Source organism: Tauraco erythrolophus, chromosome 5 (assembly GCF_009769465.1).
Source record: "Tauraco erythrolophus isolate bTauEry1 chromosome 5, bTauEry1.pri, whole genome shotgun sequence".
Taxonomy (NCBI): Eukaryota; Metazoa; Chordata; class Aves; order Musophagiformes; family Musophagidae; genus Tauraco; species Tauraco erythrolophus.
The window spans coordinates 15,024,055-15,168,233 of NC_141469.1; the positions used below are offsets into that span (position 1 = coordinate 15,024,055).

At 40.1% G+C, this 144,179-nt stretch overlaps 2 protein-coding genes and 1 pseudogene across 5 annotated transcripts in view; 1 reads left to right on the forward strand and 2 right to left on the reverse strand.

The window, feature by feature from the left end:
• The first annotated feature begins 476 nt into the window (after window positions 1-476).
• On the forward strand, window positions 477-25,064 carry SMARCA5 (SNF2 related chromatin remodeling ATPase 5). The gene is given in 29 exon segments (XM_086611306.1): window positions 477-623; window positions 2,784-2,787; window positions 3,114-3,184; window positions 5,973-6,139; window positions 6,813-6,913; window positions 7,580-7,591; window positions 7,594-7,679; window positions 9,602-9,688; window positions 9,690-9,750; window positions 9,753-9,785; window positions 11,246-11,400; window positions 11,503-11,634; window positions 12,451-12,463; window positions 12,466-12,518; window positions 13,279-13,388; window positions 13,636-13,862; window positions 15,797-15,918; window positions 16,007-16,159; window positions 17,356-17,492; window positions 18,204-18,348; window positions 18,574-18,693; window positions 18,929-19,039; window positions 19,602-19,708; window positions 19,906-20,035; window positions 21,054-21,186; window positions 22,135-22,253; window positions 23,203-23,415; window positions 23,842-23,952; window positions 24,789-25,064. Coding segments are annotated over 29 exon segments (3,126 nt in total). The 3' UTR covers window positions 24,855-25,064.
• A 306-nt stretch (window positions 25,065-25,370) lies between these two features.
• Window positions 25,371-67,477, reverse strand: LOC104382396 (FRAS1-related extracellular matrix protein 2-like; annotated as a pseudogene). The gene is made up of 24 exons (XR_015222157.1): window positions 67,335-67,477; window positions 66,396-67,263; window positions 56,239-56,363; window positions 55,187-55,396; window positions 47,844-47,993; window positions 45,279-45,494; window positions 43,945-44,068; window positions 43,163-43,335; window positions 42,140-42,320; window positions 40,446-40,576; window positions 37,458-37,616; window positions 35,936-36,237; window positions 34,420-34,513; window positions 33,802-34,021; window positions 33,174-33,505; window positions 32,114-32,248; window positions 29,974-30,100; window positions 28,758-28,945; window positions 28,575-28,667; window positions 28,408-28,476; window positions 27,562-27,834; window positions 27,224-27,530; window positions 26,835-26,988; window positions 25,371-25,435 (listed from the first exon to the last, which is right to left on the reverse strand). The product of XR_015222157.1 is annotated as an FRAS1-related extracellular matrix protein 2-like (transcript).
• A 71,550-nt stretch (window positions 67,478-139,027) lies between these two features.
• LOC147528685 (uncharacterized) overlaps window positions 139,028-144,179 on the reverse strand; it is a 6,538-nt gene continuing 1,386 nt past the window's right edge. Inside the window, exons 2-5 of one of the 3 annotated variants that reach the window (XM_086612073.1) lie at window positions 142,488-142,694; window positions 141,393-141,416; window positions 140,712-140,791; window positions 139,028-139,996 (exon numbers count right to left, since the gene is read on the reverse strand). In XM_086612073.1, coding sequence (XP_086468199.1) covers window positions 139,916-139,996; window positions 140,712-140,791; window positions 141,393-141,416; window positions 142,488-142,694 — 392 coding nt within the window. In that variant the 3' untranslated portion in view covers window positions 139,028-139,915. Of the gene's footprint in view, window positions 139,997-140,711; window positions 140,792-141,392; window positions 141,420-142,487; window positions 142,695-144,179 lie in introns of all 3 variants that reach the window. The other 2 variants (XM_086612072.1, XM_086612074.1) reach the window with 2 other exon arrangements.

The window sequence follows — 144,179 nt, forward strand, 5'->3', positions numbered from 1 at the left end:
CGGCGGTTCCCGGACACCCCCTCCCCCTCACCCCCCACCACCGGGCGCGCGCGGCGTGGCCACGCCCCGCCGGCAGCCGTTGGGCGGCCGCGCGCTGCCTGGAGCGGAAGGGGCGGGCAGTGACGTCAGAACGCTCCCCTCAGAGGCGGCGGCGGCCGTTGCGAGGCCGCCTCCCCTCAGGAAGGAGCCGCCGGCCGTGCGCCAGCGCACTCGCTCGCTCCCGCCGCGCCGCGCTGAGCCGCACGCCGGCGGCGGGCTTCTCGCGAGAGCGGGGAGCCGGCTCGGTTCCTGGTTGGTGGGAGCCCGCCGGGAAAGCCGGGGCGGCAGCGGGGACGGGCCTCTGCCGGCGGCCGCGCACCGGGCTCAGCGCGCCGCTTCCCCCCGAGCCCCCGCCGGGCGGCCGCCCCCTTCCCCCTGCGCGCAGCCAGCCGGGCGTGGGCCCGGGACCCGGCGGAGCATTGTCTGCCGCAGGAATTATGTCTGCCGGGCAGCAGGCGCCGCTGCTGCCGCCGTCGCAACCGGACGAGCTCCCCGCGCCGCTACCGCCAGGCGCCAACGGCAGCGAGGCCGCGGGGTCAGCTCCCGGCGCCGCTGACCTGTCTGGAGGCGACGCCCAGAGGAAGGTCAGGCGCTTTCCCCCGGCGGGGACCCCGACCCCTCTCCCCGGCTCCGCGGGGCTAGGCGGAGGGGTCGCGCCCGGCTGCGCGACGGCAGGTGCCCGCCATGAGGGACGGCTCCGGCGGGGCGCCCCCGGGCCGCGTGGGGCTGTGGGAGACAATGGAGGGGCGGGCGAGGGGCCGCACCGTGTGCCGCGGCGCCTCCGGGGAGCTGCTGGGCTCCGGCGGGAGGGAGGGAGGGCGGCGGGGCTGGGAAACGGTCCGGCGGAGGGTGGGGGGGGGGCCTCCGTCCCTCCGTGTCCCGTCGCCGCACGCGGGCCCTCGCGTCGTGTTCCTCCGCCGACTGCCGTCGCGGGGGCAAGGGGAGGGGAGGCCTCGCCGCCAGCTCGCCTCATTTATTTATATGCTTTGGAGTGGGGTCACGGGAGGGCAGGGGGAGCCCCCGCGCGTCCTCCCGCTCTGGAGGGGGTTCGCTGTTCCCGCCCCCCCCCCCCCAGGCCAACGTTCGTTACCCACTTCTTGTAAGTTGCCTTTCCTCTCCTTCCTCCCTCCCTGAAAGGCCATCCCATCGTTTGTGCTTCCTGCTTCAGTGATGAGCAAGTCCATATTCTAAAAGCCAATAGCGTTTTTTTGTCTGCTGAAGTGGTTCAAAACTTTTTTTTGAGGGGATGGGGGTTGGTTTGAGTTTTTTGGGGTTTTTTTTTTTGGCAGCAGGTGCTTATTCTAGAAATTTCAAGGGGTCTGAGCGATTGCCTGGAGATGCTAATTTTATCACAGCATTGTTTCTGTAACGATAGGAGGAAACTGGTTGGTCCTGCTTTCAGCGCTGGGTGTTTTGTGCTCTGAGTCATGCTGTACAGTCCAGCCTACTTGATCTAAATAAATTTGCAAATGCCATATTTTTCAGATGAGCAAGTAGCCAAAGCACTGTGGGTAAGAAGTCCTGCTCGGACCTGCAAAAAAACAGGGCAATGCTGGGCTGGGGCTAAGCGCTTGGAGGCTGTGGAACGGGTGCTCCTGTGTGTGAGGGCTCTCTCCGTGCCTGCCGAGTTAGTTCCTTTCCGCGTGGGGAAGGGATTGCCCTGCAGAAAGTGAAGTTTCAGTTGGAATAGCTTCTTGATAGTCCCGATCGTCTGAGAGACTGCGTCTCTTGCTCTCCAGCTGAACTGCAAGGTTTTGTCATCTTTATTGCACGTGATGAGATCAGATGGCGCGCTGCTGCGTTTCTGTTTTGCACGTTGGGTGTTTCAGGAGAAACGGGAGTTTCCTACAGAAGTTCAAACGGTCCTGTGCTTGTGCTCACTGGTGGGTGAGCGTTGGCTAAATCCAGCAGGGGATGAGTAAGAAGATTTGAGAATGAGTTTAGAAGATCTCTAGCCATAAGTATTTATACTCAGTTCTTCGTATTTTGACTTGTGAATGAAACATTTGTGTTAGGATTCTTCTATTTCCATGCACCTTACCTGCCAGAGTTTTGTGAGGAAACAGCCACCCACCAACATCTCGTGTTTTGCCTGCCTTTTTTTCATGCTGTTTCTTACTTTCCTGTTCCTTTGTTCTACATTGGCTGGTAAAGATTGAGTTTAGCTCAGTTCTGACTTGGCTCAATTAAACAGATGGTTAATAATAATCTTGAAGGCATCTCATTTGTTTCCTTTCCTCGCCCTTTCAAGATTTATTTTGTAATAGGCTGCCTTAGCGTGGTTTAACAGGGAAGGATCATCCCATTGTTTTTGGTTTTAAGAACAGCAGATGAAATTACATGTGGGAGATGATGGGGAAAGAGTTAATCTAATAACAGGAGAGACAAGGATAAGAAAAGCCCTGATCTGAAGGAATGATTGAAGGCAATATGTCAAGGATTTGGCAAGAAGAGGATGAGGGGACTGTCCCCAACCAACTTGATTTTCTGTTCGTAGTGGTACCATTGGTGATAACAACAATTATTTGATTTAGTAAACTAAATAGGGGAAAGATGTAGTTTGTCCGAATTCATGCTCTGCTTCCAAGACAAAACTGCAGTCCAGGTTCCTATTTAGACTTGTTGCCTTGATACAGAATGATGAGGGATTGGGGTAATCTGGAAAAAGGAAAAAAACCTGGAAACTCCTCTTGCTTTGGGACCAGAGCGAGTTCTTTCGCAGTACTCTCCAGAGCCAGCTTTAGGAGGGTTTTGGCTCAGCACCCTAGAAGCGGCATGCTGAGCTCCTGGACCACAGCTGTGTCTCATTCCCGTTGATGTGATGCTTTAATGATGGAGCTAAATCGGATTACAGAGATCTAGCTCTGTTCCTCAACCTGTAGCAGGGATCTTTGATCCATCTCCAGGTAATTTTACAGGAAGTAATAGAAAGCTGACTATATCAAAGCAGAAAAAGATGGTTGTGCCCTCTGATATGGATAGATAGTAATTCAAAACAAGCTTATTCTCCTTTATATGGGTATCTTCCCTTGTTCAGAAAATAATTCTCTTCTAATTCTTTTCCATCTCAGGAGTCTTTGGTGATGCATCACCAGGAAAACAAAAAGAAATCCAGGAAGCAGATCCTACGTACGAGGAGAAAATGGTATGTAGTGTTTGGGACTATGTGCAGCTATCCAGTACTTCTGCAGTTGTTTAAAATAGACTGTTTTCTGCTTGTTTGAAATCTCTTAACTGGAATATACAGAAAAAACCCTCAGACCCTTCTCCTTTTTAGCATTTTGCTCACTGGTCCTGTACTCTTTCTTCATTTCCATTGCAGTTCTTTGTGGGAATAACTGTTTGTGTGTTTTGCTGTCTCTAGGAAGTATAGTCCTAGCAACTTTGAGGTGCTCTAGATTTGGAAGAATGATATAATGTGAAATATTCAAATGTCTTAGGGGAAAAATGTAATAAAAAGTTGTCAAGCTGCTTTTGAAGTTATCTGTAGAGTTGCCCTTCCTGTAGGAGTATGAAGACTTGAGTATTCACTTTCTCAGTCAGAAATGGAAAGATCCTCTAGGAAAGCATCCATAAGTATTTAGATGGCTGCTACCTTACTTTCTCAATCTATGGAATCGTTTGAAGTCTAGGACCTTTTTTAACAATTCCAAACTTATTTTGAACTGCAGGAGTAGCAGTCCTTTGTAGGAAAAGTATATTAATTTCTATTTGACAAAGTGAGCAGTAAAAAGAAAGGTTTGGCATAAGACTTCGAATAGGCACTGAATTCATTTTCAGTTGAAATACACTTTACTAGGAGGGCTTCAAAATAGGCATGTTCTTTCAGACAGTACAGTTTACAGGTCAAAGTACATAAAAGTTTTCAAAATTCACAGGAGGCCGAGGAAAGGTTTGCTTTTTAGGACAAACTCTGACTGTAAACCTTGGCTAACTTTGAATTCAACTCTTTGTCTAGACTGAAAAGATTTTGTTAGCTTTTTCTGGAATTTAATTTGTTTGTTGTGAAGCTCTAGTTAGAGTCCTCGAGCTTTTTAAAGATGAGTGATTCTATGCTTCATGGGTTAGGAAAAAACTTACTATTTTCCTTACTTTTTAATTTTTATAATATCCTGAATGTAAGAGATGGAGCCGTCTGCTCCTCACGATCTCATTGCATTTTCTTTCTTTGTTCCTCCCTGTTTTCCTTCCTGTTTATAGTTCCAGTGTCTGTGACTGCATGTGGAATTTCTTCATAGGAAAGTGAAACTGATTCTTAAAATTCTCTGCTTCCTGTGTTGTTTCTTCTTGCCACTGAAAATAACCCAGTTTTCTTCTGTTAATTTCTTTGTGCTACTTCCTGGCAAACTGAAGAAAGTGAACTTGGAATTGACTCTTGTAGTCTTAAGACAGGCACGATTACAAGGAGAGTTGTATTTTACTGTCGCCATAGTCAGAAGATGCACTGGAAAAGAAAACAGGAAGAGTTTCTCTGTTGGTAGAAGGATAGCTCAAGGTTGCAGAGTACAGCCTGTTCTTGTCTGTGTCATATCTGAAAGATACAGATAATGTTTGTTAATTCTCTTAAAGGAATATCCTTAAGCATGATGGAAACAACTTGTGGGGATGTGTGTGCAGTGCCAAAACTTGCAGAAGATTCCTCACTAAAACTGTAGAACTAGGATACTTTTGCAATGCAGGCTGTATCTCTTCTACTTCTCTTCTGCACAGCTAGTGAAGCAAAAGTACTTAAAAATAAGGGTTACCAGTTTGGATAGTACTAAGAACTTACCTAGTTTAAACTTCAGAAACTGTTCCAAAGTAAACAAACAAACAAACAAAACAATATGAAGAATAGACAGGAAAACTTTAGTTCAGTGGATATGGACTGTGCCTGTGTTAATCAAGCTTAAACTATAGTTAGAGTGAGTCTGACTCTTCTGTGGTACATACAGGACCTCTTTCTTGGTCTCTTTCTTCTCTAACCCTCTGTCTTTTACACAGTGCAGGACTTGCTTGCTTTAAAGAGGAGGACGCTCACAGAGCTGGCATTGCTCTTGCAAAGTCTGGAGCATATGTTCCTTTTTACTAAGAAAAGTGACTTCCTGTAACTGTGCAAGTTGCTAAATACCAGGTTATGCTGTGGCAGCTGGCAGAACGTCAGAGTGGTTGCTGTTAAGCTTGGAGCCATTTTCTGTCTTGATTGTCCGTTCTGAAGTCTTGATGTGACCTTGGGAAAGTTTGTTGATTCCAAATGGAACCTGTCTCAAAGACACTCAACCTTTTATAGCTAATACTGTCTCCTGTAATCTTTTTTGCACAGCAAAAACAGCAACTCCTATCAAAGGGGGCAGTCTGACAATTCATGCTGAGCATATCTAAGAGGTCTCTGCTGTTGAAATAGGTGTTCTGGCTTCTAGCTGTGGGCTCCTCTGCCCCCTTTCATGCCAGCTCTTTTGCTTATCAGGCACCACAGCGAGGTGGTGTATCTCACTGAGCAGGCAGGGAACTGATGTGGCAGAAAAATAGTTGTTTCCAGGTTGGTGAGATGAATGAGTTCATTGCAGAATGCTGCACATGCCGTCTAGGGGTAAATTTCTGGGAGTGAGACTATCGTTTTTGCTAGGAGAAGGTTGTTAAGGGGCCTCTGGCCTTGTCTAGTGACACTCGTGCAGTCCTTTGTGCCAAAGTCAGATTTCAGTCTTAGCACAGGTCTGTCTTGCAACGTTGATCTTACTGCATAGCAAAGGCTGGCGCTAGCCTTGACCCCATGAAAGAATCCTGAATCCATCAGAAACAGTGTTGATGTTAATCATCTCTTCCTTGTTATTACAGCTACCTATAAAAAGAAATGTGAATCTATATTGTTTAAAAAGCTTTGTTAGCTTTTTGTTTTGAACAAATACATACTGTAATGTCTCACACTTGTTCCTCTTCATTTTCCTTGTCAACAGCAAACAGACAGAGCAAACAGATTTGAGTATCTGCTGAAGCAGACTGAGCTGTTTGCTCATTTCATTCAGCCTGCTGCTCAGAAAACCCCAACTTCACCTTTGAAAATGAAGCCTGGACGTCCACGAATAAAGAAGGATGAGAAACAGAATTTACTGTCAGTTGGCGAGTGAGTGATGACATGTAGGCCAGCTTGTACTGTAATTATGGATTTTATTGTACTTTAGAAGCGTAAGTTAAACTTGCTAGTCTTTTGTCCTGTTTTGGTGTGTGTTTTATGCTGTATAATTGTGGGTTTTTCCAACTGCTTACCTGTATTTTGAGAGTTGTTTAAGAATTGTAGGAGTTAAAAGAATTTGTGGTGGTGGTAAAGCACTATCATGATTAAAAGTATTCCAGCATACAGAAAAGCAGAGCGTTTGTGGCTGTAAGCTGTAAGAGTTCACGGAGAACGTTGGTATACGGCATCTTACAGACAGCTGGAAAATCCAAAGTCTAGAAATTCGGATTGCCTTCGGTACAGCTTATGTGACTGCAGTGTACCTGGTGTTGGGCAGATGTTCCAGTGCTCTCAAATAGTGGCATTCCCTGGCTTGTGGTTAAAGGCCAGTACTGATGCACGCAGCTTATCCCTTTCCAGTCACTTTGGTCTAGCATTTGAGCCTGCTGACAACGAGGTTGTCTTATCTTATTAAGTAGTGGCTCTAAAGAGTTAAAAGCAGCATAAACCCGAGTTCTTCTGAAGAATCTCGCCAGGAGCTTTTCTGGGTATTTGTGTTCTGTACCTCAATGACATTTTTTCAGTTTAGCCTGAAACTCACTTCTTTCTTGCACTTTTTCAGCTACCGCCATCGTAGAACAGAGCAGGAAGAAGACGAGGAGCTGTTAACAGAAAGCTCCAAGGCAACCAACGTCTGCACTCGGTTTGAAGAATCTCCATCATGTGTGTTTCCTTTTTTTTTTTCTTTTGTTTGTGTTCTTTTGCCCTAGTTCTTTCCTTCAAAATGTTGTTTAAAATGAAGTTTATTTTCATCCTTCACAAAAATAATGAATAAATTCTGTGGGATAGGAGAAGGCGGAAAACAAAAAATCCAGCACCAGTCTAATGGGACAAAATATATTAGCGAGAGTCTGCTTATTTCGATCAGGCTAGAAAGTCCAGTGAGCCTTGTCCTTTAGAAATCCAGTTGCTATAGTAGTGACTAGGAAGAGAGCGCTGTTTTATAGTCTGTCATCTTACAGTTTTTACTTATGTAACCTGTCTTCTGATAGAATTTAAAGGACCTAACAGCTTCCAGTCATTTAACGGGGAATTCAGTGTTCTGATTTTCTAACGTTCGACTGTGTTCTGATTTGAGGTGGTGATAGTCAGAATTGCTGTGTGTTTGAGTTCTTGCAGAAAACAAAGCTACTGGAGCAGCTTGCAGAAACAAAATTAAACACGTCGCTGTCTCCAGTCTGCATTGTCCTTGGAATTTAGTGCATGAAATTTACTACTTGATTTTGTTCTGTAGCTTAGGTAATCAGTGTCAATTAGCAGGCAAGGGATGGTGAAGTTCTTTGGTAAGTTTTTTACAGATCTTTCAGTCTACTCTGTCATGTCTTTCAGATGTTAAATGGGGAAGCTGCGTGATTATCAGGTCCGAGGACTGAACTGGCTCATCTCTTTGTATGAAAACGGCATCAATGGTATCCTGGCAGATGAAATGGTAAGCACAGGGACCGTGTTTCTGGAGACTTGTGAACGCATGAGACACAATACAATTTTAGTTCAGCTATGTATATGGGTTTTTTAGTAGCACAAAATGCAATATATCATTTGCCAAATCTTATTTTCCTAGTATGTTTTAAGTCAATAATGTTAAAAGTGTCACAGGTATCTTAATTGAAATAAAACATACAGTTTTAGAAATAAGCATCTGAAAAGGGAATCTGTCAGCCTTTAGAAAAATGAGATTTGGTGGAGGGGAATTGTTCTATAGACTGATGTGTCCCTCTTTTTTTCTCTCTAAGTTGCAGCTATTTTGTTATGTATTCTCAAGCTGCCTTTGTGAAGAGACTGTCATGTCTGAAAAGAGCAACAAATGCGGAACACTTCCTGTAGTGTTTAGGCTGTAAAATGCAGATAGCAGGATACGAGTGTCCTGTCGGGGTGATCTCAGCAGCAAGAGCTACACCAGTGGGAAATTTTCTGGAAGAAATGACGCAAAGATAGGTGTAGTTAGAGAGCTGTGTTAAATTTCTTTTACACCATGACCATGGACGTTTCAGTCAGCACTGGCCATAGCAGCTTTTGCTACTGTTTTTATTCTTTTTTCCTGAAAGACAAGAGATGAACGCAGAAAAAAATGTGGTAGTTTGATAGGTAGATACGTTTTTGTCCTCTAAGTGATTTTAATTGTATCTGTTTCTCATAAAGAACAGATGAAGAAAACAAAAGTCTAGTTCTATTTCAGTATATTGCATTTCTTATACCTTCTGGTAATTTCTGTGTGATAAGCTTCTTCAAGATAAATTAGAGACAAATGAATTTAAATTATTGTTTAGTAACATGTTTAATTTTGAAATAGATCAAGGATTTTCTTCAACATATGTGCTTATGTATAAAGGATTTTTTTTTTTTACTGAGTACAGTTCTAAGTGGAGCAGGCTTGTTTTAACAAAAACAAATGCAGAACTTCGTACGTCCTTGGATTTGTGGTATTTGAAAATCCGTCTTGTGGTTGAGGAGTTTAAATATTACTATTAAATATTTTGGATTCATTCTACAATATCAATCCTTTTGAACTACTAATGCCTTTTACGCAGCTTATAAACAGTTTTTCACATGATATACCAGGTGGAATGTGGTTATTCTGAGACAAAGACTTGAATTTTAGACGCAAAAATAACCCGCACTGATAGCTTTTGAGTTTTTTAAATCCTATGTGTTTGAGTCATAACCTTTTTGAGTTATTTGAATGATACGAATGATCTGTTTTTTGCATGAGTTCCTCAGTTTCATTGTAATTAAAATTACATGCTGAAGACACAAGGTTTTAAATATTTCTGTTGAGTAAAGAACAGAAAGCTTAAAGAAGGTACTTCTAAAGAAGCTGAGTATTTGTTTTCTTCTTCGACATATATGGCTCTTTACATTTATGTTTGGCTTTCTTCTCACAAGAACTGACGTCATGTAAAATGCCTGTAAAAGCCTCCTTACAGGGTTCCTAATGTATTGGCTTTATTTCAAGTTTAAGAGAATGCATACGTCCAGTTTGTGAAGTTCCTTGACCTCTAAATAAATAATCTGAACACAGCCTAGTCTATGAAATAAAATTGTATGAAATAATGTTTCCTTGCAGTTCTAAGAATGTATCTTATTTGAAAGGAAAGGGAAAATTCTAACTTCATAATCCAAGATTTGAAAATGTTTTGCTCATTACTTACTTTTTTAAATATACAAAGCCATCTAACCTTTCCTAGCCAAGATTTTGATGCCTTTTGTGAGTAGCACTGTCTCTAATACATCTCACTTATTTGTTCAGTCTGCTGTGTCTTCCATGTTGCATTCAGAGCTCACTCTAGGGTTTTTTAAAGGTATTTCCTAAGAGATTTTTTTTTTTTCCTGACACATTATTGTCTCTTACAGGGTCTTGGGAAGACACTGCAAACCATTTCTCTTCTTGGGTATATGAAACACTACAGAAATATTCCTGGTCCTCACATGGTGTTAGTTTCCTAAGTCCACTCTACATAACTGGATGAATGAATTCAAGAGATGGGTACCTACACTTCGAGCAGTTGTTTGATAGGTGACAAAGACCAACGAGTAAGTTTTGATGTGGTGGTTTTTCCAGTGTAAATCCAGCATGTGATCTTGCTGTGCTTTACCTTTCATTCACAGGGAAGGGTATTACTTGGATTTGTAGTGGTTAAACAGTAAGACCTTCAAGTGCTACCTACTGTAGCTATAACCAGCTTAGAATTCACACATCTGTTGCCCAGCTATTGCTTCATCACTTTACACTCATAATTTCTTGTCTAAGATTTTTCTCTCCTTTTGTGAAGGCAATGCACCGTGTCGACCAACAAAACCTGATAAATGTTGAAGTAGGAAAATAAGAGTGTTTTGTGTAAACTGCTGTCATTTGTGTGAACATATAAATCTGTGAAAAAGTAATTTGTTTTCTGCTCTGCGTAGTACAGGGTGTTGCCCTGGCTGGTAACCGCAGCTCTTAAGAGGATTATGGGGTCTGTCACTAAAGAACTGTTTCCGAAAACAGGTGTCAGCTTAATGTTGGAGGGGGCGAGCTGGGTCGGTTGGTAAGCGTGGTGCACAGATGGATCTTGAATTTTGTCAGTTAAAAGAGAAAACACCGTTCCACCTCTTAGGACCTCACTATCTCAATCATTTGCTCTCGTTACTTCAGTATCAGTTCTTTGCTACTTTTTTCTTTTTTTTTTGTGCAGCAAAGAAAACTTAAAAATGATGGCGCATCTGTAGATGTGTCAACTGGAAATATCTGGTTTTTTTTGTGGAAGGAAGAGCTATTACTGTTGCCATTAAACTTCTGCTTTTGCCAGCAGATTTTTTTTTTTTTTTTTTTTATTCTAAGGGCATCTAGCTCTATTTTCAGAGTTTATTGGGTTAGAAGTTACAAAAATATTGATGAAACTTTAAACAGTTCTGGAGGTCATTAGTCCAGGTCTGATATCTTGTGGGTTTTTAGTTCATCTTTTTTGAATCCAAAAGTTCTTACTCTTTCTTCAGTATATTTCTTGCTTATATGAGTTAAGTCTTGACATTTATACATCTCTCTGTTTTGAATTCTGACTAATTAGTGTGTCCTCTTTTAACCTTGGATGTTAGCGTTTCTAGCAGTTATTCAGTTAGCCAAACAAAGCTGTGCTTGGGATGATTTTTTGTATTCAAAACCTACTGTTTTCTAAACTTAAAAAAAAAAGCCAAAGCCAACTTACAGAAAATTTGAGTTTCGATCTTACAGTTCAGCTACTGAAAACCTCATGTGTGTAGGTGGTCATCTGCCGTTCTGAAGCCAGAAGTTAGAGCTGAAATCCCTTCTCTGCTCTGCCCCAGGAGTTTAACAGCTTCAGCACTGATGAAATGGTCAGGCTTTTCGGTGGTTGTATGTTACATTGCCTCTAGAATTAATTTTATCTTTTCTTTCAAATCTAATAGCAGCATTGTTTTAAAATTTTAACCGCACTAGCGTGTTCTTCTTGGTTTAGATTTGACAAAGGCTCATTAACAAGCTGTCACCTTGTTGTCTAGGCTGCCTTGTCAGAGACGTGTTGCTGCCTGGAGAATGGGATGTCTGCGTAACTTCATATGAAATGCTTATCAAAGAGAAATCGGTGTTCAAAAAGTTTAACTGGAGATACCTCGTAATAGATGAAGCCCACAGGATTTAAAAATGAAAATCAAAGGTAATTTATACTTTCACTGGACGAGAGATTCGTGTGGGTTATTAGGTGGTGGTGTGGGACTAGTAATGTGTTTGTATTTGCTCATGTCTCAATGTCCTTCAGTTATCAGAAATTGTGAGAGAATTCAAGACTACAAATCGGCTGCTATTGACTGGAACTCCACTTCAGAACAACTTACATGAACTCTGGGCACTTCTTAACTTCCTTTTACCAGATGTCTTTAACTCATCTGAAGTAAGTCTTCATTTCAGCTAACCAAATTAAATCATCTGGTTTTCCAGATGTGAAAATAGACCCGAATGTGTATAGTTAGGAGTATCAATTACTGATAACGATAGATAGGCAGTTTAAAAACGTTTCCAGAATGGTGAAGTAGTGGGATAGACTATTTTTCTCAGCTTGGCTGTTTTTAAGGGCTGTTGTGAGCTTAGGAGATACAAGAGGTTTTTTAAAATCACAATGTGAAGATGATCTCTACTGCATTTCAAAATAGGTTTAAACATTGTGGTGTTAAACCAACATTAAACCAACTGCGTTTGTTCTTATATTTAATTGTAAGTTACCTCACTGTTTATCTAAGACTTCTTTCCTGTGAGTTGGGAGATACTATATAATTATATAATTAGCAATAGACTTCACAAAGTGAAGCATGTACTTAACTTTTGATGAATTAGGAGCATAACATCTGTAAAAGGGAAGCTTTGTGGTGCATTACACCAACATTTCACTTTTTCATTTTTCATCAAATGCTGCAGTAGTACGCTGCTTCTAGATGGAATTTGTCCAATAGAGTGATCTGAGTGAATCTTTTTCAACAGAAAAGGACTGTCATACTGATTATTTTTTTTTCTCCCTCCAATGGTATGAAGGTTTTATTGTTTTTCTGGAAGACGGTGTGTTATAGAGTTTTCCTTAAAAATAGACCAGAAAGGGTAATTTGTTCTTTTACTACTGCCTGTGTAAGAGAATCACTTGAGTTGTATTTATTCACTGTTGTAATGACATTGCACCTTGAAAGGAAATGTCTTACCAACAATTTTGTTCATACAGGACTTTGATTCATGGTTGATACAAACAACTGTCTAGGGGATCAGAAGTTGGTGGAACGTCTCCATATGGTAAGTCTTTCTGCTTTTTGTGTGTTATGTTTACCTGAGTTAGGTTCTAAATAATTCTTCTAATGCATCTTGTGACAGAACATTAGGGCAAGATAGCTTATTCCGGAAACTATGGTAGACTTTCAGAATAGGTTGGTGAAGCTCAGAAGATTACCTGCTTCTTGAAAAGGAAGTTGTTTTGGAGGAGAGAGAAGGGGGTGACAGTTCTGGTTTTCAGGGTTCTGCAACGCTTACGTTAAAAATCTTGGCTATGAAGAGACTGTAAATGTTTCAGTCAAGCAAAATTAAAAAAGAGTCAAGGGGCACAGAACCATCTGAAAGATGATTTGGCCTAGTCTTTGAGTCTGCCAAAGAAAGCACATGTGTGTTCCCATGTGCAGTAACCTGTTGATATAGATTGTTTTTTCAGGCGATCCAGTAATAGGGGTGGTGTTTGAGCATTTACAGAATCACAGAATGGTTTGGGTTGGAAGGGACCTTAAAGAGCATCTAGTCCCGACACCTGCCACTAGATCAGGTAGCTCAAAGCCTCATCCAACCTGGCCTTGAACACTTGCAGGGATGGGGCAGCCACAGCTTCTCTGGGCAACCTGTTCCAGTGCCTCACCACCTCAGAGTGAAGAATTTCTACGTTAGATCTAAGGAATATATGGAATATATCTACGGAATTTATGATAGAGAATATCTGTACTGCTTTTGTCTGTTGACCTGTTCAGCGTTTCAGTTTCCAAAATACGTGTAATGATGCAATCTCTTTCAGGTGCTACGGCCGTTCCTTCTACGTCGCATTAAGGCTGATGTAGAGAAGAGCTTGCCTCCGAAGAAGGAGGTGAAAATCTATGTGGGTCTCAGCAAAATGCAACGAGAATGGTAATTCTCATACTTGAATGTGCTGCGTGTGACTTGATTATCGTGTGGAACTTGATTTAATTCCTTCTGGTGTACTCCCAACTCGTACATACTTCCTTGTGATGCTTTTATGATGACCAAACCATGCATGCCAGGGAGAGTTACCTGGTGAAATGAGGGGGAGGGTGAACTTCTGACTATACTTACCATTTAAAGAAAGGCCTACTTTGCTTTAGAGTTACAAAAGTTTTTTCTTTCTTCGGTGTAGGTATACACGGATCTTGATGAAGGATATAGATATATTGAATTCGGCTGGGAAGCTGGACAAAATGAGACTGTTGAATATCCTCATGCAGCTGCGAAAATGTTGCAATCACCCGTATCTCTTTGATGGAGCAGAACCTGGCCCACCTTACACGACAGATATGCATTTGGTCACCAACAGTGGCAAAATGGTGGTGCTGGACAAATTGCTACCTAAGCTGAAGGAACAAGGTACCTGTCTCGTTGTTGTTGTTCGAGAGTTGTTTAGTTCAGCAACAAAAACGAAAGTCAGTGCTTCTTAACGTTTCCATGTACCCCGAGCAAAACCAGCACGCTTCAGCCAGGATTGTTGTTGATTTCTAGCATGACGCCAGCTTGTCAAGCACTGTAGCTTAAATAGTTGATACAGAAACAATTTGTGAAGTGCCTTCATAAATAATTGATCAATAGTCCATTATGGCTTGTTGCGATGGTGAAGTGTTCTGACTTTTTTTCTTTTTTTTTGTCTTATTTTCATCTCTGCTAAATGAGAAACATCAGTTGGTCTGGGCTTTAGGTTTTCTCTCTTAGCATTATTAGCTGTTTGGAACATAATCATGTGGTATTTGTTTTAGCCACCCCTTTGATTTGCCATGAAGCACCATTTCAGATTTGAAGTCTTTATGTAAGGCCAAAGTCAAATCCTTTGTGAAATGTTGGTCTTCCTTGCTGGATATGATTTTGAGTTTTTTCAGTGCATTCTTGAAGGCACGCAAGCATGGGGAGCACTCAGTCACTTCATAGTAGGGACAAAGCTCTGGAATAATGACTGTAAAACTCAGTTAAACTCGGTCACCACAGAATTGACGACTCTGAAATAAATTTTTAACTCATTATTTTAATGAGTATGCTTACTGAAGTAACTTGGCTAAAGGAGTGGAGGAAAGTTCGTGACTGGGAAGCTGTTGCAGAAAAATAACACCAAATCCAAACCTCAGCCTTAGGTAATATAAAAGTAACCTGTACGTCGTATCCAGGTATCTTTCAAGCAGCTGTGGCGATGCCTGTCATTGTAAGACTGAAAAAGAGGAATTCGGTGGTTCCTGTGTTTTTTTGATCTTGGTTTCTTTCTGCTGTGAGGCTTCTTGAGACGTGGCAATAAAAATTGACCTGATCTTAAATCAAATGATCATCTTGAACAACAGAGAGTTCAGTATTAGACCTTGAGTGCAAAGAACAAAAAAATCATACTAGGAGAATCTACGAGGAAACAGAACCTTTGTAATATTCTGGGTTTTACATAAATATCTCAAGTAGGTTGGAAACGATTGTGCATATATGCATAAATTATTGTACGTTTCCATTTTTTGGAGGTTTTTCTTGCAGGTAAGTAAACTGACAAGACTTTAAGAAGAACTTACTTGGTTTCTAGGTAATCCAAAATAAATCCATCAAGTTTTTGTTCTTTGTGCTTCTTGATCTTTTCGTATTTGTGTTATCATCATCTTACTCTGCTGTGTCTGGGAACGTTTTGACAAGGAGTACAACAGAGAACAAAAGCAAAAGGGCAGCCACTAACTGGGCTCTAATTACAGCAAGGCAGGCAAGCCCCCTGGCAAGCACAGAGCCTGCCAGTTAGTGGCCAAACAGCAACAACAGCTGCAAATTCTGTCCAGCACACTGGTCACAGCTCTTGTTATCTATCTGGTACCCTCCAAGCCCCACATTGGGCACCAAAAGAGGACTGCTTTGAACTGAAAGAGGGCAGATTGAGATTAGATCTAAGGCAGAAATTTTTTACATTGAGGTTGGTGAGGCATGGGAACAGGTTGCCCAGAGAAGCTGTGGATGCCCCATCCCTGGAAGTATTCAAGGCCAGGTTGGATGAGGCTTTGAGCACCCTGATCTAGTGGAGGGTGTCCCTGCCCATGGCAGGGGGGGTGGAATGAGATGATTTTTGAGGTCCCCTTCCAACCCAAGCCATTCTGTGATTCTGTGTTTTTGGTCTAACCCTGGCAGGCAGCTAAGCCCCGCACAGCTGCTCTGACAGCAGCATTCTGAAATTGGGTTCTGCAGTTCCAACTGCTTGTCATCTGCCCTCCTTCCCATTGTGGTAATGCAAACTTGCAGAGTTTGATAGATCTTAAGTTTTGGTGAAAACCTAAGGATGATTTTTACCCAAACAGGCTCAAGAGTCTTAATCTTCAGTCAGATGACCAGAGTCCTCGATATCTTGGAAGATTACTGTATGTGGCGAAATTATGAATATTGTAGACTGGATGGACAAACACCTCACGACGAGAGACAGGTTTTTAAAATCTTAAGGATTTTATTTAAGTAAAAATAGGACTCGTAAAACATTTGGTTCAACTGACATGTTCCCTTTATTTATTTAGGCATCTATTAATGCATATAATGAACCTGGTAGCTCAAAATTTGTCTTCATGTTGAGTACACGAGCAGGAGGTCTTGGAATCAATTTGGCTACTGCCGATGTTGTAATTCTGTATGATTCAGACTGGAATCCACAAGTGGATCTTCAAGCTATGGTAAGAATCCAGATGAAAATTACGCTGTTCTTTCTAGTCCTTCTCACGAAACTTTCCTAGAAATGTGTGGCATGATGTAGTATTTACTAAATAAATCAGTGATTTTCCTGTTCTCACAGAGGAGCAGTATTTGTAAGACTGATTTTTTGGTTCTAGTGCAGCTTCCACTGTGTGGAACCCTTAGTCAAATTTGGGCTATAATGTTCTATTGCAGTGGGAAATGCTGGGTATATGCTACACGTCTCTTAGTAGTATGTAACAAAAATAGCCTACTTTAAAAAAAAAAAACCCAAAGAGGACCTAGCATGTTAATCTCAAAACTATAAGCTTTACTTCTGAGGGGAGTGGAGGTGAATGTGTTTACACTGACTTTCCTGAAACCTTGAAAAAGAGACAAATGCTGAAATAAACTTTTTAAAAACTGCATTTATGGTGGTGATAAGGTTTAATGTTTTTTGAAGTAGATTTACATGCATCTCCAGCCTTGGGACATGTCAAGAATGCTACTGATCATATATGAAAGTAAAGCTGTTAAAAACTACCGGTGATTTTTGACAAATGGGGCCTTTCAGTGAGAAATCTTGAAAATTCCTCTTTAATTATTTCAGTTAAGCTATAGGTTCTTAAGTATTCTAGCAAAATTTAGCTCGAAAGAATGATGGAACTGGTGTCTGGAAGCTAAAGCGAGCTAGTTCCAGCTAGCGCTAAAGGTGTCTGTTCAGAATACTAATTCTCAGAGTGGTTAATGATTTGCCAGTCAGGTGAGGTGGTGCGTTGTATTTTTCTTGAAGTATTCATGGCACAACTGAACGATTTTGAGAAAGGCAGCTTTTGGTCAGTACAGAGATCATTTCTTACGTACTTTGATTTTACAGAAGATTACATAGAGTCAGGAGCGTACAGTCTTCTCCCCTGTGTGATTTAAAAAAACCAAAACAACACACACAATTTTTAGGTATGACATCGAGAGACCAGTCATTGCTAATGTTATTGAAAAAAACACCCCGAAACTTGCAACGCAGATAAGAATGTGCTGTCTTGGGTAGTCGTGGAAAGATGTCTGGAAAGGTTTAACTAACCGGCGCTATTCCATTTTGTAAATGAGTATGTTGAAACTCAGGAAAACTGAAGACTTAATTTACATAGTCATGCTGGAACCCAAGTACCAATATTTTTGTTCCTTTTTATTTGCCCAGGATCGAGCGCACAGAATTGGCCAAACAAAGACTGTTCGAGTGTTCAGGTTTATCACAGACAACACAGTGGAGGAAAGAATCGTGGAACGTGCAGAAATGAAGCTCCGGCTGGATTCCATAGTCATTCAGCAAGGCAAGTACACGACGGCAGTTTGTTTCTGTACATCATGCGATTCTCTTTTTCTCACGGCCGGTAACCTGTGGCGAAATCAGCTGGTAAGAACCAGTGAGAGGGTTGGGTTTGCCTCAGCCGCACTCTGGAGATAGAGTGCGAAGGCCCCCGATCCACTTGAGAATGTATTTTACTGCAGGGGTGGCTTTTCCTCGCTTACCTTTTGATGGCCTCCCGCGTAAGACATAAGCACAAGTGGATAGAGTCAGGTTCTTTTGTTTTTTAAGCACTCAACTTCTCCTTTGAACTGGAGAAATTAATGCCTGGCCGTTTTTTAATAATGAGAAGTGATGACAATGTAACCTTCTTGGTTGACTTGATGGGAATCAGTAACTTTATTTCTGAAAAAAAGAATTGAATAAGGTTTAGTCTGGAAATTGCAAAAACATGCACCGTAACAAAGCTTATATGGAAGACCTCACATCCAAAGCGATGTTTGTTGAACACAGTTCTTTTATAATAAACCAAATGTATGTGATCCCTGGCTAGATTTTCCTTGGAGTTTTTTTTTTTTCCTGTTCCCCTCCACCCCCATTCATGTGGAATTTCCTTTACTGTGAGAAGAGCATATAGCTTAAACATGGAAGTGTCAGGGGCAGAAAAATCATGTATTGCTCCTTCCGTAATGTAAACTCTTTAGTTAGTTGCTGTCCTCCAATGCTTTATCTTCAGGAAGACTGGTGGATCAAAACCTGAACAAACTTGGGAAGGATGAAATGCTGCAAATGATAAGACATGGAGCGACACATGTGTTTGCCTCAAAGGAGAGTGAGATTACAGATGAAGATATTGATCACATTTTGGAAAGAGGGGCAAAGAAGGTGAGATAAAATTTAAAAAAAAAAAAATAAAAGAGGAAAGCCCACCATAAACTTATATTTGATGGCAAGAGAGCATTTCCCTAGATGAGAACTTGATGGTAAGCTGGAGAGAACAGGGGTTTTGCTATTGAGAGTTTTTGTATTGGTCAAATGTCATTTTTTTCTGCTGTTGTAAATGAGATGTTTTGTAATCTCTACTGTTCTTTTCTCTCTCCCTCCTCCAAGACTGCGGAAATGAATGAAAAACTTTCAAAGATGGGTGAAAGCTCACTCAGGAATTTCACAATGGATACAGAGTCCAGTGTGTATAATTTTGAAGGGGAAGACTACAGAGAAAAACAGAAGGTAACATTAAAATGTCTTTTGGAGGAAAGCACAAAGTTGCATGATTGAACCGTATTTATTTCAAAAGTGTTGGTTAAAATGTAGTATAATCTATGAAAATAGTTTTAAAAGTTTTATTACTTGCTTAATGAAGCAGATGTAGACCTAGTTTTATATAAAACTTGTAGCTGGTCTGAATATTTTGCAAGGCTTAGACTTAATATTTTTTGGGGTGGTGGGATTTGTTTTTTTATAGATGGCCTTTACAGAGTGGATTGAACCACCTAAACGAGAAAGGAAAGCCAATTATGCTGTGGATGCGTACTTCAGAGAGGCTCTTCGGGTCAGCGAGCCGAAAGCACCCAAGGTGAGTTGACTAATGTAAAAAAGTAAATTGTTCAAAGATGCGTGATAAAGCTGAAAGCAAAGAATTGGTCTTTAGTTATAAAAATGTTCTGTTCACTTCTGTAAATCGGGGAGGCAATTTAAATTTGAAAAGTCCAAAGGACTTGAGACAACCTTCTCTGAGAAAAAAAAGTAAGAGCAGGATGAAATTTGAAAGATGTGAGGAAGGTAAAAGACCAAGATGTTTGTTTATTTTTATTTAAGCTGTGGGTTTTTCTCACCTGTGGAGGATTTCCTTGATGGTGCTCAGAACACCTGTGACCTTTGTTCAAGGGGTGCATGCATGCCTCTTTCTCCAGTCCCCTTCTCCTCCTAAAAAGACTCTTTCTCCTTTCTCACAGGTCTTTTACTTTTAGAATTCCTCATGGTTGTAGTTGGCTTGGGGTTTTTTAGTAATGACAGTGCATTTTTGTGAAAATAAAGCTTTTGTTTGTTTTGCTCATAAACTGAAATCAGTTATAACAAGCAGACAGATTCTGGGTGCGAAAGGGAGTTTGTATTTCCAAACCTTGTGTGCATTTCAGGCACCTCGGCCTCCAAAACAGCCAAACGTACAGGACTTCCAGTTCTTTCCTCCACGCCTGTTTGAACTATTGGAAAAAGAGATTCTCTACTACAGAAAACAATTGGGTACAAGGTAACTGAAAAATTCACAATTGCAACAGTTTACTGCAACATTAGGGGCACACGTGCTCGTCCTGCTTTTCACCCTCATTTAAATGAAAGAACGTTTCGTTGAGCTGAAGGGGTGAATCGGTTATATTATCAGAAACGTGACAATTAGCAACTACCTGTGAAAAACTCATTAAACTTTACCAAATGCAAAACCTTTCAGGTACCTCGTAATCCTGATCTGCCAAACGCAGCCCAAGCACAGAAGGAGGAGCAGCTTAAGATTGATGAGGCTGAACCTCTTAACGATGAAGAACTTGAAGAAAAAGAGAAGCTTCTAACCCAGGTATAGTTGGGTCCTCAGCATGACTGAACTCAGAAGCTTGCTTTGTGTTTTAACTGTTACAGCAAGATTCCTTGGTCCTTGATTCACACAGGCCATAGTTAACACAGCTGCAAATTTTGGTGGATACTGGAAAGAGGTTTAGCATTACATTTGTTGTGGACCTGGATACCTTTGAGGAACATAGACCAGATTAGTGTATTTGGATTCTACTGCATCTGATCTCCATTCTGCATATTTTAAGCCCAAAGAGTAACAATGAGCCCAGTGTCAGTCTGGCTTCCCAAGTTTGCATGGACTGTCGGCTGTGACATCTGTCCTCAGCTGTGGGACCTTGCAGACTGGCTGCACAGCTGAAAGTGCTGCTTTTCCGTATTATTTAAAGAAGAGTATTGTCTGCCAAAGTATTGTTCCCATGTGGAAGTAAATCCTGCTGTCAGTTTTCCTAAACTATGACTGGTAGTGGATAGTGTCCCTCTTTTTAAAAGAATAAGCTGAAATAGGTATATAGTTAGGTAGCATGTATGCACTTTTAAATTATTTAAAACAGGTTAATGCCTATTACACCTTATTTGGCTATTTTATTTCATGTTGTGTTTTGCAGGAGGGAATTATAGGACAAGATCTCTTTTTTCAGTAGTAAGGCACTGGAACTGTTCACTAATAAAACCAGTGCAATCGCGTAAGCTCTGGCTAAATCACAGAACGTTTTTTTTTCACTGTTGGTAAAAGTTACTGATAGGAGGGACTAACTTATGAGCTGAAGACTTTTTTTACCCAAAACTAGTAGGTGGGTAGAGAAGCAGTGCTAATGGTTATGCAGTATTTAGATGGAGAGACTACAGTGGCTGCAGTATAAAACCAGTTTTTCTACTAAGGTTAAACTGCAGAGGAAGCAGAGGTTTAATACTCTTGGAACGATGGAAGTGTTGCAGGCCATTTAAAGAAATCTATTGAAACAAATTTGGAGAGAGGCAAATGTTGAACTTGTGTGCAATGTTTCCTTTTGATTGCTATAAAGGGATTCACCAACTGGAATAAGAGAGACTTTAACCAGTTCATCAAAGCTAACGAGAAGTGGGGCCGTGATGACATTGAAAATATAGCACGAGAAGTAGAAGGCAAAACCCCGGAGGAAGTCATTGAGTATTCAGGTAACTTACTCCAGTAGTCAGCTCTGTGAGTCCACATCTATGGTTTGAACTGCCTGCAAACATGGTGACATCTTGCTTCTGACAGTTTCTTACGTGGCTTTTGAAGACTTTCAGGGTAGAATTGTACTGATGGATTTGGGAGCTACTGATCTAGATTCTGCCATGTTTAACCCCTCATAATTAAAGCTGCACTAAAATGTGCATATAAACTGTTACTGACCCACTGTCATATATCCTAAATAACTCCATAGTGCTGTCTCCAGTTCTTGTCAATTTTTGCAAAATGAAATGCTTAGCTGGGAGATTGCACTTTCCTTGTAGTCACTAACTAGTAGTTTTCTTGAATCTTTACACCTTTATTACCTCATCGTTATCAAGAGTGAGATACAGAAAATGTTTTGTGACTCAATATATAATGGCCATTGGTTTTTGTAACCTAAGTCTACTTGGCTACTTACCTCTGATGTCTCAGAAGTGTTTTCTACTCTAGTGCAGCTGCAAGGTCCTGGGGCTAAATTTCTACAGGTATAGCAGCTTTCAGAGGTGAAAAAGTCTTTAAAAAACCCTCTTATTTAAACACCTAAATGGTCCTTTAGACATACCTGCTCTTGTCTTTGGCCACTCGGTCACCCACCCTCTGGCTTCCCTCTGTAAAAATGTATTGCTGTTAAAATGGAAACTGAGACAAGCAGCTCTTTTCTTTGAGAAGGAGATTGTGTCGCACCTCATTTGAGCGGAAGAGTCCTGTATCTGCCCCTTTCAAAACAGCATTTGCAATACTGCAGCACGTGATGCCAGGCAATGAGGGTTCCTTATGGGGTAAAGGCATGCCTGTTTTTATACAGCAGTACGTTCCGCTAAAAGGAAGTAACATCTAACATTGAGGTAAAAAAATGCCCTGACTTTTCAGATGCATGGTAAGAAACTAACTGATTGTTCTGTTCTTAGCTGTGTTCTGGGAAAGATGCAACGAACTCCAAGACATCGAGAAGATCATGGCTCAGATAGAAAGAGGAGAAGCCAGAATTCAGAGACGGATCAGCATAAAAAAAGCACTTGATACGAAGGTATCTTTGCTGTGTTTCTTGCTTCTCTTATTTCCCTGTGCCAGTGAGGTGAGATGTGGGACTCTGTGTCTAGCCAACGTTTCCAATGTAGGAAGACAACAATATGCCTCTTGTGCATATTACTCAGCAGTTGCTCCCTATAGCTCTTCTGTTCTGTAGAAGTGCTGTCCTGGCCGATAGCGATGATGAGAACTTTAGGGATGGCCTAACCTGTTTTTTGTAACAATCATCTTTATCTTAGGACAGACAACAGTTCATAGTGCTGTAGAAAAACTCTTTAAAGAAGCAGAATTTCTTTTGGATCCATGTAACCAAAAACATGCTATATATATACACATTTCTAACACTTAAAAAGGGAAAAGTAGCCAAGCAGAGGCGGCTTTCGTTCTGATCTGTGTTTCACCAACCAGGGTTTGGTAATGAACAGATGTGCAGTAAATTTAAGACTGTGTCAGAATATTCCCCCCACTTCAGGTGTGACTAGTTTTCTCTTCTAGGGAAGTCAGGGGAAGAACCGTGCCTGACTCATTAACCAGAATGCAGCTGGACTGTGTGCTACAGCTACAGTGTCACGTACCTTTTTACTCCTCTTCTGATTTTGACCACTCCCGAGAATTTGTATGTTAAAAAGGATCATTGCCACGTGAAGCCTGGCAGATCGTGGCATTTTTCAAACAGGTCTGCGGTCTGCCGTTAATCAAAAGACAAAGCTTTCTGTTGTCTACACAAGAATTTAGCAGTTTAGATGGTTTTGGTAAATGCACCATCTAGAACCCACAGCTCCTTACCTTGTGGTGACTTAGCACCAGAGACGGTAGAAGATGGAGTTCTCTCGCTTAGTGTTGTTCATCCGCCTGTCTTCGTGCGATGTGTTGCTTTCATATGAAACAGTTCCATTCCGATTCTGAACTGCTTCTTGGTTGTATATGAACTTATTCGTTTTGTTTAGATTGGCAGATACAAAGCCCCTTTCCACCAGCTAAGGATATCATATGGTACTAATAAAGGGAAGAATTACACCGAAGAGGAGGATCGCTTTCTAATCTGCATGCTCCACAAGCTAGGATTTGATAAAGAAAACGTCTACGATGAATTAAGACAGTGTATCCGAAACTCTCCGCAATTCAGATTCGACTGGTTTCTCAAGTCCAGAACGGCAATGGTACGTGTTCATCTGGTTTGCTTTTTGTTCATGAATGCCTGTGACAAGGCGGTTATACACCGGGCTAATGAAATACTTCTGAAATACTGAGGTGTGCGCAAATTGTTATAGGCTTTCCAGCAACTGTAGTGGATGGTAAATGCAGTAAATGAAAAAGTCTTTTGGGAGGAGAAATTAAAAATTCCAAGGTGCTGTTTTTCAAAATCAACATGAATGAGTTAAACATGTTTTAAAAAGCAAACAGCTGTGATCAGGTCCATTCCTGTAAAGCCAGCCAGTATCTCAACAAAATATTCCATTCCTTTTTCCCTCTGCCAAGATACAGCAAAAAACTTTGACCTAGTTACAGGCATTTCTAATATTCTAATAGGATTTTTACATTAAGTGGCTGTCTAATGTAGTGAATGAATATGTCATGCAATTTAGGAGCTGCAAAGGAGATGCAATACTTTAATCACCCTGATCGAAAGAGAAAACATGGAACTGGAAGAAAAGGAAAAGGCAGAAAAGAAGAAACGTGGACCAAAACCATCTTCGGTAAGATCTAAATAGGCGTTTCTGTGGAAAAGCTCATTTGAAGACAGGGTGCTTTTCTAATTGTCTAGGAAAAGTTGTATGTAAAGGCATTTAAAAACAACATTTAAAAACCTTACAGGGCACACTGTTAAGAGCTGCTTAAAGTTCACACTGCCATTCAGCTAGTACGGGTGTGGACATGGAATGAAGGACAGTAAGTCCCAGGTTACAAATCATAGCTCACATGCTCAGAACGTTTTGGATCACTGAGTTGGTACGCTGGATAAAACAAACCAGAGGTTTCGTTGGCCTTTTGATTAATTTTTATCCGTAAACTACATGTTTACCACTGAGAGATACCCAGGTGACACAGACCATTCATTCCTGACTAAATTCAAAGTATTGCAAAATAGGCAGGCCTGTTTTGTAAAGTACCAGCTGCACCCATTTTCTTGCCTGGTGGTGGTGTTCAAGTTGTTGCCTTGAGCTGTTGTATCAAAAACTTTGAAGCACAACTTTGCAGATGTGCAGAAATCAGTCAAGGTGAGTGGTGGATGAATGTTTCTTAGAACCTGTTCACATATTTAAACAGGTATTTGGCAAGACCATTTCATAAACAGGAAGCTTTACAACATCCTTATCTGATTCTATACACTTGTTACCTCTATGAAATGTACTCTTCCAGAATTGGAAGAAAACAACAAAAAAAAAGCTGTCTTGAGGAGGATGTGCACATTTGCCATATTACAACATTTGCAATTTATCCCGTTTCAAAGCTGCCAGAGTGTAAATCAGACGCATTGCTTGCTTGCAATCTTTTTGTATCACAATAACTTATGAAAAAACTTACCTTACAGGCACAGAAGCGCAAAATGGATGGTACTCCTGATGGTCGTGGAAGAAAAAAGAAGCTAAAGCTGTGAACACAGAATTTTTGTAATCACTAAATTTAAAAAGTAGTTCTTTAATTTACGGGTCTTCATAAGATGTACTGTATAATGCTCAACTATTATGTCATTAAAGGACATCGGGTTCATCTGTTTACTGAACTAGAGACATAGTACTTAATGTAGTTTCACTTTTTTAAATGCAACAGCTGAGCTGAATTTTTTTTACCATTAACACTTGAAGTAATAAATAGGCTTCATTTATTAATAAGGCTTCACGTGACTTTTTTTTCATTAAGGTTTCTACTTGAATACCTATTTATTTAGTCACCACCCAGATTTTTTCCTCTTAGGTTGAACACTTTTCCCATTATGATCAATAGAACTATTTAGTTGTGTTTTCTTGTTACAAGCCACCACCAGTCAAACCCCTGTTTCTAGAAATCCTGTGGCTCTGACCTTACCTTTATTGAACTTAATTGTGCTGCACGAATCTACTCTGTTAATGATGGACAGACATACAGATTGGAACAAGATAACATTTTTTGCTTGCAGGCTGTGCCAGAAGAAAGGTAAGTCAGGCAGTCATACTGAGGTTTGTACTTCAGTAGAAGGGCCTAAGAATCATAGAATTGTTTTTATTGGCAAACAGCAACAAGATAGAACAGGAAACGTAACAATATGTAAAAATATGTAAACCAGCCCCCTTCTCTCAAACAGCTGTGGTAAATGCAGAGGCAGTCTTGATTGCTGTGAGAAGAACCGCTGCTGCCTCCAGGTGTGCAGGATCGTTCCTCTGGCAGTCCACACCATTCACGGAGGTTCAAACTGTACCAGCACGAGTGTTTCCTGCGCTGTCCTGTCTTTTATGTCACCTGACATACAGTGACTGAGATGAAATCGGGTGTTTCCCAATGCCATCATCTACTATGGCATAATTTGGGAATTTACTAGGAAGAAAAAAAAGGCAACCAACCACAGAACAAATGCTCAGTTTGCATTGAGTAATCCTTGCTCAGTTTTGGCCCTTTTAAGAACACATATCAAAAGGCATCAGTGTTGTGTAAACAGGAAGAAATGCATCTCTAGAAAAAAAATGAGCTTTTTGGAGCTTAAGCACTTAAGCAAAATGAGACTTAGAAGAAGCTGCGCATTCCCACATGTAGATTTCATGTGCAGCAGTACAGTTCTCACTAGTCTCTATTTGCAGGTGACTGATTTGCAGCCACCAGGTGAGATGAGGTTGCGTAACCAAGCTTTGCTCTTCAAAAAATCAAAAGAACTTGGTATGGACAGCAGGGTTAAGAGCCAATCTACAACACTTTACAAGTTGAATTGTCATAGCGCCCTAGAAGACAGCAGGCTAACTGCTTACACTTAGCATAACCAAAACGAAAATGCTGCAATGCTGAAGCCTTCCTTTACAAGAAGCCCTTTGCAAAGCATCCCTTTTCAACAAAAAAAACCCAAACACTATCAAAAAACACAAGCCACCATCTGGCTTGTTTACAACTAGCCTCAATAAAAACCTTTAGAGGAAGCAGAAGGGCAAGAGCTGTTAACTCGCTGAGCAGCACGTCATTTGTGCTAACAAGTCTCAAGTGCCAGCAGGCAGAAAGCGAAAGGAACTAAACCTTGATCTCCCAAATGGCATCCTACTAGTTACAGAAAATCCATTTTCATTCAGGTAGAAGTGAAAAATGAAGCCAAGTATTTGCTCTAGACAATACCGGTAGGTTCCCCCAGTGCCGTCTGGCCAAACAAGCTGCCTTGTATGTGCCTGTACTTTGATGCTGTAGTGCTGTATCAAGCAAAGGCAGGCAGGCAATTAGTGTACGACATGGGAAAGTAGTCCTCGTTAGCATTGTTCTGAAGTATTAGGATCCCTTTAGGCATGTTTGAAAGCACTTAATGTCAGCACCTAACTGTTTTCCAGAGTGGCTTTACAAATACAGTTCTAATTCTCATTGATCACACCTGGTGCTCTCCTTGCAGATAACTGCAATTACACCTTACCTGTGTGAGCCTCCCGCCGCTGTCCGTATGTCCGAGAGCCGCATTGAAATATGAGACAAAACTGCTGGTATCACTCATAAAAAAGTACACCATCATCTACTACTTAGTTTGCATTCTAATACTAATACCTTCTTCCTTCCCCAGCAATAGCTAGCTATAAAAAACAAGAAAAAACAGAACAAAACAAAAACCAGATGAAAGCTAGATACTGTACATGCAATCAAAGCCAGCATCCTTCTAAGCACCAACCTTTCATGGTGGATAAAAGACATCTTTACTGCTGCATATATTCAGAAGATTAAGAAAAAAAGGAAAAAAGCATCAACTCCCATTCAGTGAGTACGAGTTTGGTTTCTGTCCGTCAGTGACACACAAACTATTACACCAACCCTGTTAGAACCGGAGTCGGCCACGAGCGAGATGGGAGCCTGCTTTTGGTGAAGCTGCATGTTAAAAGCCAAGCACCCGAGGAACTGGTGAGACTTCTGAACTGCTGGTGTGGCACGTGGTCACGGTTTCACTGCTGCTGGAGTGGCTGATGGGTGCCTTGCTTTTCCCAGCAGATCCCTGTTTCCTGTGCTTCAACAAAAAGAGAGTTACGACCACAGCGCAGATCAGAAGCAGCAGTCCTGTCACACCTCCAGTAACAGACACAATACTGTTTCCAGAGTCCCGGCTTGTCACTTCCAGAACTGGCTTGCGATGTGGCTCACCAGCTGGGGACCACGTCCTTCTGGATGATGCCAGCCTTGTCAGATCGGTCAAGCGCAACGCGCTGAATATTTGTGCCCATGTTTTTATCTGCTCCAATGTCTTGCATGAAGTCTGGGGCATCTGGGTTGGCTCTTCTGCTGCGTTTCAGGGCTGCGGTGCTAACTCTTTAGCAGAGGACAACGCATGGTGGTAATTCAAGACTTCTTTTGCTGTTGTGCCTGTGTGCATTTTCCTTTGATCGGACCATGTAAATAGTATGAATGTACTATTCTCAGCCAGCTGCCACCTTAAAAAAAAAAAACAAAACAAACAAACCAAAACCCCAAACACATAAAAACCCCAAAACTCAGAACAACCCGTCCCCCATGCACATTGACTATAAACTGGAAAAGACCTCGCATCAGATGCGACATCTGTCTGGATCAAAGTTTGCTGCTAAATATGTCTAATTAAATGGCAGAAATAGGCACTTGGAGATGAAGCCTCTCTTTTCTTAATGCAGACTGCTGAAGTAGCTCAGATAAACGAGGTTCTAAGCTGCTTCTTTCTAGTGTTAATGCAGAAAGGCTACTGCCTTTACCTACAAAAACACTGCAGACTAGGTAATTTGGGCAAGAACCACCCCACCTTCTGCTACCAGTCCCAGGTGTGCACGCCTGTAGTGACAGCAAGGCTGCAGAAAGGCAGCTCAGGGTTACACAGCGATGCTGTCGTCGTTTCCACACTGTTGGAGAGAGGGAAGCAAAGTCGACGTGTTGCTGAAGTCTGTGCCCGTGATAACTTGCATGCTCTGTTCTCCACCTCAGTCATCTTTTAGCATGAAAGAATTTCTGTGATACACTTACCAGACACAACTTACCTGGAAGAGCGGAGCAGATGACAGGGTGAAACCCTCAGAACCAGGCTGTTTTACCACCAGGTCAGTGACCTAGTGACAGCAGAGTTCAGTCTAAATATTCAAGTGTTTCTGCTGTCCAAAAGGAGCTTTGGATATCTGATAGATCTGATGGATCAATAGTGTTTTACTAGAGGAAAAGCATCTGCGTGATCAGCTGCTAATGTAGCATGAAACGCTATGTTTCCAAAGGCTCTTGCTTGTGTCTCAGGGTGAGCTTTAGCCTAAAGGAAGAAGGCTTCATATTTCCAGATTCACATGGAAATCAGGGATCTAAAAAAAATGCACACTACCATAACTGTTTGGTTACGTACCAGGATCTGGAATCTGTACAAGAGGGAGGGTGAGTCAGCCCGGCATCCATATTCCTGATTGCCTGGGCTGTACTTGGGCATGTACCCATCAGCACCAGTGCAAAGGAACACCATCTCGATGCTGCAGCTGAAGGAGTCACCAAGATTCTGAGCTGGATCCACCATCACTCGGCCACAGATTTCAGATCCTAGTAAAGCAGAGTAATACATTTTACATTACACCGGTCCATTTAAAATTATTAAATCAAGTTACTACCAAACCGTTGTTGTTAAAAATTCTCAGAACAGGTATTATCGAGCTCTAAGTGTATTTCCCTCTGCCCGGGAAGACAGGCTGTTCCATGGCTGTTACTACTAATTTATCATGGGCTTTAGGCTTATTTTCTGTTACAATTCGTACTGACGCGTGGTTCTCACAGCACGGCTCTTTTTTAAGCAAGCTTTTCCTTTCTCTTCACTAGAGGGCAACCCATATTCACGTATAAGAAACTATCCCACCTGATAGCAAAATAAAGTTCTTAACAGGACATTTGGGTTTCAGACTGATAACCAAAATTATTTCTGGTCCAACGCTGCCATTACCAGGAGTTTCCCTGGAACCTGATAACAGCTCCAGTCAGTGAGTGAGTACAGTGTGTGTGAGAGCACCTGCCCTGGGCCAGCAGTGGAAAAAAAAAAAATCAAGAATGAATCTGAGCAGCTTGGCTGAATGCAGTTGCAGTTATTGTGCATCCAGTCTGCAATTGAGAACGGCTGCGTGATCAAGCCAAGGAGCCTCAGGTGTACAAGTATTAAATTCCTGCACTTCTGACTGGAATAACCTAAGCTCTGAAATTCCTTAGCCCTCTCAAAATGGGGCAAGAAGTTCTAGAGTGGTCAGCTTCAAAGCAAAACAACCAGAGTGAGGGGAACATGTGATTGTGCAGTAACTGAGCAAGAGTTTCCAGAACTGCAGTTTCAGACATAGGCGCCCGAATTCCGCACCTGCCTTTGGAATGTTTTTCCTCTCAGAGCCCATAAACAGAACCAAAGCCTGCTTCAATTACACTAAGTCACACCACATTTTTAGTGCTTCTGTATTTTACTTTTCTGCAGTGGAAATACATAGTTTATGCAGGGGTTATAAAACCAGTACAATACATATTCAGCTCTTGTTAAAAAGTGGTTCTGTTTTAGCTTTCATAATATGCTGAATGTACAATTGACCTTTTTTTACCTTTGGTGAAGGCTACATCAGCTCCTTCTCCAAATCCCACTGATCCATCAGACATCCAAAGCTCCTTTTTGGACAGCAGAAACATTTGAGTATTTAGACTGAACTCTGCTGCCACTGGGTCACTGACCTGTGGGAACAAGTGAAATTAAATGATCAAAAAAACGCCTCGGTTACAGCTTCACAATGATCATTGCACACCACCGCCACAGCAGCGATGTTCTGCTCAAACCTTTCAGCAGCACACAGCATTTTTAAGTTCCCCTCCTACACACGTACAAAAACCTCCTGTTGTGCTTCTCATCATGACCCGTTAAAATACACAACTGTAGTGCGGAGTAAAACAGCAACAGACACTTGTTTCCTCAGACAGAGGACAGCAATGTGTCTCTTCAGTGACACTTGCAAAAGTTACTGGGAGAACAGGGCTGTGGGCAAGAGGCCAATAAAGCTAGATCAGGACCAGGACTTAGCTCAACACCAACTCGTTTCCCCTGCTCTAGACAACAATCTGCACATTCAAACCAACAAGCACAAGATGGGAAACCTCAACTGCCCCTACTCACCCCCGGCTGCACCGAGCACGTTCCGCTTGCCACCTAGAAGCTGCCTGCAGTTTGCCCAGAAGAGTAACCCAGCCAACGGCCCACGCCTGGAGACAACACAGGAGCTCCCCTGCAAGTAGGTTAATTCCCCTGGTGCAATGGTAGGTCACTCCCAGTCACCACCTTCCTGCCATCCCCACCACAAACACCACGTGGCTGCGGGAGCCCAGCAGAACCCAGCACGTTTGGATGGAGGGAGCTGGCACCCAGCCATGAGCCCGTGCCTGTCCTGGGACTCCGGCACCGCTGAGTGCTGCGAGACACACCACAGGTGTAACATCAGGGAGATGGAGAGGGGAACAGAAGGCAAACGGCTCTCCAACACAGGAGTAAGGTAAAGGACTAAACTGTCTCACGCCACTATTCAATCTTGTTGACCACAATAAACGCAGCATCTAGGGGTAACAGTCATAAGGGTGTGACTATACACACAGAAGTGCAAATTTAACTTAATATGCAAATGCCACCACAAATCCAGTCATTTCCTTCCTTATCAAATCATTCACGTCTTCCGACGTAGCATTCTCGTCCTGTGTTACAAGATGGCAGGAGGAAGACTAGTGCTGAAGAAGCATCTTTAAATTAAATTCAACATCAATTGTTTGAGCAAACAAGACTGAGACGTTCTGTTAATCTGCACATAATACGGTTGTCTCCACACTTGCCACACATGCCACGCAACTGGATAATGAAGTAGAAGGCTAAAGAGAGCAGCTCTGATGGCCAAAAGGGCTGACTGCCACTGACAAGGCCTCTCAGGTATCCAGTACTTTTTTTTGGGGGGAAGAAAAAAAATCAGGTTATTTTTTATGTATTGACTGCAGGATGCAAGTTATACTGAGGTTTTGAAAAGTTTAGTATGTTCACTGGAAGTTAAGTCCCAGATTTAGAGCCCTCGGTCTCCAAGTGCCATTCAAGTCATTCCTCAAGCGAACTGCAACAGAACTTCTGCGTCTTTGTTAACAGTCTACAACAGTAAGTTACTGCTACTTGGTGCACTGCTCTTTTTCTTTTTTTGCTTTAATATACACAGGAAAATTCTCACAATGCCACACTAACTCTGAATAGTGTTTCCCACTGCTTGAGAGAAAGACTCTCTCGATACAGCACACGGATTCTCAGTTTTAAAAATCAACCTCAGGACTACAAGTTATTTTTGAAAACAATCTCGCTTAGAATTAATTCTTTCCCCCTTCAGCCTCTGTCTTCCTGAAAAAAAAAGCAGCAAAATACTTGGGAATAGGCTGGACTATGAGGTAAATAAATGGAAAAATAAGATTTCAATTACTGGAAAAAATTAATTACTTTATCTCGCCTGAGAAGATGAGATCTAAAGCAATCTACAAGCACTGTAAAACTCCTGATGCCATCTGAAATACTCCATGATTTTCTCTTGACAACTGGTACTGGATTACCGATGCCAGAACATCTCTTTCAGTGGTTACAGAACATCTGCCTTTCAGCCTAAATTTGCTTTTGGCTGGTTTTGCCCATGAGGCTTCTCGGAAAAACGTGTAATTCTAAGTAAAATGGTGTACCTGTTGGAACCTGACGTCCATGTCAAATGCAATTGGGTCCCGTGGGTTGCCGATGAGAGGAAGGGCATATCGCTGACCGGGCACAGCACTGCAAGGGATGAGTTTTGCAGTGTAAGTACCTGAGTAATCTCGCACCTGGGAAAAGATTAGAGAAATGAGCCTTTCTCCATAGCCTCTGAACAACCACTTTTCCAGCTCACGTTGCCCCTGAGGCCAAGCTGAATTCCCAGCAGCACCGTAAATGCTTACACAAAGTTGGACATTACCATTTGCAATCATGGTGCACTGGCTCATGCAAGAAGCGTGCGCACCAGCGCTGCCAGTGCACCCCAGCAGCACAGGCAAGGCGCTCACAGGTGCTGACTCTCCTCTGCCGCTCGTCAGAACGAGGACTAATACAGAGCACCCACCATCCGGCCTTTGAGGGACTGACCTTGCCGTGGTGGCAGTGGGAATCAAACATGTATTAGGTATTTTTTTGTTCCTTATCAACCAAACCTCTGTTTATAAAATCTCACCTGCTTGACAGCTCTGCCTAAAGTGCAAATACTATAAGCACAAACTAGACCTTCTAATTAAACAAGTGTTTTGTTGTGTTTTGGTTTGGTTTTTTTTTTTTTTTTTGTAAAAAAGCATTTTTTTATGTAGCCTTAGAACATACTTTACACATATGGTTTACTTCTATAAGGCAATAAAATTGTAGGCTCTTCTTTGAATATGCTGCTACACGGGGTTTGGGTCATAGCACAAGCACGTACACAGTCTGGAAAAGCTCTTTTGAGTGAAAAAAGCAGAGTTTCTACAGTCCAGACTAGGAGCAACAGCAATGCAGTGAGCTGCGCTCAGTTACCGGGAAGATGAATCATGTCCGTGCACAGAAATACAGTGTGCAAAGGAACAAACCTGTACTTCTAAAAAACATTTGTGCTAAGGGACCACGTATCAAACTGCCTGCATGATGACTAAATCCTTTCTCCTGCAATCCTTAACAACGCTTTCTGTTGGACTTGTGCTTCCAAAGCCTCTTCTTGAGAGAGGAGGGCGTTTCAGTGCCACGTACCTGCCCATCTGTGCCAATGGAGCCATCACAGTCCGTCAGCAGCTCACACGTATCGTAGCAGCTGTTGAGCTCCCACAGGCAAGCCTCAAGGTTGAGGTTCTGGTAGAAACGCAAGGTTTTGGCAGACCGCAGAGCACTGCTGTACTGGTAGGGTGATGCTTCTCCAATCACTTTGGGGTTCTTAGTTTCCTCTGTAACAAACCCATGTTTGGTCTGGACCTCATTATAGTCCAGTAGATTGGAGCACTTGTGGTGTCCCACACGAGTGCCGTCTGGGCTAGGCGTTAGCTCAAAGTTCGATATGGGGTGTGTGGAGATAACTGGCAGCATTCCTGAAACAGAAACGTAACATGACCCATTAACAGCTTGAATGGAAAAGAGCAAATAAACTATTTACTAACTGCATGTGAAAATACTTTTAGAGCTGCAGTCTGGAAACATAGGAGTTAAGGATGTCCAATGTTTCATCCATACATTAACCTTGCAATTGGCAAGTTGTTCATTAAACATGGATTATTCATGGTTCTGCTACAAAGCAGCAAACAACTGGGAGACAAACCTATGGGAGACGAAAAGTCCAAAGCAGCATGTGTTAATTAAGTGGTTACTCTCACCACTTGATACTTACCATTCATATGGGGCATTGTGACTGTTAGTTGGATCAGACTGGGATGGTCAGGATCATCTGGACCCGTGTAGCAAATTTTAGCTGAGAAAGGTTCTGCTCCTACTGTTCCTGGGATGCGAGGTTGACAAAGACCTGAGCAAAGGGGAAAGACAGGTTGTGACATGTCTGCTAAACTGTGTTGTATCTGCGTTAAGCAGCTTGGAGATGTCTGTCCATAGACCTATTTCTGCACAGAAAAATGCAGAAATGTTGACGTGCTAATTAGGGATCTCCTCACAGCTCTGCTCATGCTGCTTGGTCTAGCTCCTAGGGCCAAAAGGTCCTTTTCTGACGAGGCAAGGGCAGAAGCATGGAAACTCTTCAATGTCCAGCAGCGGTTGAGGAACATGACCTCTTCCTGATAAGGATTTGTTCTTCTTCCCTTCAAACAGAGAGATGGTATCTTTCCATCAGCACTTACCTTGGCAGCCATCACTTACCGAGGTGAAGGGCAGGGTGGTTCACAATCACACCTGAGCTCTTGCTTCAAAACCAGGCTGTCTGAGAGCATCTTGCAGACAACAGCTAACTAAAACACACAGGGACAGTTTATGCTGTTCTGCAGGGCCTACCACTTACACCGGAGAGGTATTTCAGTTGCTTTCTTTTTCTCTGTATGACTGAGGCAAAGATCATTTTTGATCGAATTGCACAAAGAACTGGCACTTTAAGACTATAACGTTAAATCCACAGAGGAGCTATGGTGCATAATGGCCACTTCAAATCTATCAATCTAATATTTAGGAGCCTCAGGGAACCTTGAAAACTTCACAGGCTACAGCCCAACCTCCTAATGACAGAAAGTCTCATGGGAGCTACTTTTCAGCCACTGAGCATGATCACAACTGCCTAAAACCTTGATGGATTTCAGTCTGCATTGCATGCCCAAAAGCTTCCCTTACTTCCCCAACTTGTGATCTTAACAAAAAACACTGCCTCTATCCACAAGCCTTGCCTTGTCCCGTGGACAGGCCACGGCCACTACAACAGAACTGTCACTAATACCCTGGTAACACAAAATTTCTTCAATTCTTCCCGCATAGTTCAATCCTGCCCAGGGGTTTTGCACTTCAGCTGAAGATGGAGGTGAAGGACTCCATGTAGCAGAGGAGATGTAGCAGAAGGACTGCACTGCACAAAACAGAGCGCGGAGGAAGCACAGCATGATCCACTTGCATAGTCGGTGAGCTAATGCTTCTCTCACTCAGTATTTAATCACAGAGCCTAAATGGAACATTTTAGTCTAAAGAAATAGAGAAGAGCCACCCCCTAGCACTCAACGTTTTGGCCCCATGAATCCCGAGATTCAGTAAAGTCAGGCTGCTGCTTTAATTCGGGCAGAAAAGGATTTTAAAGTAAATCCCAAGTAACTGTTCTAGTCACTATCTGATTGACCAAAAAAGATGCATTTTACTCATCTGGATTTCTGAGAAAAAGCAACAAGATTAGACATACACATCTAGGTACAAATCACAGTTAAGAAACTTGAGGGATGTGGGCTAAACCCAGAATTAGGATGTCCCCTTACCACAGCCTAAGTTCACAGCAAAGTAATGCATGCAGTGCTGCAAGATCTGAATTTCCACATGGATTTCATGCCCCCACCCTTTTCCAGCACCTGTATTTTAACTGGTTTTAGTCTGCAGGTCGTTACACAATGTCAAATTCAACACACCTATAATCTGCTCTCAGTGTCAGTAGCTGTGTTGTTTAAACTAAAATCACACGGAAATAGAGGTATATTTGAAATACGGATATGGAGAAAAGCAAAGGACCCAAGACTAGGGAAGTCAAATTCTGCTCTACTCACTAGTTAAATTAGGTATTAAAAAATCATTAGCATCATACGCTGCCCAATTTTTTTTTTTTTTACACATGACCTATGATAGATGCAAACTCTTGAAACATCAGAGCTGACGAGACAATTACAAGACACTTTTGCTTTTCAATAGTCCCATATGTGTATGAAAAAAAGTTAATGTACGAGCACTACTGCCCTAAACCAAAACATCCCATAGCAGACCACCATCAGCTGCAAACACTACCTCATTTTTCCCCAAGAAAGGCTACCTAATTCCCGTCATTAACAACTTACCTTCCTCTGTTTACTGTATAGATTGGATTTAGCAGCTCCAGACCTGCATCACCACTGGCATTCACAGCTCGAGCTGCACACTGAAGCCTGGAGCCTGCCTGGAAGTATATAGAGTCCAGGGAGATGGATTTGGTGCTGGTAAAAAAAGTGCTGGAGTCCACCTCCCTCATCGGGCTGGTGACACCGTCACTCCCACTGGGAGCACTGAAAAGCCAGCGGTACAGGGTCAGAGTGTCATTGATGTTTTCCGTGGCACAGATGGATCCGGTTTTGTCGTAGTCTGAATACTTGGGATTGCATGCCTATGAGTTGGGATTACACAAAATACAGGGAGTTATCTATTCTTACCTACAGCTGCTCCAGCCAAGCAAACCGTGAAGTATTATTCTAACAGTACTGTGCTTATTACTAAAGCAGTATCAACAAAATAAGACCTTTATGCAGGCACACTATTCTCCCTTAATTGAGGGGGTACCAATGAATGTCATGGGGCTTTTTAAATTAAAAACAAGAACAAACAAACAAAAAAATCAAATCCCGGATAGTAGTGAGTTGTTACAATTAATGTGTCACCTCTGACTATGAAAACCTGGAAAATGCTAGTGCTAACTCTAAAAACTGAACCCGTAGTTGACAACATCAAAGTCAGTTCTCCCAAATTCAAGCACTCTAGATTGAAAAATCCCAGTGTGAAACCACTACCATAAATTAGAAACTGTTAGAAATATAAAATTAATGGCTTGAATTCATACATCCCTGGCAAAGAGCTGCCAAGTTACAACTGCTTGCTTCCCAGCAGCCTGTTGCTGCTCCCACAACAGAATCAAGCAGGAGTGAAGATGCACGTGTGCTTCTTGCTAGTGCAAAATTCAGCTTTTTTTTTTTTTTTTTCCCCTCAAAATGATCCTTGATGAACAGTTTAAAACACCTGATTTTACACAGAAGCAGCAGGCACACAAGTATGTGGACCTCTGCCAGCTGTGTCTGGGAGAGCAGTCTCCTGTAGACAGGACAGATGGCTGATACCAGAGGCTGTTCAGTCAGCTTTTGTAAAATCTGCTGCTCAGCTGCTCACGGCACAGCTCTGCCCACAAAGCCCAGGATGTGAACCGTTTCTGGAAAGCTCTGTATAGCCCAGCCAGAGATGTTTTTTGGGCAGCACTTATCTCTTCCTCACCTTCCTGCCTGCTCAGCTTTGGGTTCAGAAATCTCTATTTTTTTGGCCCTAATTCCATGTGTCCCAGCCATCCCCTGGAACTGGCTATTAGTTTGACAGAACAGCCCAGAAACACTCACTCCAGAAAGAGCTGTCACTGGTTAGGGGTGTTAGTAACCCTTCTCTTAAAAGCTCTCTTTCTCCAAGTTAGGTCAGCAGAAAGACTTATGCAAGTGCCTCTGACACAGTAACAGCCTGTGGCTTTTGGTTGTCATTTTCCAGAATTGAATACTTTTTCAATTTTCCTACATGGTCCAGAGCATGGAATGAGTAAGCTGGACAAAAGCATGCAGAAATAAACCTTACCATTACACAGACAACGGGATAGCCAGTTGGAGGGTGTGGATTCTCTTTGCTTTTATCAGTATCGTCATACATCAGAAGTGAGACAACCTGGGGCCCAGCTGGAAACATCACATCTGCAACACTATTCATTTCTTCAATGTACATAATGGCTTTACTCATCTGAGCTGAGAGAGAGAAAAGCTTATGTATATAGCTGAAAATAAGGAAAGGAGGGAGAAGGAGAAGTAGTGTCTGCAATTTAATTTCTGCCACCAAATTCATTCTGGTTTTACCCAGGATTCTTTGATAAATTGGTGACTTGTATTAAGGAAGATTCACTCCTCAGTGGTTTTTAAAGGTTTTCCACTTAAAATCTGTTCACCAGCAACTAGTTAAAAATTAAGGAAGAATTAATTCCCAAAACACTAAAAAAAGGAAACTAAAAATATTCCAATTTTCATTTTTAAGAAAAAAAAAAAGGTTAGTCTTGGCAAACAGTCAAACATCCACCCAGTTGCTCACTTACTCCCCACCCTCAGCATGGCGGGAGGAGGAAATAGGATGAGAAAGCTCACGGGTCCAGCCAAAGATAGGGAGGTTGCTTAACAATTACTCTGATGGGCAAAACACACTCAACTTGGTGAAAATTAATTTAATTTATTGCCAATTAAAGTAGATTTGGGTAGTAAGAAACAAACATTAAACCACCACCTTTGCTCCTCATTTTCCTGTGCTCAACTTCACTCCTGACTCACCCACCCCCCCTTCCCAAACTTTGCCACAAACATAAAATACAAAAACAAACCCCCAAACTCTCCTAAACTAATTCCAGAGACCATGTAACAGCTTCAGCCTACACATCAATTTCATCTCACTTGACAGCAGGTTTAGGCTTTTACCAACTCAAGTATAAAGACTGCATGTCAACTTTAGAGCCTGTTTTTAAATTGGCGGCCTATAAATTTATCAAGGTATAGTATACATGATGTAATGGATCCCGGGGCCATAGTTTTTCTGTATGTATTGAAGTAACAAGTTGCTAGTATTTAAGTCAAATCAGATCTTAAATCTAAGCCCAAAATGGCAGGCAGTGCTCTTCAGAACTGTAGTAGCTCTAACACTTGTTGTGCTCTCCTTAGCTTCATCAAAATATGGGAAAAAACGGGAGATGAATCTACGCCCATCTGTCCCCATTCGTGCCTTCCTCCCTGCTCACAGATCTCCTACCACAGGAAAGGGTGAGAAGCCTCACAAAGCTGTTCTGGGGCACACGAGGTGACACAGAGCACTGATCAGAGCACTACAGCACGGCTGCAGCTGCTGCTGCCACATCTCTCTGCACGTGTTTAGAGAGGGACCAACGCGGTCTTTCTGTCATACTGGGTCTCCAGCACTCACAGCTTCTTTCTTTTTTTTTTTTTTCTTTTTTTTTTATTTTAAAATCTTTTGATGTAATGGGAAAAGTCAGAAGAGGTTTCTACAAGCCAGTTAGCACACTATACTTCCCTAAGATGTATACCAATAGAATCATAGAATCATAGAATGGTTAGGGCTGGAAGGGACCTTCAAAGGTCATCTAGTCCAACCCCCCTGCAAGGAACAGGGATATCTCCAACTAGATCAGGTTGCTCAGGGCCTCGTCCAACCTGGCCTTGAACGTCTCCAGGGATGGAGCATCCACCACCTCTCTGGGCAACCTGTTCCAGTGTTCTACCACTCTCATGGTAAAAAATTTTTTCCTAATATCCAACCTGAACCTACCTCCCTCTATTTTAAAACCGTTACCCCTTGTCCTATCATAACTGGCCCTCCTGAACAGCCTCTCCCCATCTTTCCTGTAGGCCCCCTTGAGGTACTGGAAGACCGCTATAAGGTCACCCCGGAGCCTCCTCTTCTCCAGGCTGAACAGCCCCAACTCTTTCAGCCTGTCCTCATAGGAAAGGTGCTCCAGCCCTCTTATCATCTTCGTGGCCCTCCTCTGGACCCTCTCCAACTGGTCCATGTCCTTCTTATGTTGGGGACTCCAGAACTGGACGCAGTACTCCAAGTGAGGTCTCACGAGGGCAGAGTAGAGGGGGAGAATCACCTCCCTCGACCTGCTGGCCACGCTCCTCTTGATGCAGCCCAGGACGCGGTTGGCCTTCTGGGCCGCAAGAGCACATTGCCGGCTCATATTGAGCTTCTCGTCCACCAGTACTCCCAAGTCCTTCTCCTCAGGGCTGCTGTCGATCCATTCACCACCCAGTCTGTATTTATGCCTGGGATTGCCACGACCCAGATGTAGGACCTTGCATTTGGCCTGGTTAAACTTCATGAGGTTGGTACGGGCCCACCTCTCCAGCCTGTCGAGGTCCCTCTGGATGGCATCCCTCCCTTCCAGCGTGTCGACGGCACCACACAGCTTGGTGTCATCGGCGAACTTGCTGAGGGTGCACTCCATGCCACTGTCCACGTCACCGACAAAGATGTTGAAGAGGGCCGGGCCCAACACGGACCCCTGAGGGACGCCACTCGTGACCGGTCTCCACTTGGACATTGAGCCGTTGACCACTACTCTCTGAGTGCGGCCATTGAGCCAATTCCTTATCCACCGAGTGGTCCATCCATCAAACCCTTGACTCTCTAGTTTAGAGAGAAGAATGTCGTGCGGGACAGTGTCAAAAGCTTTGCACAAGTCCAAGTAGATGACATCCGTTGGTCGACCCTTGTCCACCGATGTTGTCACCCCTTTCCAATAACTTGGAAAGAATGAGAGTTCTCTCCACTGCCAAACTCTGTGGAGCAGGTCAACACATAAAATTTGTAATTCAGTCCTTCCAGACGTTGTTCAAAGTGTGTGGATTTACAGCTAATTTATAACAGTATTTAGACTGGTATGCATGAAACTAACCACAGGAGCATAGGAATACCAGGCTGTACTCGTCATGTACGCTGTGAGTACATGGTTTTTTAGACGTTTTTATACAAATAAAAAAAAATATCATTACAAATGGTAACTTTTTGTGTCACCTGTGTTTCTGCTACCATGTTCTCATCAACTTTCAGGTGGACAGTAAATGCTTCTCTCACTTCTCTTATGCCATCATACAGAATCTCTACTTCAACAAAATGCTCAGTTTCTCCTTTTCCAAATTCAATATCTGATTAAAAAAAACCTCCAACAAATTAATGCAAAATCAAGAGCCAGACAATTGTTTTCTTTGCCAATTGTGTTCAAGTAACATATTCTGTTGCAATAACGTGTTTTTGCTCCAAGTACAATGTACTAGGAGACTGAGCTGTTAGCATCTGTTCTTCAGCACAATGACCAAGTAAAACTAACCCACTTTCACTGGACAGAAAAAATAAATACAAATTGATATTGATAACTTGTTGGAATACTTAAAATAATACAAAACCATAATATCCTGACATGATTTTGCACCAAGACAACTAGCTTGCTTCCAAATAATTCCTGGACACAGTTAAGAATTAGTGCGGGCCAGGGAGGCAGTTTTCATGCAGAGATCCTGCTTCAGTTGGCAAAGAAAGTTCAACAGAGTGGGTCTGCATGCCAAGGAATGATCACAGGTACATTATTATACCAGTACAAATACTGTCTCAGGCTCCATTTACAATGCATATTTAAGCAGGATCCAAACCACTGCACTTGGAACTGAAAGTCAACATATTTGGCACTGGGTCTCACATGTTCATCTACATGAAATCCCAAGACCAGAATGGTCTATTAGAAATAGGCATCTGTGGTCCTATTGTTAGTTCTTGCTAAAAGTCAGGAGGAAGCGGTACTCATTTTTCTGACACCAGCTCTTAGTCAATAGCACAAATACTCAAGAAATGAGAGGCTTTGTGTGTTCATTTTACTCTAATTGTATTCAAGGTAATACCTCTCTGGGAGACACTGTAGAAGAATTACTCCTCTAGGGAGTTTGCATAACCACCAGGCTATAAACTGTTCCTGCGAGGGTGACACTCCATCAAAACCATGTCGCTATGAGGAAAACAAAATCCAAAGGTGGTGGGTCACAGAAAGAGAACATGAGTCTGTAACCTTGAGGCTTGGACTCTTTCCTGGGAGATGGAGGACCTGGGTGCCAGCTGTCAGAAATGGGCTTTTCTGTGAAAGTATCCCACCACCGGCAACTCCTTACTGTGTTTCTTTCTCTTCCATACTGCAGGATGATGAAAGCAGAACAAATCTAGACAATTGCCTTAAAAGAGCAGAACCAGGAATTTGAGCATATTCCAGTATCATTTGAAGCTGTAATATCATAACAATATCCTAACCCTCTGCCACCTCAGGGGACCTGAAAGGCAAAGCTCAAGAACCAAATTCTGCTCAAACACATGACTTGGGCAGGTAACAAACCGAGCTCTGCTGAACTTTCATTCTTATGAAGAAATCCTGAGTTTGCATTCCAGGTTAGGAATTTCAAAGCAGCCCAGAGCAAACAGGATCCCACCTCCAATTCAGTGCTAATACAGTCCCTTACATGTCCCACAGTTAGCTTGGAGAAAAACAAAACCAGACAATACTCAAATCTCCCATGCCAAAACACGCATAGTGAAGCATACTAGTCTAAAGTACAGTACTTGCCATTTGGTTATCAAAACAAGAATTCAGCTCCCTGTCCAGCATTCATTTGCAGGAAGGCACTTTCCAAACTCATGTTTTCCATCCCCACACCCAATGAAGCCCTTACCTTCTGACACTGGATTGTAGTCTTCCCCTGAGGTGGCTGAGCCATCCATACTGTGCACTCTGACCACAGACACTGGAGCTATCACCGAGGCGTGGAACATGGATTCTTACTAGTGCAATTTCTCCAGGTTCCTGAGGCTCCTGAATGCTGTGTTTTATTTCAGAGAATTTTATCACTGGTCCTAGGTGAGGGAAAAAAACTCACAAAAACACAACAAAAACCTGAACTTTAAAAAAAGAAAAAAAAAATTTACTCATGTCAACTAGATCAAGCGCAAACACCTTATCCAAGAGTGGATAGTCCAAAGGAAATGAGAAGGTCATAACAAACATGAAAATTCACAGTGATAGTTTGGCTATTAATTTGGTTTATTGATTGCTGCCTGCAATGACTGAAGTGAAGTATTTTGGAAATAGAATTCAGATAGAAGTTTGTAGCCATTATTGAAAGGAGAATATCTGGTTCCCTGGTGTTTGCTTTAGTGGAGTCTAGAGTGGAATATTTAGAAATATGTTTAGCTTTTGAACAAAACAGTTACTTTTAGAAGTTATTTATTCTAACGACTTGTCAAAGGTATGAGATAAATCTGATTTTCTTAAATGTTACAGAATTATCAATTATACTATGTTATTTTTTCTTTTTCTTTTTTTTTTTTTTGTGTGTGTGAATTTGACCCAAGGTATCCATGAGTCTTTCAACTTACTCAAAGTTACGATATGAGGCTTTGAGCAACCTGGTCTAGTGGAAGGTATCCCTGTCCATGGCTGAAGGGTTGGAACTAGATGATCTTTAAGGTCCCTTCCAACCCAAACCATTCTGTGATTCTATGATACTTTTATGAAAACAACACATATAGAGCAATAAACGGAATGGAAATAAACAAGAGAATTCCTCTTCCCATTATCCCACAAAAGGCAATGACAGTGATGCATTCAGAATAGATTAAAAGGGTGCAAATTCAAAATGTAAACTTTTATCCCGTTTGCAGCTACATATATAATCAACAATTAACGTAAAACTCACCATCTTCTTCATCTTTAATCTTGATCACGGTCTCCTCCTGATCCCCAATGGAAACACTAAATGTGGAATCACTTTTTGGTGTTCCAAGCACCAATCTGAATTCCTCCTCCTCATAAATTACATCATCCTCCAGAGGGACGATGGGCTTACCACACAGGGCTTCTCAGTTTCTCCTGTAGAGAGGTATGAAGCAAGAACAAGACATTATCTTCACAGGAATACAAAAGATCAGGATAAAAACAAAATAAAAAAAACCCCACGCTTTTTCAGGCTTGCCATAGAAAAGACAGTTTCAAGAACACGGAAGCAGAGACTAGTGCTGACTGGCACATTTCACTTTTTTTTGTTGTATTTGAGTCAATCCTTGCAAAGGAAGAATCCCGTGACTCTGACACAATGGGAACTAAGCAACATCCCTCGCAGCATTCAGCAGGGTAGCAAGGCACCAGCTGCTCTGATTCTTCTCTGACGCAGGCACTGCATCAGTATTATTCCTGCTTATTCTCATGAACAAGTGCTATGCTCAAAAGTGTAGCAGATGATGTTCAATATTACTGAATCCTTTATTGTCCAACTTTGGCCATAAAAATCTTTGAAAGTGCTGCTGTCATAGTCACAAAACTATTTATTAAATAGTCCTGTGCCGCCTTCTTCAGGCACAGAAGCTCAGCTGGCTTTAACAACTCACAGAATGTCCTGGAGGGCTGGCTCTTCTTTACCATCAGATTACTTGTGAGACAAAAGTAACACACTATTTTCTAATTCCAATGAGAAAAGCTCACCGGGGAGAAACACCACTACAGAATCATCTGTATTTGGCCTTTCCGCTTCGATAAATGAGAGCCACCAGCTGTTCATCTTTTTCATTTGCTACATACATTGGTTCTTTGAACTGGACTTTGGGTACTGACAAGAGAACATGTTACGCAAGTTGTAAAGGACCCTCATGAAAAGGACACATAAGTAGAAATTAACCACATTCCTTGATAAAAAAAACCAAAACCAACATTTTCTTTAACTTAGCATTTTATTTGCTAACCTTTTAGAAAAAAGTAAAGAAGGTTCAGATTTACACATGCTTTTTCAAAACAGCTTTTGAATCTAGATTAATTCAAATACTTTCATGGTCTACAGCAACTAATTGCCAACTTAGTACTAATTCTGTCACCAGTCTTCTCACAGTAGCCAAGACTCAGTGATTTTTTTTTTTTAAAACAGCATTTAAGCCACTTCAGAGCTGTGGGGATTATTTTCCATAAAGCAGCCTCTTTTACCTTTGATGCAGAGCAGCAATATGTGCACGATACCACAAAAGCAAAAAAGGGAGATGACCACAATTCCATCTCTACTGAAGTCAGTATCATACTTCGTGCTGACTTCAACAAGTGAACATTTCTGAGTGAAACTCTAACTGCTCTTCAGAGTTCTGTTTAAGAACAAGCTTTCTAAAACAATATAGCTTCTTTAAGTCTTTGAAGTGCAGCGAATTTGCAGAAACATAAGACTACTGAGAGTCAGCTCGGTTTATTTAGCAAGTGCTGGAGAACCTGTAAATGGCGCTGTGTTGAGTGCTGTATACTTTTAAAGTTTTACACCTCCCTTTTTTTACCCCCTCCAATGCTCCCCTAGAAGAGCCAATTCAGCTATAGCTTCATGCAATAGCAATCTGCATTATTATTTGAAAAACTTAGCTCCCTACAATTTTTGGTGTTCAAATAACTACTAGGGAAAAAAAGTTTAATCCCTATGGCTTCTCTACCTTCAAAATGACCATGCATTCAAACAAACAGCCTCTAGGCACCAGGCATAAACAAATGTACTTTTAGCTTATGGCACAGTTCCACTATGTTAACTTGTCCAAAACAGTATCTTCACGTACATAATGAGAAGGAAGAGACAAGCCAGAGTAAAGAACCTGCACTACAGCCTTGTGTTCCAACTTCAGGTGTAGCACACAGCTGTTAATCTTTATAAGGTAGTTAGGGTAAACGATATATCACAGCACTTATACACATAGGAACTTATGATACTGACAAAAGAGCTCTTCCACCTTCTAAGTGCACTTAAAACACTAAAACAAAAAACCCTTGGAAAAACTCTCCCCCTTTATACTTACAATCAGTGATAAAGATACTGTCATTGATAAAGACAGTAGTTTTGCTCGGATCTCCACGCACTGCATTCACAGGCATGCAGAGAACTAGTTCAAACTTCTTCAGACCTTCCAGGATAGGCTGGCCCAAATCACCAAGGATGATCACTTGAAACACTTGTACGTTGACTCCTGGTGTAAAATCCAGGTTATGGCTGATGCCCACGTAATCGACTCCAGCTGTTCGGGAGGCAACAAGACTTGTATGGTCAGTTACTACTATACGTTAACATTCTCTTGTACATTTGAGAAGTGTGTTTGCAGCTGTTTGTATTGCTGTCCTAGAGAACACTTAATTTAGATTTTGGTCACGTGCCAATACATTTGGGAACAATGAACATACAGTGCAACACACACACAAATAGATATCTGGATCACCATTTACTCTTTATGCTATCAGCACAATTAAAACTTGTTTAAGATCCCTTAAACTGCAGAATAACAGGCTACAGCCTCACCAACACGCAACAGACCCGATGTCCGCAGCAATTTAACCCTTTTGCTCAGCTCTGGACTACATATATGAAGTTTTAATTTGCTATTCACACCTTTAAAGGAGCTGGTGTCTGTCCGAGAACAATTCCAGCTGTACCTTAAGAAAAAGCGTCTTGCACTAGGCTAGATCCTTGAGCTTGAAAATCATGCTGTTAGCACTGTTTAATCCCTAAAAGAAACAAGCAGATTGAGTGCAGGCGAAAACACCTAGAATGACTTTTTTGTGTGTGTATGAGACTATCAAATCAAACTGGAAGATGTATGATGACTTCACTTCTTCCTTCTGCTTGTGTCCCGTTGTTTCACCAAGATTCTGACTATTTCTATAACTTTGCATTCTTTTTAACCAGTGTTAACCAGGTACATGTTAAACCAGATATACACCCTATCCCCTTTTAGATGTTCTACTTGTTGCTTGTAATGACAACAATTCTTTCCCTTCTTTGTCACAGTATGTTGAAGTTCACATACTTAAAGCAACTGTGTCTTTTTCTTCTACAGGTCATTATGCAGCCTCTGGATTAGAGGCAAGGAACACTTACCTGCATAAAAGCTGACCTCCCTGGTCGGCTCTGTGCATCCTGAAGAACTATGATTCTTGCACAGGTTTTGTTTTTTTCCTTAATCAAATACTGTGTGCACAGGTATTTCACATACAACCATAAAACCAATATTTTTCACGTGCAAAACTCTGAATACTTGAAACTAGGAAAAGATTTAGTGAAAAGAACTTTTTTCCAAATCTCATAACAAGGCTTTAACAGAAGTGATTTTAAAAAAAACACCTATAAATACAAGATTAGAAATGCAATGTTAGTTTGCTACTTTATACACAACACAGAAAATCCTGATGAGTAGGACTCAATCATTTTTCTTCACCTGAATACCGAGTCTTCACATATTCATCACATACATTGTCTATTTTGCTAACCACTTCTCTGCTCTTCAGCAACTGCAGTCAAATTCTATTTCCATATATGTACCTTAGAAGTTAATTAACTGTTCCTTCAATCATACGTGCTGCATTACTATTTGCTGTAATTCGTTGTTATTTTGGTAGCAAATCTGATTATGTACCACATACACATTAAAAAAGACATTTTTGCTTTCAGCTTGATTAATATGAAAATGTCCGAAGTCTCATCTGTCTCTTGCCAACGTGTCATCAACTTGTTGGGCTGAACAGAGAAATTCTCATTAACGCAACCCATTTCCTTGACACCCAGCAGCTAATAACTGCTCCTTAAAATTAATTTAGGAGCTAGCAAGTCAAGCAACATGTTTAAATAGCAGCACAAAATTCTGGCCAGCGTAAGTATTCCCAAAGTCTGATAGGGAAAACGACTTTTCATTGAGACTGAGAAATAAAAATAGGGTTTTACAGAGACAGTCACCAGATTTTGAGTACTTTGGGTCAGTTTAGGACAGAGAAAATCCTTGGAGGTCACACTGGTGACGCCTTCCAGAATTTCTCTCCACAGTAACTGAGACACCCTAAAATTTCAGATACACCAGCTCTCATAGATAAAGTTTCTTTGGCTAATGTACTGATAGCATCATTTCAGGGCAACTGCAGGTTTATGCTGTAAACTCAGTTTCATTCCAGGAAAACACAGTGCTATAAAGACAATACTCACTCTTTCATTCCAACTGTTTCTCCCAATCCCTGCCATCAGTTGAGTTGTGAGTAAATTAACGACCATTTTGTTTACATCCATTCTGCAGTCTCCATCAGAGTCAGTGAGCTTAGCTGAGCGGTCCTTGCCACACCTAACTAGGACATAAGTATCATGTTTTCTACTCGATAAATCCGTGTCTGATGTCTTTTACTTAACTTTTCCACCCCATACGTACACTGAAGATAAGTAAGAGTGAATGCTAGATTCACTCTTCGAACATTTTCACATTAATCAAGCTGAAAGCAAAAATGTCTTTTCTAATGTGTATGTGGTACATAATCAGATTTGCTACCAAAATAACAAATCAATTCAGACTGCTAAAGCAATGTGAGTGACATTTTTATGAGTAACTCACCCTCTGCTGACACTGGTTCAGTTTTTCTGGAACGCACCATGACAGAAGCTGCTTTGGACAGATCTGTTCCAGTCGTCCAGACATGAATCTCCATGCAATCGGCGCTTTTATCCACTCGATATTCAGTGTTGCCAAAGTAGAAAGCAGGTTCTAAATACAGAGAGAAACGTATACATTTTTGAAAGAATCTCTTTTGGCCTGCTCTTGTGCACATGTATATTTAGTGCTTAAACTCTCCAGTCTGACTTTTAGTGCTCAAACTCTGCAGTTTGACTTTTGATATGTTAACAGCTGAAAAAAAAAAAAAAAAGCATTACCAATTTCCCCTGCAAATCCCAGTAATATCTAGTGTTCACTTACATAAATACTATTATGCACCTGCCTACCACTTAATGTAAAGTGGGGTTTTTTGTCCTTTAAAAATCAAACTAAACACTTCTTGAATTAAGTAAATAAAGTGTTATATCTATATATTTTTGATCTTATTTGCAGCTGACAAAGATCTTCCACATCTGGCTGTTTAGCTTACTGGCTGTTTACCTCACCATCTGAAGTAAACCAGCCATTTCAGGAATTGTGACTATGTAGTGTAAAATAGACATAAGACATAGGATAGTTCTTCCATTATATTTTTGTTAAGCAAACCAAGGTAGAATTTTTTTTTTTAATTTACTATTAAAGGAAATATATACCTAAATATACCTTCCCCACTCCCTAAAAGAGAAAGGCAGTTTGCAAGATTTCAAGAGTTTAGACTTTTTAATTTTTTTTTTAGTTGTTTTCAAAGCATACATTTGATACGGCTGTAGCAGATTAAAGGGTTACAAGTTGTTTTTTATTTCAGTGTGGCAAACTGACTTTAGTTATTCATAGGGAATACAAAAAGTTGCCCAATCCAGGTCATGGAAAAGGTCAGTAATAAAGTGGGTTTAAGCAGACTCTGTTGTTTAGCTTAAGAGATCAAACATCACAGGACTGTTTCAAATTAGTGCCAATTTAGTCACCTTTCTGAATATCCATCAAGAAGAATGAAGAAGCACACGCTGGAGACACGTTATACCTGCTGCTTTTAGGAAGTAATGGATAGAGTCTGCTAAATTCAACACATGGCCTCCTTTACTTTTGTCAGCTAAACAATAGTAGGCTTTATCTTGCTATCAGTATTAACAGAGCCTGACACATTTTTCCTGTGTTGCGTATTACTACTAATCTATACTAACACAAGAGAATCTCTCCAATATCACAGCAACGTTATTTTAGGACAATAGCCAGCATCTTTAGTAGAACCGCTGCAGCTGCACAAAGCCTGGTGTGCTGCATTTCTGTTGTACCTCTTGGGGAAATTCAAAGAACTCTGCAAAGCTTTAGAAGTCGTGACTGTTGTCTCCTACAGCTGGAGAAAAGGAAGCTTAGAGTAAAACATCATGGTCTGTAAGGAGTTTTTAATTTTTGGCTACCTGGTTTTTCAGAGCTCAGTTTATTACTCAGCTCAAAGCCAGCTTTACAGAAGGGACAAGCAGTTTCCAATACTCAATGTGCCAAGTAGAGAACAGAAAATTACACAGGCTTTTTTATATAACGTAAAGCAACTCAATAATCGAAGTGACTCATCCTAGTAATAATTTTTTTCATTCCGGATCTCACCTTCCCAAACCTAAATAAATGTTCTTTTGTGAATGGAGGAGAATATCTAGCTAAGTTCTCTTCTCAACGGGGACAAACAGCACTGCTCAGGTAATTGAGAATTTGATATTTTTGTAGAGGCACTATCTGCTTCCTTCATGTATATACAAAATCAGAACACCATCTGGTCCATACCTACATAAACATTGCCACTCCAGCTTGCAGGCATCTTTGGATACTTACTGCAATTTTCTTGACCCACTGAACTGTGAACCTTTGTGTTACTTTACCATCAGAGTAAACCTTGTTAATCACAAAGACTTGCTGCAGAAGCAGATGAGGTCTTCAGCACACAGCATTAAGGAAGATACAAGTGTTCCAAGCAGGACTGCAGTAATATTTATTTTCAATCTTTTGATAGATTAAACAGACTGAAACAATTCCTTCCTTAGCCCAGCAAGATGTCTGACAAAGCAAAGCTTTTGTATGCAGAATTGAAGAGAAAGGTTAGAGAATGAAACCAGACACTTGATGAGGGGTTAAATGGCTTAAAAAACCACAAAAGTATTTGAAAATGTGGTTGGTTTTTTTTTGAGACAGATCTATTCACCAGGACTGCAGGACTTCTAGCTAAAAATTGCACCCTTTAGGGGATTGAAGTTGCCGGCTTTCTTCTGGAAAAATTCTTTTTCAAGTCTTGAAGTATTTTTGCATTTTAAGAAAAAGGGTATCATGACTGAAAGTCAAACTGAATGTCTCATTTTATGTCAATTAAATACTTCAAGCTGCTTTCAAAGAAAATTTTGCTTTGTCTAAAGCAGTACCCCCACACAAGTTTTTCTCCTCACCTTCCTTCCACCCCTCCAATCAGCAGTTTTAATGATCATTATTTGCCAGGTTTGGCATTTTTCCTCCTGCTGTGACAAGTTAGTTTGAAGACGATCACATTCCTTTCCCACCAGCTATGCATTTTTACTAATGAAGTCTTCCCTGCATGGTGGGGAGAAGAGTAGGAGTCTAAACATCCAAACTTGTACACCTTTTTGTCACAGCTAATGGATTACCAAGTAACTAATGATGCCCTATAAGTTGTGACAGTTCTATTTAACCAACTTGTGTAAAGCACAGAAAGAGTAATTTTGCACAAGGCAACACTCCAGGTTATATTGGTGTCACTTGATCCCACTTCAACTGAATGGACAGAGAAATCATTGGAGTCCTCCACCAAGAGGGGAAAAATCATTCAGAAAAATACAACTTGACAAAAACTGTTACAATTTTGGTCACATTTCACGAAGATGATCACTGCAAAGTATCACTCTGGCAAGAGTAATCAAGATTCTTTGTAATTAAAAGAAAATTATAATTTATACTTTAATTTTTTCTAAAAAAAATATTTGTAATATAATATTGTCTATTCTTTCCCATTCCTTCTTGCCCTCTGAAAGAGCTGTCCAAGATTCTAGATTTACTTTAAAAATCAGACTGACTAATCTTCTCTATTTACATAGGAATCTGCTTTCAAATATCAAAAGTCCATTTGATTTCCCTTAGGCACAGTTTAATGGATTTTCAAGTACAGATTGTAAATGCTTTTGAAGTTTTAAGAGATCAGGCAGTTCAGGTTATTGCAGTCCATGATAAATGTCTTGAATTGGCCTTTAAATACCAGCCTTCTTAACTGGGACAGTAACTTCTTTCCCACCTTGAATGTGCATACTATGTCTATAACTATGTGGACTGTAACATTATAACTTCAGATGTCAGTGCTGCTCCTTTAGATAATAAGCTTTTTGTTTTGAAATACAGCTTAAGAAAATGCAATAACCTGACATAGTATTCTCATTACAGTCATCTTTCCCATTTCTCTTACACTCACCATAATTTGTCATCTTAGATTGTGCTAAGCTTTTGATAATTCTGCTGAGAGAATTTGAAATGCCTGCTGCAATGATCCCAAGTTTTTCAATCTCATTGTATTATCAATGAAAAACACTGAGTAAGCAAATATTTTTGTTCATTTCCAACGCAAGCAGGTGAAAATCAGATAAAAATATACATCTCTATAATTCTTTCTTTTAATCTTTCAGATCAACATGTTTCTCGTATAAATATAGTACAATGAGAGAGAATTGTTCCTCGGATACTGTGACCAGTGAAATATTCAACAGCATTTTCTGTGTCTTCAGAGCTTCTAGATGTCCAATCCAAATACATCTACTCTCCCCAAAATAGTAGGGATAACAAACATCAGTCAATGTGCTGTTAAACATACAGGTCCAGCCCGCAAGAAAGATGACACTGTGACTCAGTCATTACAGCAAATTAATCACTTGTCTCTGAAACACAATTCATTCTTATTATGGACCCCAAAGACAACCTTGGTACCCTTTAAATTCTACCAAGGCAATGTATTTTAAAGACACACACCTTACTTGGGATTTCAAAAGCTGATACAAATAGTCAAAAAGAAAAAAAAAAAAAAAGGAAAAGCAGTTCTAAAAAAGTGGAGGTCATTTATGTATTTATACTCTTCTTTTCTTTTCCTTTTAGGATTGTCAGTGAAGAAATCATTAAATTAATTACCAAACATTTAACTAAGAAAGTAGAACAGCATCTGAGCTAACAGGTAATCTTCAGTAAGCAATAGTGATTTCAATCATGAAATGTCATAAACTATTAATTTAAAAATCAATTTCCCTCCATAAAATAATAACTCTAAGTGTTAGTTTGGCCTGGAAAGCTAGCAAATTTTTTTACTTTTTTTTAAGTTGTGGTCCTGAAATCTGTTCTACCCGTGATGACACTTACACACACGAGCAAAGAGCTAATGTGGATTTCCATTTGCTTAGAAAACCACAAGCTGTTTTGCATCTATTTCTTCAAAGCCATTTACTGAACAACCAGACTCTTTGTTCAGCTGGACACGGACAGTGCGCTCTCAGGCACCCACGATACAGGAAAATGATACACAACTCGGACCTTACCAGTTTAGGATCAAGGGTCTACTGCAAAACCTGCATCGTTCTCTGCCCTGGAGAGAACTTAGATCAAAGGATAGACATTGTATCTTGGTTTCTTTTTCTTTTTAATTCTTGAACTAATACTTTCCTTTATTTAAATGTTATTATGATGCTATGAAAATGCAGAAGAATAATTAGAGATATCCACTTACCCTTACAAGTTGTTTTGGAATACTATCAGATCTTAACAATCACATTTTGCATTTTCCTTTTCTTTTCTAAGGCTGGCTAACACATGATCACTATTATCCCTTAATGCTGCACATAATTCAATTAATATATATTCTAAATTCTTTGTCTCTCAATTTCTTTCTTTTTCTCCTTGTAGGGTTCTCCTGTCCTTGTTGTTAGAGGCATCACAGTACACCTCATCATGACTAACTTGACCAAAGGATTGTGCGAATACAGTCACATCCCATATCCACAGATCATCCCTGGAACTGCTCAAGGCCAGGTTGGATGAGGCTTTGAGCAACTTGATCTAGTGGGAGGTGTCCCTGCCCATGGCTGGGGGGTCGGAATTAGATGATCTTTAAGGTCCCTTCCAATCCAAACCATTCTATGGTATCAAAGCTGTGCTCTGCTTTTTTTCCAGTTGGAAGGAGGCACTTTCAGGCTTACTATTGCCTTATTCCTTTACTGAATCCAACAATCATTCCGAGTTTGGTCTGCGTACTTCAGCTGTTAGCACATTGCACTTTACAATAGGAAATTTTATCTGTTTAAACAACCCATTTTTTCCCAGTATTAACAAAAACCCCAAAGCATGCCTCTTCCAGACACAACCAGGCGTATGGCTATGAAATCTTCTTTTTCACTTTAATGGACTGAAGGAGTCACAAGTATATATACTCAGCCACTGTATATACACTTACAGTACTGTATAAGTACTAGAAATGTTTGGTGGATCACGGTAACATTCTGCAGAAAAACAAAACTGGTGAAACTTTACTCTCTGAAACTCAGATTTTACACATTTGGGAAAGAAGGTTGTCCAGTTTCTTATCAATGAAACCCACGCCAGCAGTCTATTTCCAGGTCAGATTGAAACAGAGTGGCAGCCTGTTTCCTGTCTGTTTATTCAAAATGGAAACAGTCTTAAAAAGTGACATTGTCTGAAGAGACTTTTCATTTCAGAGCACACTTTTAACAAGTTGAGCTTAAGCCCCCGCTATCTTTCCATATGACATAGGCTGAGTTCAGAATTACTCTGAATTTATCCGATGATAGGTTAAGTATTTTGCCAGATGGTGCTCTTAGAAACAAAGCTTTGTAACAATGAAAGAAAGAAAGTGAATATATGATAAGCTATTAAAGTTGCTTTGAAAAGTAGAAGCATGATCATTTTCTGCAAATTAATATAATTATCTAGATGGTAATTTAGCTTTATGTATCTATAGAAAATAATTTTCTGTCTATTAAAAACTGCATAGAAAACAGTTTTGAATAAACAATTCTGTTTTCCATGAAAATAAAAATCTGGTCCTTGAGTCTGGAAAAGAAAACAACTCTTTCTTTGCCACAGTGGTTTAATTCTGCATTATTTTCCCTTCTTATTCTCTGAAAAGGATAAAGAAGCCTTTCAACAAATCTCATCAAGCTAACGACAGAATACTCTTATTAACTTCATTCTTACAGCAAATTCACTTCTGATGCAAATCCTTTGACCTCAGAGGAATTACAACAGTGATTATTTTGGCCCATTCATGTTCCATTTGAGAAAATAACATTTTTCCCCTCATCAATCTGACTGTGTCTGTTTTGACTACTTGACTTCTGCAGGACATACAGAAGGGTAGAAACAAACAGTAGCTAATGGAAATGTTCTGGATCTTTAGCCTCCTACTTTTCTCCATGTAACAGATCGAAAATTACTTTTTTATTACAGGACACAGAAATCACTCCCCAGATTCTCATTATTTATGAAGTTAATCAAAAGCTCCAAAGAATCAGCTCAGTATAGCTTAAATACCAAACCTGACCACTATTGTATATCATGGATTTGTCTATTCACAGTACAAAACATTCACAAGATTGAATTAGCAAGAAAGATTTAGACAGGGACAATAAGAACAAACAGAAGTATGACAATAAAGCACATGGCTTTTCTTCTGCTTCTGTCTGATAGCATCAATTCTTGAACTGAATTCTGCGTCTCCAACTTTATCATAAAAAAGGAAGATTTGCATTTCTACCTTAAAAGTGCACTAATCTTGACACACTGGGAATTACTGTGCGTGCCAAATTAGCCTCCATTAACTATTTATCTCTTTAGCTTTATCTGATAATATACAAATGTTTTCATCTATAAAATTGTCACAAAACAAATCCCATACCTGTGTAAACTACTGTAATCACAGACTCTGCTGCAGTAGCAGTAAATCTAATCCTCACAGATCTACTTCAGAGTAATAAAACAGCCATCTAGTCCTATGCCAGTAAAGAAAATAGAATCTAACCCTCAACTCCTACTGCAATAACAAAACAGTGTAAGCCGAAATGCACGATATATATTTACACTGTATCTTAAACCTACTTCATATGTCTGTTCTGCCAGTTTTTGTACAGAGTAAGCAAATCCTAGACCCATGTTTTCGGCTGTTTAAAAACCAAAAACACAGTGGGAGAGATTATTTAATCAGTAAAATTTCCGAAGAGGAAAATCCCAGCAAAACAAAATTGCTGCTTCATACTCACCATCATCTGTGTCAGCCAAGATTCCTACTTTAGTGCTTGGGAATTCAGTGCCAATTTGGCCACCCACTGGTATGCTCAGAGAAATATTGAAGGTCTCATCTTCCTCATAGAGTCATCAATAATGACAATATGACAGATTTTCTCAGTCTCATCCTTATTAAAATGCACAACACTGCTATGATCTCTTATAGTTGTGTAAAACCTATGAGCCTGGAATCAATTGTAAGATGCTTTAAGCAGTTATGGCTTGGAATTAATTGTGTCTTCGAACAACAAAATGCAAGTCAGTCAAGAACACCGTAAAAAAAAGCATTGAAGAAAACAGGTTTCTGAAAAATCATCTTAGTTGCAAGCTGAAGCCTAAACCTATTTACCAACTGGAATATTTTCAAAAAACTCTATTTAGCTGTTTGGCTGCTGCTTTGGCTAACACTCTATTGCTGCAAGTAGGCTGGAAAAAGACTTCTGAAAGCACAATTCAGACGTGCTTCTTGGTGACTACTCCCTTATAGAAAGGCTGCTTTTTATCCTAGAAACATCTCAACGAATGACATTATTTCTGCCAAAAAAATGCTTTTCAGCATGATCATTATATTTCCTTGGTGGCTATTTGTTTCACAGCCTTCACCTCTTGACAGACTTCAGTGTTTTGTGGTTTGTTTTTTTTCTTTTCCTCCATTTTTTACAAATAAGACTAAACACAGTGTGTTCCAAATTAACACAGACTTAGCTTAGAAACGAAGGACTGGAAACAAAGGGAAACTCTGACTCAAGGCTAGATTAAAACCAAAACTAAAAGTCTCACAACATGAAAAAACTTTAATTCAATAATAAATTCATGATAAACCAGCCAATTTCCTACCAGTTAATAACTGCAGTCAAAAGCTAGTTGTCAAGTGTGAAATTACTGACAAACTGCTACGGAGATCTATACAGAGCTGAAACTCAGATGTGATGCGACCACCTACACACTTGTTTCTAATTACAAGTGCCAACATCCCTGTCATCTGTTTGTGAGGCAAAGCCCTCCTACGTACATAGAGAACACATACAGCCTCCTCCCTCCGTACATACGCAGGTAAATACACTATTATATAGGACTGTTTAGCAAAGACATATTCATTGTTCTTCAGGTATTCTACAGATATTTTCTTTTGGAAATGTCTACTACTACTGCCTGAGTGGGAAGAGTTTTAGGAAGGTTAATCTGCAATATAACTATCTCTCTATACATAAAGACTTATGACACAATGTTGCTGAAAAACTAAAGCAAAACATCCCCCAAACTGTTACCCTTAGTGTGCAGTACATGCAAAAAACCATACTCTTGGGAAACACTGTGAGGGGAAAAAAGCATATTACATATATGTATGTTCATCTATAGCATTGGCAATCTCAGCACAGTGTGCATCACAGGATCTGATGACTAACTGCTGAAGCTGAGGATAGAAAGCATCCACCATGAATCATTAGCAAGTGTCTTTTGCTTTCATCATCACAGGAAAGATCAGAGAGCAAGAGAGCTGAAGATACACATCACTTTTCAGTGGTATCTATATCACCCCCAGCTGAACTCAATATCTGGCTTTTTGGGAACTCCTGCATTAAACAAATGATCTCAAAGGCAAACCCCAAACACTGTAGGGTCAAAGTAGACTCATATAATGTCCTGTTACTGGGAATATCACAGAACTCAGCATCCTAGAAGATAAATGTCTGGAACATCCTTTGGCCCTGTCCTTTAAAATGCAAACAGCAAAATATCCATTCATTCTCCTTGACAATATTTTCCCTTTCCAAATAGACATCTCATTTGGTAGGTGCACTTCCAACCACAGGTTCTCAACCTTGAGCTGCTTAAGTTCAGTGAAAATCAGGAGAGCTGAGGAACTTGTACTATGCACAATACTAATGTGAGGTTCAATGTTTACTGCCTCACAACTTCTTCACTCATTCCTTATTTCAGAATTGGGAAAAGGCTAGAGCAGTTGAATTTTTAAGGTAATATATTTTCTGTAGTTTTTGAGAGATTATTATGAAGTGTTATATAAGGAATCTATTCTTCATGTTGAGGATTTAGTACTTCTACTTCAAAAATAACTAACAGGAGAATTTTATTCTGTAAAGTATGTTCCAAATATGTACTTAAATATCTGTTTTCTAATTAAAACACAAATTCATTAGATTATTTGCACATGCATCAGAAGCTGTAAAATCTTGCAGCTTCCCATTCTGCTATTTTTAGGAAGAATATATCGGCAGGGGCAATTGCTGGAAAAATTAAGCATTCATATTAAGTATTTTACATTTGCATTTTTCAGAGAAACCGAGAACACTGAAAATGACAACAAACCACATCTTAAAAATAGGTTGGTATGAAATTAGATAGCTGCCAGTTCTACAGACGGAGGTTCTCCAGCAAGATATTGTAACTAGTAACGATCCTAACTCTTTAATAAACAGTCCATCAGCCTTTTCCTGGTCAAAGAGAGCAGCCTTCAAGGGACGTCTCATACCATCAGCTTCGTAAGTCTATCAAAGCCAGAACTGTTTTTCTCTTGTCAAAGAAAACTTCATAAAAACCTCCTGAGTTCCATAAAAGAGATCCTTCCCTTTTCAGTGTTTTTCTAAAAATACTATCCTAGTTACTGCTTTCTTAGTTTTATTACCCCTAAGCAAGGGCTGATGTCATGCCAAGTGTTATTAGATCTTAGGGAAAAAGACTAGATCAATACAAGGAGGTAAAGTCGGCCATGTGCTTGGCACATGGGTTCTGCACGCCAAGAAACATAGATTTTCTTTCTGTAACCATCACAGACAGCATAAATGTATATTCGGCAGTTTTAAATCACTAAAGAATAGTACATGAATAACCCAAATGGCAGGACACTTTCCTTCTTTTTGCTTTGGTGAAAAGTCCATCTGACCACCATCTCAGACTCTGTTTTAGTTTGGGTAGTTGGCAGTGTTCCTATCAATTCCTTCAAGAGAAGTTACGTTTCTTTACAACAGCTGCTCTGTGGATGCAAGCATATTTGCTGTTGGCTTTGATTTGCAGGATAACTAAAATTTACCGAAAGAGGTCAGAAAGATAGAAAGCAGTTCAGGGGAATAAACCGTGAAGGAAATAAAAGGAATAAAAAGTTGGAGAAGTACAGAAGAAAGAAAGCACAAAACCCACCAGCTCACAAAATTAAAGTAAATATGCATACGTATGAAAGGGAAATAGTTCCAAATGTTGAAAAACTTGAAAAGAGAGATGACAGGGAGGGGAAAAATCTAAATTAATTTGTAACTTTCACTACAAAATTAAGCGGTAGCAAAGTCACAAATGGGCACTCATCCCCCTACACCCAAAAATTTTCAAAAATTCTTGGGCAAGGGACAGACAGCAGGTCAGGAAACACAGAGTTCATTAGGAACTCACCAGGTTTTGGTTTTGTCTTTATTTTGAATAAAATTAATCTTGTACTATGGCTCAAGGAGTTATTTTTTCAGAGAAATCATGCTCCAAGAGACTAAAGAAAAGAAAAAAGGAAAAACAAAATTCACATCAAAGCAAACAACACTCTCCCCTGCCCCAGATATCTCATTTCCCCCTGCATTTACACAGATGCACCTAGAAAGGGTTTTGGTCTTTGTGTGTATCACAGTATCAGGCTGTATTGTAACACACGAATATTCTCAGTCTGGTATTTGTAAGGAGCAAACATTCTGGCTCAGAAGGAATAAGTGGCTGTTTTGAGCACAGCAGTTAAAAGAGCTGCCGTTAATCCCTAATTGTCTTTTATCTTCCTTCTTTACTGGTATGCACAGCAGTTCTAACGTGCTACTCGGACAATCAGCAGGCAGCCATACTGCTAGACTCAAGGAAACTTTGTTCTCACAAAAATATTTTCCAAGAAACTTTAAATAAATAAACAAACAAACAGTAATAACCTCAGACTGAAAATTCAGAAATTGACTTACTGTTCCTAAAAATATTATTTTTAAGTCTAGAAATTGTTTCTACACAATTAAGATTGTAAGCACAAATTCTAAAATTAGAAGACGTAAAAAGGACTAGTTCTTTGTCTTTACTTTTGATGCGATTAGTAGATTTTCCTCTCCTGAATGTCTCAAGAGCTGAAACAACAGCATAGGCTATCAGCATAGAAAAAAACCACTTCCTTCAGGAAAAAGTCATCTTCTGTGGCCTACTCTAAGCAGATACTTTTATCTGAGCTAAAGGAAAATCTCGAGAAACATCAAATTATTGGTGAAATGGCTTTCTAAAGAAATGAATCACTCTGGTCTCCCAAATACCTTAAGTCTGATTATAACGTAAATTCCATTGTAAGGACATAACAGCATTTCAAAAGACCTTACAGTTGACTTTGAAGAGCAAACAAATAAAAACAAAGAGTAAGAAAGTTATAAAATCACTTTTAAAAAAAATATCTAAATGCAAAGTGCAGAACACATGTTAAAAGGGGCTGCTGTACAGTAACACACTTTTTCTTTAAGCACATGCAAGTCAAAAATAGAAAAAAATTCAGGTGTTGGAAAAGAGCACTTACTATCCAAAGAGCAAAAATTAGCCGACAAAAGAGTATGCTTGATCATTTTGAGACCACAAATCTAAAACAGTGGTACCGTACCATAGTCAAGCCTTTTACATGGCCTTTAAATTGATATTCAATAAGTCTTTTACAATTTATGCCTGATTTCAGTTATCTAGAAATTTTGAGGCCTTAATGAATCTACATAAAGCTGCCTATACTCAGCAAAAAGAATTTTTTTTTCCTGTTTGATGTGGTTGGACAGCGGGGTTAAAGGAACAGGCACACTGTTGTTTGTATTTCATTGGAGCCACTTTCATTATGGCAGCTTGTGGTGGAGGGCTGGGATGCACAGGTTGAATTACCTTGTCTTCTGCTTTCAAATCTACTCCAATTATGAGGATTTCGTCTTTTCATCCTCCTGAATTCCAAGAGACCTGGAAGTTGACTAAAAGATTTGTAATTGGAGAATGATAAGCCAGTGCCTACAGTGAAACATGAGGCGAGCCCATGCAGCAGGAGACCAAAAGTAATATCCCATCTTTGCCTTCATTTGCCCATGCTTCCCCACCCCTGCTCCAGAACTGGAGGACTGCAGTGTATTGTCAACATAACAAAAACTATATGCATTTTATGAAAAACCAACCAATCAAACACCAACAACATGATCTGCTGCTATATTCTCAGTCAGGAAAGGGCATTTCTTCATTTGTGACTCCAACGTTTTTACTCATGTTCTTTGCCTTAGTTGCTTTGCTTTGGCTTGTTTTTATCATGAATTAGTAATTGTTACCCAGACCCAGTCATTCTCCACCTAAATCAAGTACTGTATCCTCCCAATTCTTGGAGTTTTTCCGATTCACAAACACTCTGCAAGAGATCAGACAGTAAATGCAGCTCTCAAACAAACTTACTGCAGCTCCAGAGACTGTAAATGTTTCCAAGTACAGGAGTTCATGAGAAGCCCAAGACTTTTTGTTCTGGCAAAAGGGAACTTGGTATTTGCAACAAACCATCACTACTGCACTTCTAAATAAACTAGTTTTGCTGGTAAAGGGCACTTGCATTTAATAGCACAAGTAGGAGAAAAATCAGGAGAAAAGTTTTGTATCACAGGCCTGTCTGGCTTTCATCAGTTCTTCTAACAGCCTCTAACCGTCACAGATACCTGCAGTCTGGCTGTGACACATCCCAATTAGAAACATTTCCTTTTTTAGAAAGCAATGGAAAATATACAAGTGGAGGGTTCAAGAAGGGGAGATGGGGCAGGGACCAAAACAGAGCTAGTGTAGTATGGGCCAATAATAACAGCTGGCTGATCTTACTCTCTTTCAGAAAGCACTGTTTCTAAATGGGATTAACAAAGGCGAGGACTCAGTAGGATGCTAATCTGTTCCTTTCATGATCTGGGAGCACATCATCTTTTGTGGTAATACTCGGATTTTTAAAAAAGAATGGTAATCCGTTTTTTATGAATCCGTGTGGTAATCACGGATTCTTAAAAAAGTCAAAAAAGAGAGGCAAGAACAGGAAAACATTTGCTAAACTAAGTGAGCTGCTCAGTAGGCAGAGTCTATTAAAACAAACCGCACGTTTCAATACCTCCAAATGCAAAGTTTTAAAGAGACCTTTATAGATCTTATCAACGTGTAAAGTAGATAGTATGTATGGAACAAGGCACCTTGTCCTGGAAAGCTGCATTTCTGAAAAGGATTTATTATGCAAAGTAGAGAAAAAATATCAATAATAAATAACCTTCCACTGCAATACTTGAGCTAGAGAATCTTTTGTTTTACGAAGGGGAGAACAGCAATTAGGAGCTCCAAGGTTACTTTAATGCTCTACATTACTAAGAATCAGAACTCAGCACACAATTCTACTTTCTACAGTTAAAAAAGGTCTTTGAGAAAATAGGGTAGACACAGCAAAAGGGACGCAAAAATAATTACTGTCTAATTGAAAAAGTATTTCGTGTTAGGAATGAAGTACATATAGATACCTACATTATGTAAAATAATGCCATGGTAAGAAACCTGACAGCTCTAGCTGACAAATAGATTGACAAAACAAAGCAGCGCCACGTGCAGAGATACAGGTTTGGATTCTGACTGGATTTCAAAAGCTCAGTCGAAAGAAAATCAAAAGGTACTTTGACTGCACAGCAGAAATATTTTTTCTAGAAGGAATCCAAGAGTGACAGGCAACTCTTCAATCTAGCACTGTCAGGAGAAGAATCTGTAGCCCAAAGGTGAAGCTAGGCTACTCGAGCTTTTGTAAACACACATTTTCCTCAGAGAGGATGATTAATTACTAGAATATATCAGCATGGAAATTTATGGCTTTTCTTTTTACTTATTTATGCTTTTAAAATCTAAAAATCAAGCCTAGATTTCCTATGAAATGTGTTAGTTCAAAGAAGAGGCTTCTGGACTTGGTAAAATAACCGAGTGAAATTATCTGGGATACACAGCAGAAGAGAGCAAATGACCTAGTGGTCTCCTTCAGCTGAAAACACCTGGCTTGAAGAACTTATAGAAGAAATGTCTGGTTTCAATGCACCTTTTTTTTTAAAAAAAAAAAAAACAAAACACCACAAGACATCATATCAGGGAACTAACAGAAGGCTGCAATGTTGGATTGGTGAGGGAAGGAGAGGGCAGTCAAGCAGCTTTAGGAAGTAAAGAATGGAAAGGAGACTGAAAGAAACATGGTTTGGGAAAAAGAGGACATAAAACTTTCATTGCAGGAGTAGTTCAAAATGGTAAGGATTAATGATAGAATCTAGTAGTATTCAGGGCACAGAGAGGAAAATGAAACTGAAAATTTTCCAACAGGCATGACTGTTAATTAGCCTCTGTGTCTTTTTCACCCTCAATCAGGCCCATTCAAGCACCTCAAGATATCGATAACATTCATATATGTAGCGGGGAGGCAAAATAGACAAACTTGTGAATTAAGATTTTCTCACACCCTGAAATTTAACTATTCTCTTCCAGACATCTCACATTATACAGGCTGTTAAAAGCAAACTTTGCTAACCACAGTGGTAAAGAAGATCACTTCATTCTCTTCCTCTTACCTGCATTAACACATGCCATATCCTCTCTCTGTCTCCTCTACTCCTGAGTAAACAGTACCAAATCCTTTCATCTTTTCCTACTGCTCAAGTTTTCTAGATCTCTGCTGATTCTCATTTCTTCCCCCCATACAGTTTCTCCATTTTTTCTACATCTTCACAAACTCAGACAAAATTTGTACAAGAAGTCTAGTAGGAGACTTAGTGGCACTGAGTGGAACAATTATTTCTTGCATCTTAAAACAATACTGTCGTCCAGTTTCTCTATTCTTGTATGATTGTTCTTTATTACACAGTAATAAAAATATAAATCTTGCATCAGCAGAAATGGTATCTAACACCTCTGAAGGGAGGATTAAAAAAAAAAAATAATTAAACCAGAAAACTTTGTCTTCAGGCATGTAACTTCATTCATTTGGAAAGTCTGGCTTTAGAATTGAAAATGCTGTAGAGTATATATCTTACAACAGCAATAGATGAAGGGATGAATCAAAGCCATGTCAGAAACACTTCCACGACTGCTCAGGTTCTCTCCTTTCAGCAGAAATATAACGCCTTTGCAAACAATAGCATCAAAATAAAGCCACCCCACCTAATGGCTTTTCATTCTTCAGGTCAACACAGGTAAAACACATCATTCAGTGCTGTCAAACATGACAGCAAATTAGAGCACACCAAAACCACATTAAAATGGAAGGCATTTTCCTACCAAATTAAAAAGATTCCTGTAGTGAAAGTTATTTGACAAGCTTTGTTGCATAAGAATTCATACATCTTTGCTGACTAATGTTTTCAAACTTTATTAAAAATCAGAAATTTTTGTAAGCCCCTTAAAAATTCTATTTAACTTGAGAGAAGCATAGTTTTGGGGGTTTATTTTAAGGCCTCTCAGAGATGGCTTGTCAATTTGGAAATTCTTTGTCTCTTAAACGACGCGCCTCTGCGTCAGAGCGGTGAAATTGTATCACTGCAACATCTTTTGCAAGGTCTGCAAATTATTTTCAGATTTGTGGATGTGAGGAGATAGATGCACAAAAACACTACTAAAAAGGAACAATTTTTAGCAAGAGGATGGTACACTGACTTGCACATGGTAACACAAAGTTGATTTGTAAAACGATTAGTAAAATTAGAGGAAATCTTACCTACATGTAAGCGTAGATAGTTGTGTTAGATAAATGCAGTCGTTAACACACACAAACCTCACCAGATATTAAGTCTGACCAGCAACTACATTCTGCCACTTTGGAGGATCAAATTCATACCAAGGATTGCTAACAAGCTGCCGGAATTGCCATATTTCAGTTTGTGTTACAAAAGGAAACAAAAAACCACCATTTAATTCTGCCGACAGATTCATTTTTCACTTGCACATCGTGCATCGACAAGAAGACCTATTCTTAAGTGACCAGATATCACAATGTTTCTAGATTTTTATAAGCAAGCATGTGACTTACTATAATATTGTAATAGAATCTGCGAGAACTGTGTAGCTCACAGAATTACAGAAGCCTGTGTTCTTGTACCTTCTTAGGTGCCAGCTTCAATCAAAAGCCTGAGAGGTTACTCAGAATTAAGGAGCCATACCCCTTGCCCAGAAAAACATTAACAAGCTTTAAGATAAAAGGCTGAGGCTCCTTATATCAGCCTCAGGGAAGCCTGGATCAACTCCTTGTCTGAACAGTCTAAGTCTTTGGAAAGCAAAAGCTAAGAGAAAAGGTGGAAAAATCACATACTACCAGAGAGCTCCTAGGTTTTCCTTAGGGTTTTCACCCAACCACATCTCCTTCATGTAATTTGTTTGCAGAAGCACCCATCAAACATGGGTGAGAAGGACTCTGAGTGAAATCCCAGGCTAACTAGATAGAATTAACAGCAACGCTCCTGCTAACTTTAGCAGGGTCAGATTTTCACTCTGCAGATCTGGGACCACATTGAGCAAAACACTGAAAACAAATTCACGCTTTAGATCATATTCAAAATTTTTCTTTCTACAGAGCTATTTTTTCAGTAGCCGGAAGTACATAAAAGAAGATTTTCTTTAGTATTTCATGGATTGTAAATACTCCTTAGTGCATTTTGGTAGGATTCCTTTATCCAAAGGGAATTCTGAGTTTTGGAATCGCATTCCACATTAGGTTTGAAAGAAGCCTGAACCGATCCCACAAAGTCCGCATCAGCAAAACACTGTAGTTTTCAGTATCAGCAAACTCTCATTACTCTTTTGGCAGCAATAATTGAAAACAAGGTCTAGAGGGCAGCAATGACAGGAGTGTCACAAGGTTAAGTGTGCTAAAAAACTACAAAATAAAAAAGGTGAACTCTACAGGTAAATAAAGGAGTTGCTCATACAAAATATCACTGAACATAATAAACCAGGGCTAATCAAGTCTAACTAAACTGATCTTTGCATGAAAATCACCAAGGAAAAATAACAAATACTTTCAAAATCAAATACGGTGACGTCAAAAATAACTACTCTAAGTTTACTGCATGTCATTGCTCCATTATAAATCTCTGAACAATCTTAACACTATGTTATCTGTATACCCACCCTAGGAGTGAGTCATGAAAACCAGCTGAACCTTATTTCATTTGTACCAACATTCGGTCTGTGAAATGAAATACAGGCTCAACACTGAATACTCACAATCTGGAGCAGCCAGTGTGTGCCAATAATTAGTAGGTTAAAATTCTAGTACTTCTGCCCAAATCTTCAGTTTAATGGCAGGAATGGGAACAGTTCCTTCAAGTTAGACGGACTGACTTTTCTGAAAGCAGACAGCCATTCTTTCTCACATGTATCATTGATAAAGGTTTACCAGCAGCTCTCTTAAATAACAGAACAAGTAGTTATCCAAATAGAGAACCTAAAGGAATCTTTCCTCTGGTCAGACAAAATGCTATTATTCAAAAGGTCTACTCTCCTGTTAAAGGGTGAAACTTCTGTCTGGAAGAACTTGTGTTTGTGCACGGGAGGTGATGAAACAGAGAAAAATGCATGCATTTTCTCCTCACATGCCATACGCACACAGGTTTCATTGCTCAGGGTCTCCTTTGTACTGATGCAAAGTTAAAGGCTTTTAAGAGGACTTTAGAAGCCAGAACACAAAACCATTGAAAACAGCAGGCTCTTTCTTGAGTGTTGCTGAAGCAGTTGCAAACTGTACTAAAGCCAGGAATGTTCTCTCCTCCTGCTGAGCCCTTAGGTATATTTTCTTGAGTTGTACAACAGCTATTACAGTTATGCATTCTTTCAGGCACTCCCTTGGGAGGCAAACGCACCTGAGAGAATATGTTTAATGTATTTCGCAGTACCAATGTCATCAAAAGACTAATCCAGATAGAATTTCTTTCAAAAGCATTTCCTTGTGCTATAGTAGTAATGACAGCATGGACTTTTCAACCTTCTTTCCCACATCAAACAAGTGTTAAGTCAATTTCCAGTTGTTACTTGCTCAGCGCACCTTCCTGTAGCGTTGTACTCTTCCTGTAGTTGTGCCAGTCGCACCAGTATGCAACAACCCTGCTTATAACAAAAGTATGAACTGACTGAATAGTTGCACACATTTATTGCCACAGCTTTTCTTACTGTTTGTTGATATCTGGAACAGACAGATGATGACATAAACATTTTGATGGATGATATGACGGATGACATAGACAAGGCTCTTGTCCTCTGAATCAATGTCTGTGGCTTTAAGGTCTCAACTAGAGATGACTTTTGACTTGCCAATCTCTACTTCCAGATCATTGTTGATTGCCATCCTGGGGGTCTCACAATCTACCAAGATCACCATAATCAGCATGTTCTGCTCCACTGTGTGGTGTCCATCAGTCAGCTGAATTTGGAAGCTATCTTCTTTTGCCTCTGAGTCATCATGTTCATACACAATGCTGGAAGCCTCTCAATCTCCTCCAGAGTGAAGGTGTGAACAGGCACAGTGCCTGAAGACAGGGACTGTATAATTTGCCCATGCTTAGGAGGGGCAGCAATAACAAAACACAGTTCATCTGGAGGCATGTCTGCATCAGAACCACTGGGGATGGATGTGTCAATCACCAGGCTCATCCCCTCAAGAACCATAAATTCATGCACAAACAGCTCTGGCTTTTCATCATTGGTGGGGATGATGACAACGGGGAAGAACTGGTGAGGTGAGAAGTTAACACCATCAGACCACTGGAAAGTGAATGTATCCTCCACAGGCTCTGCACAGTTGACATGGCCCAGATGAACATCTTTGACAGAAAAAAGCACTAATGGCAGCACCAACTCTAGACTTCTCAGACCCTGGGGCTGGAGAGATATTCTCCAAATATCCTGAAGTAGACTGAACTGTGACAATGCATAAGATGTCATCTCTGGGAGTATCATCCAGCTGATCCAGAGCTAGAGTATACTCTTCCCTCCCTCGAGGACACTGAGTGGCTTTGCTGCAACCATCACTTCAGGTGCGCTTCAGTCTGCGCTGTAGGCAGCGGGTCGGCCCCGGAGGGCAGCAGTGTGAGGCAGCAGCGCCGGCCGGGCTCGCCCTCGCCCCCGGGGAAGCCCAGCACCTTGCCGTCCAGAGGAGCGCTGAGCCCCCGCAGCTTCTCCACGGGCAGGGGCAGGTTGCGGCTGAGCAGGCGCAGCTGCTGGAAAAGCACCTCCACCTCCAGCGCGAAGGGCATGATGAGGGTCTGGCGGGACGAGTCGTGGCGGAGCTGGCGGCGCAGGCGGTACCGGCCGGGGCTGCGGGCGTGGGATGTGGGTGGGTGTGGATGACCTGCCCGCGGGTGAAGGCGCAGGGGAAGCGCGGGGGATCCAGAGCGCCGGTGGGCTGCGGGCCGGCCCGCTCCCCAGCACCGCCACGGCACACCTGGCCCCCGGCCGCACCCGCAGCGCCAGGTCCGGCGAGACGGACGCGCAGCCCCCACTTGGAAACCAGGATAGCAGAGGCATCGGGATCCACCGGGGACTCCGCCGACCCCGCGCACTGAGGAGCCCGATCAGCGGCAGCGCCGCCGCGGCCGGAACCCGCCGGGGCTCCCTGGCCACGGCCCGGCTGCTGCGAGTCGCCCGCCGCTCTCCACCGCCTCCCGCCCCGCCGTGGCTACCGAAGGGCCGGGGCGGGGGGAGGTGCGGGGGGCGCTCCCCTCAGCGCTGCAGCGGGGCCGCCGCCCCCGGCCGGGGCTCGGCGCCGGGAGGTGCCCGGACGCCAGGCGCGGCGGCAAGGTGCGGGCTGGGGCGGCGAAAAGCCCGAGCGACCGGCGTCCCGGGGCGGGCTGCCGAGCCGGAGCGGTGCGAGGGGAGCAGCAAGCCCGCCTCTGCCCCCGGGCCCTTTCCCGGCGCAGGCACGGCCGCAGCCTCGCTCCTTCGGCTGGTGCGACAGCGAGAGGATGCAGCGCGACTGAGGGCGGAAAATAAGGAGAGGTAGCTGAGGCAGGAGAGCGGGAGCGAGCAGGAGCTGGGGGATACAAGCAGAGGCAGAGGGGAGCAGCACCGAGCCCGGCGGCCGGGGCTCGTCTCGTTACCGGGTTCGAGCAGCCCGCACGGGCCACTGCAAGCGCCTGCCCACCAGCAACTGTCCGGCTGAAAACCCGAATTACAAGTTTCCTGTGGAGGGGAAGGCGAATTCAGCGTGGAGAGGAGCAGACGCAGAATTTCAACGCCAACACAACCATCCCTTCGTGCTCTAGCAGGGACCATTGGCATTTCATGTTTTCCTACAGACGGAAATTTCCTCCGCTTCATCCCCAAACTTGGCACACAGATCGCGCTGTGTGCAGACAGTAAGGGAGTGGAAGGGGGAAATCAGCAAAATCACACTGACTTTAGGATGTTTGGTTCCTGCCAAGCGATTTCTCAGATGAAAGCAGCCTCGGCAGCTTCCACTTTGCTTGGGACCATTCCTGTTCAGTTTCGCTTACAGGTGCTCAGTCCTTGCTCAGGCAAGGACAGCTGATAAAAATGCTACTGGATTTAAAAAAAAAAAAAGTCGTCTCTGTTGGAATTACTACTGCACTTTTTAATATTTTAGACATTTAGCCTACTGTTTCATTAAAGGGACAAGTTGCTTCAAGCTTTATTTTCTGTTTATGATTTTTTTTTTCAAAATTCCTCAGGAAAATATCACCAACTTAGCGAGTCCCATAGTGCATGAAGATTAATTGCTTAGCCACTCTTAACTACCATAATATAGGATTGGGCTTTTCGTTCTTAAGTGTTTCACTTGTGTTCTGGTATCTTTATTAATATCAGCATGTTTGAAAATAAAGTGCACAGGGAGACCAAGTTCACTTCTCTGGTTTAGTACAAGGTCTACACAACCATTTGTTATCAGTTTCTCAATGTCTTCTTTTTCCCCTCCCCCCCTAAGTAAAAGGACTTTCTCATACATGACTTACCACGTACACTAGACAGCAGTTCCGTACTCTGCGGAAGTGTTCTCTGGAGTGAGGACTGAGGCCCTGGTGTGGTTATCAATAACACACTTTTACTGGGACTTGTCTTTTCAGGAACCTACATATATCCAGCTTACTTTTCTCAAGCCAACAGGATATTTCTGGGCAAATATAACTGGACTAATCAGTAATAAAGATGTTGCTGAATAATCACTTACAGATAGAAAAGGGTTTTCTGTTCTTGATACATTCAAAGCCATTATGCCAAAGTTCTCTTTTGTAGAGCTATGTAACCAATAACCCAAGTTACCCACTGAAACCTATGTGTACATCTACATATATACACAACATGCACAGTTCACAAAATGCAGGTTTTTTCCATCCTTAATCAAATGTAGGCATTTGTTCTATAAGGAACAGTGCCAGTAGACAAGGTCTGTGTAAAACTCAAAGATTCTGTGCTGTTTCCATGAAGTTTCATAGGGGGTAAGACAAATTTTCCCATTAAAATAATGGAATAAGAAATGTGTTCAATTACAGTTTTTATCTCAAGAGTGTGTTGGGCAGGAAAAATTGAGGAATTGCTTTCCCACATATTTGTGCTCAACAAGCTTCTATCTTTCAGTTTGTTTTGGGGTAGTATAATTTATCAGAAATACGAATGTACACCAGAAAAAAAGTAGATTATTATGAAGTTACGGAAACCTAACATTAAAAAATGTTGACAACCTAAATCCGAACCGCATGCCAGAGTTCTGCCTTACTCATACCTATTCTTGACTTTGTGCACAGTAAGAGAATAATTTTTTCCTTTTTCTGTTTCTCTGGCTTTTAAAATATTTCATCTTTCCTATGTCACGGAAGCCCAGTCCTATAAGCATGTAGACATAGGCACTCATACTACATGTTAAAATTGGTGGAAATGCTGTCATATATATTTACAGAAAAGGAGTATTTGGGTTTTTTCTAGCTCTTAGGACCTGATTCAAAGCCCTCTAAATCCTACAATCACCTTTCAGTTGACTTTGATGGGCTTCGGATCAATGTTAGCTACAAAAATATTTAGAACCAAGTTCAAAGAATTGTTAAACAAAACCAAAGTTTTACTTGCTCAGGTAGCTTTGTTGTGCCTCAAACATAGCTGAGTAGCTTCCTTCCTACAGTCATATTCCAGTTAACCCCCCCCCCGCCCCATATTCCAATATTAAAGCAAGTGATGACTAACGGTAGAGATCAGACAGTCAATAAAACACAGACGCTTGATATCAGTGACAGATTCTAGAGATCTTGATTTATCACCGTGTTACGTCCAGTCTTATGGCAGCATAACTACAACTGAAAAATAGACGTTGCCTGTTTTTCCTCTATATTCTACGTATCTTTTGTTAATACTCCTGACCCCAAATTAGACTCAAGAACATTTCTGCTTTACATTCACCCAAGAGCATAAGGCATTCACAGATAGGAAACAATCCAAACCTCGGTGCCGCACAACATACACAGCTAGGTCCTCAAGTTGTAAGTCTAGGTCATTTAAAAAAAGAAAAAAAGAAAGCAAAAATAGTTGCTTAGAGGGTTCATTAAGCTGTAAAAGAAAATCTCCACTTGTTCCATTAAAAACCAGTATATTTTTAGATTGTTTCATTGACAAATTGAGTTTTAAAAAAAGTGAAGAAAATCCCTGCAAGTGTTCCCTTCTGAATCAATATTTTTCTTAAAAATCACACAGTACAATTAATTTTACATACACAAGCACTGATGCACCTGTTAACCTCTAGTAACCAAGTAGGTTGAGCCAATCTGACAGTTCACAGTGGCAACCCTCTGATGAGTTGAGAGTTGACATTTCAGAGCCAATTACCATGGAAATTATGACCTGCAGCCCAAAACAGCAGACAGATTTTTCACAGAACTAGACTTTCAGTAATCACATCAAGATCCTTTTTCACAGCCACACAAATATACATAAAATTTCAACCAGAAAGGTGTTTGAGTTAATATTTTCTACATAAGCGATGTCTGAGCACTTCAAAAACAGACAATCTCTCTTCCAAAAACTCTTTCTGATGGTTACTTCTCGCACTTAGCAGTGAGCATTATCAGCATGTTTTAACAAAACTGGTTAAGCATGTGGAAATATGCAGAGATATAACACAGACTGATATTTGAGCTTACCCTGGACTTTATGCTCAGTTGCCTCTGAATTCACTATTGGTTGTACAGTTCCAGCTTACTCCAGTTTAAGTCTCCAGTCTTACTGTCTGGACCCTTCAGTGGTTTGGAACAATCCTTTCCATTCAGCTTGGTTTCAAGTTCAAAAATAAAATTAAAAAAAAAATAAATCAAGAGAATACTCAACTACTAGCATTAGTCCATCTTTTTGCATATCACATCTTGAAGTGAAATAAGAGGAAGTGTTTTCTTGGATTGATCTTTGAGACACTAGTTGAAGGGAAAGGACTCTTGAAGGTATTCAAATCAGAAAACATGAATGAATCCAAAAAAATAATCAAAATGTAAAAAAAAAAAAGTAATTTATTGAATTAATCTAATGAATATAACTATTTTGCTAAGTGCGTAACTACATCTGCTTTGATTTTCTTTTACTATATTGGTTTCGCTCATGAATGGCAGTATGAGATGCAGTAATGACCAAATTAGACATCTGTCCTACACCCTGGCAGTAACTAGATCTTAATTCCATAGTACTAGCGTCAAACACTGCTTTGCAATGCCGAGCATACCAGTGCTACTTTCACTTAACATGCTTCTGATAATAATAAAAGTCAGAGGCTCCCTTTAAAAAAACTCTACCTTATGCAAATGAGATGCCCTGACTTGGAAGTGTCAGGACCCTGCTCCCTATCTTATGAGAGCTTTTGCTGTGTGATCTACCTTTCTTCTGCCCACACACCAGGTGCCAAACACCCCTGCTTAGAGGCTGTAAGTAGTGCCCCAATCCCTGGCACTGCATGGCCATGCTTTCTGTACACATAGTGCGTTCACCTGCATGCTACCTTTGAACTTCATGCTGGGCTTTGCCCACCACCCTCCCCTCAAAAAGACAAAATAAAAAATTAATGTAGTTCCAACACTATCTGTCATGTTTCTCTTCAGGAGAAGAGGAAAAATTCTATCATATAGCATTACATGGTGTTAGAACATATAGAGCTATACTGTATCGTGCTACAGAGTCTAACCAGAAGAATGAACGAGAGCAAGCATGCACCTGCACTTCCAGGCAGCGGACTTGCTGTGCTTTACAGCTCTAAGGGAATCAAGTACCTAATAAGAAAATACAGTGGATCTGCAAGATCTCATACTACAAAGTACATGTTCCTGTTCTGGTAAAATGAGATGTTGAAATACTTGTGCTGTACCTTCTGCAATGCTCTCTACTGGGAACAGTTGTCCTGATCAACCGTCTATGTGTGTATAGATTAAGGGGGGGGGCGGTGTGTATACATGTATAAGTTTGATTTCTAAAACTCAGCAGCTTTGTAGGACTTTGGGGATGGCAACATTGTAGTCCTTAAAAACTCAAGAACTAGAACCAGTTTCAGGCTAGGGTCTTAGGATTGCACTACTGAAATCCTTTCTTCTGTTGTCTTCTAAACCCCTTTAGAGACACACAAGTCAAAAAAAAGCAGAGGGGTAACTTTTGGAGTAGAAATTATCACTGAAGATCTTTCCCTAAATTCAGGGTACATAACCATCCAGCAGAGAACAAAGCCTGGAGATAAATCAGCTCATAGAATCTGGCTGTACAGATGAACACCTACAATGTCAGAAGAACACCTGCTGCAACTTCCCATATTAAGCACATACTTTCGAGGTTTTTCATTGTCGTGTTTTGTTGTTGTTGTTGTTTTGTTGGTTTTTTTATTTTTATTAAATGTCTAAAAGCCCTTTCACAATTTCTAATAAATTTCCATCTGATTTCAGCACTGGCTGAAGTCTTGTCAACATAAGAAGGAATAGCTGGGGATTCTTAGGAACTTTAGCATGAACCCAGAACTATCCACTTTTGCACCTTTTTTAGGGAGACATCTGGGAGGGTCAAGTAGGCTAACACTACATGTCTAAGTGGAATGCTAAGAACATCTTCAGTAAGTAAGAATCTACTTGCAATAGACAAAGGAAAGAGATTGCAAAAAAACTAACAAAGTTCAAGCTGATTCGTACAGTGTTATTTTGAATAGTTTTATGTTTTGATTCAAATGAGCATTCCACAACTGGAGATTCAGCAGATGCTTAAGTGTTTTGCTGTATCAGTGTAATGACTCCTCACTTTTTAGATTATTAGAGGGAAACAGAAGAGGCTATTTAAATAGTGATAGGAATAACCTTAAGACTAACATCTTTGACTCAAAATCAGCCTTATATGGGGAGATACTGGGACCCTGCACACTTGTTCATTCTTCCTTCTCCTCAACCACATAAATCAACAAGGATTTACTACGATGCTTGAGATAGCAGTTCTTAGGTACATTTATCTCTAAAGGAGTCCATTCACATTAAAGAGTCCATATCCATGAGCTGTGCACTTTCTTATTTAACCTGATGCTGCCAGTCTTTAAAGATGCAGGGACATTTGTCAAGGCCCACTTCCCCGAGTTTATTTCAAATAGAGAGGATGTCCTGGGATTTCAAATGATCATTCATGCAACACTTCCCACCCCCAGACAGTTGAAGCGCCAACTGACATACTTCATGTTAAAGCACAGGGCTCCTTACATTCTGGATGAGCAGAGATGATAAATGAAAGCAAACAAATGCACTAATTAGAAGCTTGTAGTGCAAAATTATTTTAGGGTTAAATCACTGTATTACTATGAGGACATGAGGTATTTAAATCTATGTGTAGAGTAAGAGAGCTTTCTCTGAAGTTTATTTGAGTAAATTTATGAATGGTCAGTCTTCACTTAGACTCGAGAGTCTTCCAACATTTTGCAAGTGCATACGATGGCTTCACGATGTTCACATAACAATTTTGCATGTTATTATAAAAATACAATTACCAGTTAAGAACTTTGCAGTTATTACAGAACAGTCACAAACGTGATGAAGTTTCCTAAGCAAACACTGTATGACCAACTAAAGCTAACAGAGGTTCTTCCTTCTATATTAACATTGAAAATACAGACACTAAGTAGTCCATTTATAATATTCTTTTCCTCACAGGCTGGTTAGCTCTTAGTCAGATGTAATTCAAATAAACAGGTAGCAATTTGATATTGAAAGTGATTGAATATCACTCAATTTTTAGAGAGGTCTATTCCATGTAAACAGGAAAAAAAAAATGCTGCACCTGCCATCCTCAGGACCTCTTTAGACCCTCTCCATCTTGCTGCTGCAGAGCACAAATGAAGTCCAGGAGCTCCCCACAGAATGCTCCAACAGGCATTTCATATCATAACTCTCCTCTAAGATGGAACCAGTGGCTTCACTGAGTTTGACTGACAAGGTGGAGCAATTGGGCATGGGCAGTGACACACACAAACATCAAGGAAGCTCCCCTGTGCCTACGGCTCTTAAACTCGTGGCTTTGCTGTCCCTTTGCTAATTTGCAGTAGCATTCCAGGGTACAGAGACAAGGCTTGCAAACAGTTACGGGTTTTGAAAAGACCAACTTTTTACTTGCATACTGTTAAACGCTGGTGTCAGGTCCAAAGCATTCTGCCCAGACAAAATGGTGTTCTGCCACAAAGAGAGAAGGAAACATGCCTTTGGTATCTGGCTACAGGCTCCAGATACACCCTTGGGCAGTTCTGCCCAGTTCCCCTCACCATCCCCACTCCCATCCCCGCCACCCCCCCACCAAAAAAAAAAACCACAGGGTCTGCAGAGTGAAGAGGAAAGGCAGTCACCTAAAATCATGTGCTCCTGCACACACAACAGTTCTACCCTGTACAGCCAAGTAGAAGCAGCGTTCGCCTCTAAATGCATTCCCAGACTGCCCGATTAGTACAGGCTTGTAACAACAAAACCAACCCTTTCTCTCCTCTCCAAGAAACTTAACACCTCGTGGGCCTTATACCTCAATTAAGACAAAAATGTCGTTAAGACCATGACCAAAGGCTAGACACTGCTATTTCATACATTAATATTTCTATAAATGTACGTGACATTCTAAAAAGTTTATAACAGCCATCTTTTAAAACTGTACTTATAAACAAATATAGTGAGATTGCAACAGTTATGCAGATCTTTGAAGAAGAAAAGAAACAGAAAGAAGCATTTTATTCTTCCCACTCACTCAAGTTTCAAAAACACTTCAGTGTACATACACTTCATCTGTGTTTGATTTCTGGTGGCCAGGTAGCTACCCAAGTATGTTTACCAAGTGCACAGCACAGGTCTCCTTCCCTCCTTCATGCTGCAGGTGGTCCCTCTGTGACATTTTCTGATTTTACGGAAGATACACAGACTAACTTCTGCCCAGGTAGGGCAGGTTGCTAATTTATCTAATAGTCTATTGCCTATAATCTTCCTTCTGTCCTAAGTAAATCCCCAACCACGCATTGGATTCTTTGAAATGAATAGGCTAGTCCTCCTTTCCCTAATACCTTTTAGCACTCTTTAGAGTAACTAGGAAAAGGTCAACGAGGTTGTTCCCACAAGCACTACCAGCATCAGAAAGGATTATAGAATCAACAGCTGCCCTCACAGATCTGCTCAGGCAGACTAGCCAGCCTTTCCTGCAAGCAGCCCACTGTACTCCAGGCAAAACTACTGTGAGAGGAGAAACAGCTAGAGCTTTTAACTCCTTCACGCACCCAGAGAAGCTGCCTGTTCACCTCTGTGTACAGCAGACATAAAAAGTTTGCAGAGTAGAACAGGAGCATATTTGTGACCCACTGTTGACCACAGAGGTTTATTTGAGAGATGTAGGCTCCTCTAGCTTTCTCCCTAGTGGAAGAAAAACTATAAAATTTTAGAATGCATCCATCATCTATGAAAGTCAGTAGGTATGAAAAAGAGACAAGAAAGTAAGGCAATAGAAGGTAAAGAAACCTTAAGTTAAAGCAAATGCCACATATTTTACCACAATACAGAAATACAGCAATAAACGATGTCCATTAAATATTTATGACTATAAAAGGATTTAAAAAAAAAAAATCGTATACCGAAAAGGTCATAGGGTATTGACACATCCTTCCAGATTTGGTCACTGTAAATGCTATTTCACACCAAATTAAAATGGCTGATACGCCAAATATTTTCTTCATATCTTTGCTCTAATTCATTCTAAATCAGGATGCATTACATAAATTTGGTCTTTGGCTCATTTTATCAATTGTTTTTGTTTTCATCAAATCTGCAACCTAGCAACTTTGCTAGAAAACTGGCAATATTTTCTTTAGATGCATTCTTTAGCATAGTAAAATTTGATAACTTTGCTCATCGACAATTATTAGAAACGACTGCCACTCTGGAGACTTGCTCCTTCTACTTACAAAACAAAAGCAACTGTGTGGCTCTAAGAATTGGTCATTTCTCATATTTTAATGGAGAAAATTGCATGATTTTTTGTAATATTTGATGGCTGATACATTAAAAGAAGAAAACATACAGGATGAGTAGTAGAATTAGCCAGAAATCCTAGGAAATCGACATCAAGTTAACCCCCTGTTTTATTTGCAAGAGCCACGATTTTCACTCTGTACTGTTATGTTTTATTATGCTATTATTCTTTTCCTAAGTGTAACCCAAACTTAGGAATCTGAGCTTAATCTGTCCCTGAAGATTCCCAAGCCCTGTAGGAACTATTTAAATTATTCTTATTTTGATGAAGAAACATGGAAGAAGCTTACACAAATTAAAACTAAAACCATTTCAATATTCTACTAGGAATGGACTTGAAATCGTCCTGTATTTGCATCACAGTTTTTCCACACAGGCTTATCTTCAACAACACACTGGGGATTTTTGGCACGCGATGTGCCGCTACACTGATGCGGTGAGAGGTCTTGCTTAGGACCTATGAAACCAGATGCTAACCATCTTATCTGCACCATCTGCTCTGACACAGATAGAGGATCCTAGTTGAAATTCTGGCTGTTTTATGTTAAATATAAAGAGGATTTAGTTGGCTCCTAGTCAGCGATGTCATTCTACAACAGGGACTCATATGCACACTTCAATATTCAGGGGACCTGATCCATATCTTTCTTAGGGATAAAGATCCTTGTGTTTCTTAAAAAAAATTAGAGCAAAAGTACATTAATAGATCACAGAAGTACTTTTCTGAAATTCCAATTCTGTGAAGTGAGAAATAGTTACTACTTGTTTAGCTTCCCTGCCAAGCAGAAGAATAGGAGTACTCTACTGTTGATGGTAACCATTTGAAAAATAATCCCCTTTTTTACTACCACAAAATACCTCTACCCATAAGTAATATTTAAAAGATTCTAGAATGAGTCTTCTCCTTCATACTGCAGTTTCTATTTGTGCTAAATGATAAGGTTATTGAGATTCACGGGACAAAAAGGACTGAATGTAGGTGCTTGCAATATTATCAAACTACTCAAAACAGCCCGGGAGGAGAAGAATGAAAGCAAGAAAACCACTTTTCAAGGTTTATACGTCAAGTAAGTAAGAGCAGACCCAGAGGTTTTGCTTATTTTCTTTTTTAACAAAAAGACTCTCTTCCAAAGCAAAGCACTGATTTGACAGAGAAAATAGTTTTTCAACACAGACATCTACTTTAGTGGTGTGAAGTAGATACTCGTGATGCAGAGAACACTCATTAAGATAGTAGAACCAGCTGACTCCAGGCAGGACTCAGGAGACAGGTTCAAGCCTGGGCTCCAGGCAGCACAGCTACATGGGAGGATGGTGCCAAAAAAACCCCTGTGGCACACATCCCCCAGGCAGCCCAGGGCAAAAGGCAAAGCGGGCACTTGAGCACAGGTCTCCCACAGTTCAAATTAATATCTAGGCTAGACTAGGTCAGGTGAATCCATCCCCTTGGAGAATCTCAGGTTACCCTTAATACAGCATAACACGTCTTATTAAGTCTTTTCCCCTTCTGACATCTTGGCATGCAGTTTCTTGCCAAACTCTGGTCACCACATTGCTGTAGAGAAACAGCAAGAGACCTGAAAAATTCACTTTTGCCATGCCTCAACTTTGAGAAAATAGTTTCTGATTTTAAGTCTTTTAGAAGACCAAACGTATAAAATTTACAAAAAAGACATATGCAGGATATATACTTGTTGACATGAATGTCCACAGTAGGATGTTTATGCACCCTGCACGTGCACCCAAGTTAGCTGTTACACATTCCAAGGCACAGGACAGATGTGGCAGACATCACTAGAAAGATGCCGCTCAGTGAGAGAACATGCAGAAGAAATAACTAATGCTGTGTCTCATTATGCTTGTTTTTCTACTCTGACTCCCCAAGAAGAGAGTCACCTTTGCTTTTTAATGAGTACATCTGACTTCACTCCAACACACTATCAACCCATCTCTCCAGTACTACATTGCTAGATAGTCAATATATAAATAATTGACTTTATATAGTAGTCAATATATGTATACTAACTGTATAAGTGAGTCAGTAATAAAGCAAGAGATGAATCAGACACTACAGGCATTGTATGAGCCTCCCATAACAGCCCTACTTTCTTCCAAGTCTCCTGTCCAGAAGTAGACACCATCAATAGAGCAATAACAACTTATACTTACTAGTAGTCCTTCAACAACGTATATCTGTTCACAGCACTATATTAAATCTAACTCTTATTCCCAGTTTGGTCTCAAAAAAAAAAAAAGAATCAAGATAACAACCTTTTCAAGTGCTTATAATGTATTTCAGCAATACCCTTGAGGTTAGCATTTGGCAGTTTAATTTCCTAATATGGATGTTATTGTGTTTTGTCTCTCTAGGATAAGTCTCAAATACACGGAGTCCAACACCACACAGAGGTAGCAATCACTTAATTCTGAACAACTTCTTCTCTTCTTAGTATTTTAAAATCTCATGTTTGAGATTACTTTGAAGTTTAATAGTTCTATGGTCTGCAAGCCGAACAAAGTGCTTTATGTTGAATACATACATGTGGAAAACTGCACTGAAAGGTACCTCTATATTTTTGTATATCTTATTGGAACTCAGTGTAAAGTTCTAACTGTTCAACTCAAACTATAAAATATTAGAAAAATCCGAGACAAATTGTTAAAGAATTATATTCTATTGTTCTGCCACACTGTGTTAAAGCTGGTAAGTATCAGGAAATATAAAGCTCTAAATATCAAATCAGATTTTTCATGGTAGGAACCGCAGCCAGTGTTTAAGAGCAAAGTGCTTCTCTGTGCGTCAGTAAAAGATCAGAAAGTCTGCTAGGCTACTGTTAAAATCCTCACTAACACCACTTTGCAGCAGCTAAGGATGCAGACAGGGTGCAATCTGCTAACAAAAAGGAAGTTCACAGGAGCTCCAGCAGCAACAAGAACACTTTTGTTCCAACTGGAGAGCTTATTTTAAATCTGGAATGCTTTTTCAAGACTAACTGGTACAGTTCAATAGAGAAGCTATCAAGTTTAAGATTAAGAGCATTCACTACTCCAACACTTTACGTTACCAGTGTAAACAGAAAGACATACCAACATTATACAACAGCAAATTTATAACAGCCTAGTAAGATTTGGCTATTGAAATTATTAGTGCTTTTTACTTCATTCCATACTACTAAGCTCTCTTCTCTATTTATTGATTCCATACCTCAGTAAAGAAATTGCTGAAGTAGAGCATCAGACTGAAACAATCATCATACATCTTCAGAAACCACTTCTTTGGATAAGGACAATGAGCTTACAGATCATACTCGAAAGCAGCCTGCAAGGTCCACAACACAACCCCAGGGCTCACAGGCAGTTTAAACTCATGTGAGCAATCAGAGGCTTAAGCAGACCTGGCTGTGCACAGGTACAGCAGCAAACACAAGGCATCTGATACATAAGGTTAACACAAACAGGTAAGAGGTCTCAGGAGGTATAAAGTACTGCACTGAATTGTAAATAAAATTACAACCAACTTACAATATATCCTACTGGTTCTGTCCTTTAGCCAGACTCACACTCTCAGAACTGAGATCCAACCAACTGGTATTTATTTGTACAATCCTACAGTCACTATGGCAAATCAGAAGCAACTCTCCCACTCACACAATAACAAAGCTTGAAAAATATTTTTTTCAAGTTGTCATTTACAACTTGAGTCTTTGAAAGCTGATGCTTTTTTTTTTTTTAAAAAGTCACATATAATTGTAGCTTTTGTTTAAAAATATACAAACTTACTATGACTGCAAAATACAAATACTACCTTAACCCTAATAACAGCTTGATCAGTAGGAGATAACAGCTGTACTGATTTATTTGGTGATATAAAGTCAGAATATGGCTGCAGTAGCTTAAAGCAAGTTTGAATACCACGTGACACTTTAGATTCAACTGTTGGTGCCCTAGGGCACACAAAGAACCTCAGTGGTACCCACACAGAAGACTGAAACTCTCCATCCACAAACAACACAACTCTAACTGTTCCAAAAAAGCAATGAGCTTTTCCTAAAGTCAGAAGTCAGACCACTCATGGTGTCCTCTAAAGGTTCAGTGTCTAGGAAGTTGCTGGTTTGTAGCAAATGCCAAAAGAACACTGTGCTCTGCCATTATCATGGCAGGTTTTAGTTAGGAGCATAACTGTGACATGGTAAGACCTCCAGCTAAAACCAACTTGGCTTTTATACCAGAAAAACAATCTCTTAAGAAAGAGAATGCTACAGAGCTTTTTCTAGTTCTCTCCTGTGACAAACCAGCATTATGCCATCTGCGTCTCCTAGCATTTCTCAGTAGAGCCACAAACATTTTGGCTAGTCACATAGTTTCATAAGAAAAAGACGGCACCCACCCCCAACCAGAAAACAAGTAAGACCTATTTGGAACATGAAGCAAAAACTAAGCAAGCAACAAAATACTTAAGACTAATCTGAGAGATATTCAGTTGGATTATCAATAAGAGAAACCTTCTCAAGTTTAGAAATACAAAAAAAACCTGAGAGAAAACTTCAAAAATTGTTCAAACCCACAGAAACAAGAGCTGCCTACCTCTAACTCTCATTTTCACACACTTGCCAGTGCTCCTCTTAAACGTCTGCACTCTAACGTTAGCTTTGTCTACTGAACCAGTGACTTCTGCAAACCACTGCTGCAAGGCTGATTCTCCTGTTAGCAGCAGGTGTTGCTCATCTGACCTGACTGGCACCAGCCTTCACTTACACCTGGGGAAGGTGCTGCACCAGCTGAGATCAATGGAGTCATCACATCCCTGAAACTGCCTCGTTGCTCCGAGTTTGCAAGACCAGAGGCTAAATAAGAAAAAAAACACAAAACCCAAACTTCGGATCTAAACTATTTAATTTCTTTGTTTCTTAGTTCGTTTGTTTTTTTTAAAGCTGACAGCTTTTGAGAGGAAGAGGCTTTACAGCAAAACCTTCTATAATTTGTAGATCCTTTGAAGGCAGGAAGGGATGTTTTAAATCACAGAATAATCACGTTATCACAAAGAGCTCACCATAAAGAGACTATTGTAAGCTTACTATCACAAACATTGAAGTCATAGAATCATAGAATGGTTAGGGCTGGAAGGGACCTTCAAAGGTCATCTAGTCCAACCCCCCTGCAAGGATCTCCAACTAGATCAGGTTGCTCAGGGCCTCATCCAACCGGGCCTTGAACGTCTCCAGGGATGAAGCATCCACCACCTCTCTGGGCAACCTGTTCCAGTGTTCTACCACTCTCATGGTAAAAAATTTTTTCCTAATATCCAACCTGAACCTACCTCCCTCTATTTTAAAACCGTTACCCCTTGTCCTATCACAACTGGCCCTCCTGAACAGCCTCTCCCCATCTTTCTTGTAGGCCCCCTTGAGGTACTGGAAGACTGCTATAAGGTCACCCCGGAGCCTCCTCTTCTCCAGGCTGAACAGCCCCAACTCTTTCAGCCTGTCCTCATAGGAAAGGTGCTCCAGCCCTCTTATCATCTTCGTGGCCCTCCTCTGGACCCTCTCCAACTGGTCCATGTCCTTCTTATGTTGGGGACTCCAGAACTGGACACAATACTCGCCCCCCTACCCCACTCTGAAGTAACTCCCTCATCAAAACTTTGTCTTTCCCCACCCTAATAGCATGTTTGGAAACACTGAATGAGGAGAGCAATTCATTTCAGACTGCAGTGTGCGTCCAAGCCCTCATCATAGCTTATATTTGCAAGCTATGAGTTATTCTCCATTTAAAGCATTGAGTTTCACAACATGTAGATAAGTTTATTAAGTTCTGTGCTTTGATAAGCCAAGATGCAATTTTCCTCTGTAATTCTAGAAATTGTAGCACTTGTATGCCTCAGACTGGATCCGCACATCCTTACAGTGAATACTACACACCCTTAGATCGATGGTATGATTTTCTACAAGCTTGTCATAAGTGAAACAATTATTCTTTAAGTACCACGGGGTTTTATGTCATCTTTTTCATGTCTAGTATAATTTGTGCCTCAGTAGTTTCCTAGGTGGGATTTCTTATTTTTTATGGATTAATTTTTCTGAGAAGGCACATAAAAGAACACAATTAGCTTTGCTTACCTATAAGCACACATTTTTACACATTTTCTTAATGGCTATACAAAATAGCAAGGGCATCAAAAGAGCTTAGCATTCCTACCTAAACTATCTTAGAAAGCCAAGTCCATCATGACGTTCAGGGCAAAACCCCCAAATAAACAAAATGCCAAAACCAAATAAAATGCATTTCTAGGCCTCAATAAACGTTCACTTTCTTTTTTCAACTAGGTTTTAATTGAAAAATCTACCCTGAAATGAGATGCAATTTATGACATTTTGGTAGTAGTAGGAAGCTTACAGTGGGGTATTGGCATTCTTCTGTCAGTTTTTGCTGTCTGCTATGGAATAATACAATACTTAAAACGAGTGCACTAAACATTAATTGAAATGGTAATAAGCAGGCAGAGGATATTTCCTGGACATTAGTAAGTGACTGAGAGAAGCTGATACCCTTGGGATTAACCTTAGGTGCTTACTTGTTAAGGTATTTCATAATTAACAAGGGTTTTGATCAAAAAATATAATACAGAATACTTCTAAATATTGTTTATATTTAAAAGGTGGGCTTTTTTTTTGTATTGCCTCAGCATTGAGTTCAGCAAATATTTCTCAATATAATCAATTTCATCTAATTAGTGGAAAAACTCATTTGCTACCCGTAAGAGAACGCTTTTGTCCCTGCAGTGCTATACCTAGCATTTCTTCAAGAAATTTTAGAATCTAAAGGATGCATCACAGTTGTCTGAGACTAAAACCTTAAGATTTAAAAAATACAGGGATTTCCATCCTGCCTGCGTTTCCAACGAGTTGTTTCCTCATCTTTGGACAGCAACAAAGAGGTGTCTGTCACCAGAAGCAGAAGTTATTGTCAGCTGGCTTTAAATAGATATCTTCAGAGATATTTGTTCTGTATGCTAAACTCAGGGTTTGTGAAACAAAAGCACTCTGTAATCTTCAAGCACATGCTAACAACACAATCCCAAGGCCCTGGCCACATGGGTGTACATGTCCCGTCATTTCTGTGTAAATTTTTGCTGACACAACTCGGGCAGTTGAACAACTGAAGTTATGAAAGTGGTACAGGGCTCTGGCTGTCTGTGCCTAGAAAGCAGCTATGGCACGTAAGAAAAGGAAGTCGGGCCAGAGTCAAAACACAGAGATAAGCCTCATTCAGGAATAAAGGTTTAGTTACAACATGATCGAACAAGGTATTTTTACACAGTTTACCAGTTTCTAATGGTTGCATGTGCTAGATTAACGTGAACTCCAGACCTTACCCTCATCTCAGCTACCCTGGTCTCCTATTGCCTCCCTTGAATACAGATCTATCATGGCAGTGACCTGATCTTTCCAGGACAATCTCACTTGGATACACCTTCAAGGCCATCAAGACAAACTTCTGCACCAAGACCCAGCCCAGTCACGTGTGCCTAATGATCCCACTCACCTCCATGTTCTGCAATCCCTTTCCCTGGATCTGATCTCAAACTCCTCTCAGGTTGTTTCTCTGGCATACCCCAGAGCTACACAGGTCACTGCAAACCCCCTCTAAGTCCTTCCAATCCACATTGAGGGAGGAGGAGCCATAAGGTTTAGAGGGATCTAAATAGTTTGGCTTTTCCTCCCCACTAACATGAATTCTAGCAGCTTTGCTGCCTTAAATCTCCTCACAGCTAGCCAGCTTGTTTGCCTTTTACAGGACCTTATTGATTGACCTACTGTCACCCATTTGAAGCTGGTAATGTTACTCAACTCTTCAACAGCTGAAGGTGAACCAAGGCAGACGCAGGTGCAACTCAGCTCCAGTGCCCTCCCAGGGCCAATCCAGCTGGTTTGGTAGCAACCCGGTAGCACCTGGTTGATGCTACCAACAGTCCAGAAAATAGAGACTCAAGTACCCCATTAGTTCCAAGGCAAGAAAATTACCCAGAAAAAGAATATATCAGTAATTGCTTATTAAGCATGTTATTCTGAGGATATCTTAGGGGTTTTAATTGTATTTACGTATAAGAAAAATGTGTTGAAGTTTAGATCCAGTTCCAGTATACTGTACATCATTTGAGAATAAAGTTTGCCTTTAAATGGAAATTGATAACAATATATAACAAGAATACGATGCAATAGTGTTCCTCTACAAACCAAAACCATCTATCAACAGGCAAGCCAAAAAAGAAGGTAATAGAATTTGACTTAAAAATTAGATAGATGTGATCAATGTAACTTATAAGTTTGGAGGTATGATAATGTGATAGAAAGTATTCTGCTGCAAGGACAATATTGTTTAAAATGAAAGATTTTTCTTTTCTCATCCTCAGAGAATGGCTGCTTGCCGTCTTTGAATTTAAGTAAATTTTTTAATCAATTTTCAGTATTCATGAATGATAATTCATTGTTGTTAGTGTTAGTTAACACCATACTTCCAAAACAAAAGAGGAAACATTTGTAGGGAACTATGTACAGTGTATGCCTGTTTGCAGAAGTGAAGACGCTCTCCCTTTTTCACTCTCCCAAAAAATCAGAAGCCCTTTTCCTCCTTTTCCATTTTCTCATACAAAATACTCAAACAAATGAGACGGATAACTGATCCCACTATCTGCTCTGTAATCTCTTACTTGTGGGCAATGACAATGCTTTGCTTTAAATCGGCCTCATTTAGAAGGATCAGAGTGATTTACACAGGTAGAAAGAACCAGCAGACAAATTCAAGTAACATCACTTAGTTAACAATAACACTCTATTGGCAATGACACCTAAAAGCATTTGATTCATCTTGTTCTCCTTGACGCGCTCTCTTTATGGGAGCAAACATAATCTCCTGTTTTCAAAGACTTCCTGGATGTCTGACGAATTCACCTTCACAACTACCTGACTTCTATCTTCAAGGTATGGTTTTAACAAATGCTACTTGTGTCTAACCTCTTGACAGCCAGTGAGTCCAACTATATAACCTGAAAATTTCTTCAAAACAGGTCAAACTCCAAACTCCTTACCTCCTATCTGAAGTCCTGCCATTTGTCTCTCTCCTGCCTTTAAAACAAAACTATAATCCATGGTCAAGGCGCTCAGCAAAAAAACAGAGCAATCAATTACAACGAGGGACAATTCAATATGAAGCATAATGGCATTTGATTGCCTTGAAAACCTGTATTCACAGTTAGTGAAACAGATAAGTAAAGCAAAGCCCAACTGAATCAGTAAAACTTTGGAATAATAATATAATATAATATTTGGAATAATAATATAATTTGTGATATACCTGGTCAGACAAAAAGTCTTTAAAAATAGTATATAAAAGCAGTAAGATGCATACATCAGCTTCATTGCCAAGTCCAAATCCCTGCCAAGACAGGAAATACAAACCAAACTTCTTCCCTTTCTACTGTCTTTCTTCCTCAGTGCAAATAGACATGTGTGCACGTGCACAGACACACAAGGTCTTTCTCATTTGTTTTGGGCCATGAGTAGCTTGCAGGGTCTCCTCAGCCAACAGACACGAGTACCAATTTTTGCAGTGAGGAAATGGAAGCACTGGTGCAGAAAAACAATAACTCCCACAACAATTTAATGAGAAAAGTGTTGACAGGGAGCCTTACTATTAAAGCAGAGCATATACATGAGTACAGTCCTAACAGCACTCAAAAGGAACAAATTAACGTACACACATTCTCTCGCAGTTATAGTAATTTGCAAAAGGATAAACCTCTAAAGGTGTATTGGGAGACCTGTTTCTTGTTTCAAGCTTCTAAAAGCCAGTGTGGAGAGCGAACCGGGTGACCCAAATAATTGTTAGTTTGAATCACTTACTGCTCAAGACTGAGAAAGAAATGAATGTGATGCAGATACATTGATCTTCCTGTCTCACATGCCTAAGACGTCATAAAGGCCTTCAAGATCTCTGGCATTATCTCAGATAACCTTCCCTGATGCTTTCCTAGCATAATAATCTGCCATGATTAATAGAATAAAATTATGCAAAAAAAACCCAGAAAACAAATGAAATAAACGTTTCTGTAAATTCCCACCCACAAATCCAGAAACTCCAACAGTCAGAACAGGAGTTTGAATTTTTCTTCTAGGCTGTGTTGATACTTTACAGTTGGCAGCCTCTAAGAAGGGTTCCAAATAAGGAGAGAATAGCACGTGCAAAAGCTATGGTCTAGGAAACACTCAGTTGGAAGAAAGGATTAAATTCAAGCCCTGTGGACAAGAAAGTTTATATTAACAAGCACGAGATTAGATTTTGCTATTGAAGAGTACACCTTTCGCCTCTATGCAGCATTACAACTCCACCAACTTCAGCACTGAAAAGAGAAAAAAAGCTGTTGAGCAGAAGGCTGTGAGGAACCAAAGCTCACTGCCTACTTTCAGGTCTCTTGCCCCGAGAGTAACTTTGGTAATTGTAGAACACCTGGGGAGAGGCATCTGGAGTGTATGGATCAATGAGTGACAGATACATACTAACAATGAACATAGGAAGGTGTTAGCAACATCCTCGGACTACACAATTTTGTAAAGATGTTTGGGTTTGGACTGTCAAAGCCTGGATTTCTTTAAGGAATATGTTCATTTTAGCTGGAACGTTGGTGCTTTAGTTAAAATAGCTTAGTAAAGCACTAATGCTTTCAAACTAAAAGTACATGTGAGACGTGATAATGTACTTGGGACCAAAACACAAGTCAGGTAACTCAACCAACCAAAGTTTTGTACCAGTGTTACCAGATACAGTTCTACAGTTGAATAAAAACATTACTTGGAGGGCAGAGAGAGAAGAATATACTTTTTCAGCAGTTTAGCATTCTGAATGAGAGAATGCAGCAGTGAATAAGGGCAAGTATAATTTCTGAGCAAAACTGCAGATCTGATAATCTACAATCAGTTGATATTTCTTTTTATTTTTTTTTAATATTTTCCTGAATATTCATTCGGCAACTAGATATGCACCTCTTCAAGCCCTTCCTTCATTGTGCACAAAAAGTTTTGTTCAATATACAAAATATTATAATACCCAAAGTCTGGCTTTTAATTATTTTTAAGATAAGACAGAAAGAGAACAAATCCACTTTAAAATTGTGTATTCTACTCAGGGGAAGATTCAAAATGCCAATCAAGTCAAGAGTCATCCAGGAAATAAGACATAGAATAGAACAGGATCCAGAGACAACTGCAAACACTTTAAATCAGAACCTGTGAGGACATTATTATGACAACCAGGCAACAAAATTCAGGATTATCAATACAGAACAAAATTCAGGTGTGAAATCAACCTAAAAAATTTTTGCAAGTGCAAAATCCTAGACCAGTATACCAGTGCAAAAATATTCCATAAAGCGTAAGACTGTAATTAAAGTTTACAAATAGTTTTTCTAATCTGAGACTTAGTTTATACCTTGGTGAGGTTTTCCACAAGAAATGCACACTAAGACTCATCTGTGATAGATGTAGTAAACAACGTGTTAGATCTGTACTGTGAGTCCATCAGAGCTAGGTTTCACTCAGAATATACTCTTACTGACTGCGTTAGATGTAACTGCACAATGTGTTCTGAATAAATAATTAAACAGTTGTCACCTACAACATAAAGGTTATTTGCTAACACCCCACAGGGCTGGAAAGACTTCCTCTTCTCTGTCAAACACGCAATCCTTCGCAACAGTGCAAATATAGAGAACAGCAGAAAATATGAGCAACAATTTTGGAACAGTAGGGAAAAATTACATTTTATATTACATCTTTTTAATCTTATCAACTCAGATATGTATTCATCTTCCTAGTCCTCAGAATAACTGTGGTCCTCCCACAGTGGTAATTTATTTCATAGATAAAAATAGCTATGAGTAGGCAAATAGCTCTTCAGCTGTTATAAATGCAGCTCTTATACTATGAAATAGTTTCCCTAAATATCCTGTCTGCTGAAGTGGCAACAGGTCATCAGATGCTTCAGAGTTGTGTTTGAAAAATTCAAACGTGAAAACCAGAAAGGAAGCAAGGTTTTTTTGATGCCTTGGATAAAAGTAAATTCCAAATTCTTTTGGCTATTTCTTGTGAGACTAAAAACAATAAATGATTTCACAAAATAAAAATTTGACTGCCTTGAAACTAACAACTAACTGATGAGATGTCTCTGTTCCTCACTCAGTTTATCAATTGCATCAGACAATTCAGAACACTTGAGTTTTAAGGTGTTCGGGGTTAGTTGTTTTTTTTTATTTATTTATTTTTTTTATTCTGCCTCACCTTTCAAGAGTCTGAAACTAAAGATTACACCCTCGCATGAAGGAATGACACTGCAATACCTTCCCTAAATGTAATTACCTGAGAGCAGATTTACAGGTTTTTGTGAGTAATTGTTAGTGACCATAATCTCATGGGATTTGTTCGGCATTTAGGTTTCATTTTTGTTCTCATTTAGGTTTACCTGAATTGCTCTTCCAAAAGGGCAGCTGAAGATCTTAAGTTATTCCCTGCTAGTCTCTTACTGTTTACAGGCACAGCAACTGGTATCCTGATGCCTTGAGGAAAATGTTTTACATCTATTTTCTTACTGCAAAACATATTACTTCTTTCTCACCCCTGCCTCCCTTCCCTCCTCCCTGGTGATGTAGGTTTGACTAGTTTTCCTGTCTCACATCTGAAGTTGTTTCAGGTTCTGCTTGAAGTCACAGTGATACTTCATGTCTCTTCCCTCTGACCCTTTGGACCTATATAGAATCATAGAATGGTTTGGGTTGGAAGGGACCTCAAAGATCATCTAGTTCCAACCCCCTGCCATGGGCAGGGAAACCCTCCGCTACACCAGGTTGCCCAAAGCCTCATCCAGCCTGGCCTTGAACACTTCCAGGGATGGGGCATCTACAACTTCTCTGGGCAACCTGTTCCAGTGCCTCACCACCCTCTGAGTGAAAAATTTCTTCCTTATATCTAATCTAAATCTCCCCTCTTTCAGTTTAAATCCATTGCCCCTTGTCCTTCCCTCTTCACAGCCTAATATCTCATGTGACTTTCTGGGAGCATACCAATAGTTTTCCTTTCCACAGCCTTTTTTTTTTTTTTTAAGGTTAGTTTTTAGAGGATGAACTTCTGACTAGTAGTGATTAATGGGTATCAGCTACACATGACAAATTTTCTAAGCTGGAAAGCATCAAGCTTCATACATTACTGAAACTGAAGAATGCACTTTACAGCATGCTCTGCACATTAAGTACTCCGGCTGAAAAAAAGCCAGTAATAACTGAGAAGCTAACCCTGCCTGCATAAGTATATTCTATATCACGATCACAAAAATGTTAGTATTTAAAAAGACAAAATACTTATTTCTTAGATTTTATCTTGAGACACTAGACAGCAGATTCACTTTTTAATGTGCAATAATAAACTCATATAATTAACATATAAATTGATAGTTTTATTTACGTTTTCCCCCAAGGAAATGCTTCTCTTCTTTCATTATAAAAAGTTGCAAAAGATCTAAACTACAGTCTGTAGCAGCACTACCTCAAAATAAGATGAAATAAGAGGAATAGTCTGTTGCCATTTAAGTTTAGAGACTGTTAGACCTCCAGGATATTCTCACGACTATTTGTGGTGAATAATTTTTAATTCATTAAACATGCATCCTTTTGCAACTTGTTGATTTCTCCTCCCACTCAGCTCCCCTTACTTATATCCAGATTATACTGTTTTCTTCAGATCTGTTTGTTTGTTTGTTTGTTTGTAAGAAGCAAAAGACTATCACAGGCCACATATGTCCACACTAGAGTGATAAGGATAGATCTCTTACACTGTTGACACTGGATCAAAATAAACTATTTAAAAAGCTGCTTTGATAGTGACTAAGTGTAAGTAAGATACTGTTGCACCGAGATAATTTTGGCTGATGCTTGTAAAATATTTAGTATAGAAGCAGACTAGTTTGCATTCTGAAATGAGACGGTTTAAAACAATTTTAAGCGTCATTGCAACACCATCAAACAGTCATCAGATGTGAGAATTTGTTACACAGGCTAAGAGTGATTTAGACTAGGACTCTGAACACTTGTTTATAGAAGTAACTGCTTCCAGGTACTTCTTTATGCAAATATTCTTTAACAGAGAATTAGGAAATTATTTGGCCATGGTGAAACATGTTTCTAGATAAAAGCAAATATTCCTTCCAACCACCTTTCACTAGATCAGGTTGCTCAAAAGCCTCATGCAGCCTGGCCTTGAACACTTCCAGGGATGGGGTGGGGGCATCCACAAACACTGAATACACTTCTTAAAAATCTATATTGCATCCAGATGTTTTTTTTTCTGTTACAGCTTCATAGACCCTGGGCAGAACAGGAAGATAAAAAAGGGGAGTTTCAGATAATCACTCTTTTTCCTTGCTTTGTTTTAAATACTTAGGCCTGCTAGTTTCTTTTTTGCCCTGAATAAGAGCAGATATAAACTCCAGAATTGAAGAAGACTGGAAAAAGGAGGCATTTCTTATTATTCTTTGAAGTTTGGTGAAAGAGGTCTGTGCAAAAAGAGTTGGTGGCTTAAAAGGAAATACACTGTAAACAGTAAAAAATAGTAGTGCAACAGTCATGAAGATTTCCTGAAAGAATTGAACTGGTAATTTGGAATCAATTACATACAGCAAGATATTCCAGTGACTCTAGTTCAGTGTATCACTCCAACTCTATACCTGATCAGACCCTTATACTTCACTTAAAATATGTGAATTCCAAGGAAGAATATCCAGGGCTTGGTGAAGATGTTCAGGTAGTTGTGGTGTTGAAATGTCCCGTTTCGCTAGCCTAAATCTGCATAATTACGTGGCTGGAAGGCAAGCAAAAGGCCCACAAAGTTTGCAGATGATAATCTCATTTCCAATTTACAGCAGCATAATTTCCTGCAAGCCAGTGAGGCTGTACCACTGAAAAAAATGAGACAATATGCTAACAGGTTTGGTAGATGTCTTCTGTAATTAAGGAATATCTTTCCCTACTGCTAAATATGATGTTTGGATATCTCTTATAGTAATCCGATAAAAGTGATCAAAATTTCCTCAGTCTGATGACTTGGTGGTTCCTTCATACAGTCAGCTGAAAAAAAATGCTTTCACACACTGCAAGACTGATTTTTCATTCTTTGGGAAAGCTCAGTGTACCTAAGATTTTGCAGGCAAAACATGGCAAGATTTTTAAGACAAAAATAAAGTATAATTTAGAGGAAATAAATGAATATGAGAAGGAGTTTCTTGGCCATCAAGAACTAATGAGATAAAACTCTGTAAGCAAGCCAAATACCCTAAAAGCATTGAGGCATTAAGCACCAGCAAATTCTTTAACCAAAAGTCAGTATTCCTGAGTGAACCTCAATATTTGTTATTTGCTACTACTTTTCATGCTATGTGCAACTATTTGCATCTCATCAAGCTTTTCATAGGAGTTATTTACTAGCCAGCGTGGGAAAAAGAGATCTCATTTAAAACAATAACTACATTCAGTGCAACAATACCAAGATCCCATTATAGTTAATATCTTCTATTACTTCTTTGCTTGCTACATCAATCCTTAAGAAAACTTATATTTCACTCCACTTCACTCCCCTGCCCTATATATTCACAATACAGTCACTATATATTTAATATAACTTGGGAAGTATTTGGGGACAATTTTGACTAAAGGATATTGCATCAATCCAAGAAATTATCTGTGTGTCCCTGGCTGAATCCACAGTGTTTCCTAACTGGGGGATCTAGGTGATGACCACTTACAGCGAAATAAGTCATATTCTCTAACACTTAAAGCCTCTTTTGGAGACAAAGACATTAATACTTCTGAGCAAGTACAAGATATTTTTAGCAGTATTTTGCTGTAGGATTTAGTCAGTATTAGTATTTAGTAGTATTTTGCTGTTTAAGGATATTGACAGTTATTTATTGGTAGCTGGAAAAAACAGAAAAATTTCCAGGCATACAAGTGATTGTACACAAACATGCCCAAAGCTATCTGATTTTCCTTTTTTTTTTCCAGCTGAATTACAGATATTATCTCCACCTATAAACTTTGTCCTGACAGGTGTCTTTGGCATTCTGCCTTCTGGACCATTCTCTTAGTCAGGTCTTATTCATGCCCATTGTCTAGGGCTGGTGCCACGCTGTGTTTTCCCAAACTGGCAAACTTGGGCATGTTTTCTTCTGGATTAAAATTAGTGGCACAAGGCAGATCTCCACAACTCTGCAAGCAGGACTGAACAGGAGCACCATAACTAGCTTCTGCAGCCATCACAGACCACATCCTTCCTCTTGGTACCCCAGATGAGCACCTCCTCTCAGCCTCTGTAGATTGGTTGCCCATTGCAAATCTCTGTTTAGATTTTGGCCTCTGACTTGCTGCGACATAGAATTTTTGAAAAGGCTATTTGGAAAAGACGGCAAGGCTAAGAACAACCTTCTGAGACCAGCAGTTTAGCAATTCCACTATTATGTTAATTCTAAGCAACACCATATTTTGGAGTGATATTTTCTTTCAGTTACTACTCCATGAAACACCAGTAGTGTTTTAACACCTGAACTAATGGACTAATGGACTAAAACAAATTCACTGATTTAAGATGCTTGTCACTGAAAAAGCAGGAGAATGGGGTTTCAGTGAGCTGATCTTTCTAATCATCTGAGACATGCTCAGACAATTAGGGACACAGGATAAATACCATTAGACATACAGCACTGCATACATCTTAACACACACATCTTCTCAGGGTAATACTTCACTGACAGTCAGACAGAGCAAAAGGTGACCTCTTCATAAGAAATCCATGAATTAAACTATGGGACTGGCAGTGGCTCATTTGCTAATACTACTCAAAATTGAGTCAGCCAATTCAAAAGTATTGAATGCTATACATGTGCTGAAGTATAGGCTGAAGGCATCAACCATTTATGATGTTTCTCCATCCATATCTTGTCAGGAACACATTCATAAAAATTTTAGTCAATTGATAGAAAAGATGCAACTGAGAGAAGTTGCTGCAATAATTTGTGAGGTAAGACCTGAGTCATTAATGTCACAAGCAACTCCCATAGCCATCAACTTTGACAGCTGTCAGATTCTTCAGCTTGAGAATTTTCTGTTTGCCAGCTGGGTGTTGCTCTTCTGCCCTCTTTTAAATGCCTTTATAGATTATTTCACCATGTGAAGAAACATCTTGTCATTCCACTGCATCTCAAAAAAACATTCTTCCTTCACGCTCTGTGGGAGGCATGACTGACCCACGTAAGTAAAAGGAGACAATCTCTGTTGATAAATTCAGGAATTTCCTAACCCCTTAAAGTGAAGAAATACCCCATTTTTTTTCTTCAAATAAAATTTCAAGACTGTTTAGGAAAAACTCATGTTTTGTTTTCTTTCTTCAAGTTTTACTTCCAAAGTTGTCTCACAGGTGTTATACAGTGTTTTGAAATATGGATTCTTTGTTGCAGAGCTTATAGTTCTTGAAACAGCACTGGAAAACAGGAAATTTGGAAAGACATTTCTCTGGATATCAAATGAGAATGAACACAGATGTAAAGTAGTAGTGTCCAGATGTAATTTACATCAATCTTTAATAATTACATTTTGAGGAATATAGTTCACCTATAGCATATATCTCAGCTGAATTTCTATCGTCTTTTACAACAACTTGACCCAAGGTCAAGTTGTCCTGAGCAACTTGACAACTAAAGAACTGAGCTGGATAATGATTCGGTGCCCTAGTTCACTGTTAGCAGTCAGCCTGTGATAAGATGCAATTGTATGTCTGCATAATTCCTGAGGAAAAAGTGCCACCACAACATTGTTATTTTTACAGAACTGCAGAACAGTAATGTAGGACACCATAAAATTTCTTGAGTAATATTAATATGACCTGTTTTCTCCAGGCTTTACTTTTTTTCCAGACAAATGAGATGGGTCTGGTCATGCAATGCTCTCTCCAGCTACATTCTGATTGGTTTTATGTATGGTTGCCATAGTAAGGTCAAACCTTTTGAATTTCTCTTCTAGTTTTTAAATTCATTTTAATGGAACTTAATGAGCCCAATAAATTTATCAATCGTATTCATATTTACATTGCAAATAACACTGGAGCTTGAGTAAGTCTCAAAAATACCCCATACAAGTAAATAGGTGTAACACACAATAAGTGTGTCCCGAGGGGGAAAGCAAAAAAGCTAAATGGGTGGAGATAATCACATGCTCCCACAAATTACTATCAGTTTTGGTACAGTATGGCCACATCTGTTTCTTACGCAAGAAATATTTTGCAAAAATTTTATCCAAACATCATGTAAGTTATCGAAGTTTCTAATTAAATCTGCTGCATTTCATTGCTTTTTCCATAGGAATCAATTGTCCTGGTTTAGATATATTTTTAATGCCACTATTATAATATTTCTAATGTAACCATTGAGCCATTATTTTTCCCCTAGCACATCTGAAATTCCCATTAACAGAATTAATTCATAACAATCATAAAATCAAAAGGCATCTTGTGTCCATTTCTACTCGATACTCGGATGCTTTCATTAAACTGCCTCTGCCAAGTGATTGCATATATGCAGCTGAGTTGAACAATTAAAGGACTTACACCTAACTGAACATCCTCTCCTCATCCTATTTTTGGTCTAGTGCATGAAAAAAAAACAGGCTGATTTTAAATTATGTGTGTAAGGCACATTCGTAGTTTATACCATAAACTGGTTATTTTAGGAAAGTGGACCAGACCACTTGTAAACACAGACTCTCTCTAGAATCTGAGACAACTGTTTTCCAGTAAAGGTGAGGAGAGCTACTCGCCTCGCCAGGAGCCCTAGTCTTACAGTTAGAGCTACTGCTATGCTCCCCATACAGGTATATTTTCCTCATGCAGAATGTTTCTGTACAGTAAGTGACACACACCATTTCATTGCCTTTCTGAGGAGTTCAGACCAGAAACTGAACACTCCTAGTGTAAGGGGAAGATAATCCTTTTGTGTCACGGTCACTTGAATGAAAGCGAGCTGATGTCATTATTTAATTTTGTCTTTTGCTTTGTCAGCTTTTCCCAGTCATTTGGCCCATGAATGGAGGCATTCAGATGGTGACATATCATGCTTTGTACTCAGCATATTCTACTCTTCCATAAGTAGAACTGCAGCAGTCTTCCACAGCCACCAAGACAGTAATAGAAGATGAGTTTATAGACAGCTGCTAATAGTGGTATCCAAGTTTTGCTTGCATTTCCTCACCAGGCTATTTAGATGTTGTCTGACCAGTAGTTGTTGAAAAGCCTTGTGAAGATATATACTTTTTTTTGGAGTGATGGCTGTACCCTGCTTCATTTGGTGATCTGACTGCTTTCTGAGAATGTAATTCATGGACCTTGAACATTGACCCATGTATGGTTCTTTCTGTGTTTCTCACTGCTCATTGCCACTAGCAATGTAATCTGATTCTTCAGGCTGTCTTGTTTTGGTTACTTCATGCTGTCTGAGTGGAAGGGACAGCTGAATCTTAGGAGCAGCTGATGCAATCTGCTACATCAATGATCAAGATAGTTCACACAGCTGTAGAAAACCAGTGACAAATAAGGATCACCACCCAAAATTCTAATAAACCCTAGTCACTTGTTTTTAAAACAAATTCTTCTTTCTAGATTCCTGCAATGGTGCATTGGATGATTAATTTAGTTTTCAGAACTTGCACATCAGTGAAATTGATGCACTTTGTGCAATACCATACTTGTCATCCCATCTTGACACTAGATCATTGCTCCACCTTGTGGAGTCTCTGACTTTTGAAACTTGATCAGCACTTGTTCCCCTTCCCATTCTCCTAGATGAGAATGAACTGAACCAAGCCTTTTGCTGGCACAAGGTACTGGCCTGACACCCTCCTGATGACCTGAGATCCAGATAGCATATGTAGATTTGCAAGCTAGTGCATTGTGGGAACATCATGATCATAGTTTCCTTAGAAGTCAATGGGAGTTTATTTTGAAAGGAACAGAGTAAGGATTAGGTGACAGATATTCAAGCAAGTAACTCATTTCAGTTATTACTGTCAGTGCTGCAATACATCAACTTTAGAACTATTTCAAGCATGTTTGCATTTGAAATTTGAATTTTTGTATATGCCAACACATCAATTTACATATTTAAAACCTAATTCCTGAAGGGATTGATGCCAGGAGGCTGAAGTGACCTGAGTTATGTTTTCCTGGGAAAGTATATTTGCCTTCTATACAACAGGTAAATCATGCTATGATTCAGCCTTGTATCTCCTGTGGTGATTGATATGTAGGCTGCTTCAGGAAGCCTCTCTGGAAAAGCTAAATCTTTATAAATGCTTATTTTGCATAGTTTAGATTATTCTATTAATATCAGTCCAGAGCAGTAATGCTTGTGATTCTTTTGAGAGAGAAGAAAAGATGAGGAAAGAAGGTGATACCGAATTCTACCTCTTAAGCAGGTCTGTCTAACCCCTGTCAAAACTGTATCCAAGGACGGAATGCAGCCATGTGTCTTTAAAGATTGCCGAGCCTGGCAATGGCTGGACAGCTGCTCATTATTCAGAAAAGGCAGCCTGGACGCAAGCAACTTCAGCTTTCACAGAAGCTGCACGACTGAGTGTTCAGTTGATTGAGAAAGTGAGCTCATTTCAAAGTTGTTGTTATGGCCACCTGACACAGTTTGCAAAGAAAAATATTCTTAAATGCTAGCAAAACGTTTTCTCCGAGGATGGAATAAAGCCATAAGAGCTGTATGAAACCCGGCAAGAAAAGAGGAATATAGCAGTCTGCATCAAGTCATGTTAAGTTAGGAAATTGGAAAACACAAAACTCGAGAATCAAGCCTATTATGACACGTCTAATTACTGCACAGTTCAATAGACTCCTGCCTGAGCGAGTTTATCAAGTTACACAAGGAACTGACGTTTAGGAACTGCTTACCGCGCAAATTTCATGAGTAATTTCGTTGGTCTAATACGCTGGCCACTTTGTATTGAAGTTTGCATCTATGGTGAAGGAAAGCTTAAAATCAGAGGCAGCTGACCCGAGCACTTTTATCTTTCAGGGCTTCGAAAGCAATATACTTTTCTTAATTACTCGCCTTATCTGCTTTGTAATTGTGTTGTGCTTTTGTGAGTATACAACTTATTTTTAGGGTTTGTTCAGACTTCCTGAGGTGCACGTTCATCACATAGTGAAACCTATGTTTTGCATATGACAAGTGTTTTGTTTGTTTTACCGTGTCTTAATCATGACATCTTTAAAGTTCAAGAATTAAAAGGAAGTACAAATTTATTCCCAGAAGTTTTGCATGATATATTAGTGTCAGTTCTAAGCATCAGTTCAAGTTTCTCAGCCATAAAAAAGACAATCCTGTAAAACAGTGCTAAGTTCCCATATTACCCTTTACAATCTATTTCTAGCCTTCTGACCTTGAACCAGGAATACACACGGCCCAAGGGGGAAAAAAAACACCATTCTGGTTGTTTCTGTGATTCTTTTGTCTAAACTTTCGAGTCACAAGTTTTGAAAACTGGCAAAATAAACAGCTATGAACCTGCAAATACTTGATTACCACCCTTCACATCTACACATCCAAATCCCTATAGTTGCAATCCAGGACTGCCTTGCCAGTTCCCCATGGATAAGCCATCTGTGATGTCCAAAGCATTTTACAACAATCACCTCCCTGCCCCTCGGAGTTCAAAAAATGTCCTGTACATACTGTCTGATAGGTTATCAGAAAATTGAGTGCCACATATGACTTCATTCATGGGCTTCTTTTTCAACACATGCAAATTTTTGATCTGTTCTCAGGGAGAAATCAGAACTCTGTTAAAGAGAAATTCTCCACATATGAAACGCATGACTGACAAAGAATAAAACTGAAACAGAAGGAAAACCAACCAAAATAACTAAGGAGGAAATAATATATAGAGGAAGAGTTATTTTAAAAATGCTTTTCTTCGTCTAATCCCCGTCTCACAGCACAAAGACTGGTACAGCAATAATAAATTTTCTGTAGTCAAGTATAGCTCAGAATTATGAGTACTAACGCTATGACAATAAGTATTTACTGCTAATAGCTTTCCGGTTCACAGCTTGAGTATTTCTACTGTGAGCTGTGAATCACCATAAAGTCCTACTACACCTTATCACAAAGGGCCTGCTGCATTTAAAGCTTGCACTATATATTCAGCCATAGGAATGCATGTGTGGGCAAGAGGAAAGGATGAGGCAAAAGAGAGTAGAGCGAGGAAAACGCTTTGACAGTTCTTTAAACACATCTAAAGCTTAAGCATACATCTTTTTGAAATAAGGTCTATTGCATAGTACTCATGGAGATATTCATCTACTAGTTGAGCAGCTGAAGCAGCACTTGGATTTCTGTGTTCTCTGCCTTTGCAAGGATGGAAAATATCCATATTCCTTCTATAAACTCTAAAATAAGATTATTTATTTATTAATTAAACTTACTAAAATTACTACTGTTCTCCCCAGTACTATGTCTATATTCCATATATTACCCTATGTTTCTTCAGCAGCTTTTCCCACAGTAATACCTCTTCCCTCAAATCCATTTATTAACTGAGTATGGTAGTATTGTTATCCACCCAGAAAACTACATCATCCTGTTCCACCATGGGAGAATTTAATTTGGCAAAGAAACACTTGGATATAAAAAGAGGAAGTATTTCTTTCAGGCTAACTACAGCTCTTACTGTAGTAGCAAGTTTAACAGTTGGTTGTAACTTCAAAAGTATATTCTAGACCTGCCATAAACTACTTTGTGGGTAAAAATAATCAAGCTCACTGGTTTTAGGAGCAAATTACTCTCTCTAAATTGGAGTATACTTCATTTTTATTTGTAAGCTTCAACTTTACTATAGACAGTAAACACTACATTCCTGAATATATGTATACATATATTTTTAATAAACAAAACTGTATTTTTCCAGGCTAGGTGAAGTTTTCCTATGTTTTCAAAACATTTTTTTCCCTAGTCTGCCAATATCTCTTTGCTATCTCCTTCTCATACCTTCCTGCCCAGTACAGAGATGTTCTACTTTGAAAACTCCCCTTTAAGGATCAAATTAAGTATTTATATTAATCAATCCAACAGACTATTTAAGATTTTTTTTTTTAATCATGATGCGCCCTTTCCTGCAACCAACTTGAAATGTCTATAAAAAAAAAGGCAACTCCTTCTCCAGAACCCCACAGCTTCTGGCACCCACTCCAAAACATTTTAACACATATGCAAATAATATAAGGAGATAAACATATTAAAAGATAAGCCAATTATACCATCTCATACAATTATGTTAACCAAATGCATATATTTGTCTGGAAGAGCAGGAGCTAAATCAGCAACATACTGTATCCTTATATGAAGACTAAACTTGGCTTCTGTAAGAACTTCTAACAACTGTTTATTAAAAAAAAAATAAATAAAGAGTATTATTGATGTCAGATAACACTATGTGTATGTACATATATATGTATATACCTGGCTAGAGTTTGGTCTGAAACGCTAATTTAAAATCTGGTTAGTACTAAAGCAATAGAAAGAACTGATTTTCAAAAGCATATTATATATTTTTCAGTAAATTTCCATCAGTTTCAAAAGCGATAGCTAGATAACTGTCTCGCTGTCATTATCTCTATGCTTTTACCTATTTGTATCCTGTGAACAGGTGGACAGGTTGCTGTGTACTCCATGATGGATGAAAGCTTAAGATGGAAATCTGAAGCAGCAATCATTCAGGAACGACAGACATTTCCCAGAGCTTCCCTCAGAAGACTTCATCTCCAGAAAATTTTGTAGGACAATGGTCTCACACAGTAAATCCTTTAAAAAACAGAAAGAAAAAAAATACTATCAGATATAAGCTGCAATATCGCTTTCATATAGGCGTGTGATAGCTTGTTGTCATTTAATGGATTCAATATGCATGGTTACTCACAAAGGGCTCCTCTGGGATTCAAATCACTGGTGTTAAGCTTTTCCTTTCTATCTGCTGTGTGTCCCTATAAGGAAACTTAATGCTTGGTTGTAAATAGAGATGTAGAAAAATGTGTAAAATGTCTTTGCATGTGCTATCTTAAGTCTTAAGTGGAAGTTTTTGTTAGCAATATGCTGCAAAAGCATTATGGAAACACAAGCCTTCTGGCATTTGAAATTCAAAGAGTACTTTCACTCCTAAATGAGCTGAGTATTGGTGACAGATCCAAGTTATGAACCAAAGATCCCATGCACGCACTAAGTGTGGAGATATGCTGACTACCATCACACAGACTAACCACAGTGCCGAAAGTCTGCAAAGGTGTGGTCTGGGGTCACCCAACTCATCAGCAAAAAGAGGCACAGGTTTAGAAGCCACGTTCACAAGATACTGTGTAGAACCAATAAATGTAGAAATACTTGCAGACCCAGCCATACTCTTCACAGACACGGCCTGGGGAATTTGCCTTGTACTGTTGCACATAAAATTCCCATCTCAGTTCTCCAGTTACTAAAAGCATCTGTTTTATACAATTAACAATTTTTGCAAGATATGCTTGAGGCAAAGGCAATGCATAGAGTCACAGTTTGGCTTGAGCAGTAACGGTAGAAGAGTCAATATTAACATCCTCATCTTTCCAAAGTACTTCTTTTTAGTCTACTATAGAGCGAACAAAGATGTCTCTTGCTTTTAAACAAATCTGAGCTCAGACTTCATCCAGGGCATACAAAATCATTCTCATTGATTTCACCAGGGTTTTGATCAGGCCAGTCATACTGTGCTTCGCAGCTAAAAACTGCACACATCCTACCTCCCTAAATGCCCAAAGGAACCGAAAGGGCCAAACGCATCCTAAGAGCAGATTAGAACAAGTACACCTACTAGTGTAAGTGGCACTGTGTTAGCAAACAGCATGTCAAGTAACTGGAGGGAGGCTGGTGTAGTGGAGGGTTTCCCTGCCCGTGGCAGGAGGGGTTGGAACTAGATGATCTTTGAGGTCCCTTCCAATCCAAACCATTCTATGATTCTATGATTCTAAAATGCAGGTATAAGAAAGGAGGGGTCATATGGACGATGCTGTTGCAGGGCAAAAGGTGTTTACAAAACAGTTCCACATTACTCTTGAAGATACTTGGTGAGGAAAAGTATAGTACAGTGCCACAGTGCTCTTCCTCTTCTGGCCCTTTCCACTGTTTTCTGTTATCTTTGCAGTCTACCTCTTTGCTCTTCCTTTTTCTCCACCACCACTTCTTTACCTCACACAGCCCTACTTGCCTTTGTACACAAACCCACCCTTTGCTTTTCCCATCGGAGGTTGCCACGGCGCCAGCACTTTGCCATCATTCCCCGCCAAGGCTACTGACACTTGTCAAATTGAGTTCAATTTAGCAATGGTCAGGAAGCTGAGGCACCAGCTGTGTAAAGCTAAAGCTTTACTATGAGCATAATTCAACATCACGGAATTAGAAAAGAGGTATAAAACTTACTGGAAGTAAAACAACATGATTCAGAAAAAGATTTTCAGCATCGTTTGGATGTTAAAAATGCAATTAGGTGTTTATATAACTTTACATAGCTAATTTTTAAATTACTTCTGAAACTTTCAGTCTGTGTGTCACACAGGCCGGTCAAAATGCTGCCTTCTCTTTCCTTTCTCCCTTATCCCTCCACTTTTTCAACTGGCATGGTCAAGAACTGTAAAAAGTTGCCAGAAATGGATATAGAATATACCGTCACTTCAAGAAGACCCATAGAGATTTTAATCAGGCTCTGCTGATCAGTTTTGGAGTTATGACAGATGAGCAGCTGCAAGGAGTCAAGCCTTCTCCTTGACTGCTTGTTCAGTCACCTTTATTACTACTAAAATAGAAGGTGTCTGAACTGAACTACAACTGGAAAAACAGATCATATCAGCTCTTCAGAGTATCTGTTCTCTAGACCAGGTTCCATAATACACATGGAAAAATCAACAGACTCAATTTTTCAAACAGAATCACAGTAAACATTGAATAAAACCAATGTTATTCAACATTTTGGACAAACACTATTTGTTACACCTTTGGATGTATTTTCTGCTTCTTTTTTCCAAACACACTGGAAATACCATTCACAATTTCTTCTAACTGTAGAAAATAAAAAATTAAACTTAATCCTTTTTCATATAACTGAGATATAACAAGATCACAAATTAGCTTTGTACCATCTACTATCTGAAAGAAACTATAAGAAAAAGATTTAAAGATTTCAAGGAATACTGGATTTTAACTCTTATCTAAATACAGTTCTTATTAAAATGACCAAGTTATTAAAACAATTAGGACTTTTTTCCTGCACTTGCAAAAATTCCACAGCCTGAGTGCTGCAGTTCTGAAACATGTCACTGATTCCTGAAGAGAAATACTATCTAATTTTGATACGCATTTCAGTTCTTTGTCAACAGGCTCTCTACTGCCAACACTTTTTCTTTGCAGAACACTGGTCTCTAAATCCAGAGCTGTAAAGAATGTTGTGGTGAATGTCTTTAGTTCATTAATAATTAATGAAAGGCAAAGAGGAAGGATTACTATCCTACATTTCCACATGGGAACAACCACCTAGGCAGACATAAACACACCTCTCGTGATAATCACATAGCAGCTTTGGCTCCCGGTTTTGTATATTACCTCACCACGTGTCATCCTGATTCAGGCTTTTATGGGTGCGAGGCAATTAGTTTAAAATCATGGCAAATGCTTCAAAGTTTTATGCTGTTTGAGAAGAAAGAGATGCTCCAGCTGTATGTGAGCATACTGTGTTACGACTGAGCAGGAAGATCAAATGCTTCCAATGTTGACAGGTACTGGTTGCACAGGCTGCTTGAAAAGAAAATGCCTTTTCAAACATATTCTTTCTGCATATCTGTAATCTCTTTTCTGGCTAAATTCGCTTCCTCTTCCATACTATCATTACTGTCAAGTTTTTTAAAACCTGAAACGTATCACATTCATTCAGTCATAAGCTTCACCAGGACTCCTGACCCAAAGGACCTGGCTCAGGAACCTGCAATTCCATAATAGCTTTTCTGTTATCACCTTGACTCAGTTCCTCCTTGTCAACTGAGAATGTCTGACAAGAAAAATTCCCTTCAACATGTCTACATAATTGGATAGGAAACGCTCTTCTGATTTAACAAATGTTTGAGTCTAAAAGAGTATTTCCTTTTTTCAGCTGAGGAATTCACTTTGCTACCTTCTGTACCTAAAGAATAAACAGACACAATGAATAACACATCAAGAACAATGATTCAACTGACAACCAAACTACCGCATTTCTTCCACTGGCTTGGGAAACACAGCTCAAACACAATTCAAAGTAGTAAATGGTGCCATTGGCAGCAAGGATTCTGAGATTACCTTCTCTGAAATGCACCAAGATTATCTGAAAACCAATACACTTGAGAAGACAGACTTGGGGGTGCACGTTGATGAGAAGCTCAACATGAGCCAGCAGTGTTGCTGGCAGCCCAGAAAGCCAACTGTATCCTGGGCTGCATCCAAAGCAGCATGGCCAGCAGGTTGAGGGAGGTGATTCTGCCCCTCTACTCTGCTCTCGTGAGACCCCACCTGCAGTACTGCATTCAGCTCTGGGGTCCTCAATGCAAGAAGGACATGGAGCTGCTGGACCGGGTCTAGAGGAGGGCCACGAAGATGATCCGAGTGCTGGAGCACCTCTCCTATGAAGACAGGCTGAGAGAGTTGGGGCTGTTCAGCCTGGAGAAGAGAAGGCTCTGGTGAGATCTTCTAGCAGCCTTCCAGTACCTGAAGTGAGCCTACAAGAAAGCTGGAGAGGGACTTTTTACAAGGGCGTGTAGTGATAGGACAAGAGGCAATGGCTTTAAACTGAAAGAGGGCAGATTTCGATTAGATCTAAGGAAAAAATTCTTCACTCAGAGTGCTGAGGCACTGGAACAGGTTGTCCAGAGAAGTTGTGGCTGCCCCATCCCTGGAAGTAATCAAGGCCAGGTTGGATGGGGCTTTGAGCAACCTGATCTAGGGGAGGGTGTCCCTGCCCATGGCAGGGGGTTTGAACTAGATGATCTTCAAGGTCCCCGTCCAACCCAAACCATTCTGTGATTATATGATTCCATGAAAAATGAGTTTTGCAAGCTGTAATGCATCCCTAGCCTCCAGATACTGCTTGCTGAAGCAGTGATGATTTTTAAAATTTAAATCTCTCTAGCCCCTTGGATGAAGCACTTGCACTTCTGTTTTACTTCAAGGGAACACCAGGATAGGAACCCAGGGGGCAAGTTATAGACAGTATGACTTTGAGTGGTGGTTAATGGTAGGCTTGAACTTGCTTGGTAGGTTAAAAGCAGTGTTTAAAATCTAGACTTTCTCTAGTTATTCATAACAAAAGAGCTTTCCCAAACCTCATGGGAAATTTTAAGGATACATTCGTAGGACTTCAAGAAAAATCCATGTTCTAATTTGGTTTTGCTTCAGGCTGAGGCTGGGCTTGGTGTGGTCTATTGATAGATGCTTCCAACAGGGGTTTCTGGTTTGCATTTTGCTTGCTTGTTACTTTTTGTAAAAACTGTTGTTTTGATTGCTATGGAACTCTGCCTGGCACCACACATTTCTTACATCTAAAAATAAGTAAACTTACAGCAGCAACATAGTAGCACTTAGCTCATTCTTCAAAAGGCAGTCTGCAAAGCATTCCCCATAATGTAGGGCTGACTAAATAGCTCTAGCTCATTCCTTTTACCCTGTTGCATAACAAAAGAAGCTGAAAATGCAAACATCTGGCTAATTTCTAAACAAGCAGCTCATATATTCAAGAACTCTGATGTCTGTGACAAGGAGCACAAAGTGAAAGCAGTGCCTGTGCCATCTCTCTGTACCACACTCTCACCATGTCACTACAGAGAAGCTTTGAGCATTTCTGTATGAAAGTCCTACCAACTCTTTGCTGCCCTTCAACAATTAGCCTAATCACAAAGCTGAAAATTACCTTGGCACAGAATGGAAGGATAGATGAGAAGATGGCCAATTCAGTAACTCATTTCACAGGTCCATTACCACAGTCACCTCCTTAGCCACTTGAACATGACCCATGAACGAATCTCAAGGATCTGCTTCTGGCTTAGCTAGAGTTACCTCAACTCAACTATATTTGGCTTGCTCTGTCCTGCCTTCTTCTCCCCACCCCACACCTTCATTCTTCACTGGACTTTTTCCAGGGAATTTAGCTCATGGAGTGCAACAATACCCAACTACGCACGAGCCACGGGGAAAGGTATTGTATAACCTCAATCTACTCCCATGACAAGTGCCCCAGTACCGCTACAGTTGTACCAACCGGACAGGGATCACTGTTCAGAGGTTTTCTAGCCTCCGCAATGCAGAGAGAAAGAAGAAAATATCTGTCATGAAAATCTCTGTGGGATGAAGTATGAATGGGAGTCAACAAGGCTTTCTGCACTGCAAGAAATATTTCTCATTCTTAGAAATCGTGAAGGCTAAATATAGTGAGCTGCTTATTTTGAGGCTGCTTGCCCAACTGGTGTTCAGAAAAATGTGTTTTGTAGTTTGCAAATGTTCCATGAATGCATGATAACAACATTATATATATGGCAAGATAAGAGCATAGGCCTGAAGGCAGTTCTATTCTTGCAGCAATTTGATTTTTTATTTATTGCTACAGCTACAGTACAACCATCAAGCAGTGGGAGCTTAGGATATAAGAACATAAATTCTGTGCTTGAAGGTCTATTAATTTTCTGTTTTAAGAGGACAATAGCAAGTTCATCCTGTCTCCTAAAATCTAGATTTCTAGCCATATGAATAGCTGTGCAATTGTACGATTACTCAGACCCTCTCCTACATTTTAATTCACTGTGCTGTACTGTGTGCTTCTTCATGACTAATAGTTACACAATTCCATTATTTTATTTTATCTCTGACTAGCTACAAATATAGATCAATCATTGTTGCCAGTCCAATTAAGGAAGCAGTTAAAAGACTTATTGTTATGACAAGCTCCATAAATATTGCCAATATTTTTCAATGGAAGTATTTTAGCCTAAAGTATCTGCAGAGATAGTTACAACCAGGCCAACCTGATGCTTCGAAATGTTTTGCATTTTGTTCCCTTTATCTGTTTGCCATCAACCTCTATTCTCGATATGAGTGAGTTCAGTTTACTCTATCACCAGATCTTCTCTGCTTGCTCTTTCTACTCCCTTTAGATTTAAGGACAGCAAAGATTTTTCTTCATTTCCCTGTAAGAAGTTTCTAACAGCTGTAACAAATACCTGGAGGATATCCTGATTTATAGGAAAGAGGAAACCAAATATTTACTCTTCTGGCAAATCACCTGTCAAATCAAATATTTCTGTCTGCATGAGAGCTTTGCTACACTAAGAGTAAAATTCTGAGTTTTATGCTCAACTCTTGAACTTTATAATTCATCCTACTAAATGTATTTCATCCTTTTCCATATCCTACAGGTTAGAAGTAAAGTTTACATGAGGCCAAGCAGCAACTTTGGATCAAAAGTTCAGCTTTTTAATCACTGTTCTGCTTCAGAAGCAGTTCTGCCCAAGAAAGTATCTGGTGCAATAGACATTTCCAATAGCACTTGCCCTAAAGCACGTTCACTGGCACTTTTAACTCAGAAGCCTTCAGAGAGCAAAAAAGAGGCCTGTTAAAAACTTACTGACTATTTAATAGAACTTATAAATGATCTTATGGAGAGTAGAACAGCAGACTTTAGAAAAGTCTTGAGAAGCGGCATTACACTGAGTGACAGAAAACATTGATGTTTACTGCAATGCAGTTTTCAGAAGACATTAATCTCCTTTGGGATTTCCAGCTTCATTAGCTATCTACAGTTTGGACTTCCAAACTCCACAGAGTAAAACTTGCTTTAAGTTTATTTTGTCTGCACTGAAGATTTGACAACACTGCTATAATCTCCTAAGACTGACAGATACTTGCATTTCTCCATTTTTTGAAGCCTGTGCTACCAACTGGGATTCTTGATTAATGAAAATGACGTAGTAAAACCAACAGATTAGGAATGTTACATTGTGTCACGTGCTTTTTATTTATGGAGACTATGTTCCTTATTTGTTTTAAGAGCTTAGCAACTACGGAAATTTTTATCTATCTCTCTAAGCAGACCAACCACTTCAGGCCAGGTCCAACAAACGCCAGTTATTACAGATCAAGAAGCAGTATGGTAGGGCAAGGAGTCAGATGCCCTTCTGCATAGATTCTTCTTGGTTTAACAGGGAGAGTAAGATTTTAATCAAAATGACCCTCACTAATGGGCCCAGACTAGAGTACAGAGGTTCTCAGATCTGCACTGTCCTTTGTGAATTTATCACAAAACTGTAGAGATGAATGAGATGTTCTCACCTGGAAATGCCAAAAGCCTTTGCCAGGTTCTCAGCCATATTGCACTGAGAGAGATAAACCCTGAAGTAGTGATACCAAGCTGTTTTCTTCTCATGTCAGCTCACCTGTTTCTATAAATGTAACAATCTTACTAAAAGGTAGAGGATTTTTAAAAGAAATATTTTCTGTTGGCTTTGAGCTCAAGTTGATTTGCATTAGAAATTACTTCAAGGCCCTGGCTGAACCTAAAGGGTTCCCTTCCTTCAAAAGTGAGTTACAGAAATCAGGATGCTGTTTGCTCCCATGCTGATTTTCCTCCTCCTTCTCTTGCTTCTGCAAAACATATGTTCTCCAGTTTATCTAAAGGAGAAAAATTACATTTTCTTTTAGTTTTACAAGTCAGCAAGGCAGTGATCTGCATCTTCCCCTGACCACCATGAAAGAAGAAAGATTTCTGGCACCCCATTAGGAACACCCAGAATCATGATGTTCCCAATGGTTCATACGGCAATATACATAGCAGGGTTTCATTTGTTACTTTTCTGGCGTACACTCATTCCATGTTGGCTGGCTCAGCAGTATTTAGCAATTGTTCCTTGCTTATGTGGAAATATTTCTTGGATTAGAATTCAGTCTCTCTGTGCAGTTTATTTGTTGAACTATGCGGTAATAGAAATGTTATTTTGCCCTTAATTGTCGTTAACAGAAACATAACCATGACCGAACTATCTTGGACACACAGATGATACTCAATATCATGTATAACAAAAAGCATTGTATTAAAAATTTCTATTGAGTGTCAATGGTTTTAGTTACAACCTATAAAATTACACTTAATGAATCCCATAATGTTTCACTTAATAGCGTTTCTGTCTATAACAGCTATGGAACTGGGAACTGCAAAAGGAGTACCACACTGATTCTCATAATAAAAGGGTTCATTGCACTCATTCTACATAATCCTATATAACTTGCAGTTTCCAAGTTTGTGATCCTTTGATGCTTATTTGGCTATAAAAAGAAAGCCATGTCTCCAGATAATGAAGGAAAGGAAGGTTGTCCTGGACCATTTGAAGTCTGAGAACATTTGATTCTTTCATTGCTTACAGATAGGGTTGTAAAGGATCAAAGAGATTTTGCAAGACTAGCTTAGTGTAAAGGCTTATTTCTAATTTTTAGCACAACCAGTGACCATAAAGAAGGTATCATCTTTGAGAAACAATTGCACACAGTAATTAAAAAGCAGACTACAGATCATTTCATACAACAGGGAGAATGGAGAGCTGTTTCAATATGGAAACAACTTCTGCATATATACTCCTAGTTTTAGCCAGAAAGCTTTAATTCACCTAGAAGCTAAGATCTGTTTACTGAAACTTTCAATTTCTTCTTACTCTTTTTCACTTGTTCTAGAACCTAGCAGAGACCCAGACTGCCATTAATGCCTACATCTGGTTTCCCTGATGAAACTGAAACCATGCCTAATTATCCAAAAGGAGCATTAAGACACAATAGAGTAAAATAGATTTTTAAAAGTTTGCAGCTTAGTTCTCCATTGACATTATCTGCATGGGAATGAAATTTTCCTCCTAGGATCTGAAGTCAGTGTTATAGTATAAGAAATGGAGAAGAATCCCGCTGAACAGTCTTCTAACAATCCTTACTACATTTTCTTATTTTCAAAGGCACATTAGTGCAAAGCAGCAGGATATATAGGCAGCTAAGCCCGGAATATCAAACACTGCTGAAAGAAGGGAATTTGGATCCCACCCGAAAGAACAAAAGAGACAGTGGTAGACTAGGAGTGCATGATGAGTCTTGTTTATGACAGATTAGTATCTATGCAGTTGAATTAAAACCAAGAATGAAACAGGGGAAAATTTAATAAGATACCTGATGCATACTGCTTCAAAGGATTTCAGATCTATTTTGGGCTTCATTGAAGTGAAAGCAGTTTATATTTTCTGATCAGACCGCAGGATCAGAGTTATGTTATAATTCAACAGCCTTGGGAAAGATGTAAACAGTCTGTCAGCAGACATCAAGACCAAGGGATCCTGTCCCTTCTGACCCAGGGAAGGGAACAGATCTTCTGCTGAGCTAAGGGTAAAGTAAACTCGGTAAGGAAATTCACATGTGGGATCCTGTTGTGAACATGATTTCCATTTGGTAAAGAAATTCATCTTTGCTCAGAATGTGATCTCTTTGAATCACAATTGAAAAGTGGGATCTCTGATGACAAAAGCATTGGACTCACAGGATCATGAAGAGAGAAGTCAGATCCAGTCCGATACTAAGACCAGGGCCTATGTGAAAACAACAGAAAGGTTCTTCCAAAGGAACCACCTGAAATGCAGTTTTATGTACAGAGGACAGAGAGCACCTCCATTATATTGGAGGAAGAGACCACCTCCATCTACAACAGTGATTAACCCACCAGTATACTCCGCTGTCTTGGGTCCAAGCTATGCATTTTACATCTCCTAGGTGTTGTACATACACATCTCATTTTCTGGACAAGCACTTAAGGAGCTAAAAAAAGGTCAATGTGGACATCAGCACCATCATTTTCACTTTTGCTTTAAAATAAGGTCTCCATGCACATATTCTGTGGGCGATCTGATTCTACCTGAAAGCGTTGAGCATACTAAGTACATCTACTAGACTGAGACAGATAAGTCTTTTTTAAAATATCAGCCTCAGGTGGCAGATGAATTTTTCCCCCCAAAAGTTAACGTGTTAACCCTGGATATTCTCGTTAAATTTGCAACTTTACTAATTACAATCTTGCTACTTAGTTCCCTTTTGAGCTTCCTACATCATAGATTCAAATTTGTGCTCTGCCATCCTCAGGGAAATTGATATTTCAGGTCCAAAGCAACAGAAGATTTCTATTTTAGACCGAGATAACCTATAGATGCCTATTTAGATTATAGGAGCAAACAACATACCTAGACATGAAGGTAACTGCATGAGGCTTTACTTAGCCCTTAAAATAGTCCAGCCTGTATAACCTGAATACAAAATATCTGCAGCACAGCAGGCTTAGAGAAGAGGATTCTGTTTATGTTAATTAAAGCATTGTCAGATCTTAAGTGATCTGAGGTCACAGCTAGATCTAACAGGTTCTTTCTGTGACTGCAAGCAAGCCTTGCCTCACACAGAGATAGCTGTAGACAAGGTAGAGCACTGTGATGCTGCAAAGAACCACCATAAACAGTCCCAGAGGCAGCACTGTGGCTTCAGGACGGAGTAGGGACTCAGCTACTCAGGTGACATGCACTGCCAAGCAAAAGTGGCCAATAGGTGCGTGTGGTATCACATCACACGCAGATCTTTAAGGTCTTTCACTACAACGCCAACTGAACGTAACAGCAGTATGGAAACATAAAAACTAAGCTCCTGAGCTTTGCATTTCAGTTACCTTGCTATGGAAAAAAGAAACACGCCTCTGCCTCTTATGGTGATAACTGCTACCAAAAATCCTGTGCATTAACAGCATGTAAAGTGTTATCTAGAAAATTTTCACCATATTTTCACTGCTCACTTGATAGCTCTCAAAGGGTGGAAAAATCATGATCAGACAAATGGTTTCTAAAAAAAAAGCTTGATTTATGACAGATTCTGTTTAGTTCTGTTTACAGAGAATCCTGCTGCTGGGAGAAATAGATCTTGGCACTGACACGTTAACATAATGCTACCAAGGGTGAAAATGAACCATCAACATCACAGCTATGAGAATGCCTAAGTAATATTGGCTGCTAGGTTTATATGTAGATGTGCATATTACTATATTACAACTACTCAGAGAGATGCAGAATGTTTGTAGGAAGAGTTATTATTGCTATTATTCTCAACCTCTTAAATAATAAAAATGCCTTGCTTTTCGCAAGTATTTCTTCCTGCTAATTAGTGGGGTAATACGTGTTGAGCTTAGGATATTTTAAAACCTGAAGAATGCAAAAGATAAGAACACTTGAACTCCTTATTAAGAAGAAACATTCTGCTTTTTAAAGTGCTTTAAGGTATAAGACTACTACAGATTTCAGAGTTCATGTGGGTATTGGCCTGCAGCTACTCTGCTACACACAAAGGACAGGCAAAATGGAATGAGTTTATCCATTTCTCTGGCCTGGGCTTATTATTTAGTAAGACTATAAAAAGGGAGATGAAGAAAGTGCTTAGCCCTACAGTAGTCAGCACAAGCAGTAAGAGATTTTGTTTGTTTGATCTCTGAATCTTTTTAAGCTGTTACTAAAAGCCACCAACATTCTGTCTGCATTAATTCCACCTATGTTGAAGGGCTCGTCGTGATACAGCATTGCACCCCTGTCACTGAAATGGAGTTATAAGATGGATTGCCTCTCAGAATCACACAATATTGAAAGATTTGCAGGACAATAGGAAAGTCTCATGTTAAAGTAAACCGAGTCATGAGCATATACTGACAATCCTTCCCTTGGGTTTTGTGTTTTTTTCCTGATTTCTCTTCTCTGACCATGGCCTACAGAAGAGAACTATCTGGCTCTTCTCTGCATAGCACAAGATGTTTCCGGTTTCACATTCCCAGGTACAAATATTAATCCTGTAAAAGGTATGCTGGACCTTTATCAGCTGGAAATGTCACTTTCTGTTTGTTGTAAGCTTCTGACAGTCTAAGTACAACACGTTCAGCACTTTCGCCTGCCTCTAATTTGAAGACTGACAAGTGCAAATCATGTGTGATACATCTAGGGAGGAGGAAGTCAATCTCTTGTCATCAGTTGGGAAAGCCACAGAACAAGATGTTTACTCCTGTTTTGGTTTTATTTGGCTTCTGATTTGGTTTTTTAGTATGAAGGTAACCACTTTTTTAACAATAATGTTTGCTAAATAAAGCATTGTACTGCTTAGATGCACTGTTTTCTCTAATAAAGGCATTTGTTTTCCTGAACTTTTATTTCCTCTCCTCCTAAACACTGACATTCCAATTAAACATGAGCTTATATATTAAGAAAAAGGCTTGGTTTTTACTCTTCCAGCTTACCTATAAAGCTGGAATTTTTAAACCTTTGGAACTAAGCCAAAAGTTATTTGCTTAGGGAACAAGATGATACAACAAGATATTGAGACAGTTACATGTGATCGTGATACATGTTACGATGTGGTCTCAGAGGAAACATGAGAAGAGGGAACACTCAGCTGAACAAGTTCTTTTATTATTATTGGTCTTTCATAAATGCTTTTTTTCCCCAGCTGTTTCTCAGATATTTGATGTTTATCAAAACAACATATTTCAGCTAGAACAAATAATAGCTTTTCCGTTTTATTTGATTTGTATTATTACAATCCGCCTAGTTCCTCATGTGTGGTGAAATGCTCCTCCAAATAATCTGCAAATGGAAGCATGATATTTATGCCATACGTGAGCTATATTAAAAATACGTTGAAGCAGACGAGCGGAACTATAAGATAAATGAGATATGCTACATTTCACAAACATCTTTTGGATACTGCCTTGAACAAAGACAATGCTTTCACTCTAAGTTCCTCCCGAAGGGAAAAAAAAAAAAATTATATATGAGGTCTAAGCATGCAAGGCATATGTCTGTGTTTTCACCTTTCTAAATAACAAACGACATTAAAGCCACACCCAGCCTTTCCAAACCCAGACTGTGGAAACCCTTCTGGCTTAACAAGAACTGACAGTAATTGGAGCAGTCAACACTGCCCCCCAGTGCGGGCTCTTCCAACTTCATTCTACACTGCCTGCCTTTTTCAGGATTAATACATTCGGAGTGCATTGTGGAGTATGCCATTCTATAACTTTGCGTAACTTTATTTCAAGAAAATAGTTTTAAAAGCTACTGTTTATCAACTGTTGCTCTCCTTTTTTTTCTATGAATTACCGCAAAAATATAAAAGAATATGTAAAGATAGGAATATTGGGTTTATCACATTTGCTTTATATTGTGTTTAGCATTTTTTAAAAGTTCTACAGGCCCAGTGGATGGGCTTCACAGATAATGCGTAACATGGTGCGGACTTGATTTCTGCAATTATATTTCCATATATTTTATCTATATGCAAATTCGATAGTGCTTACAGAAGTCTACCAAAAAGCTGGCACAACATACTCATTCAAGCACATACCTTGTCTCCTCAATGAACACCATGAGCTTGTGCATGAGAAAAGCAGGTGTATTTGCACGTAAGGACCTAACACCAGACTTTAGTAACACCTTTGACACCGTTTCCCACAGCATTCTTCTGGAAAAACTGCCTGCTCACAGCTTGGATGGTTATACGCTTCACTGGGTAAAAAACTGGCTGGATGGCTGAGCCCAAAGAGTTGTGCTGAATAGAGCTCAACCCACTTGTGGTCAGCCACAAGTGGTGGTCGGCCACAAGTGGTGGTCCCTAGAGCTCGGCGTTGGGGCCAGTTCTGTTTAATATCTTTATCAATGATCTGGAGGAGAGGGCCGAGCGCACCCTCAGTAAGTTTGCAGATGACACCAACTCAGGCAGGGGCGTTGATCTGCTTGAGCGCAGGAAGGCTCTACAGAGGGATCTGGGCAGGCTAGATCGATGGACTGAGGCCAATGGTATGAGGTTCAACAAGGCTCAGTGTCAGGTCCTGCACTTGGGTCACAACCACTCCATGCAACGCAACAGGCTTGAGGAAGAGCGACTGGAAAGCTAATTGGTGGAAAAGATGCTGGGGGTGTTGGTCGACAGCCAGCTGGATACGAGCCAGCAGTGTGCCCAGGTGGCCAAGGCGGCCAATAGCGTCTTGGCTGGTATCAGACACAGTGTGGCCAGCAGAAAAGGGAAGCAATTGTCCCCCTGTACCTGGCACTGGTGAGGCTGCACGTCGAATACTGTGTTCAGTTTTGGGCCTCTCAGTACAAGACAGACATTGAGGTGCTGGAACGTGTCCAAAGAAGAGCTGCGAAGCTGTCGAAAGTCTAGAGCACAAGTTTTATGAGGAGCAACTGAGGGAACTGGGTGGTTTAGTTTGGAGAAAAGGAGGCTCAAGAAAGACCTTATTGCTCTGTACAACTACCTAAAAGGAGGTTGTAGTGAGGTGGATGTCGGTCTCTTTTCCCAAGTAACAAGTGATAGGAAGAGAGGAAACAGCCTCAAGTTGCACCAGGAGAGGTATAGATTGGATTTCACTGAAAGGGTTGTCAAGCATTGGAGCAGGCTGCTCAGGGAAGTGGTTGAGTCACCATCCCTGGAGGTATTTAAAAGACCTGTAGATGTGGTGCTTGGGGACATGGTTTAGTGGTTGGACTTGGCAGTGCTGGGTTAACAGTTGGACTGAATGATCTTCAAGGTCTCTTCCAACCTAAAAAATTCTATGAATACAAAATTCACTGACATCAACAGGAGTCTCTTCAGTGGACTTTGTGAGAGATGAAGGACTTCATACTGTCATACACTGAGCACTCAAACTATAATCTAACACAAATCACACAAGATTTGTTTTTTTTTTTTACATCCAGAAAGTCTCAAACACTACAGAAGCAGTTCTGCTGAAATCAAGAGCATTCAGAAGGCAGCGTTACAAGCCTGTGAGCATCTGCCCTATCCATCACCTCTAAACCATCCTACCACAGCAGCATCCCTGTGCAGTCAGGCTATGGAGTGCCACACAATCAAGCTAGTTAGCATTAACCCAACTGGGCAAGCAAAAACATTATGGGGTTAGCAACAGACAGAAAACATTTTGCAAGAACCTTGGCAGTCTTCAAAAGACAGTAAAGAGAATCAAAATGCTGTTATACTACCATCTCCACGCATTTCTGATAGTCTATTTAGTATAAAAAAGAGTAAAACTCTTTCAAACCAATAACCTCCCCGACCAGCCTCAAAGCATTAGGAGCTGTTAATTTCTAACTACATGATTCATCTCATGGTCAACACACTGTGTGTATATATACAAACAAACATCTCAATCACAATCTCAAACTGGGATCATTATAGGCATAACTGATTTTAATTTATTACTGAATTATCTTTTTTCTATCATTCATCTAGAATATACTACTGAATTTCAATCCTGAATCACATTGAAAGATAGCAGCGACACAACACTGAGTTAGTATGCTCAAGTACTCCCAATCAACAAGTTGCAGAAAGGTTAATTTAGCCACATATTCTCTGTATTTTATATTAACATATTGAACAATTACTGTAGTTTGCATCATAAGGAAAAGAAGAGGTTCCTAAGTAGTTTTGCTGTTAGCAACTGAAAGAAATTTTCCATACATTTTGGATTGATCATCATTTAAGATTACCTATGTGTGTCTGCAAGATTTCAGTATTTCTACTGCTGCAGAAAGCACTGTAGAGAATAATTTCCATAGTCCAAAACATACACAGTTCTGTGCACGAGCCCATACCTTAGAGACTAAGGAAAGAGAGCTGGTCAAGACTGTCCACCTCAGGGACTGCTTTTTGCAGATTTTGTGCAAACATTTCACTACAATTCTATGTGAACACTGTGCTACATCCCTGTGTCCCACAGGGCATTCTTTTAATATAAAGCAGCATGTATTTTCCCCAAATTGAAACACTTCCTAGAATTATTCAAGGAAATGGTGGTGTGGAGAAAAAGGTTAGTACCAAGAGCAGTGTGGTCCAAATACAAATTACAGTATAGTAAGTCAAATATTAAATTAAATTGTAGCTTGTTAAAAATTATTCTGATATTAGTTTTCCTAAGAGCAGCAGTTGCAGTATATATGTTGGAGAACTGTAAGTATTATGGAAATGCAGTGTTTTGCTGGTCTAGGAGGAACAGGAAATAGGGGTTTCACCTGCATGTGTGGAGCCGAAAATTCTTGCTGAGACCAGGGAATGGGGGGAAGGGCAAGTCCCAAGGTGCTAATGACAAGTCACCTAATAGCACAGGACAGTCGAAGTGCTGTAATTCTCTACCAAAACATACCATAGAGAAGAAGGCTGGAAAGCACATTACAACCAAGAAGAAAAGTCGGTAGGCTATGATTTCATCTTCAATTGTAGGAGAAAAATGAATGATCCCATTGTGGCCAACCACTACAAAACAGCTGTTTTGCGATTCTGGTGTTTGCAGCTGTACTTGGCCACCAGGCTCTGAAGTAGCCATGTTCTCAAACACCCTCCTTGCCTACATTACATGGTGCAAACCCCTCAGTTCTGATGCACACCATTACACTGAGCTCCTTGGTTTCATTTGTATTTCATCTGATCTTTGAGCAAACAAATTCTGATGGAACTGCAGCTCAGCTTGGCTTCTCCTCAACCCTCTGCTGGCACCAGCAGTTGTTCCCAGTCTTTGTATTGCCAGTAATACAAGAGGTTTCATGCCAAGCAATTGCAACTTCTAGTGTCAAGGGTCAGTTCCATGGCCTCTTGTCTTTGTCACCAGCTCTCACAGCTGGCTGGCATCAATTTATTCTATTCTTTCAAGTTTACAATCAGTTTGAGACTTTCTTCCGCACAAAGTTTGCTTCCCCCTGTGACCCTAGTAACCTTTACTTGAAATAATTTATACTGCTAACTCCTGAGGTAGTTTGACTGTGCCCCAGGCATCAATTCAGTTTCTGCATCCTTTCAACAACCTTGTTTATGTATATACAGTTGTCAGATGCCATCGAGTGGCAGAACGTGTTTTTTATTCTGCACTGACACAGCCCCAGTATCGACCCCTGGGGACCCCACTAAATACTGGCCTCCAGCTGGACTTCACGCTGCTGACTACAACTCTTTAAGGTCAGCAGCTCAGATGGTTTTCAATCTACCTCACTGTCCACTTATTTAGTCTACACTTCATCAGCTCATCCATGAGGATGTTATGGGAGACAGTGTCAATAGCTTTGCTAAACTCAAGGTAAACAATATCCACTGCTCTCATTCTTCACCAAGCCAGTCATCAGATTGGAGAAGGCTATCTGGTTGGTGAAGGATGACTTCTTCATAAATCCTTCCTGATTATCCCTGATAGCCATGTCATCCTTCTTATGTTTGGAAACTGCTTCCAGGATTAGTTAGTTGCTCCATCACCTCGAGGTGAGGCTAACCAACCTGTAGTTCCTTGGATCCTCCTTCTTGAAGGCAGGAGTGACATTTCATTCTTCCAGTCCTCGGGAATCTCACCCAATCACCATCACCAATCAAAGATTATTAAGAACTGTCTCCTAGTTACTCTTCACACATTAAGAGTGTCTCTGTTCTGAATTTATTAGTTGTGGGCTCTTTATTCTTCATTTTTAAGGAGGCTATAACAGCAGTGTAGAAAGCAATCTCCATTTTTAATTTTTCAGAGATAAATCTTCTCACTGGAGTACGAATGGAATAAATACTAATTTACAGATTACTCGTTCCAAGGTGCTAACAACAAGTCACTAAAGAGCATAAGACAATCAAACTTCTGTCACTCTATCTGGTGGAGACAAAAGCTGAATGTCTACTTCAACAATGACCATGACACAGAAACATTTTGCCATTGTTTTGCATGCTCCCTAAGAAAAGACCTGAAGGAAAATACGCTGGTTTTGTACATGACCATTCTCCAGAGGCATTTCTTGACTTGAAATCTGAGACCAGTTCTCTGAGCACTATCTTGCAAAACAATCTCATTGCTCCCAGTCATTCCAGTGGATAACTAGAAACCTCCAGCAAAATGGAGTGATGATAAAAATACATTCAGGAGTGATGATAAAAGTACCTCATTGGACAACATTGCAAGAATTTTAGTGAAACTGGAGTTATGCCACAAGTATAGTTCTCTTACCTTACCATAATGAGTTCCCTTAGTAAAAAAAAAAAGTTATTTCATAAGCCTTCTGCCCCTCCATTTTTCCTCAGGAAATTCTAAATCTCCAAGATGATAAATCACTCTGCCCTTCAGTTCTTTTAAGTAAAAATGCTGAAGTCCTACTACGCTTTTCTAGGGCTCAAGCTACATAGAAAAAAGTGGGAGAGCTTCGTTCCCTGCAACAAGCCTGCAATGAGCCTGTGGGGAGGCAGTTTATGGAAAAAGTAGGAGAAACATCGTACTACACACCCAGTCAGACAGTCCTGAAGTAGGCTGTTCTTCCCTTTGAAATACATTTTTTTTCTTTCCTCCCACTTTAGTCTATCTTTGCATAATCTCTTTTATTTCGTTCAAGTGAAGCAGCAAGAAATTCCTCCTCCTCTTTTTTTTTTTTTTTTTTTTTTTTAAATTGAGAAGAACTGCTGGTACTCAGCCTCTGGTGGGAAAAAGCACAGACTGAGGCACAGTCCTGGCTCACTTCTCCCACACTACTCACTCTGATGCAGTTAGAAGCCAACACGGACTAATTGCTGTGATCTCTCCATTTGGCTTTTAACTTAAATAGCCATCTGTAGGAGAATCTCAGCTGCTTTCAGCAGCCAAAAGCACTTGAAAACAGCACCCCCCTAACATTGTTTAATTTTTACAACTTTGAGGTCACAAAAGAGACCACTAACTGTTTCAATGAAATTCCATAGGATGGACTTGGCTGGATGATTTGTTTCTGCTTTAGGATTTAATTTGAACAATATGGACTTTTCCCCATTAGCATAAAACAAATCAGCACTTTGCACTAGTTTCCCACACATCACTTTCAACAGGCTTCCAACATTAGGATCATGTGATAGTTGACAAGCACTAAAACTTCTTACAACTATTCGGGTCCATTGGTCACATCAGCTCTTGGTTTCGATCACTCTTTAAGTTGTGTATCACTGTTACTTACTTCCCACAGCCACCAGGTTTAATATACACACATGCTTTGCAAGTCAGCCACAGAGCATATTTAGACAGTCATAAATTCAAAGCAGGTAGCAGGGGTTTGAATAATACATTTTCCCTCAGTAAGGCAGTTATTTGAAATACACCATAGCTATAATGCAGGATTTCAAGGAGATCGAGTTACAGAACTCATATTTTCCTTCCCCAGCTTTCCATATTCACGTTAGTACATAAAATGCTGCTTTATATGTAACTGATTTTGTTCCATCAGTTTCATTGAAATAAGTTTCAGGTTTACTGAACTAGAGTCCAGTTATGTCAGTACATCTTCAAAATAACACAAGATAAAACAAAGGATCCAAGTTAATAAAGGTAAGCCATTGAGCTAGCTGGAAAGAACAGGATATTTTTCCATGAAACACTTTCAGGTTTCTTCTTCCCACCAGACCACCCTTGCCTTATTGCACGGTACCAGAGGGCACATCACAAAGAGACAAGGAAACGGACTGGATTTATGCAAAAAGCAAAAGAATATCATGTTCTAGATGCCCTACACATTACCAGCTGTACCATCCAATACCCTCACTGACCACGAGGCACATGAGGCTGCATGCAAACTCAGTTTGCAGGCAGCAGGTCAGTGCTACATAGGCAGTTTGGTTTCACACAGGTGGCCTCAGCCCGAGGGCCGGAACGATGCAAACGCGACATAGCTACCACCCCAGCATGCTAGACCAAAGCTGCCCCACGCTTTTTCCTGCCAGCCTTCGACGCTTCATGGTGCCCCCACCCTGGCCCCACAACCATGCCGTGCTGTGGGCTTTCTGTGCTAGGCCATACAGCACACCCCTCACACTAAGGAGGATGACCAGCAAGTCTGCCTCCCTCTGTAATGGCAGACCTCCCTCTATAATGGTGGGCCTACCCCTGTAATGGTGGACCTCCCCCTGTAATGGCGGAACTCCCCCTATAATGGCGGTTAACCCCCTGTAATGGCGGACCTCCCCCCGTAATGGCCGATAACCTCCTGTAATGAAGGTTAACCCCCTGTAATGGTAGGCCTCTCCCTGTAATGGCGGGTAACCCCTGTAATGGTGGACATCCTGCTGTAATGGCGGTTAACCCCCTGTAATGGCGGGCCTGCCCTTGTAATGGCGGGTAACCCCCTGTAATGGCGGACCTCCCCACATAATGGCGGGTCTTGCCCTGTAATGGTGGGTAACCCCCTGTAATGGCACACCTCCCCCTGTAATGGCAGGCCTCCCCCTGTAATGGCGAACCTCTCCCGGTAATGGTGGGTAACCCCCTGTAATGGCAGACCACCCCCTGTAATGGCAGACCTCTCCCTGTAATGGCGGGCCTCCCCCCCCTGTAATGGCGGACCTCCCCCTGTAATGGCAGACCTCCCCCTGTAATGGCGGATCTCTCCCTGTAATGGCAGGTAACCCCCTGTAATGGCGGACCGCCCCCTGTAATGGCAGACCTCCCCCTGCAATAGCGGGCAACCCCCCGTAATGGCGGACCTCCCCCTGTAATGGCGGACCTCCCCCTTTAATTGTGGGCTCCTGCCTCCCCCCAGGGCCGGCTTCCTGACCCTCTCCCTTCCTGGGAGCTTTTGCCCATTTCTTGCCCAAAGGAAGGGGCCAGGGTCTTACCTCGCCTGGCGCGCGGACATGGCAGGAGGCTCTCTGGAAAGCCGTCCGGCTTTGCTGGGTCCAGGCGCCAATGGCGGAGGGGCCGTCTCCTCAAGGTGAGCAGCAGCCGCCTTTTTGAACGTTTACCAACAGCCGCCGGGGAATGCCCAAACACCACAACGTGCTTCCCACCGACAGTAATCCATACGGAGCCGTGTGAGACGCTGCACTTCTCCACCTCAACAAGCTGTTCACTGTTTAAAAAGAAAATAACAACCCAAAGACAAAAATTAAAACTTATTCCGAGGTCTTCCATTCCGCCGATGCCCACTACACTTCTGACGCACGCCGGACAGCGGGAAGCGGTCAGAAGCTGCCGGGAGTGGCGGATTTTCTGGGGAGAGAACAGCAGTGCAGCCGCAGGTGTCTCAGCCACCAGAGCAAACACTGGTGCTGTGTGTTCACCATTACAGCACAGGGAGTCCCGCTGGGGGTCCCCTGCATGTGTTCCCTAAGAGGCACATCCAGGGAGGAACGCTGAGCGCTTCCCCACGTGCAGAACAAGGCTCAGTACTCCGTTTTCTGTCGTGTAACCCTGAGTTCTGCAAACTAAGAAAACACGTAAAAATAACCATGTTTTCTGGATTTTTTTTGTGGAGCAGGTATGTCCTAAACAGTCGGTGAACTAAGGAACGGGATACAAAAGTTTGGTGGAATTTAAGAGAAAAAAGGTAAAAAGGGAAACTAAAACTAATCGGAAACTTGAATTAGAGGAAAGTACGTGATTCCTGGCTCCGGGTCCAGCAGACAGTGTTGGTGATCCTCTGGGTGTCTGTTGTGGAGAGAGTTTCCACAAACAGTTTTGTAAACTGCAGCGGAGGTCCAAAATATTTACCAAACCTTCAGAAACACAAACTGCCATTCAGCTTTCCGCACCAAGTGAAGATACGTATCCTACTCACGTTTAAGGACCGGAGCTCTACCTCCACATTTCTGTGATCATCTTTCCAGACCAGTATCTCCAGTCCCACTTACCCGTAATGCTTTTTTGTCTAGACCAGTCTTTATATTCTGTACATGAACTTCCATGCCAGTTCTAGTTATGGAAGAAAGACGGACTTGCTGAAGAAATAAGTTGAATACGGATCTACATACTACAACAAAACAAACTGCAGATGCTTCTCTGAAATCCAAGACAGATTAAACGTGCATGTTTTATTCTAAACATGCATGTTTCCATTGGCAGCTACAAGCCAAATCACTCTGCCTAACCCCAAAACATCACTGAGGCAGAAGCATCGAAATTTCACGCAGAAACGTTTTTTGAAAACAAGGGGATTTTTCCTTAAGACTTTACATGGATAGACTAAACAGTTCTAGATATTTTTAAATATACAAAAATCAGATGCTGTCCACCTGCTAATCGCCGAGGTCAGACAGGAAAAAACCCAACAAACTGCTCCACATTCGCATCTGAATTTTTGCGTACGTATAAAAACTGCAGGCTGTACAACTGTTGCAGCAATTTGGATTGAACCAAATATTGAACGTTCATAGTAGCTTCAGACTTTGTGTTAACAAATGATCATTTTTCCTGTATCACTGGACAACTCCAGCACAGCTGCAACCAGCCTCCTTGGATGAAAAGTCTTCCTTTCTTGCATTTGCCTAAGATTTCAGCTCAAGGATGCTTTTTTTTCACCTTGGTAGGAGTTCAGTAAGTCTTCAGAATGTGCATATGTTTGCATTTGAAGAGCAGGTTGCAGCTGGAAAAAAAAAGGGTTATTTTTTGTTTTATGGGAAGAAAGGAGAAAGACTGGTGCCATAGACAAGGATTTCATTAAGATGAAGAAATCCTAGTTCTCCAAAGGGAAAAAAAAAAAATCAAGCTTTGCTTGAAGGTCTTTCATGAAACAACTTGTGCGGTCTTTATCATTTGAGTCTCTTAAACAGTGATAGCTGCAGATTTACATGATTGTCTGACCTGGCCTTGAAATTTCAGTTCTTCAGTCTCTTTAAGCCCTAAATTCCATTCCAACCAAGTAAAGACAATTTTGATCAAAAGCTGTTGCGCCAGCATGTAATCTTCCAATGAAATCTATCAAAACCATAGCAATAGGCCTAAAATAAGACACTAAAACTCAACAATCAAAAAAATTAGCTGCAATTATGTATCATTGTCTTATCCTCAGTGCATCTTCAAAGTAGTTATCCTCTAAAGCACATATAAAGCATGTTTTCGCATGTCTGCAAATATTTTCGTTATCCTAAAGTATGACCAGTCTCCTAGTTATGTTAAAATGTCAGGAGCAGCAGAAGAAAGACAGACATGCAGAAACTAAAGCAACCTGAGATAATAAAGTGAAATGAAATGAAAAATTGGTTAAGATGGAACAAAACCAATTTATTTCCATATTACTTTCCATCATTTTAAAACTTCTTTTTATGTAGTTGGTTTATGGCATTTTTCACTTTCCTTCTCCAGAACGGAAGTGAAAAAGTTTACTTAAAAATGAAGAAATACAGAAATGAAACCTTCTATAACATTTACAAAGTCTCTGTTTTGTGTAAAGATGGAATGTTTTGTTGTCATCAAAACCCTCTTTTCTGTCTATCGTGGCTGAATCCATGTGCCAAAATAGATCTATGTTCTCTAGTGGTATTCTTCATGCTTTACTGGTAAGGCGATGAAGCAGTACAAGAGAGCGGGAGCTGCTGTCTCAGAGCACATATAAGTGGGTTATTTTTGAGGGAAAGATTCTAATACATAAACCCAGCATTATTTAGTTGTTACCAGAATTTTTCATTTGTACCTCTCAAAGCATCCCTTAAAGGGAGTCAGGGTCCTTCGCAGGAGGCCTGCTATTCTTTTCTAAACAAGAGAAACATCATCTGCAAGGAGCATGTTAGTGGAAAAACACTGACAATGGAGAGGAATTATGAATAAACTGCTGTACTTATCATACCTTCTTAAAGCAAGACGGGAACAATTCAAAACAATTCTAATAGCTGACTGGAACAACAATGGAAACATTGAGAGAATTTCTTTCATTCTGCTGAAGCAGAAACTGGCATCTGACTACACAGGTATGAGGAAGCTCCCCCCTAACAGAACGTAAACAAGGGAAGATCAGAACATTTGTATGTGTGGCTGCACACCAAGATCAGGGATTTTCAAACCCAGCCTAATACTCAGATGTCTAGTTGAACACTTGCATGTCTCAACACCCCAGTTTTGACACAGTTATTTAAATACCTTAGACATGTAGAAGTTTTTGCCAATTTCTACTCTAATCTGCTTTCACTAACGGAGAAGTAATGATCTAGTAGATATTACTTCACAGTTAATTAAGGTACCAAGACAGGAGATGGGTGAAGAATGAGGAAAAGGGACAGACAATGTTGTTCTAGACTACCTGGCCATATTAACTGAAATTTCTTTAGACAAAAATTAGCTCCTCTGAAGATCTCCAGAGGTACCTCCACTGATTGTGTAGGAATGTTATAAGAAATACTAGGTGACTTCTACTACTTGGGATCCAGACTGCTCAACTTCCTGAGGAGAGATGCTTCATGGAATGAGAATAGCTCTTAAAAACAATAAAAATATAATGCCATGGGGCAACAGCAGTGCCAGTCCTAATATCATCTTGCTTTTCTGCATAATAATCTAGTGGGCAACACTGTTGTCTGAGAAGTGGAAAATCTATATTCTAGGTTCTCTTAACCTGAAAGGCTCTGAACTTACATCTTCCAACCTGTAGAAGTGTATCTTAAGCAGCAGGTGAAGGCACTTTGAGAGGGTTGAAGTGGAAGAGAGGGCACTCTCCAGCCTTCCCATGGCTACGCAGTCAACAATCCCAGTCATGGGGCCAGAAGAAAAGTAGGTAAGCAGGACTCTTGTGCACTCTCATCTGAAAGAGGGCACAGTGGGGGGATATCATGCGGGTGCATGTATTTTACCCTCGACTGTCCCTCATTAAAAAACAGAGGCTACAACCCTCTGGGGGGGAATAGCTGTCAAGATTCATCAATATTGTTGGGCTGAACCTACAGCCCACTTGCTGCAGCAACGGGACTAGAATTGACTGACTTCTTATTTGCGGCCTTTTTGACTATTTGTCTTTAATCTTCAAGGAATAGCACAGCCAGCCTTCAAGTGAGGGATCAAAACCAAACTCACTAATTTCACAGGACCTAGTGGCTGAGGTGCTTTCCTGAAATACAGATTCAAGCTACCTTAGACTGACGCAGTCCCAAAATACAGCCCCGCCCTTTTACTCTCGAGTAGGTGCTGTAGTAACCATCACTGTAATGGGTGGGCAGATGTCAATAAACCGTGTTCCAGGACAACAGGGTTGTGTTTTAGGTGACTCCGGACAAGCCACTTCACCTTAGTTTGCCTCATCTCAGTAGTTTTAATTCTGAAAACAACAACAAAAAACCCAATGATAACAACCAAAAATAAACCATCTAAAGCTCACTGGTTTCAGGCACATTAAATTTTCTTCTTCGTTTAGTCTCATTTTTCACTTTGACACCATTACTTAGATACCACAGATGAGGCAGAGTAGACACAAGAGCTTGACATTCTACAGTTACAGGAGGGCAGGGGCAAGAGAAAGACTATTTTCTGTGAAAAAACAAGGAATAATTTGGATATTTATTGATTTTTTAAAAAAGATAGTTTTTGTATCCCATTGCAAGCAGAAATATATACTTCTTAATCATTGCAAGCCTCTGGAAATTTTCAGGGAAGTCCACAACAGACTGACTGGAAGAATTATTATAAACAAAGAAACTGTTTTGCCCAAATGTCTTGTCAGTTTTTTCTGGAGGAACTGTCATCTGAATTGTTCCTCTTAGTAGCATGTCACCTTGATGTAATGCACACCACCACCACCCCCTGCCCCATAAATAATTATATTTCACACACTGGAGTATAAAATTAGATTTCCTTGAGATTTCTAGCTGTCCATCAGTTTCATTTTGGTTTTGTGAAGAGACATGCTCATCTTCGTATCATCTGAAGAGACCACGGTGCTTCAGTTGCTGACGGAAACATGCATGTGTCGTAGTCTTAGTATTCAAGCACATTTTTCTTTAGATACTTCTATTATGGAATTTCCAGCAGATGAAATACAAATTTCTATTTAAAGGGAATTTTGAATTTTTAGAGAACTTTATCAGTCATTTCATGAAGCAAAGGAAATGATCTGCATGAGCACCATGCATATTGGAATTGTTCAGGACACAGCTTCCAAAAATTTGAGCCTGTTTTAGAGTTTAACTTTTTTTTATTGGAAGGGATTTCAGTTACCTTAATACAGAAAGGAGTGATGAAGCAGAAACTGGCTCTTGACAAAAAAAAAAAAAACAACCCAAAAACCACCACCACCACCAAAACCCTCCCCCATCAAAACCCTGAATATGAAGGATTAGCAAGAATTCTCCTGAAGAGAAGAAACGAAAGATTATTACTATCCTTTCACTTAGGGATATAGTGTGCATCATTAACTTTCATTGCAATTGGTTGTTGAAATCTGTATGTGTGTCCATACAACCAGACAGCAGGGCTGCTGTGTCGAAATCACCATAGAAAGGGCTTCTACCATTAGGAAAAAAATAAGACTCATATTTAGAAACATCCAGTCCTTCAGACAAAACTCTTATTTCCTGTTCACCCATTATGTAACATTCAGAGACTGTAAGATGTTCTATTCCATCTTGTGAAGAAACATTGGAAAGGAAACAGTTTTATTGAGTTTATTTCAATCTGAACTGGAAATACCAGTTCATTTTGATTTTTCTAAAAGGCCTTCAAGGAAAAAAAAAAAATAAATCAGTAGGTATACTCTAACAAGCAAGCTTGTACCAAAAACTGGCTTAAATATAATTGAAGCCTGTGCCCAACAGCTGTGTTTGCAATGTTGCTGAAGGTACAAAACATTCTGTTGTTTTGTTTTTTTTTTTTAAAAGGAGAATGCTTACATCATCAATATTTGGGCCAAAACACCCTGAGTTCAGGATTACTTCAAACTGCAATTTTGTTTTTCTCATTATAAAGACACTCCTTGCTTTCAGTACTCAGGTCACCCATAAGCTCTTATTCTGAAACATGTTGGTCCTTTCTAACATTTGGACATTTCAAACCAATACTTGTCACTTTGGTTTGCACTTGTCTTTAGATTTCCAAGCATAAATGTTGAGTTGCTTGATTTCATTCTCTAAATCTCAGCATTTCCTTCCAACTTCCTTCTGTCTTACACCTTCAGCCTTCCAAGCCTCCACCTCCAGTTGTCTTCCCTCACTTCAGAGATGTCTGCTTCTCAGACTTCATCATTGTTGGTTGCTTACTACCTTGTCTGCTTTCAGCCTTCAAATCTCAGTTCTCCATCTGTTCTTCTAGTCACTGGTTGTCTTAGACTCAGTTTGCTATTTCATCCATTATACTCTTTTGGACTTTTTAGATCTTTCTTCCATTCATGTAAACTATTTCTAACCCTGATCTCTGTTCTTGCTTTATTCTTACACCCCGGGCATTTGACACTGTCACTAAAGCCTTTATATCTGAAGCAGAATATTTATCCCACAGTCTTGCTTAATCTCTCCATTTAATTTATTCTTCACATGCTCTCAGCTCTCACTTGAAATTGAAAACATGGCTTTTTGCTGTAGCGTTCCAGAACCACACTTTTTGATCTCTTACATCTTAGCAAAGGGGGGCATCTGTATCTGTATTATTTATATGCAGAGAGCATTTCGGTCTTGCACTTTGTGTGACTACATAAAAATTGCATTGCTCTCTGTCTCCACACCACCTCTGAGGGTTCCAGGATTTTGTGTGGTGAAAAAGCACAAGGGAATTTTGGAAGATCGTATTTTCCACTGACAGCTCATTCTGAGCTGAAGTGAGTACACACAGCAGTGGCATTTTTAGCTGTGAGTCCAAATGAAGGGGTTTGTTGTTTTTTTTTGGTGGTAAAAGCCAAGCTAATCCTAGTATTCAAAGGCCTGCTGCTATATCCACTTTCTTCAGTTAATACTTGGCCCAACCACATCTACCTCTAACCTGACATTCAGCTCCAGTCTTGTGTTTTTTTTTTTTAATTTGGCAGAATCTACATAGCTGCAGAATACTTAGAGCCAGCCTCCACTAGTCTGGAGTTGTCATTAAAACATACCTAATATGTCTTACAGGCAGGAAACTGAAGATTCTGTGAAAGGCAGATAGATACGTTCTCACAAAGACAGATCCTGCCATCAAACGCTGCCATTTATGGAGCTAGGACTGATCCACAGCACTCAAGTCATACAGCACACAGTCTCACACCTGTGTACAATGCATCCCCCAGGGCAGAGGAAGGGACCTTGCCCCGTTCCTTAAGCTTTGGTAAAAAACAGTAGGAGAAAGTTTCTGGTGTTTTTCTCCCACTCTCCCAACGTATAGGGCAGAGAATGAAGTGCCTTGGTAGGAGAAGATATACAGCATATTGATGAATATGGATGAACTCCTTGATGTAATTCTTTTTCTTAATCGACTGGATTTTGTCCAGAATAGAGCAATAAACAGAACTCATTACTGTAACAATAATGAAGTCCATGTAGGTTGGGCTCAGACATCTATTTGTTCAGTTGTCAGAGTACCTGAATCTACTACAAACATTTTGGAGAAAGTCAAAGACAGGGATAATAATATTGTCATAGAGTTCATGACTTTCTTCCAAGACCTTTCTGCTAGTCCCCATTCATGCTTACATCTCACTTCTTGCATTCTCTGTGAACGCCCTTCATTGCCCATGAAATAACAACGCATGAAAGAAAGTTTTAAGACTCTGGAGCCAGGAAGATGGAAAGTACAGCTTTTTCTTCCTTGCTTGCAGTAGTTGTTTTCTCCTCTAAACCCCGGCTGTCAGTTTTGCACAGTCATATCCTGAGTTGCCGATTCAAGCTGGTTTATGAGATACCGACAACTGTGCCTGCCATAACCTCTCAAGGACACCACACTGCTCTGATTTACACGTATGAAAGTGAAGGGCCTTGCTGCTAACCCCCAAAAACACTTCAATGACTGCCAAAAATTAAAGCAATGACCTTTAGTTTGGATTTCAGATATCTTTCTGTTCTTCATCTATGGCTATTTGTTATGTTTGTATAGGCACATAGATTATTTAGGTAGATGAGAACTGCACTCACAAGACAGGATTTATGTGCATTTCACAGCTCTGCTCACAAGACAAGAGCAGACAGTTTGGAATGGCGTACAAATTGCAGTTTTGCCATGAATTCATTACCAGTGAGAAACTGGTGGCCTTAGCTGGCATTGGCACAGCAACAAACTGAAAGCTCCAACTCAGCTGAGGAGCTGAACCAGTAGGCCACAAAAAAGGGGCCAAACTACCTATCAGTGTTCTGGATAATTTCCCCCTGAAGTTAAATGTTCAACTATTTTCCCCACTAGCACACAATCCAACTGTGTTGCCAATCGTATTTATAATTAGCACAAGCAAACCTGCTTCATTTTCTCAGTTGGCTTCCTAGCAAATACATGTGTATAGGGAAGAAAACATGCCCCTTGTTGGTACTAACCAAAATGGTTGTTAGTAGAATGTGTGAGTGAGAATTGACATCCAAATTTCCAAAGATACTGTAACACCTGTGAGCATTTCTAGAATCCATTTAAGTTTCCTGATAAATAACTAAGTAGCCTGTGACCAAGGAGTCACGTTCCTCTTTGGCTTGGTTAGCATAAAGTGAGTAGAATGAAGTTTCTTCATCTTGGCTCCACCAGCACAAACTCACTGGGAGCTTATTGGAAAGAAATCACTTTGGATTTCCAGGAGAAACAATTTGTGCATTTCTAAGGATCTGACAAATTTAGATTGCTAAATCTCATTTCAATAGCACACAAATCAATTTTGATTTAATGCCTTAAATGTCTAAATGGCTTTCAAAAATGATGTATTTCTACCCAAGACCCTTATAAATTGCAGCAGTGAGTGAAGGAACATTACAATAACAAAAAAATCAGGGGCTGAATTGAGCACTGATTAAGGCATTCTCTCTCCATAAGAGGAGGCCCCATAAGAAATTATTTAAACCTAGGAATGGGCAAGCCCTTATAAACCCTAGAATTCTGACTTAGACATCCATGGTAGTTGTATATAAATGACAATGGTGGGAATTTTGTAAATGGTAGTGTAAATACGTACTTTAGCATGATAGCATCTATTTTAGCTACACCACAATAACCAAGTGAAAAGTAGGACAGAAGCTTGCAAAAACTAAATATGAAACCACATATTTAGTTTTTTTCTGTTTCCCCCCCCAAAAAAACCCAAACCAAACCCCACAATGACAAGTAGAGTTCTGTTTAAATGGAACACAGAGAAATGGAAATGACTGAGCACTGGCAGAGGTTGCCCATAAAGCCTGTGGGATCTTCATCCTTGGAGATTATTCAAAACCTGTCTGGACATGGTCCTGGGCCGCTGGCTGTAGGTGGCCCTGCTTGAGCAGGGGGGTTGGACCAGATACTATCCAGAGGTCCTTTCCAACATCAACCATTCTGTGATTCTGTGACATGTACAGATGCTTCCGCATGTATGTTGGAATTCAGTAAAATAAAATAAGGGTAGTTGCTTTGTCCAACCTTAAATAGTAAATCAGCAGAACAAACAATTCATTGTGAAGCAGGCTGCAGAAACGGCCAAATTGCTTTTTCATAGTTGTAAGAGGTACACAGATCAAGGACATCTACACCAAACTGTAAAAAGGAACAATCTCAGTAGTTCTCTTTGCTGAACAATGTGGCTTAAACATTTATCATTCGTATCATTTAATCACAGCTACTTTGTCCCATCACTACTAAACTACCATTGAAATTGCTTTCTTTTCCTTATTAGCTCACCGGCTAATATTTTCTTCTTGGTATGATCGCAAATTTGTGAGCTTTACTTTGGTATGAGTCTTCTTTGATGGCTCATATCTTAGGCGAGAGCCAAATAGGCATTTTCTGCAGCACAGCCACTTGAGATCCCCTCCCTGTCTTTTTAAATCTCTCCTGATTTGCTTACCTAACCCGGTCCTCTCTAGTCAGTGCCCTTCTGAGCTTTGAGCTTTCCAATTATGAGTGCCTGTGTGTATGTGCATATGTAAATCTTTATTTTAGATTCTGTTCTCACCTCTCAAAGCTGTTTTCTGATACATATCTCATGTTGTCTTCCAGCACGCCAAGGCTACAAATTTCTAAGGCGGAACAGATAGTCCTGGCTCCACTGCCTGCAGCTGGTGGCCACCTTCTACTTTCTGACATGGCAACCGACTCCTCCGTCTTTCTCTACATTCTTAATTTGTTCTTTGTTTTTTATCCATACTGGGTGCTCCTGCAAATGCACATCTGAAAGTAAACACTTGGAAATTTCAGTCACTACAAATCCCAGAAATTGATTCAAGTTCTTAAACAAAAGTATCACAAATATGTTTTGAATAGAAATGTAAAGGGTTTAATAAGATCTAAAAATATCAGGTAGGCATCTTTCAAAAGGTAGCTTCCCCCCCACCCCTTGGCTCTACATCTTGCCTGACTGTATTACAAATGCAAATCTTGAACAGAATATATTTTGAATCTTCTTTGAAAACCTTAAACATGTTATGCCCTAATTCCAGTTGTGTATGTTCCCTGTTTCCATTTCAGTTCAGTTACTAGATTAAGGCTAGCCATAATCTCCTCTGGCTAGTACTGAATCTATGTGCTTCAAAGAAGTTGATACTTCCTTTTTTTGCTTTTAAATCTTTTTGCAATGTCATTGTTTTAGAGAGAATCTTCCCAATGATTACAGATTATTTTTCTGTCAAGGCCTATCATTCGTCTTAAAATTCAGTATACAGACAAGAAAGCAAATCCAGCCTTCTAAATCACTAGAATGTCTCAAGGTACTAAGATTCAAAATGCAGTGGTGATGAATTCATTCTTCCTCTATCATAGTAGGATCAGAACTGGAGATGCCATGTTAATCATCCCCACAATAATCTCATTTTTAAACGCATTTATTTAATGCCAGGATTATACATCTTGATCAAAATGTATTCTTGGGTTACAATAGGGTGCCTGTAACAGGGCACAGACTGCCTAGGTGTAATGAGGCTGATGGATGAATAACAATGTCTCTATTCATATACCCAGATCCTGCTGTATCTGAGCCATCTGCTGCTGAAATTGCAAATCTGTACCAAAGAATGGTAGATCATTTTTTCTCTTCTATTATTCAGACAGCGCTTTTCATTTGACGTAACTTGCAGGCATTGGATCTATGCTTACTTGTTCTGAGATTCCGAGATCAACTTTTAACTGTCAGAAGGCACTTTGCAAGCTCAGAATAACATGTGACTGTGAAATTACATTCCTTAAAAGAATATGCCTAACTGGATCAGACTTTAAAAGGAATTCATCAGTTAGTTAACACAAATGAGATCTAACAGATTTGATTCCTCTGCATGTTTTTAGTCACTGCTAACAGCAGTGATTATTCTATAACCTGTACAGAAGAGAGTTTCAGAGAAGACAGTTTTGTTTTGTTTCACAGAGTTCACTTTTTACTGATGCTGTCTTTCATAAAGAAAAACACAATATGTTTGCATAAGTTCAGCCTCCAGACATCCCGCACAACCTCAACCGTTCTGTGAACCCATGGCACGTGTTTATGTGTACAAAACTTCCTGATCCTAACAGTGTGTGTAACTCTACCCTCATGGGGAATCTTTCACTGAACAAGCAGCAAGTTCCATTGCCCCTAGCCACTCCGCAACGGCAGTAAGAGAAAACACCAAAGCATTCCTGGTACATGTACGGTGCCTTGCCAGGACAGAGACTTTTTCAGGTGCTCACTGTACTTTCCCTGATGAACTTTCTCAAAATGTAAGATTTTCTAGACTTTGATCACAGCACAATCACCAGGGCTGATATATTCTTGCACCTTTCCCGGCATCGTTTGCAGTTTCACACAGCAAGCAGCATTCTACACCTCATCTCTCATTTTTGGAGAGATCCGAAATAACCTTTTTTTTTTTTTTCTCAGAGAACAGTTATTGAGATACAATGTCATCCCTGGTAATGTTTGTTGTGGAATAGAGTTCATTAAGTTAGTAAAAATCCATGTCCCACAGTTCAACTCAGAAGAATTCTGACAACTGGATAGAAGGCTACCTCCTCAGTAAATTCATGACAACATACGTATACTCAATGACTATGTTAACAAAAGCATGTGAAACACAGAAATTTTTCTAGGTTACATATACATCTCTATGTTTACCTACCCAGTCTGTACTATCAAACTTTCAGAATTCCTGCTGGAGGTAGCTACAAAATATAATAGTCAGCCTGCTAAAAATTTCAAGTACAGGATCCTCCAGAAATTTCTGTTTCCTTTTTGTTTAAATGGAGGTACAAAACTGCTGCCAAGTATACCTGAAATACACACAAAGCAGTTTCACTAAAATTAGCCTGGGCATTCCACTCATTGAGGCTACACTACAGCTATGCAAAATGATCCCCCACCAGCTATTGATTTCAGGAAAATTTCTCCTTGTCTTGTGTACTTTTGATGGCACAAACCTGGCAAAAGCACCTCTGCTGCTTCTTATTCAAAACATCCTTTTTATGCAAAAAAAAGGTTATGTCCAGCATAAAGTGAAAAAGAGGGTGTTCACGGGTTAACTGAGGCAAGGGAGGGGCACAGGAGAACCTATCTCTCTACAGGGGGATCTCACACCAACCCTATCAATGGCATACATTAGAATACACCCCTTCCTGCTCCTATACGCAGGCTGGAGTCTCCAAAAGGGACAGCACAGATATCTTGCTCTGGCACTTCTCTCTGCGGCACTTGAGCACACACACGAAGGAACAGAAAGCCACAGTCAATTACTTGAACAATATTAAAACAAGATTATAAAGTGATGTCTGAGAGCAAAACTTAGTGCTTTGCAAACAATTGGTTTGAAATACTCTGTCACTGGACCCATGTCTTTCTATCAAAAGAATGAGTGCTACCAACAAAAAGTGTCCAGTTTGTCTCCAACATAGATTCATAGATTCATAGATTTCTAGGTTGGAAAAGACCTTAGAGATCATCGAGTCCAACCATCCCTAATCCCCATTAAACCATATCCCCAAGTAGATCATCCACCCTATTCTTAAACACAGCCAGGGATGGGGACTCAACCACCTCCCTGGGCAGCCTATTCCAGTGGCTGACAACCCTTTCAGAGAAGAAGCATGGTTGCTTCCAGACACCCAGCCCGGTTCAAAGCTCGCTAGCAGCAATCTTTATGAGACAGAAAGGTATTTCATGTGTTTATGCGTGTGTCTATCAAATGCTTTGCTTCTTGACAAGGACTGCTAAAGAACTGAAGCAGTCCTACTGGTTTTTGATGATTCACTGCAAGGTGCTTTCACAGTCTTGTTTGAGATGGTGTGAAATGGCCTGGTGATGGTGATCACACCTACTGTCTGTCTAAAGAAAGAAACACACACATGTTGTTAATAATGTCCTGGACCCTGAAGTCCTTTCTCACCCTGTCTCATATTTACCATCTACAATATTCAGCCTCGTTTCATCTATAGGTGAGACCTCTATAGACATGAAAACCCACTGGCTGCCCCTGAGCCTGCTTCTAGCATGTACAAGTAGAAGAGAAACAGAAAACACAAGTGGATATAAACAAAACTTTAAAGGCCTGAAGAATGACTTTGCATAAGAAAGGGTTTAAGGGTTAAAAATGTCCAAGTTTTTACTGCCAGGCTTTCAATTTTGATCATACCGAAAATGTTTTTCTCTGTTTACGAGACAGAAGTTAATATAACTTGGGGGTGAATCCTTCAATCTGTGTTCATCTTTATGCTATGCAAGAGTAAGACTTTTACATTGACCAAGATGACTAATGTGTATAAAACCAGGGATGATACATAACTAAAATGAGTGACTATATAAAATATTGTCAATGTTCTTTAGCAAAACACACTTAAACTGAAGAAGCATACTTTTTGCTTCTAACTTGTGTTCCACACTAAAAGTGCAGATGCCAACTTTTGCAAACATTTGGCAGAAATGGTAAAAATTCAGTCATTACCTCAGAAAGTTCAGCCTCCAGTTACTAAAAGCAGATGTGCTCTCACATTTCTAAACTTTAAATCAATGTAGTATAAGCAATACTGTTACTTTAGGGGACAAAACAGTTATGCTAGAGGTCTATAAAGTCCTCGATTACATGGAAAAGGGAAAGAGTAACTGTCCACTGGTTTTGTTCATAGTAAAGCTATGAAAAGGACAATGAATAAGCTTATTAGACAGCAGATTTAAAAAAAAAAAAAAAAAAGAAGAGAGATCTTGAGCTGTGGAACTCATGTCTTCAGCATGCACTGCTGAAAAGGCAGTAAATTCGAAAAGGTTTGAATGCAAAGGGAGGAAGATTACTCTGCATCTGCCCTATGCTCATCTTTTTCCAAAGTCACCTGTTAACTATTCTTGCTGGCTGCAGGGTACTGGGCTCAGTGGGCTCTCAAGCATTTTCACTTTTTGAAAGTTATTCACAAATGGAGCTAGCTATTGCACAAACCCAGCTAGCTAGCTGTGTTTTTTGTTAGAAATTAGAAATTCAGAAGGGACCTGCAGAGACTATTTAATACAACCTCCTTTGCATTATGCTAGGAATAGGAGTATTTTGTGCAAGTAATCTCCACTGAGTTTGGGTAGTTTGCTTTTCCCTTCTTGTACTCAAAAAGTTTTCTCTACTGTCTGATCCAAAACTTATTTCCTGCGAATTAAGGCAATTCCTTATCATCTTTCCTATACTGGAAAAAAAAGTACAAATAAACTAATTTAAAATGGGCGTACCATCCAAATGAATACAAGGGCCATCAAACCACAGGTTGCATGTACTGCTGGTCTGACTTCCACGCAAATCAGAGCTTTCCAGATTTCCACACGCTTCTCCCTTTTCATTTTAATAAACACTTCATCTCCCATCTCATGTCAATCCCCTCTAACTTTTCTATAACACACGCCTCATTTCCACATCAGAGCCGCAGAACATGGTTCTTTTAACTTTGACATTGCCTTATTGTCTAAATTGGCCTTTTCAACACCATCTCCCCACTGTTTCCCAGCAAGCTGCTACTGCCACCTACCCCACCGGTATGTAATGCCTGTCAGTCTCTCTGCTGATCAGCACGCAATGAAACCGCAGTTCAATGAGCCAAACCAGCCGCTTTGTGAGCGCATGTTCAGGCCATATATTGCACAGACTTCATCAACACAAAAAATTCCAAGTTCACAGGTAGTTTAGCTGCCAAGTAGTCAGTATCCACTCTCGTGGGACTGGTCACCCAAGCTAGAGGAAAATTTTGATTACTTCAGCAATCACGAACATTTTAAACAGTGCAATAACAAAATGTGATCACCAAATAACAAACAGTATATATTATTTCTAGTAAACAAATTATGTAAAAGTTCAGACAAAATACAACCACTCTGAAAGCATTTCCAAAAGCAGAATCATTCACATAGAGGCTTGCAAACATCAATTAAAAAGTACTGTAAACATGGTTTATATGAATCATTCCTGGCAATGATCAAATGTTTGTTATTCTTGTTTCCTTTGCATTCCGCTAACACTGGTTGTTGCCCAGGGAACTCTTCATCTAGAACCTAGAAAAACATTTAAGCACTCACTGGACATCTATTTAATGGAAGGAACAAAAAAAAGATGCACATTAAAAAAACACATAGGAAGCAGCTATAGAACAACTTTCTCACCCCATAGAATATTGCTGCAGATATAATTCATATAATTTCTTCATTCTTAAATTCAGAATAAATACACAGAAATGAAAAAGATATCTTTATCTATTGAGAAGATGGAAAAAGTGAACTTTCAAATATTCCTTTGCATTTTGTTTCACTGAAGTCAACTGAAAATATCTCTTTGCCTTTCAAGAAGTAAGGGCAAACCCTGGAAAGAACCTGCTTTTATTTGTGGAGAACGTCAATCAATACCTCAAATTGAAAGCTGACATAGCATACTTCTCTGCTCTTACAGGGAAAAATACTGGCTTGAGAAGATTTACAGACAAACAGAATCTGTGATTTCCTGCAAATTTACAGCTCTCAGGATAGCTTCATTACTGTGGGACTTACACAACCCACGCTCTTAAATGTATACACCTTCACAGATAAATATGAGGTAGGGACATACTACTGGTTTTGTCCTATAGACCAGAAGCTCAGTCTCAGAAAAAAAGGTCACTTGCCAAAGCTCACACAGGAATGTTTTGGCAGAACCATCTCACACTGTCCCCTTACCTTTCTGGTCCTCCTTCCTCCACCACATTACTGCAGAGCAGCCCTTGGGGCATTTGTCTTCCAGCCCTGTCTGCCCCAGATCCCCTGGCTCATAAATATGAGGTAGGGACATACTACTGGTTTTGTCCTATAGACCAGAAGCTCAGTCTCAGAAAAAAAGGTCACTTGCCAAAGCTCACACAGGAATGTTTTGGCAGAACCATCTCACACTGTCCCCTTACCTTTCTGGTCCTCCTTCCTCCACCACATTACTGCAGAGCAGCCCTTGGGGCATTTGTCTTCCAGCCCTGTCTGCCCCAGATCCCCTGGCTCTTGCTCAAGCAGAGCTCCACAGCAGTCACTTGCTGCTGAGAGCACCTGACATCAGTTAGTAAATGCCAGTCAGTTAGGGGAAGAAGTAGGAAAATAATGATGGTATCATCCAATAAAATTCAGGTCTTCAGCCTTAACTGACTCTTGATTATTATCATCATCATCAAGGGCTAGAACTAGAGGAAAGAAGGTCTGTCAGTTTACACCAACTGAGGAGTTAACCTTTTGGCCACACAGTCGCTGACTTTAATGGACATAATTTTATCAAGGCATTAACTTATTTTTTGCATTCTATAAAAACGTGTTTTCCTGAATTTCCTTATTTCCCTTCTTACAAAAGGAATGGTGTACTAAAAATTGAACTACATGTCTTTGTTTAGGCTACGGAATTTCTCTGGGTACTAGTGGCAGTCTCGTCACAACGTGGGGTTTCACACAGATTAATTTACACAGCCTCACAGAGCCATAGGCCAGGATATGAATTTACACTGCACTAGTGATTTCTGTATTCTCTCAGTGAGGAGGTGAAAGCTTTGGCCTGAGGTCAGAGGGTAAGACTATTCTGTTACTCTATTCTAGGAGAGCAACACAGTTCAACTCTGTAAATTCCTGTTCCAGTCTTATGCATCATAATGAGCTTTTAGCAACAAGTCCTATATTCAAGCACGTGGCTTTTTAGACAGCTACAATGCAGCAGACAGGCAGAGCACAGTGAGTAAATGAAAGTTTGCAGTGGCCGACTTTGATTAATCACTGCTAGTAACTGTCAATAAACAGGTAGGTACATCAAATATGTAATTTAAAAATAGCTTTGAACAATAACATTGTATATCTAGACTAATAAATTAAACAATGCCTAGGAAACTCCCAGGCACTGGAAAAGCACTGTTTATGCTGGAAAGCTGGTTTTGGCCTGAGTGAAATTTTGGAAGCTATTTCCAACAGGTGTTTCACAAGTATACAGGCATAAACAAGGGCTATTCCAGATAGTCTCAACGGTAGCAACGTTCCTGTGAAAGTTTAATTTATTAGAACAGACATCGCCTAACTGTGCCACTTTCTGTAACTAGGATCTCTTTAATTTCAAGAATTCAACTTTTTTGAAGATACAGCTCTTTTGAGAGTGCTGTTTGAATAGCTACAATTGAGAGGACTTTCCTTTCTTCTTTCCTTCTGAAAAGGACATAAGAAAAACATGAAAAAACTGAAATAAGAATAGGATGGAAATACACCTCATTCCAATACATAACAGATCAAATACACAGCAAAAGCCATAAATACCAACGATTACGTTTCCCAGAGTCCCTAGTATCACACAGTTCTCAGAACTGGATTTAATTATGGTACCGGTGAGAAAAAAGATTAAAAGGCTTGAGGCTCTGCAGCAGTTTGACTTTTCTCCTGTTATGCTACAGGCAACGCATGGCACGTCAAGCGGCATTTAAGAACCACCCTGGTTTTAATGTTTGCCCCAGTTTTAACGCTTTGGTTAACAGGATTTTCTTGTTAAATGACATTCCAAATTATTCTGGAGTGACTTGCAACATTCACTGAAAAAGGGAAAATTGCTGACTCAAAGTCCCATGGTACGCGCGGCTTTGCCATACAGGTGCGCAGACCAAAGGGTCACGCAACAGCTCTCCCGCTGTCATTGCAACGCGCTTTCAAAAGGTCAGTCGCATTAGTTCTCACGTGTTGAAATGTTTTTTAAGGACACTGCATGTTCATCAGAGGAGGCAGGATTAATTCCAGTCAAATTTCCCTGTGCAAGAAATACAAAGATGTTATTATTGCTGCAGGATGCATCTGAGCTACACAAATACAAAATCAATAATGTCAATATAGTATTAGCATTAGTTCTGCTGGCATTTTTTCCTTATATTAACTTGTTTCATTAATATAGTAGACTATTTTTGCATGCCTGAATTTATAGTAAGTGTTACTGCATTTATTCTTCTTACTATATAAGTTATCTAATATTTTAATTTTTAGAAACATTAACTTATCACAGATAGGACTGTGCAAAATATTATTGCAAAATAATTACAGCATCCAAAGTAACTCAGACAGTTAAAACTCACTTTAACTGTTCCATTGTCATCTCTGATGCAGGACCTTTAATGACAGTTTTTGTCATCGAACAGTTCAAGTGAGTTTTCCCTTTAATGACAAAAACTGTCATTAAAGGGAAAATAAAACTGCAACCCAGGAACTATTCCTACTAAAATGTGAGCAGGTACTACCCAGGAAGGGAGATCAGCTGAGGTAAATCAAACGTTGACTACAAGATGACTAATTTCAAGAATGCCATCCAGTGGCAAAAAAATCCCAGAGGAAAAGTTACTACAGTGCAAACAAACACCAGAAATCTGAGTGAAAAGTGAAAAAATTGGGAAGCTGACACTTCATATTCCATAATATATACAGATAAATATACATACATAAATAAACATCCAAAGGTAAAAACTTGGACTTACCTTTGATTTTTTCCATGCACACCAAACACCAATAATTACAAGAATAAACAGCAACACAAAGGAAATGCTGAGTCCTGCCACTAGAAGAGCAAAAAGAAAGGTACCCATGACTCTAAGCCCTAAAGACAGGAAAAAATTAATACCTACATTTGTGGTGGATAATTATGCAGCATAAAATGTTTATATGTGACACTATAATCTAGGTCTTTTCCTACAAACAAAAATATCATTCAAATCTGGATTTGTACAGAAATCAATCAAGCGTATTACAGCTCATTACAGTCAATGATTTTTTGGCAGTGCACAGTATGTGCTCTATTCATCTCCAATCTTAATATACCAACAGCTACTGCTGCTCACAACATTGTTGGTGCTACAGATTTTACTGAAAGAAAAAGCCCCAAACACAAATTATGGTATTAAGAAAGTAAATTACTATGGCTTAGTCTAGTAGAGTGATGCTCTTATTACTCAAATCACCAGAGAAATACCATGATTTGCAAATAAGAAGTGTCTTTAACACTCTTTTAGAAAAACAGAGTCTTTCAGGTTAATGTAGGCAAGTCCATATATATCTTTTGCTTTCTATAATCAATTGCAGTAAAGAAGTTAAAAGTTCAAAGCTCGGATAAAGAAGAAAATATTTAAGCAGAAGTATATATATCGAAGTTGTCAACCTACCTAATGCAGCTGATATGTGTTCTGCTGCTAAAAGGCAAAGAATGAAAATTAGAAACATGAGAAAACTGTACAACTGTGTAACGAAACTAAAGCCATTTGCCCTTTTGGGGGAAATCACCTTCTTTTTGGTGACTACAAAGCACTGAATTTACAGTCAAGTGTTAGAAGAAAACTAACTCATAATTTCCTGCCAAAACAAGCAGCTATTAACTACTTTGTACGTACAATCACCATACTCCTACTCTGATTTCTGTTTACCACCCTTCATACGTGCTTTGCCAGTTTGAGAGGTAAGGCTTCGTGTGACAGAGCTCCCACATATTTAGGGCGCTGTGCATTTACATATATTTATAATTAGCATAACTAAGTCCCAGTCAGACTAGCAGCTTTCTTCAGATCCTGCCATGCTAAAGAGGAAGGAGGAAGCAAGCAGATAAGACCACTTCTGCCAAAATTTTCCTCCTTCTTTTTGCCTTTCCTCCGTCTTCACCACTGAGCCTTTAGTAGTGTCTCGGCATAAGAAGCAAAGAGCAGACACGAGGAAGAAAGAGGGCAGGTAAAATTCCTGGCTCTTCAGCTAGCAACATTGCCCTAGCAGCTGCTTTAGAGACCACCACCACACAATGCCTCACAAATGCAGGAATTCTGAAAGCATCGTCGTCCTGAAGCCTTGGTCTGTTCCTATAAAGTTCCACACAGCTAGTAGCTGTGATCGTAAGAGCATCCTCATCAGTCTTCTTCCTTTAGCACAGAATACCAAGCTATCCACTGAAAAAGTACCTGACTTCTAATACTATGTGACTTATTTTCTGCTTCTTGTCAGACAATAATTTAGGCCACATTATTTGAGATGTCTGAGATAGTGGTTCAGCTTCCAACTCTGTAGAAACAGGGGAAACCTGTTTAAATCAATCACTGGTTATATTGCTGCTAAATTGGTTTGTGTTTGCAACTTTTTAAGGCTTTCGAACAGAAAGTCATCGGGTGAAAAACAACAGGGGAAATATGGAACAGTGAATTCACAAGACTTGGGTGTGCTCACCAAGGGAAGAACTGACCCAGGATTTAGAGGAAGCAACAAATCAAAAAACAGACCTGGAACATGATCACTCTCACGTGGTGGTGCTTCTGGTTGAGGAGGTGGTAAGACACTGACGGTATCTAAGAAACGATCTGATGGTGATGCGGTGTCTGTAGCAGTTGTGAAATGATCTGATGGTGTTTTGGTGTCTGCAGTAGCTGAGAAATGCTTTGATGGTGCTGCGGTGTGTGCAGCGACAACCATATTGTTACAAAGATATCCTAAAATTAAAAAAAATAATATTATTGCTGGAGTATGTCATACCAGTTATTAGAAGTTATTATAAGATTGTTTGATAATTTCTGTTATAAAATCCTGTTTTCAAATGCTCGTGATTTGGACAATCTTGCCTGTCATTTTATGTTTGGAACGTTTCCCTCCATCTGACTTTTCTGTAGGAACATTTGAGTTGAAATTGTTAAGACATTTCTCAGAAAAAGTTTTGAAAAAACAAGACTGTAATTTACTCAGCTTAAAAACAACAAAACCACAAACATTCATAGATATTCTCAGATATTGTTTTCTTGCTTTGGAGTAAGAAAATGAAATCCATATAGGAACAGTAGCAGAGCTATAGCCTTTACTAGATTTGGGCACTCTGGAAAAACTAGCAAAACCATTTTCACAGAATCATAGAATGGTTAGAGTTGGAAGGGACCTTAAAGATCATCTAGTTCCAACTCTCCTGCCATGGGCAGAGAAATCCTCCACTACACCAGGTTGCCCAAAGCCCCATCTAACCTGGCCTTGAACACTTCCAGGGATGGGGCATCCACAACTTCTCTGGGCAACCTGTTCCAGTGCCTCACCACCCTCAATGTAAAAAATTTCTTCCTTATATCTAATCGAAATCTCCCTTCTTTCAGTTTAAATCCATTGCCCCTTGTCCTATCATTACACACTCTTGTAAAAAGTCCCTCTCCAGCTTTCCTTGCTTTTTTGCTTCCATTTTCACTTGCTTTGATGGGGCTTGATAGGATACAGCAACTAAATCACCTGGGATGCTTACTGATATCCGTCCTCATTCTCACTTATCCTCTTGCGCTATATGCTTCTCAAATGGGAAGCAATCACATTAATACAGATGATGATGCTCATTAGTGTGCTTTAGTTAACAAATGAAAAATACACTTTCACGTTCCTCCTCAACTTCAATTGCAAATTAATGAAAACGGAGATTTGGAGAGGGGTGAAAAATATTTTCCCTGAACTTTTTCTGAATGACAGGAAGAGAGGAAAACAATATCCATTTTTAAGCTACCGAAGCATTAAGCAGACACTTTCTTACACAGTCTCAGTTGTAACATGAAAAACAAAAAAAACCCTCTTCTATGGAAGCAAGTTTAGCCAGCAAAGTTCCAGGAGGTTCCACATGGGAAATAACTGGCCCTGAAACAGCACAAGGGGACAAAGCTGTGCCACATGAGATCCTTGGACATACAAGTAAAAAAAAAATTAACACCACCAAACATCTATGTAATTCTGTTATCCCCTGAGATCTCCTTATCTATAAAGTTCCACCTAGAATTATAGCATTGTCTTCAGGCACAACACCCACAGCTTCTCTGGGAAGGAGCAAACAGATGCACCCATGACGTTGCAATAAAACAGAACAGTACCCACAGGCAGATAATGTCTCTCCCTCTGAGAATATGCCACACTTGTTAGCAATGGGTTTAAGTTGCTCAGTGGTTAGGAGAAAAACT